Source organism: Onychostoma macrolepis, chromosome 22 (genome assembly GCF_012432095.1).
Source record: "Onychostoma macrolepis isolate SWU-2019 chromosome 22, ASM1243209v1, whole genome shotgun sequence".
Taxonomy (NCBI): domain Eukaryota; kingdom Metazoa; phylum Chordata; class Actinopteri; order Cypriniformes; family Cyprinidae; genus Onychostoma; species Onychostoma macrolepis.
Genome location: NC_081176.1, coordinates 13,493,552 through 13,634,029, shown reverse-complemented (window position 1 = coordinate 13,634,029; position 140,478 = coordinate 13,493,552). Strand labels below are relative to the sequence as shown.

Here is a 140,478-nt window from a genome sequence, read left to right as displayed (position 1 = left end):
ACAAAATCAGGTCAGCACATATTCTTCAATTACATACTTTGCAAACTACTATGTTTTCATGTAACCTCAGAATGAGCATCAGCAGGGACAAACCCACTTAACACTGGATTTGCTCACAAAATGAGAAAATATTTCCAATTTGATTTGACAAGACAGCAGAATTCTAATGTTTATCATGTTTACTATACTTGTCTGATTAGATGAGCTGACGAGTGATCAATCATTTTGTTTGTAGGCTATTTCATTTATGCCTTTGTTATGCCACCCACTGACAACATTAGAAAGCCTCTGGGTGTGTATACAGGCACACTTTATGCAAATATACAGGTGATTACGGTTGGAAAGAGGCACGCTTTCTTTATAAACACCCACAGCAAAGATACGTTGTGAGTTTAATACACATCAATTAATCCAGCTAGTCTTGCAGCGATTGGGTGTGATATTTGCATTAAATTTGTATTTCAAAAATGATGTACACTCTTAGACACTTTCAAAGCTTTCTCTAATTATCAGTCAATCCCATAATCCACCACACGAGCATGAAGCTCGTCTTCCACAGAGTCTGGCAGGAATGGGTCCTTAAACCCAAAAACGAGTTAGCTTTTTTTTTTTTTTTTTTTATAGCTCCATTGCCCTGCAGTCTGTGTTTTTTAAGTGGGTTTTTAAGTGGTATAACTTAATATGCTTTTTGTGTAACAAAAAATATGATTGAGTAAATTAGATTTTTTTTTTCCCCCAGTGTATGACATAACTACCTTAATTTCCCACTTGATTTCTTAAAGCTTTCACTTGTCTTGAGGTGTTGCTAGCAAGCATCTAAATTGGGACTACAGAGAGGTCATCAGGGACATTAAAATTCATTACACCGAACAGGTAAACTCATCTTCTCACTAGTCGCTTTCACATCCTCATTGTGTTTATAATTTCACTTTTGAAAACTGTTCTGACTCAGACTTTCCAAACTGTAGATTTTAAATAATGAACCAGCCTGTAAAAATATTAAAATTCATACAAACATGAAATAACAAGACATGACAAAAAGCCAATCCTTCACAATTCTTCAACCCAATTAAACGGCAAAAGCTTGATAGAATAAATAGGTCTTCAAATCCTTTTTAAAAATGTCCATACTTGACGATGATTTTAAGGGTAACGGTAATACATTCCAGAGGGCAGGAGCCGCCACAGAAAAAACGCGGAACGGTTAGGAGCATATTTTGAGAGGAACGTAGATGACATTGGGACTGGTAAGGGATTAACATGTCCTTTATATATTCGGAGCCTGACTGTGCAATGCTTTATAGACAAACATTAACACTCTGTATTGTATTCTGTATTTTACAGGCAACCAATGAAGGGATATCAATACAGGCGTTATATGATCTCGTTTTTTGGTATTTGTCAAAATTCTTGCAGCAGCATTCTGGACATACTGAAGACGGGCAACCAAGGATTCACTTATGCGCAGATAAAGGGCATTACAATAATCCAAGCGTGTGGAAATAAAAGCATGCAAAACAGTCTCCAAGTCATTAGTGGCCTTCAGGTCATCTGCATTGTTGGGTCTGGTGTCTCTCATCTTCCTCTTGACAATACCCCATAGATGCTCTATGCAGTTCAGGTCAGGCGAGTTTGCTGGCTAATTAAGCGCAGTAACACCATGGTCATTAAACCAGCTTTTGGTACCGTTGGCAGTGTGGGCAGGTGTCCCGCCTGCTGGAAAATGAAATCAGCATCTCCATAAAGCTTGTCAGCAGAAGGAAGCATGAAGTGCTCTAAAATTTCCTGGTAGATGGCTGTGTTGACTGTGGACTTCAGAAAACACAGTGGACCAACACCAGCAGATGACAAGGCAGCCCAAATCATCACTGACTGTGGAAACTTCACACTGGACTTCCAGCAACATGGATTCTGTGCCTCTCCACTCTTCCTCCAGACTCTGGGAAAGAGGATTTTGGACGACTGAGCAACAGTCCAGTTCTTTTTCTCCACAGCCCAGGTAAGACGCTTCTGATGTTGTCTCTGGTCCAGGAGTGGCTTGGTAGCCCTTTTCCTGAAGACATCTGAGCATGGTGACTCTTGATGCACTGACTCCAGCTTCAGTTCACTCCTTGTGAAGCTCTCCCAAGTGTTTGAATCAGCATTGCTTGACTGTATTCTCAAGTGTGCGGTCATCCCTGTTGCTTGTGCACCTTTTCCTACCCAAATTCTTCCTTCCAGTCAACTTTGCATTTAATATGCTTTGATACAGCACTCTGTAAACAGCCACCCCTTTCAGTAATGACCCTCTGTGACTCTGTGATTGTCTTCTGGATCATTGCCAAGTCAGCAGTCTTCTCCATTATTGTGGTTTCAAAGAACAAGAAATACCCGGAATTTATACTGTAGGGATGGTCATTAATTGAAACTCAAATGTAAATATTCTAATATTTTGAGATACTGATTTTTGACTTTCATGAGCTGTAAACTCTAATCCTCAAAATTAAAACAATTTTTTTTTTAAATGTTTTACTTTACATGTACAACTTTTTCACGACATTCTAATGTATTGAGATGCACCTGTGTGTGTGTGTGTGTGTATATATATATATAATTTATTTATTTATTTATTAAATAATAATAAAATAAATAAATAAATAGTAAAAATCTGGAACAAAAAATTTGATTAAAAGTTTGTTTTGCTATATTGAACAGAGTAGCCTATTGACTCAAAATGCTAAAACTAAAACATTCTTGAGCAAACATAGTTCACAAAGTACTTTAGGAAGAAGTATTATTATTTTTCATATTTATATTAACTATATTGTATCAATATTTTATTTTTAAAATAGATATCACTATTCTCCCACCTTGATTCTGAAAATGTAACTTACTAGAGTTTCTAGAAAAAAAATTGCTGCTGTCTATTTATAGAATACAATATTCAACGAATTGATAAAACAACAAGCACATTTGGTATAAAATAACATGATATTTTTTATTATTTTTATTTGTAACTTGACACTATTTAAATTTACCTATAATTTACTTAATACCTCTTTGTGTGTATTTGATTGTAAATGCATGTTCTGTGTATATGTTATTAGCCTGGTAATACCAAACTCTGTTACTTCACTTTGCTTCGTAGACAGAGTCTGTAAGGGCATAATTGACAAGCGTTTTCTTTCTTGTGGGCAGGCGCTTGTCTGAAGTTTAATATCATTGGTGTACCCGTAAGCCAATCACATAACAGTTGTGTAACAAAGTCAAAGTCAATGTTCAGGAAGGAAGAGGACGAGGTCGACTGGGCTGTCACTGGGGTTTATTTAGCTTCTCTTGTCAACAAAAAGTCGCGCTATCAGCGCTCAATATAACACAATGCATACGCAATATAAAGTCCTGCTCTCCTGAGCAATAGTGGGTTCCACACCCGCACAATCCCCAGCCAGCAGCCCGCAGTCAGCAGTAGGTCTCTCTCTCCCTCTCTGACGTTCCCAGGTGCCTTTTATGCGGTCTCCCCACGCCACTTACTGGAACGAGACACAGGTGTTTGTCATTTGCACTTGACCCACTTACTCACCGCTCGTCTCCCAGCTCTCTCTCCCGCTGCAGACCTCACTGAACCACGCCCCCCTCGCCACATACCCCCACCGCCCGACTCAGGCCGGGGAGCCGTCCGTATCCTTCATGCGGTGGAGCCACTGCAGAGGGGCGTGGTCCAAACAGAGAGTGAATTCCCATCCCAGGAGATAATATCGAAGGGTGAGGACGGCCCACCTGATGGCCAAACACTCCTTCTCTATGGTGCTGTACTTAGTCTCTCTCTTCGAGAGCTTGCGACTAATGTACAGCACCGGCCGCTCCTCCCCCTCTATCTCCTGGGACAGGACTGCACCCAGCCCCCTGTCTGACGCGTCAGTCTGCAACAAGAAGGGGAGAGAAAAGTCAGGAGAGTGTAATAGCGGCCCGCCACACAGAGCAGCCTTTACCTGGGTAAAAGCCTGCTGACACAGCTCCGTCCACTGGACCGGATCGGGTGCTTCCTTTTTAGTGAGATCAGTCAGCGGGCTGGTGAGGTCCGAATAATTAGGCACAAACCTTCTATAGTATCCCGCCAGCCCCAGGAACTGTCTCACCTCCTTTTTGGTCTTAGGTCTCGGACAAGTTGCAACGGCTGCAGTCTTATTAATTTGGGGACGCACTTGTCCGTGACCCAAGTGGAAGCCCAGATACCTGACCTCCACACGCCCAACCGCACACTTCCTCGGGTTGGCCGTGAGACCGGCCACCCTCAGCACTCTCAGGACAGCCCTCACATGCTCCATATGCCGCTGCCAGTCATTACTATAGATGATGATATCATCCAGGTAGGCAGCGGCATATGCAGCATGGGGCCGGAGAATACAGTCCATGAGTCGCTGAAAAGTAGCCGGCGCCCCGAACAAGCCGAACGGAAGCGTAACGAATTGGTGTAATCCAAACGGCGTTGTGAAGGCTGTCTTTTCTTTAGATACCGGCGATAAGGGGATCTGCCAATATCCTTTCGTTAAATCCAGTGTCGAATAAAAACGAGCTGTGCCCAGCCGATCAAGCAATTCGTCGACTCGCGGCATTGGATACGCATCGAATTTCGACACATCATTCACTTTGCGGTAATCCACACAGAATCGGACCGAGCCGTCCGTCTTAGGAACTAAGACTATCGGGCTCGCCCAATCACTGTTAGATTCTTCTATTACTCCCATTTCGAGCATTGCCTCTAATTCCATCTGAACCACCTTTTTCTTGTGTTCAGGTAAGCGATACGGCCGACTGCGTACTACTACGCCTGGCTCGGTCTCGATATGATGCTGAATGAGATTTGTTCAACCAGGTAGGGGCGAGAACACATCAGCAAATTCTGCTTGCAACCTGGCCACGTCAGTGAGCTGGGAGGGTGAGAGATGATCTCCTCCCGGGGCCAGAGCGAGAGATTGCGTTTTGATGCTCACTTCTGGCCCGAGATCATCTTCTCCACTCACCACCATCACCAGCATCACTGACTCCGCCTCGCTCCATTTTTTTAGGAGGTTGAGATGATAGATTTGATGTGCCCCACCCCTATCTGTTCATACCACCTCATAATCGAGATCTCCAACTTGCCGTGTGACCTCAAACGGTCCTTGCCACTTCGCAAGTAATTTGGAACTCGAAGTTGGGAGCAATACAAGCACTTTATCTCCCTGTGAAAATTTCCGCAAATTGGTTCCCCTGTTATATAGCTGGCTTTGTCTATCCTGGGCCTGTAACAAATTCTCCCTAGATAGCCACCCCAGAGTGTGGAGTTTTGTTCTCAGGTCCAGTACATACTGAATTTCATTTTTACTTTGAGAAGGTCCGTCCTCCCAAGTTTCTCTCAGGACATCAAGAACCCCTCGGGGCTGACGACCATAAAGAAGCTTGAAGGGGGAAAACCCCGTGGATGCTTGTGGGACCTCCCGCACAGCGAACAAGAGGGGTTCCAACCACTTATCACAATTTTTGGCGTCTTCGTGAACGAACTTACGAATCATGGTTTTTAACGTGCGGTTAAATCGTTCCACCAGTCCGTCCGTTTGTGGGTGATAAACGCTGGTGCGATTCAATTTAATGCCCAATAATTCGTATAGTTCGCGTAACGTACGTGACATAAACGCCGTGCCTTGATCAGTGAGGATCTCTTTCGGGATCCCCACTCGGGAGATTAAGCGAAACAGCGCGTCCGCAACACTCTTGGCAGAAATGCTGCGGAGCGGCACTGCCTCGGGATATCGGCTTGCATAGTCCACCAGGACTAATGCAAAACGATGTCCTCTCGCTGACCGCTCTAATGGCCCGATGAGGTCCATCCCAATTCTTTCGAAGGGGACCTGCATTAACGGTAGAGGGCGCAAAGGCGCTTTTGAGGAGGCCGGTGGGTTTACCAGCTGACATTCGCGACAAGACGTGCACCACCTGCGTACGTTCTCGTGAATGCCCAGCCAAAAAAAACGGGCCATAAGACGATTTAGTGTTGTCGTTTGGCCTAAATGTCCAGCCATGGGATTACAATGAGCCGCCTGGAAAAGCATTTCCCGACGGCTTTTTGGCACTAACAACTGTGTTGTATCTTCCTTTGTCTGAGCGTCTTGGGTCACTCGATACAACCGATCTTTTACAATTGAAAAATAGGGATAGGAGAGCGTCCGAGCAGGCTGGAGAGGTTGACCGTCGATGTAACGGACCTGTTCAAAAGCATGTTTTAATGACTCATCCTGAGTCTGTTCCAGAGGAAAATCATCACGCTCCGAGAGGATCAGCCTCTTGATTCCACTCTGTTCCTCTGGTTCAGGACTCAGTGGTCCCGGTTCAACCTCTCCCACCTGTACAATCGCGCCCCTTCCCTGCTTTCCTTTTCCCCAAGAGACATCCGCACAAAAACTTGGGGGGTTGCCCGTGCAGTTGCCCGTGTGGTTGTTTCTGCCCGAACCTCCCGGTTCATCCAGCTCCAGAACGTCTCGCGGTCCTCCTGCTGTGCCCGGAAAATGGCCTGGAAGCGGTGCTCCTGGTCAGTCCGCATGTCCAGCAGCGCCTGGTGTTGTTTTTGGTGGAGGACCGCAAGAGATGAGATGACGTCCGCAAACGGCGTGCTTGTTGGAGTCTGCATGATGGCAGCGTCCCTCCTGCTTCCTTCCCGGGTTTCGGCACCAGTGTAGCAAAGTCAAAGTCAATGTTCAGGAAGGAAGAGGACGAGGTCGACTGGGCTGTCACTGGGGTTTATTTAGCTTCTCTTGTCAACAAAAAGTTGCGCTATCAGCGCTCAATATAACACAATGCATACGCAATATAAAGTCCTGCTCTCCTGACCAATAGTGGGTTCCACACCCGCACAATCCCCAGCCAGCAGCCCGCAGTCAGCAGTAGGTCTCTCTCTCCCTCTCTGACGTTCCCAGGTGTCTTTTATGCGGTCTCCCCACACCACTTACTGGAACGAGACACAGGTGTTTGTCATTTGCACTTGACCCACTTACTCACCGCTCGTCTCCCAACTCTCTCTCCCGCTGCAGACCTTGCTGAACCACGCCCCCCTCGCCACAGGTTGGTTATGACGTATGTTACGTGCCGCCTCGAACTTCCGCTGTAAACACAGGTATGCGGCAAAAACAAAACCATCGAGCAAAATACCGGAGTGAAGATGGCTGTGAACGACTTTTGCTGATTATGTGAAGTAATAACATCACACACACACACAATCACAATTATTGCCTTGCCGGACTTTGGCCTCCCCAGTTTCTCACTGACGATCGGTCAACATCACCTCTATTCAAAATGTGAACCAAACACTCTTCTTGTTCGGGCTTAAGTTGGCAAATGCCGGGAATATTCTCCACAACAGAGCGAATAGCATCCCGTGTCTCCATGTCCGCTGTTGTGTTAGATTTCCCTAAACTAAACCTAAACTACAATCTTAAATTCAGCACTTAGCGTCTACGTCACGGCTCTCAGCCCGCCCTCTGTTCGTTGATTGGCCCGGCTGCTGCGGAGCCGGAGATAAAGTGAGAGATGGTCTGCTATATCAGACTGAGTACAGAAGCTAAATGAAATTGAGCAGAAGTACGAAGTCTGACAGAAACAAAATGAAATTGAGCGGAAGTACGAAGTCTGACGTAGTCAGGCTAATATGTTATATGGTTTGTGCTCTAATCATGTATTTGTAACTGTTTATAAACTGTATTGTATAAATAATAAAGAAGTTATGACTGAATGTGATGTGTTTAATATATTATTAATAAATTATTACATAATACAGGCTAATTTATTTATGAAGTATGTGAGATTTTTAAAAGAAGCAGAAAAAGTTTATTGTATAACGTCGGTTTACCAACTGAAATCAACATTGTTTCAACGTTAGTGAAGCAAACCAATTAGATTGATTTTATGTTGAATACGTGTTGATTCTATAACGTCGTTTCAACCAACCTAAAATCAACGTCGATTCAACGTTAGGTAAATAAACCAATTGCGTCGATTTTCCGTTAGTTTTGAATGGAGCACCTGACGTTGGATCAACACCCCGATGAGCAAAATGATGCCGGATCGACGTCGGAGATCAACGTCATTTTTCCGCTGATGACGATTGGGTGGACGGCGCAAAGGATGTACGGACCTCATCAAGTGCTTGAGCACCACCAACGGATATGGTCGAGCGCACATGGAAAAACACGATATTCTCCTTTAATTAAAAAAAACAAAAAACAACCAAAAAAAACACAATTGCAGTTTTCAGACACGACTTTCTTCTTATTTTAATAGTAAAATAGGTGGTTTCTATGACGTTATTTTAATGACAAGTGTCCAGAATGCATTACTGTAATGCGAGAGTGCAACAAATGTCTCCGCTCGCAGAATTCTCTTCACTCTCACACAAAACAGATGTTCTCTACGTGTTTACATTAGGCCTACATGTGCGCGCTCAAAACTTATACTCTTTCCTGGATATAATGTTGCCAGAAGCGCAACCTGGAGTGTGGGCATCCACCGGCAGAAACATGAAATGGTGCATAAGACAACAAACGTAATGTAAATCAGTATTTAAATAGCATAAGAGTAGTAAATGTATCTGTCTTTCACGTGTCCCGCATTGTCCTGCAAAAACACATCTACTGTCCCGCAACAGATCTATTGCCAGGTGGTCACCCTAGAATGTACCTGGTCGCAAATATAGTCAAAAACCTTACCAGCCTCAGCAGTTTCGGGTTGGATGTACCGTATGCTCTTATAAGCAACCCTTCTTACAATTTAATCTTTGTTCTTATCTGTAATGAGAAATATATATTAGAAAATAAAGTCATAAGGTTGTCAAGCTTGAACAAATATAGACACCAATCAACTAACACTACCACAGTTTGCTTATCAGCTCAAGACAAAGTAATCGTGTTTTCATAATGGTTTTTCAAAGATCATTAACCTCATTACAATGAAGCCAAATTGTTCAGGAAATCAGAAATAAATATACTTCATGTTGCAAATAAAAGAATGTTAATGTTAACTAATTTTATTTTATTTTATTTTTTTCTGCCAATGCATGAGTCAAAAACATGACTGGCACAGACAAATAACGTTAATTAAATACAAATTTTACCTGAAGTCACAGTGAGGTACCAAAGCCAGACGCCATACAAACTTGCAGAAGCTGGTAAAAATAAAAACATACTGCTATATTTTCTAATTAATTTCATAATTCCCCAAAACAATTTGAATTCTGTCATCACTCACCCTTACGATGCTCCAAACCATCTAAGACTTTCGTTCTTCTTCGAAAGAAAAGCGGAGATATTTTAATGAAATCTGAGAGATTTATGTTCCTCTGAAAGATGTTCACGTTTCAAAAAGTTCATCGCAAAAAAACATCGTCAAAGTAATCCATATGAATTGCGTGGTTTCCTCCAAGCGCCCTAAAGAGACACGATCGCTCTTATATAATACTGTTTAAATTTAGACTTATATTCACATTCAAGGGATATTTGCACGCACATCATATTTGATTTACAAAGCTCTCTGCTGCGAGCTCATTATCATACGAACCAATCAGAGCCGTTCAATGGCTCTGGAACCAATCAGGTTTAGTCTGTGTTGTTTGAATTTATGCTGTATTCACGTGCTATCGGAATTATCGTAAATACGAGTTTCCTAGTCGGAAATTGGACATGAGAGGCCTTATATGGCCAATTTCCGACTAGGAAACTCATATTTACCATAATTCCAATAGCAGGTGAATGCAGCATTAAACACAAATAAATGTGTGTGTTTTTTGTTTTTGTTTTTTTCTCATTTCAGATATGCTGTTGAAATCCTTGCGGGAATTTCAGAAATATATATTAGAAAATAAAGGCGTCAAGCTTGAACAAATTTATAAACACCTAACTTATTACAATTAATGAATCATGTAATGAACAACAGCCTAATTGACCAAAGTAGCATAACCCATATTAAACAACATATTTTAAATATTGCAATGGTTAATAATATTTGTGGGAAGCCCAACCACTTGGAGTGGTAAAGGAAATGACGTCCTGTACAAAATGTTGGTGCAATAATCAAAAATTGGTAGTTTATTGGAAGGTGAAAAAATATTCAAAGTGCATGAGAAAACAAAAATAATTAAAAAAAACTGTACAAAAAGAAACAAAACAGCAACAATGTGCTTACTTTGGCTACACCAAAATGGCCCAAGTATGTAACATTGCTCAGTCCACAATCAGAACCAAAGACAAAATGTAAAACTGACTTCCTTTCAGCTAGCAAGCCTATTTAAAGGCTAATGTATGAAGGTAAAATGACGTCAAAAAGATTTGCATGCGCAGGGTAAGATTTGTGAAAGTGTACATAAGATAGCAAGCGTAAATTAATTTTGCATTTGCAAGAAAAGAGTTGTAAAAGTGCAAATTGCATTTCAAGCGTAAGAAAAAAAGATTTGCAGCCTTTTACTGTTTTTTGTAAGTGTATATCAAGTATTGTGAAACTGAAACTTCATGCTAAGGCAAAATAAATATGATCTGTAATCTTCTGACTTTCATTTTTCTGCGCTTACACTTTTGGCACTGTTGTTTCGCCCAAATAGAGCCAAAAGTATTGCAAGCCTGTGCACAATGTTTTGCAAGTGAAAACAGCCTTATCAAGAACTGCAAAACGGATTGACTGCGTAAAACCAATATGTGTGTGTAGAAAAAAATCGTTGCAACTGTCTAAATGACTTCTTGCATGCATAGAGCAAAATGTTCCCCAAATAACCCGCTATGTACGTCTGCGTCTTTGGCTTGCAGTTTTGGCACGATTCTCTCGGGACCTTCTTCTTTCAGCCAATCAAATGAGGCTCTTGCTGACTCTCGATTTACTCTTATCTGATTGGTTCAATAAACACTCCAGACGTGAGAACACATCTTTATTTTAATTTGACTCAGCGTCATTCTTATTGCGGGGATGGTATTTTTAATGCACACATATATATTAAAAAATAAATAAATACAATAAAATAAAATAATAAAACAAAAAGCATGATCCTTAGAAGCTGTCTACAACTTTGACAAAATATAGTCTTTAATAAAGTCTAAATATAGCATCTAAATGAAAAACCAAATGCAAAATAACTATGTCTGAATCAAATATTCCCAGAAACCATGAAATACACAGTAATGTTGATATTTGTATATGGTTATACATCCATCTAGTGGTTTCACATGGCATTACAGATGGTAAATGCATGATTTAGGGGTAAATATTTAGTACAGTAAAATCTCCTTTAAATACACGTTAAAGGAAAAACAAAAATCTGGCATCAACCCTGATCAGGAGACATGGTGAAATTATGCATAGTAGTGCAGATACTTTCAGTAGCATCAAGATTACAAACTAATATCATATGGTCTGCTGAAGAGGAGGATGATTAGGATAAATAGAGTGAATACACAGAAATGTCATTTCCTAATATTAGCTCGAAATTCAGAATGAACACATACATGGTAGTCAGCCTAATGGTAGCCTACACAGTTTATAAAGGATCATGCTTTTTTGTTTTATTATTTTATTTTATTGTATTATTAATTATTAATTGATTTTTTTTATATGTATCTGTGCATTAAAAATACCATCCCCACAATAAGAATGACGCTGAGTCAAATTAAAAATAAAGATGTGTTCTCAAGTCTGGAGTGTTTATTGAACCAATCAGATAAGAGTAAATCGAGAGTCAGCAAGAGCCTCATTTGATTGGCTGAAAGAAGAAGGTCCCGCCTTCCACTCGCTTGCAAATCTGAAATCAGTGAGAGAATCGTGCCAAAACTGCAAGCGCAAAGACGCAAAAGGAAAATCTCAGACCCGGCCCTGCGGCGGGGGTTGCTACAGCACCCTCAGCACCCCTAGTTCCCGCGGCCATGGAAACAATATAGACGATAAATACAAGATTATGTACTCTATATACTAATGTGCTAGACAGAGCAGCTTCATCTCTGTCGTTTGTGCTGCGAGGTGTCAACATTCAGCTGCTCAGTATTTGTTAGACTTGTGTCCATCAGCGAGTTTTAAGTGTGTTTTATAGCCCCCTCTGGTGGTGTTTGTTTAATATATACTCTAAATATTACACAGTCTACAGACACACAAGATGCCGACTGATAATTTCACAACAACAGAGTTTAAACAAAGTGAAATTTAAGTAATAAATCTCAAGCCACACCAGTGATTACAACATCTTACACTAGGGGAAATACAACCCTTTAAAAACCTTATGAAACTGCTTTTAAATATGTCTTTGACATTCAATTTGTTTTATTAGACATCAAAGCAAAAAAGCATTAGATTCGAGCAATTTTTTTTTTCTTCAGGTAACCGCTAAAAAGAATTTCAATACACAATAATCTACATTTTGTATACAAATTGACAATATTAAATATAACTTTAGATAAAATACAATATGTAAGACCATGTAATTGAATGACTCCTACAGGAGACCCAACTCTGGGTCTAAGTGATATTCTCTTGAGATCTGCCTTTTGAGTTTCACTGTGTGTTGATAGTTCACAGCTGTCTCGGTTCTGCCCGCATCCAGAAATGATTTCTGTTTGAGACACAGAGAAATATTCTTTGCAAATGAATCACTTTTGAATAGGGTGTAACCAATAATAATAATAATAATAATAACAACAACTTTATTTTATATAACTCCTTTAAAAATAACTTTCACAAAGCGCTGTACAGAGAACATCAACAATAATCATGAATAAAAAATTTAAAAAAATTGTTTGTTTGTTTGTTTTTTTCTTGCCCTCAATAAGGTGACTGAGTTCAGAGGATAGAGGATATCATCATGAATGTTAAATTAATAAATGTTATATTTAAAGTAAATAAAATAAAAAAATATTTAAATAAATAAAAACAAATCATCAAAAAATCATGATCCAATGAACTATTTACAGACCTGTGGCAGATCTCCCATCTGAAGGCAGCAGATGATCTATTCTGACATTTGCTGTTCTTTGGTTGTCAGATCTACAAACACATGTGGATTGGTGTAAGGAGAATGTGTGTATTTAACATAAGAATTACACACGTAAATGAAAAAAGATATATTCCTATTCTGAAAAGGTTGTACTGCCATCAAATTAAACGGTAACACTTTAGATTACAGCCCGCAATGTACCGCGTAATTAAACAAAATTTACAGCGTAGGCCTACCTATTTGTAACTATAGAGTACCTCAACAGTACCTACTCATAGGTATAAGGGAACAATATGCAACGTTTGGGGAATAAGGGGGTAATAACCTGCGGAATTATAAAGCATACTATAAGTATTTAATAACTAAAAAAGGGTACCTATTCTGAAATTACATGTATGTAGAGTCCGCGCTTTTCCGCGTCAGTATAACTTAAAGCTGAACGTACATGTAGGTAAATGGAAACAATTGGGCAATAAGGGGGTAATGACTTGGAAAATTAGAAGTATTTATACTGTTAGAATTTCATAAGTAATGTGTAACTTTTCTAAGATTATGTAGTATGCATGACGTACTGTGTTTGGCAACAATATTATGATTTAGAACAAGTTACCTTATTGTAATAACATAAAATATATGATGCAGTATATTTTACACTACATACTGGGTACTTATTGTATTATTACAACATATATCTTACATGACGTTGATACAATTAGTAGGCCTATACTATAATTTAGTAATTACAGCAAAGTTAAAAACCACCATAGTCGAGATTACTAAAGTATGGGAAAATTTTGTAATGAGTTTTTGCTATGATTTGGTTTAATTTACCTGATAAAAGAGCATTGCATATGGTCATCTCAGCAGCGAATCATGTCCGTTGAGGTGCAGTACAGTAGAAAACTAGATTACCTGTTTCCAGCTGCTCCCAGGATATAGCATATAAATATACCATCATAATACACATGTACATTTACCGAAATGATGTTTTTTTTTTTTTGATAGCTGTAGTGCTGTTGGTGCACTTGAGCTTCCATATGTGGTTTGAGGCAAGTAATGTACTACAGCATTTTTCTTAACTACTGTGCAAACAAACACCCTTGTTACGTGTAGTTCATCAGGCTGTAATCTAAAGTGATGCCTTTAGTTACTGGGTAAGTGTAACATCCGTGAGCTGTAATCTAAAGTGAAGCCTTGTTACCCTCTTGTTACGTGTAGTTAATGTGTAAGTGTAACATCCGCGGGCTGTAATCTAAAGTGATGCCTTTTTACGCGTAGTTACTGTGTAAGTGTAACATCCACGGGCTGTAATCTAAAGTGATGCCTTGTTACCCAGTTGTTACATGTAGTTACTGTGTAAGTGTAACATCCGCCGGCTGTAATCTAAAGTGAAGCCTTGTTACCCTCTTGTTACGTGTAGTTACTGTGTAAGTGTAACATCCGTGAGCTGTAATCTAAAGTGAAGCCTTGTTACCCTGTTGTTACGTGTAGTTACTGTGTAATTGTAAAAGTCACAGCAATGTTTCAAGGAAAATCTGTAAGAGTTGCCAACACTGTGATACGGTAAAGCAATAAATAATAAAATAACAAAGGACTACAAAAGTACACTGGTAACTGGAAAATAAAAACAAGAACTTAATAGTATAACAAAATAGAGAATATGCAACAGAATATGCGAACTCACCTTAACCCCTGCTATACCCTGTACCTTACGAAAATGTTTTAATTATGTTTATACCATAGTTAAAAAAAGAAACACTGTTACTATAGTTAAACCATGGGCAGGGCTGGACTGGGACAAAAAATCGGCCCTGGCATTTTTTGGTCCTGGTGGCCCACCACCATACAGTATATATACTGTATATATTATATATATATGATATACACTACCATTCAAAAGTTTTTGAACAGTAAGTTTTTTCTTTTTTTTTTTTGAAAGAAGTCTCTTCTGCTAACCAAGTCTGCATTTATTTGATCCAAAATACAGCAAAAACAGTAATATTGTGAAATATTTTTACTATTTAAAATAACTGTTTTCTATCTGAATATATTTTAAAATGTAATTTATTCCTTTGATCAAAGCTGAATTTTCAGCACTGCTTTATATTGTATTGCAAATCACTTTTTCTGGTATTGAGGTGAGATACGGGTAAGGTTAGGGACAGGTTTGGTGGTGTGGGTAGCCCAGTGGAATTCAGATTAAAAACGATGAATTCATTTCAGTTCAGCTTCAAAGGGCTCTACACGATCCCAGCTGAGGAAGAAGGGTCTTATCTAGCGAAACGATTGTTTATTTTCTAAAAAAGTTACAATATGCTTTTTAATCTCAAACGCTCCTCTTGTCTAGCTCTGAGTTAACTCTGTTTTTTCCCGGTTCATGACAGTTAGGGTATGTCGAAAAACTCGGGGGCACCATAGAAGTCCATTTTATGGAGAGAAATCCTGAAATGTTTTCCTCAAAAAACATAATTTCTTTACAACTGAAGAATGAAAGACATGACTATCTTGGATGACAAGGGGGTGAGTACATTATCTGTACATTTTTGTTCCAGAAGTGAACTACTCCTTTAAGGTGAATTAGAGCCCATCAGAGTGGACTGTCACCTACTGACTGTCACATATTCTCTATTTTGTTATACAATTAAGTTCTTGTTTTTATTTTCCAGTTACCTGTGTACTTTTGTAGTCCTTTGTTAATTTATTATTTATTGCTTTACCGAATCACAGTGTTGGCAACTCTTACAGATTTTCCTTGAAACATTGCTGTGAGTCCTCACAGAAGTCCTTATTTTTGGTTAAATATAAGTTTTTTGCAACACTTCTTTACATTATGCAAACTTGACATGTATTAACAGTTTTGTTTTTTTTTTTTTGCAATGTATTTTTCTCTAATTGTGATCACAGGTGAAAACGGCATCAGAGAGGGAGGACTTTTCTGCTCCCTCATATAGTGCAGGGACAACTTTACAAGCATATGCAAAAGATCTCCAGAAATTTGTTGACTCCTGCCCACAGCTGAAAGGAAAAATTGCCAGTATGCCTATTTAAAATAAATGTAGAACATGATTTTGTGTGTGTGCGTGTGTGTGTGTGTTTTACAGTTCTTTGTATTTTGTATAAGTGGTTGCAAATTAGTTTTTTTCTGCATTCTGTTCTTGGAAAAGATCTGTTAAAATTGTTAAATAATAAAAAATATTTCATTGTTACAGCCCACAGATGTTACACTTACACAGTAACTACACGTAACAAGAGGGTAACAAGGCATCACTTTAGATTACAGCCCACGGATGTTACATTTACACAATAACTACATGTAACAAGGGTGTATGTTTGCACAGTAGTTAAGAAAAAGGTTGTAGTACATTTTATTCTACTTGCCTTAACCCACATACGGAAGCCCAAAGTGCACCAACAGCACTACAGCTATCAAAAAACATCAATTATACGGTAATTATACGTGCTGTGTATTATGCTGTTATTTATCCTGGGAGGAGCTGGAAACAGTTAATCTACTTTTCCACTGTATTGCACCTCGACAGTTCAATGCTGGTGACCTGACTCGCTGCTGAGATGACCAATAGCAATACTCTTTCAGGTAAATTTTCATATGGGAATTTAAAAACCAAATCATATCAGAAGCTCATCACATAATTACCCCATACTTTCAGCTGAGTTCTGTAATCTCCATGACCCCACATAAATAACACTAGTAAATAATATAGCTTATATTCTTTAGTAAACTGGTAAAATTTATAAAGACTGTGGTGCTTTTTAACTTCACTATAATTACTAAATTATACTATAGAATACTACAGTTTACTATTTGTATCCATGTCATGTAAGATATGTATGTTGTAATAATACAATAAGTAGGCTACCGAGTATGTAGTGTAAAAATATGTTGCATCACATATTTTGCGTTATTACAATAAGTCAAATTGTTCTAAATCATAATATTGTTGCATAAGTCTGGTGAAGTGCAACAGTAGTGTAGTGCAAGAGTCTATGTGGTGAGCGAGTGACCTCTGGTGGTGAGTGAATGGAAGTTCATAGACCGGATTCGTGACACCTATGAGTAGGTACTGTGGAGGTACTCTATAGTTACAAATAGGTACGCTGTAAATTCGGTTTAATTACGCGGTACATTGCGGGCTGTAATCTAAAGTGCTACCATAATGTCACATTGTTCATATAAGTCTGAGATGGTGTTTAAAATATAGATATTGTGGCACATCTTCTGAACACTTGACTTCATTCCCTAATGCTCATATTAGTTAATGAAAAATGTAATACTTGCCTTGTGATCTTGGTTGTTTGCATTTCCTGTGCTGTAAGTATATCCCCGCCACAACTGCAGCCAAGACCAGTACTATCACTATACTAACGGATAACGCCACTGACTGTGACTGCTGCAAGAGTTCTGTAATGAACAACAGAAAAACAATAATTATAAATGAGTCCTGAAGTGTCTGATTTCAATCAAGACATTGTTGCCATAGCTCTCAGCTCACTTAACCTTTCTTTGAACGGACAAGGTTCGAAAGCTTGAAGAATATACTTTTTTAAACAAACTCATTAATCACTAATATCACCACTGACGTACCTGGACAGGGATGACAGAGTTGTGCGATGTTGATGTTGTGTTGAGTCTGGTTGTTGATGGGATTGTTGATCACACAGCTGTAGGTGTTTTTCTCCTGATATTCCACCTCCAGAGGAAGAGAGAGACTGATGCTGAGATCAGACACACTGATGCTGGACAATAAACTGTTTCCTTTGAACCAGGAGAGAGTCACATGACTCACATTCAACACTGAACACAGCAGTGAACACAGCAGTGATGATGATGATGATGAACAGTTTGAAGTGTCTCTGGTGATGACAGGAATTGGAAGAGGAGCTGGAAATATTGAGATTAAATGAAAATAGAAATGTTACTTAAAGAAGAAGTGGTATTTTGTGTTTGGACTCTCATTCTGACGGCACCCATTAACTGCAGATAATCCACTTGTAAGCAAACAATGTAATTCTTAATTTCTTAAAATCTCTTCCAATGAAAAACAAATCATCTACATCTTAAACAGCCTGAGAGAGAGAAGATTTCCAGCATTTTTTGTGTGTGTGTGTGTGTGTGTGTGAACTATTCCTTTAATATTTAAAAAAAAAAAAATATATATATATATATATATATATATATATAATTTTTTAAGCAGTAAGGCATTGGTGGCTGTATAATGTGTTTAGCCTTGATAATGTTCTGAATACAGCACAACCTATATCTTAGGCTATTAAATAATGGGTTATTCATCTTAAAGGACAGTTCTGGTAATTTTACATCACTTTTATTTCTTGGTATTATTCAACAAGTAATATTACTCACCATAGACAGCAACAGAAAAACTCTTGTATGTGACCCCAGCTTTGATGATCTGTAGTTTATAAAGTCCAGAGTGTTCAGTTGTGATGTTTCTGATGATCAGAGATCCAGTTTGACTGTCCATCTGCAGTTTGTCTCTGAATCTCACAACACTGTCATCTATATAGATGTTCTGTCTGTGGATTTCAGCGATAAGAGTGTCTGAATTGTTAACGTTAAACATCCACAGTATCAGATCATTTCTCTGCACTTCAGAGACATCAGTGTTTAGAGAGACAGAATCTCCCTCCATCACTGATACTGACTTCACTTCATCTGTATCACCAATCACACCTGAAACACAGAAAAATAAAAATGTATTTGTCCAATTTTAGAAACAAATACATAAAAAAAAAAAAAAAAAAACAAGCCCACTAAAAAAAAAAACAGTTCAGACTTGCTCAGACCAGCTCTCAGAGGGGGTCTCGCCCGGAGAGTAATTCAGTTTTGAACCACCACTGTGTTGAACATATTCCAAATACCGACACAGGCTATATAATGTTATTGTGTGAAAAGATAAAAATGACAACTTTTGGGAATGAAACATTAAAAATGTATCACTTACCATGTGAGAACCAAATCCATAGGCAGAGGAAAAAAGATTCATGAATCATATTCACAGTTTCCTACATATCCGATCAAACTCCTCATAGTAGAGCGAGTTTGCGAGCATTTCGAGGAATACAGTTAATGGTGCTATCAATATTATAACTATTATGTTAGTATCGTTTTCACTTTAAATGTTCAATATGGGATGCAAAAAGAAAAGCCCAGATATATAGTCTTTGTTAAGATTACGATGTGCGTGGGCCTATTACTGTAGGCTACGTCGATTAAAATACATCCTGAAGGTTGTGGTACATCCATCCGTTTTAAAAACGCACGATGTTTTTTCTGTGAAGAAAAAAAAAAAAAAAAAGAAGTAGCCAACAGAATCCAAAACGCTACATTTTGATTTCAGTTTCCATACTTCCATATTTCGTTTAGCCTACTTCCTTTGGATAAAATCGCTCCGCCCCTTTATAGGGGTCTCCTGTTGCTTCAGTGACGAGCAGAGCTGAACAGTAAACTTAGCGTGGATTGTCTTTACAGTAGCTATATGAACATCAGGGCAAATTCAGCTCACTGAAACAAACAGGATGAAGACTTGGGAGCAGGAACTGTGTTGAAGTGCAGATTTTTTTGCACGTTTGTACTTATTTTGTTCAACTTGTGTTTTTTGTTTTGTTTTTTTGTTTGTTTGTTTTCTCCCAGCTTAACTCCTTCCTGTCATTTTCCTCTCAGCAAAATAAATAAATAAATAAAAAATAAAATGTCTTCCTTTACAACATGGCAAACTTCACCTGTTAGGACCAAAGATGTCAGTAAACTAGATACTTTTTGCCGTGGCAAAATTATTATTATTATTTATTTATTTTTTTTATTGGGGCAATTACATTTTTTGTTTTTACAATCTAATACATGAATTTAGAAAATAATTAAAGGTTTTGTATATTGTATCACTGCTTTATCTATGATAGATCAGTAGGGGACAAATTGCAGAAAACACTGAGTATTAATACACTATTACACACCAATTTTCTGATGAGCTCAGAGCTAAAATGTTAAATACATTGGTAAATTTCCAGTATTCCAGTTGTGGTGTAGTGTTATATGCACTTTTGATGTAATTGCATATTGACTCCACTAGAGGGCCACTTGGATTGACTGCAGGTGTTGAAGGCATACCGGTAGTTCAAGGCAGCAGCGGCAGCTCATGTGATTGAGGTGAGGGAGAGTTCCGGTAGGAAAGCATCGGACAGTTAGTTGAGCAAGGTGTTGGGGATCCACGCGGACACACGTACGCGATTTTTGGCTTCGTCTCCCCGGGGAGGTGATGACGAGGAAATCGAAATGGGAATGGAGCAGAGACTCAAAGGAAGGAGGGTACAGGTGAAGAGGATGATGGAATGGAGGTAGGAGGAGATGGAAGGGCAGGAAAGAAGGTGAAGAAAAAGATGAAGAAAATAAACGAGTTGGGGTCGGAAAGCAGTTCGAGATAGTGAGGAAAGGTTGGAATACGAGGGATACGATGGAAATGGTCAAGGAAGAGGTAAGGATAATTCTGAAGTTTAAAGGAGAGAAAGGTATTTTAGGAACTAATCCAATGATGTTGACAGAAGAGATAAGGAAACAGGTAGGAGAGATTGCATTTGCTAAAGTGTTACAGGACGGTGATTTGTTGATTGCATGCAGGAATGAGGAACAAAAAAACAAAGCTGTAAAACTTACAATGGTGGGTAAACAGACGGTGCTGAGGTGCAGGATTCTAGGACAGAACTCATGGGTGTATGGGGTGATAAATGGAGTTTCACTAGGATTAAAAATGGATGAAATAAAAAAGAACTTAGAGGGAGGAAAAGTAATTGATGGTTGCAAATGAACAGAGACGGGAAAAGAGTTGATCGGTACGTTTAAAAATAGAGGGGAAAGAGATACCAGATCGAGTTAAGTTGGGTTTTATCCAATAAGGGTAAAATCTTTGCGTGGCAGGGGCAGCTGCCATTTAACCTGCCACCACTATGTGCGCCTGCCACCGGACCTGCCACCGCTTGCCTCGTGACCCATCACCGCTATAGCAAACAGGTGGCGTCCCAGCTAACAAAAATACGTAACTGTTACGTAACCGCAACGTAATCTGGTGACCAAAGTTACGTCGTGGCGACGTAACTAGTTACGTCGTGGCAACCGGAAAAGTGAAAGGTGCGTATACGTCGCCACAACGGAACTTTGTGACGTCGCCAGTTCGTAACTGCGACGTCGTGGCAACGTTGCGGATCAATAGTTGTGTGCTGGTAATCAGCTGGTAATTTGTTTATAATTATTTATTTTGCAGTAGTTTAACCTAATTTATGTCCTCATATGCCCAAACTAATTTAAAGGCTTTTTCAACTGCTGTGAATGATGAATAGACTCAAAATGAATTCAGTTCATTTATTTTGAAAAACACACAAATACGAACAGTAAAATGCACCCAAATTATTAATAAAAACATAGGATATACAGCGAAATATGAATGAAAGCATTCAGGACGTTCTGTGCTCAGCATCATTATAAACAGATATGCTAGCATAATATTTGCTAGCAGACATTTCAAATAATTAAGGAAAGATACCATAATCACAGAGGTATTGATATTAACAAAAGGGTAACACTTTACAACAAGGTTCATTAGTTAACAACATTAGTAAACATGAACTAAGAATGAACAATACTTCTACAACATTTATTAATCTTAGTTAATGTTAATTTCAGCATTTACTAATGCATTATTAAAATCACAAGTTGTGTTTGTTAACATTACTGCACTGTGAACTAACATGAATAAACAATGAACAACTGTATTTTCATTAACTAACATTAACAAAGATTAATAAATAGTGTAATAAATGCATTGTTCATTGTTTGTTCATGTTAGTTAATACATTAACTAATGTTAACAAATGACACCTTATTGTAAAGTGTTACCAACAAAAGTAGACTGTATAAACATCATTTTTCAAAACAATAAATCTTTAAAATATTGAAAATGTTTATAAAACATAACAATGACCAATTATAGCCACATTAGAACATAATTTACATTTTTGAGTGAAATATGTCATTAATTACTTACCCTCATGTCGCTCCAAACCCATAAGACCCTTTTGTGCAGAACACAAATGAAGATATTTTTAACAGATGCCATGTGTACGCATAAAAACAGCAATAACAAAAATAGTATGTCTTTATTCACAAATCTCCAAAGCATTTTCACAAAAGCACCATGAGATGGCCAGCTCTCATGCCAACCCAACAGTGATGCATCATGGTGCTCTCGTGAACATGTTATTTTGTAAATAAAAATGCAAAGTTGCACACAAAACATTCATATCACTTCATAAATTGAGGTTAAACAACTGGAGTCACATGGGTTTACTTTAATGATGTATTTACTACCTTTCTGAGGCTTGAAAGTGGTAGTTGCATAAACTGTGAAATGGAGGGGCAGAAATTTCTCAGATTTCATTAAAAAGATATACATTTATGTTTCAAAGATGAACAAAAGTCTTACAGGTTCTGAACGGCATGAAGGTGAGTGATGAAATTCTTTGGTTTAACTAAGACATGAGGTAGATCTGTTTCCTCAGGCGCACCGGTAGATCTCTGCCTGATCTCTGATCTTCTGGTTCTTCTGCTCCTTCCACCATCCCAATCCTGGATTACTGAGCCACAGCAGAAGTTTCCACTTTGAATGCTTTAGCCTGGCGGTTTTTTCACCAGCATCTAAAGTGAGAAAGAAAACAATAACCAAAATGTAAATGTAAAAATAATAATAATAAAAAAACAATGGTTGTCAAAAATGTAAAAGTACACAAGAGTTTTCCCTACTGTTTGGGCATTTCCACCTCGGGGCACAAAAGAGTGGAGACTCGCAGGATAAGAACAATTTTCTAGAATTTTTAACACAGTTTTGGTCACTTCCTATACAGGGCTCAGACTGCAACCAAATGGTTGCATTTTGTGACCGCTTTTTTCTGCCGGTGCGACTAAATTTTGTGAGCAATCACACTAGCATGACCACTACGTTGCCCCACCTCATAAGCGCTGCTATTTCTGTTGCATATGAGAAACATCAAGCGGAACAAAAGCTAGTGAAACAGCGCTACTCGTTTGAGCTGTGCAGCACGGACCATTTATCAGCTCGGATCAGCGCAGAGCAAACAAACTTCTCCGAGCTCAGAACAGGTTTACTCAGGAAGCAGTGTTGATTTCGCGACACTGTTACTGCACAGTGCTGCAAGATCCAGTGAGAAGCATTCAAATTCTGCACAGAAATCTGTTATAAACAGGTCAAACAACGCTGACATATAACCAGAAGTAGTAACGCTAACTATAACCGTGGTGTTGTGGCAGAAATAGTTGAATTTCATTACATTATGCATTTTAGGGTTTGTACAACCTTTTGAGAGAGAAATTCAAGCACATTTAAGTATTTCACACAACTATTTACAGCACTTTAAAACTTTAAAAAGCATACAATTAAAATGTTATTTTTAAAGGAATGACCAAAATATACTTTGTGGTAAACAAACACTTGTAAAATAAAAAAAATAAAAAAGGGGCATCAAATTACCACTATAACCAGTAGATGGTGGCAGAGGAACAGGCTTATTAGTTATTCATTTGTACTTTTTACTTTATATTTTGAAATTATAAAATCACTATTATAAAATTTTAAATCATCAAGAAATCAAATTTTGTAAAATATTTGCTCTTTTTTGTGTATGAAGTAAGAAAAGTCACAAAGTACACTGAAAAACAAACTCCTCTGACTGAATCACACAAAGCAAGAGAGCTCCTTTTATAATAACTGAAGTTGTTGGTCAGTTCCATATAATACTACAAACAAATAATGGTGCATTTAATAAGAGTAGAATATGTCATATTTTGCACGTTACTGTTGTTAATAAAAGTAAATTTTGTGCTTCCGAATTCAAGCTCAGTGCATTACTGTCAAATGTGCATTACCAAGAAATAAATGTGTAATATTACTAGTAGGGCTGCAACTAACGATTATTTTAATAATCGATTAATCTGTCGATTATTTTTTTGATTAATCGATGAATCAGATTTAAAAAAAAAAAAAGCATTCATTTCCAACCCTTTATTCAAAAACAGAACTAAAATCTTTAGAAAGTGCACAAACATGTTGCTCCTTGAACATCCCTGAGCTGTTATAATAATAATAAAATAAAATAAAAATGGACTAACACAAAAAACATACACATGTATGCTTTACATCTGCCAAATATATAGACTTTTTTGGGGGGGGGGAAGTGCAAAAAATTAAATAATTTAACAACACTGCGTCGTTAGCGTTGGTATTGTATCAGACACCTGCACTTAACATTATATGAAAATCAAGCTCAAATGGAGTTAATAATGTTTTTGACCAGAGAATGACGGAGATGGAGTGTTTTGTCTGTCGTTAGAACGGCTGTTATGCAGTGCATAAGTGCATTATGCTTTCATCAACTTTTACAGGTTATATAACTTTGATTGTAGCTATATGGGCGCTTAGTTTTTTCTTGTTGTTTAATACACTTGGCCAAAATCTCAAATTAAGCGCTTATGCACATAATGCACAGGATATTTAAAACGTATATAGACCGCAAATAACTAATTCTTCTCCACTCTTCAAACACACAAAAACATTATCCTTTACTGACATAGTGTTTGAGTAAAGAAAACGCTGTACTATTCAAACACCAATTATTTATTCACCCTTGCATTGCGAAAAAGCAGAGATCTCATCTTCTCCAGGCTGTGCGCGACGCGTCAATCTGAACGGAGGCGGGGTGAAGTTACGAGGTCTCGCTGAGAGCTCGATGATCCAATGGCGTTACGAAGTTTTACTGACAAGTTATTTTAATGCTTATAATTGGTTTACTATTTTTAAAACTCTCTGATTTAAAATAATAAAAACAAATTATAAGCGACTCAAGTTTGGATAATTTTTCACAGCACCTGACTGGGCTAGGGTATGGCAACTGCCATACTCTGCCATACGCAAACGCCGCCCCTGCTCCCACACCTTGGATGACTTGGGTCGCACGGATTTCTCTGCCTCCGCCATGTATCTTTCCTCTACCTCCGCTCGTTTTTTTTTTTTTTTACTTTTTGTTTTTATTTATGAGGCGCGAACTCTGCTAGCATCCGTGCGCGAGAGAGACCGAGTGTGTTCACTCCGCTCCGCGCTCAACTAAAGTTTTTTTTAATAATCAAACGTCTCCGCGTCGCGCGACACAACGAATCGATTATGAAATTCGTTGCCAACGCTTTTAGTAATCGATTTTTATCGATTTAATCGATTCGTTGTTGCAGCCCTAATTACTAGTAACTACACTTATTAACGCAAAATTATAATAATTTTATGATTTAATTATCTTTATTTTTAATACCCCACACACCACCCCAGCTTTACCAAATCTGCTTCTGGCGCCACCATCTGTAGAACTCAGTGGCGCTGGTGCCACTGCTCTAAAAGTTAGTCTGGAGCCCTGCTATATACAGGTGCATCTCAATAAATTAGAATGTTGTGGAAAAGTTCATTTATTTCAGTAATTCAACTCAAATTGTGAAACTCGTGTATTAAATAAATTAAATGCACATAGACTGAAGTAGTTTAAGTCTTTGGTTGCAATATGCATTGCAAATGTGGTACAATTAAAATTACTATGCAAGTACTAAACAAAGTCAGCTGCTGAAATGTTAAAAGGATAGTACACAAGAACCGTACCGAAACGGTGACTCTAAAATGGTTATACAAACCAAACCAAATATAAATACTGAAAATGTGTTTGACATTAAAAAAAAAAAAAAAACTTACACAGCAAAAGATGCAGTGACCTATGGCTGAATGGCCTTTGGTTTTATTTAGCTGTGATTGACACACAAACAAAAGGGGAAAAAAGATAATAGCATCATTGAATATGAGTCAAATATTGCATATTTTTTTAGGGAGCAAACTAAATTTTGTGACTGAGACAGCCCTTAACCACTGACTACTGAGCAAGGGACCTGAGTGATTGACACCCAGAGTTTAGGTCCACACCTGATCACACTCACCTGTTTGTGACTTTATAGTTAGTAAAACTGAAAAACTTGATTAGTTTGTTCAGGTGCACTGCACTATGTTGGAGCAAAACTCTGCATGTAAGTGGACCTTGAGAGACAATGTTGAGATCTCCTGCAATCTATTCTGAACATGACAATTCAGAGAGGCAGGATGACTTCTAGATAGATGACTTACAACACTGGTGTCCAGTCCTGGGCATGGAGGACCAGCGTTCTGCAGAGTTTCTGGTGTGATCCTCGATCAGCTGCTCAGGTCTGCTTAATTGGGGTTGGAGCTAAACCAAACTAAAAAAAGAGAAAGAAGACAACCAATTAATATGTTAATTTGATGTTAAAAAGTTAAAGAAAGAAAGTTACAAATTTTGATTCATAAATATGCACAACATCTGAAAATGCACAAAGATGAGAAGAAAGCAATGTGTTTAATGAGAACTTTCAACTTTCACTGAAAAATAAGAAGCAATATTAAGTCACAGATGCATTTTTATTTATTCTTGTTATTCTTATTCTTATTCTTGAAATAAGTTATAATTACCTTTTGGTTTATTGATGATTTTCAGTCTCTGAAATAGAAACGTTCTATCAGTTATGGATGGCATCATACATACATCATATGTAATGATATTTAATAAGATTTCTAACACCGTGTCTACACCGGACGGCGCAACAAAATACAATATAACCTATTATTATATGATGTTGTCTACACTGGATGCAGTGCGGCACGACACAACAAATCCCTGACAGTAATCTGATGCCTCGTTCTATTTATGACGTACTAACAAAAAGTTCAAATGATTTTTAACAGTCACTTTGTCGCATCCATTGTAGACACGGTGTGAGAGCGTGAAGCTTGGAGATAGAGAATGGGAATCTACGGCACTGTGCATTGCATTATGGGTATACAATACAAATCACCAGAGGAAAAATGACTATTTACGTTAATATTTTTAAAAGCTTCTTGCATTTTATTAGAATAAACGAATTAATATTCAAATCACTTGTGTTATTAAAGTTTGTGGTCAGTTTATGTTTTTGAAATAAGTCTCTTATGTTCACCAAGAAAACTGCCTTTATTTGATCATAAATAAAAACAGTAATGTTGTGAAATATTATTATTTAAAATAACTGTTTTCTATATGAATATATTGTAAAAGGTAATTTATTCTTGTTTTCGCAAAGCATGATTTCTGAAGGATCATGTGACACTGAAGACTGTAGATTCAGCTTTGATCACTTTTTAAAACATACTGAGATAGGAAATTGTTATTAAAAAAATGGTAATTTTACAATATTACTGTTTTACTGTATTTTAATCAAATAAATGCAGCAGTGGTGAGCAAAAAATACTAATACATGATAAATCTGACCCTTAAACTTTAGGTAGTGTATATTTGAGGTATTACTTACTAGACAGATGGTTCATAATGTCTAGAGATGTTCTTCGACAGGAGATACGCTCTAACTCTTGTGCACGGCCATCAGCATGGAAGAATCTAGGAACATAAACACAATACCAGGTTTATTTAAAATATAGCAGAGGTGAAATGCAGAAAAGAAAAATAATAATTTACAGAATGTACAATTTAATAACAGAATGTACATTTTTAGGTTTACTTATTTAGTAATGCTCTTACAGTGTTATTTATGTTTGGACATCAAAGCCCTTTTAAAATAACTAACAAGCAAACAAACAAACAAACGCGCGCACACACGCACACACACACACTCACATGTGTATATATATATATATATATATATATATATAATTTTGCAAAAGAAAATTACAGATGCTTGGTTATATAGGCGATATCAGATCACCTGTGATGTGTATTTCTCTGTCAGCAGCTCCCTTCAGAAATGTTAAAATCAGGAACTTCTGTGTAATAGAGGGTTTTTCCTGACGCTTCTGAAATCACAGAACAAGTGGTATCAATATGTGTTTACCATGAAAGATCAAAACCTGTTTTCAGTTTCAGCACATTTTCACGCTCCATGTAAGTGACGTATCCGATTAACTGTACAGTGCATACTTTTAGGTTAAATTAATTAAGGTTAGCTTACTTCATCCGTTGACAAACTGCCAGCAAAAACTTTATAATAATATAATATAATATAATATAATATAATAGCTTTAGAAATGGTAAACGTGGTGTAGAAACAACATTGAAAAAACATTCATTAAAATCTAGGGCATAGGAATTTATTTTTTCGTACACATATTTACACATGTATCGTGAGGAACAATTTTTTAACTTTGTTTTATGTATTTTTAAAATATATTTTCAAAATATATTTCAACATATTTAACAGTGCTGTATGGGTGTAATTGATGTGAATTTATTAATAGGGCTATACAAAGGCATATTAAAAGCAATCGTCCATATTCTGACTTGGTGAAAAGAAACACATTTTATAAGAAGGAACGTTCAATCTTGTGTCTGAAGTTTAATCACACTTTTTAAATAGCATTATGGTAATCAGAGAGCATAAAGAACGTACAAAAATTATGGTAATGAAATTACGTGCATACAACGTTGCAGTTACGTTGCCACTAAGTCATGAATTTACCAATATATTACGATTAGAGTACCTCTCTGGGACGTTCTTGGTTATCCTGTTACGTTAGGAGGACGTACTGCCGACGTTGCCAGTTGGTAATGAGATGGTAATGGCATTACGTGCATACGACGTCGTGGTTACGTTGCCTATTGGTAAATCATGAAATTACCAAAAATTACCAATAGGTTACGTAACAGTTACGTCGTGTGTTAGCTGGGGTGACACTTAGGTGCTGTGCGCTCCATTGTGGTTTTAAAGGGAGGAATAATCTAGCAAATAGGTAAATAAATGTAGCACTGTTTGTATGTTTATAAGCATCAATCAGAGTGACGCTAAACTGTGGCAGGCCTCAGTCTGAATTAAGAAGCTGCGCAAAAATACTTACTGCAGATTTCTGAATGTTTACACTCCGATTGGTGCACATGAGCAAACAGACAGTGAAACCAGAGGCGTCGTGCCCATTCAAGGGCAGGGGGCACGTGCCCCCTCAGATTTTTGAACCAAGTGGATTTTGAATGCAGCTTCCAAAAGAGAAAAAATAGCCGATTAATATTTTCTATATTTAATACAATCACACCAGCGTGATTAAATCGTTCAGCGCATCATATCATTAGCTGCTAAATTCAAATCTGCATTCGCTGGCTGGCGCTGAGCCAGATAAAGACGCGTTTTTACAGCACTGTGCATTATAACCAATCACACGCGATTCTGTTGAGTTTATGAATGCAATGACCAATCAGAGGCGTTCAGATGAGTCATCGCTAAAATGTTGGCGTTTTCTTCACTCGCTCGCTGACTGAATGCCTCTTTCTGACTGAATAGCTGTTTTTTTCTATCTCAGTTTCCAAGATTTTCTCTATGCTAGAATGTATTTCTGACCAAAACAGATTTAAGACTGGACAAGACCAGAAAACATGTTACATAAACTTTCAGTGTTAAATTCACATTAAATATAAAGTCAGTTGTATAAAAAAATGTTATGGCATGACACCCATAAACAGACAGGTTTTTATGCATAGTTAATAGATTACATTATTAGGTTACTTTGATCATAATCTATAAAGGTGAGAATCAAGATATTTCATGATATAGTTAATGCGTTTGGGAATGTTTAGAATATAAAGGAAAAAATGAATGAAACATAAGTGCTGTTGCCTGCTGTGTGTCACATGACATCCAAAAATATGATTGGAAGGTAGGTAAGGAGTTTTAAAATACAGGCTACACACTTGGACTTTGAAGCAAACTCAAAAAGACAGCATATATTAAAAAATACCTTTTTTTTTGTTTATTTTTTACACTTAACCATACAACAAACACGATAACGATAACAGGGAAGGGCACACAGAGAAGAAAGTCAGTAATATGACAGAGGCATACAACAGTGTTGCCATCAAAACTCTGAATCTCAGGATAATCTGTAAAAGAGAAAGATTAGAAGTATGTTTAGGTTTATAAAATACATAGAATGAACATGACTAAAGGGAACATTAAAATCAAGAAAAAAAAGTCACTTTAACACATTTGCTTTAAATGTCGCTTTGTTTGCAAAGCCATTTCTGCCTTGAACCTATGGAAGCCCTCTGTGTTTTTTAGGATTAAGAAGGTTACCTTTGAATGACCAAGAGCAGAAAGAGAAGAGAACTGCATTTAAATTTAAAAATTAAAAATGTACTTGTCCAATTTTAGAAACAAATACATAAAAAACAACAACAAGCCCACTAAAAAAGACCAGCTCAGACTTGAGTCGGTTGTTTAGTTTCTTTAGACAGGATGTTTTCCAGATGTTGGAACCAGAGGCGGTTTTAGGCATGGGCGAACTTTTAAAATACATTTAATTAAATTGTATTATAAGATTTACCAATGCATTAAAACATTTTAAATTAATAATAATTACCTCAGCAGTTAGAACTTCCAGAACGTAGGGTGTACTACTTAATTCTGTCATGTCCATCTGTGTGACTCTTTTAATTCTGTCAATGATCCCCACTGTCTTTTGGCAAAAGGCATTACATTTAGTTTTATTATATTAGTTATATCTGAAGTTAGCTTATTTCCAAATGTTTTTTTCCAATTTATTGTATATTACATACATCCTTGTTAGAGAGAAAGCCACCCTTAAAGCTTAACTGTCTGCTTTACCTCCGTTTCTAGATTTTCAACCAAACAGGAGGCATGGTAAATTCGAAGATGAATCAGCTGGTCAGTGTGAAGCAACTCAGGAGACATTTTGAGACCATCTGCTTCCATCTCTGCCATCTAAGAAAATGTAAAGGGAATTCGAAGAATTTGCTGTAATCTTTTTTTTAAACGGTATTTGTTTACTTTCCCATAGCATGCATTACATAAATAGTAATGTATGTACAAAGTTGCAAACGTAAATTCATAAAAAACTATCCGCTCACTGTGCAAACAAAAACACCACAGTTGTTTCCATCATTTCTTCGCCATTGCTGTGGATTGCACACAGTCCACCCAAATAAGTCCTTATTTGATTTTCCATCTTGTCAAAAACCTGTAGAAGAAATTGAATAAAGAGCCATTAAAGCAGTCACAAATACATTTGTTTGTACTTTTTTGGCTTGTCTATAACATTGTAGACAATTCACATCTATATACTCTATAATCTCATTTTGTTCCTCATGTAAGGAACATTGCTAGAGTTGTACTAACCCAAAGAATGAAGTGGCATCCTGTCTTTGGTGTCTCCTATCCGTGCCAACAATTCTTGGTAGAAGTGTTTTCTGTGTATCATTCTGAAATGAAAGAAATAGGAATCGCATGTCCCTGAGGCATTCGTGACATCCATAGGATGTAAAGACAGGATTGCTTTAATGCATTTTATTTCAGAAATTGAATAGTACCTCAAGAATTTTCAGATGTGAATCAGGAATTTTTCTTGAAGCCAGCCAGTCCCTGTACCACAAAATGAATGTGTCAGTCGTCAAGGCTGCAACCTGAGGATAGAACAAAATTACATGCAAATTGCACTTCTTTCATCTGCTCATAATGCTTGTTTGCATGTTTATGAAAATGATTAAAGCTTGTGAAAAAAGTATAGATTCTGAAGAAGTTACTTACATTCTGATTTTCTGAGGCAATTTGTGCAATCCGACAATTTACGGTCTTTAAAGCAAAATATGAAGATGCATAGTAAGAAAGTGTATTCAAATATATCCAGGGTGTCTACAGATATGAACAAGTTATATTTAAGACTTTTTAAGACCTTTTTAATACCACCATATGTAAAATTTAAGACCAAACCTGTGAAGGAAATACACATTATATTACATGCGTAAATGTAATATTTAATGTGTTTTTAAATTTAAAAAGAAAACAAAATATCATCGCTGTCAAAAATGCTATCTATTATTACGATATACAGAGAACTTTTCATATCTGAAGTCAATATCCTATACAAAAGTTCCACATCAGCAATATTTTTGGTGGTGTAAATGAAGCAATATTTTCATCAGTTTTCTATTCAGCATTTACATATTTAAATCTGCATGTTTTTAATATTTACCCCAGGTTGTTATTTACCTCCATAAAGTCCAATATTTTTTAACCTTATTAAATGTATGCGTCATCTTTCATGTCAAATTCTTACAGCTGATGAAGAAATTGAATATACACAACAGGGCTGTTAGCAATCAAATTAAATAATTTGCACTGCAAATTTACAACCGCAATAATGTTATGAGATTAATGTTTTAAATACATGTTTTTGGAATATACAAATAAGAAATGTTGGTGGAAAAATGTATACTTTTAAACTAACTAAACCACCAGTAGGTGGCGGTAAGTCACTTATTCATTCATTCAACCTATTCATTCAAAACACTGAATCATTCAGGAACAAAAATTCTTCAATTGTAAACAGTCACTGTGTCCGTCAGACTAGTGAAACTTTTGCGGTAATGAGACCGAAGATATTTAAGACCCACCGAATCTGAATTTAAGACTTTTTAAGGCCTTTTTTAAGCAAAACTTTATTTAATACATTTTAAGACTTTTTAAGGACCCTCGGCCACCCTGATATCGTGTATTTCCATATCTACTTGCACATCTTGTATAAGGTGACAGTTATCTGTATGTGATAGTTGAATAATCAAGTCAATTTAATCATAATTAAATATTAAAATCATACCATAATTGGTACTTACATTGCCATATAGCCATGGTATCAGTTGGCTACTGGTGTCTTTCAATGACATTGAAAATATACACTTTTTGATATACCATTGAAATAACAGGTAGCCCATCTGAATTATATAACAATTAGGCTATCCATCTCATAGTAGCCTACCAAAATGTTATTATCAGTAGACATGAAATCGTATTGTAGTCTTCAAATCAGGGTACTGTCTTATGTTTTAAAATCACTTACAGAGGAAGTTTGGTCCCATCAAGCTAACATGACAGTCACGATCATGCTGCTGTAAACTTTTCTTTTTCATTTGTTTTAATTCGCGATCTTTACAACACACATTACATTACATATTTCATGGCACACTCGTTTTATGCGTTTTTGGCGCCACCTATTGTTGTGGGTGTATTATTGACATGTCAAAGTCTAGACCCCGAATATAAGACGACCGCGTTTTTTCAGATGTATTTCCAAGGAAAAAACATCGTCTTATATTCGGGTCAATACGGTAATAGTAAATATTATTACTACTGACATGTGTCAATGGTGCTAACCAGCACACTTGTTACCTTATTTTTATCATTAATTGGAAACATTGCCACTGAAAAACGGTAACCATCCATAGTAGGACTGTCCCCCTTTGCTGGAGCCTGAGGACTTCTGGACTGTTGTTGACTGTTGTCAGTTTTTCTTGTGTGTGTTCCTGTAATTAATTGGGAAACAATAACATAACATTAATAAATAAAGTGGCAAACTTTAATAAATTTAATGTCACAGTGTAATTTTAAATTTTCACTGTTTGGCCACATATCAGTTTGCCATCTAATCCAATGCGTATGGCTTCTGCTATACTGTTTTTCAATTTCCTTCATAAAGGAGCTATTCGAGTCTTTCACTGTGCAGGTGAAAAAACAGACGTAGTAAGAACATGTAGTGGATGTCCTTCATTTGACACAGTTAGTATCGACTTGAGGAAAGCTCTCTGTTTATTTGTTCTGCTGCTGAAGAATTAATCAGACAAGCCAGATCTGGAGTCAGTTTCAGGCTACGCAGTCTCTCTTCAGGACGCTTTTGTTTTTTTTTGGTGAAATCTGTCGTACAGTGAGTACCGGTCTGATGTCCCTGTCTCAGGGTGTGGACATGAGAATTGTTCCATTTCTTTGGGTTCTTCTGCATGTCTTGGTTTCCTCCTAATTTTCTTCAACCACTGAATACTTACTGTTAACTTTCCTGCAGCTGCCAGTGATATGTTTGTGTCCGTTGGTGCACATACCCTTCCGTCATTTGGCTGGAAAAATTTCTGTTGCGTACGATTATTAACATGCCTGGCAACACGTCCAGCGATGTCAGAGATGTACACAGTGGGGGGATATTTAAAACTTAGCAGAGCATCCCCGTGGTCCCGTGCAGATTCCTGCCACCATAATGGTGATGTATAATATACAACACCATGGGTGCAGCCCATATGTAATACTCCACCTGTGTTAAAGTGACAAGAATGACAAATTACATGTTTTCTGCATAGATGATGGTACTTAAACAAAAAAAAGTAACAAAATTATCCTACACAATTAATGACACTGAAAAACAATCTTACCTCCAGCTTTTTTCAGATTTACAAACATTTTGGGGTAAACCTCCTTATAAAGGAGAAGTTCCACCAGCCTGTTTATAAGGTCTGTTTGTGAGCCAGTTGTTGACACTCCAAGACAGTTGCATGCCTTCACCAGGTCTTCTCTTTTGTGCTGTGGAGAAATTACTATCAGTGTTGTTAGTGGAAAAAAAGTTCATAGCGATACATTGAGTGCTTACACGAATACTGTGAGACTTCAAGTATAAATATTTACCGATTTATAGTCCAGTATTTGTAAAATATGGTCTTCACCAATGTCCTGGCTTTCACGGCATACAGAGCTCACCCTTTCACTTTGAGAGAGACCTTTGAAAAACTGTTTTTGGAAGTTTGTCATGTAGTCTTGTGTGTTGTCCAATCCAAGGAGCAAAGGCCGAATATGTCAGTGGACTTGAGAAAGGATTGTTAGATGAGTCTGAGGAACAGAATTTTTTTTTAAGATTAACATCAGTTAATTTTTGGTTCTACTGCTACAAAATCCAAGGCTTTACCCTTAATGTTGAAACGTAATATATTATTAAGACACATTATTAACATTAATGGCAATAGTACTGCTAAACAATTGAAACAGTATTTTCTTTGGTACCGTCATAAAATCCAGTGGCAATGATCTCCTTTTCCAGGTTCTCCCATCTTGCTGCCACATTTAACAAGGGTGTCCTGGAGGCCAATGTTCTGAATGTCTGGGCGTCTCATGAGATTGACAGGAAATTATAGAGTAAAAGGGGTTGTATGTGAATGTATGTTATTTTGAAGGCTTAAATGTTGTGTTAAAGGGATCCCTGGGTATTAAGACTTGTATGGCTTAATATAACGTAAATTATGACTCTTACTGAAATATGTAGTAGAAACCCCATTAAAGATTTGTGTTATTTTAAAAAAATCACATCGTTTTATACATATTTTGAACTATGGGGGGCGCCATTTTTCTGATGACGTAAAATGGTTGCACTCCATGAGCTACTAGCGCTACCTGTTGCTATTTTTACCACAACACAACTCGGAATAGACAACTCGGAAAACAAAATACTGATATGATGACCACAGCTACTGAAAGAGCTTACAGGTGGCGATGGATATAAGTATAGGTTTAAACCAAATGCTGTACCATCGATTTTTTTTAATTTTTTTTAATTTTTAATTTTATTTAATTTTTTCCCCACAAGGAGTCTAAATATGGAAGTTTTTTCCTAACAAAATTAAAATGAAAATTCAAATGCCTGAAAAGATCAAATAATAAATCAAACTCTCAAAACAACTACTCAAATGATAAATCAAATGCTCAAACTATCAAATGATAAATCAAACTATCAAAATGGCTTTTCAAATGAGAAATCAAATGCTCAAATGTATTTGATATTTAATTTTCATGATCAACTCAGTATAAACCTGTCATAATTAAATTATAAATAAAATGCTCAAACTATAAATCAAATGCTCAAACGGACATCGCAAATGATAAATCAAATGCTCAGATTGTTTGCTCAAACGGAAACCGAAAACGGCCATTGATAAATCAAATGCAAATGAGGAGTGCCAATCAACTAGCGTGGGCGGAGCTTTAAGGCGGAACTGGTAACGTACCTCATCCACTGTTGAGTAACTTGTTTGAGTTTTTTCATACAAAATGGACAGGAATTCAATTACAAAACTTTTAAGGGACGCTGCCGAGGCCCTGGAGCATAGTTCAACATTATTAACAACCGGACCTCCCCAACAACCTACGGCTGAATGTGCTCCAGATCGACGGGCATTTGGTGGGGTACAAGGCTCAGTCAGCCATGTTGTTATCGCTTCAGTCCCCTTAATATCTGAGGTAAAATCAATGGTCATGTTTCCGAAATGTGAAGTGAGCTGTTTTAACTTTATATTTAGCAGTAGTGTATCGATTGAGTGTACGAAATAATCGGCGACACATAGAAATCGTGCAGCGATGTTGCGATGCGCCTCCCACAGACGGTTCACTGAGGACTGCGTCCGATAATAGGCCCATCCCCCCTCCCGAAATCGAGTCTCTAACACATTGCATACTGCAAGGAGTTGTATGGTAGTATGCACTGATCTATATATCATTTAATAATATATAATCTCTATTATAGATCATGGGTAGTATGCCATTCCAGACACAATTTATGTGCCATGTTGTCATTATCACGTGACCTGCCAGCACAGGTCGCCTATGTAATATAAGGGGACAAAAGCTAATAATTATTTGTTTATATTTAAGGCATTGACTTTGCATTTTAGAACTGCTTTAAATGTTGACATTTCTAGGTGAAGTGAATCGACTATTTTCGCCATACCCTCGTCAGTCAGTTAATCAACTAAGGAGAATTGGGCATTTCACTCCATCCCAAACTCCTAGAATGAAGAAAAAGTGTGTGTCATACACACACAGATTTTTTTGCCTAGCCAGGCGGAAAGAGTCAGAAATACCAAAGGTGCCTGAAAAATTTCACCTGGAAAGAGAAAAGAAAATAATTTTATCTGGTGAGTATGCACTGTAACAGGTCAGTTACCCATTTGATATATCTTATTTTACAAGGACATTGTGACAGTAGCATAGTGTTTCATATAGGGATGCACCAATAGTTTAAATTTTTTTTTTTTTTTTTAAAGTTTGATGTGTTAGTAAAACCATAGACAAAAGTTCCTTTTGTACGTTCTGTAGACTGCTGATTTTTGTTCATGGTATTTCAGCTGCAACAGAATATTTTGCAAAAAGACAGAAAAATATATTTGATATCTAAATGTTTGAATGTTTTTTCTTTAATGAAATCAAAACTAGGAATCCATAAGAATTGATAAGCAGAATCAGAAAGGCTAAAATTAAGATGATACTCAACCCTAGTCCACATTGTCCTGCTATATTTTGTGTAGATTTAGTTTTGTTTTAGCAAGTATTTTACCGTTTTATCCAGAGAAAAACGGATTATGCCACAAACATTATAAAACTTATGAGCTATCAATTTGCTATATTGCCTTTTTAATGCTATAGCCAATATGTTGATTGTTTTAAATTGATCAAGTTATATCAGAGTCTGATGCATTGATTCATCTCTAGTTCCATATAAACTTTCTGTTTGATTATATTAAGAAATTATATTAACATGATCAGCATGTTAATGTGTATTTTCTTCACATTTTTTTGCTTAACAGACAGATACTGTTCTTCATTAGAATTTAGTCAAGAGCTCATGCGCCAGTTTCCAAAACTGAGTGAGGCTGGTGGTTTTCAGCTTTTGAAGACACAAGGCTGCACCAGGACAAAAATTCTGGAACCCATCCCATGTCCAGATGAAGGCTACACTCCTGAGTATCTGTGCTCTGATGCAGTCAGAATAGGAGCTGCAACAATTTATATAAGACCATTGCAAAAAGATCTGAATACAGAAGTAAGTGTTTATAAAATGAGAATTGAAAAATTTTAGAAATTTGTGATGTTTTGCAGAATACCGAAGTGCTTTTTTTTTTTATACAACTTTGCACAAAGGTTGAGTTTGTGACTGATAATTAGTTTCATGTTGTGACTGATTAACAATAAATGTGGGATGTTATAAATTGTAACAACATAAATTATATCACATGAATATTATTATTTTTTTTATATTGTTTTTAGGGGCGTATAGACGTATTGTATCATTTAAGCCACATACTCACAACTGCAGAATATGGTTGTCAGACCACTATTTTAGTCTGTTCACACACAGTTCAGTTATTTACAGGAGTGACAACCACATTCTATAACCAAACTCACTCACAGTGGTTTTGGAGCTATTTCAGAGCTCAAAATTTCATTTACATTTAAGCAGATAACTTTTGAACTGCAAGGGCTAGAAACTAAATTATAAACTATAGAGAAGAGAAAAAAAAAAAAAATATATATATATATATATATATATATATATACACACACACACACATGCAATCAGATCAGCAATTAATTTTGCACTTGAGTTAGTCAGTATTTTATAGAAGATTTAGGTATCATTAAATCAGCATGCTTTGCTAATGGAGAGCAACATGGCCTGCCTTATTTTCTAGCAGCTTTGGTTACCATTTTCCAATAAAGGATTTACCTAGAACGGTGGTTTTCAAACCTGTCCATGAAGTACCCCCAGCACTGCACATTTTATATGCCTATATCTGACACACCCACTTCAGGTCTTGCAGTCTACTCTACACTAATGAGCTGATGAGTTGAATCAGGTGTGATGGATGAGGGAGACATGCAAAATGTGCAAGGCAGGGGGTACTGCTGGACAGGTTTGAAAACCACTGACCTAGAAATATTTTAAAAGTGCCCACAGACTGCATGAGAGTAAGTAAATTATGAATTTTCATTTTTGGCTCAACAGTTCCTTTAACACTCTCACTGCATTTCTGTAGTATTTAAGCCTTTGTAATTTAAGCATGTTTTTGTCAGGTTGCTGTAAGACAAGCGTCTGGAAATGGGCCACCAGTGGTCTGTTTGTATTGTAGCAAGGCTTTTCCATTACCGGAGATACAAGAGCATGTTGATTGCTGTGAACTGTAAGTATAGGCCGTTCAAGATTGACTGTGTTGATTATATTTTTTAAGTTTCCCATTTACTTCAAAGGCCCTATTTACACACAGAGTAACATAATTTGATCAGTCTTTAAAACTCCAGTTATAAAAAAGATATATCTATTTTTCACAAAAGATCTAACATCAACATTCATATAACAGCACACACTGGTGTCAATCTGGGACGGTTACACTCTGTGTACTGTAGGGGACGGCATTTAACTTCCTTTACATTACAGTTTTTTTTCAATTGCTAACAAGCGTTTACCAATACTTAAAGTACTTTTTCTAAACTCTTAACACATCAACACACCTACATCACACAATTAGCCAAATAGTTAATTTTCTGGCCAAAACCACTGTGATGTGGTTCAGGGGTGAAAGGAAGAAGACAGGGTCGGCATGACTGGGACTCGTAATTTAATTCGGTGCTCTTGCACAAACACAAAAAGGAGAGGCGCTCACTGCGCTTCCAAACGTTCAACAAATAACTCAAAATACAAGGTCAGCATAACGTTTCTTGTTTCGGCATGAGCCTCTCTGTCCACCTCGAGTTCCCAGTCGATCTCTCTCCCAGCCTCCAGTTCTGGTGGCTTTTTATCCGGTCCCTCCATGCCAATTACTGAAATGAGACACAGGTGTTATCATTTGCCCTTGACCGACTTACGCTCGTCTCCTTTCTCTCTCTCCCGCTGCAGACCTCGCTGAACCTCTTGATTTCTTTTTCAAACACAACCATTTAAAATGCTACACTAATTCATCAGTGCTTCACACTAACTCCTCACACACACAAACACTCTTTGCTTTATTTAACACCAACCAATCATGGCTTTAGAATAGGTCAAGTTATACAGTTTTTCTTGCTTCGTCACTTTGATGCATTTCTCAGATCAAAAATGAAATTCTCAAAACTACTTTGTTCAACCTCCACATCATCTAGTCACTTGTTCACATCATAAAAGCAGTTTCTCATTCTTTTGAACAAGTTGTGATTGTTTGGTACGTTCATGCAACTGATTATGTACATTTGTCTGCGGTTTCCTACATTATCAGTTGCTAATGTCATGTTGCTCAAAATGTATTATATAGTTCTCTGTGCAAGTCAGACCACTAATAAAAGTGTAACTGTGAATTCGATCCAGTCTCTTTCAATCAGTATCACACATACAGCAGTGTAAATTTGTACTTTTGAAATAGATATATGGCATACATAAGAAGTGCATTTCAATACAGTAACTCATCCAAACTGTTTCCATAGTTTACATCAGGTAATACTAACAGAGTGCAGTGTTATTTTGACAACATGACTAAGCATTTTGAATATCTTGTTTGTGAACAATGAAACAAGGACTTTTTTGTTCTGGTGGCACTAATATGTTCATTGACATAAATACTTTTGAGAGATGAACTAAAGGTTTTGAGTAAGTTACAGGCTTTTGCAGTTAATCCATTGTGTGTGGTGCTGTTTGCACAAATTGTTTTGAGATATGCACATACTACTTTGTCAGTATTACAGTAAGGATAATTCGAGAAATGCACCAAAGTGACGAAGAAAAACTGTAGGTTTTGAACAATGGATGCAAACAATGTATTTCCTTTCTTTCTTACTGTGAAATTCTGTATTCAGAACCTTACAGTTAAAAAAATAAAAATAAATAAAGTTTATTTTCAATTTTTAATTTCTCTGCCAATTACTTTCAATATTGTACAGACATGTACATAGGAGCTCATGAAAGAAGAGCTTTATGCTTTGGATAACTGTGTGTATATGATATATCCAAAAATATAATATTATGGCGAAAGTGTTTGCAACGTAAGACAAATGTTTGCTTTTGAGATATGTTTGTGATATTTTGAATGCAGTGCTTCATTTTGCAAGAGATGTGAGGCATTTTGCATTATGTGTGTGCAGTTCTTGGATTTGTGTGTAAAGTTTTGTAAAAGAGAGGCAAAGTTTTGAAAATGTGTGTAAGCAGTTGAAAAAAAACTGCAAGATTGGAATCAGCTATTTCTCAATTATTAGTTGTTGTTTTAAGCTGCTTTTCTTGCAGAATTAGAGGCTTTACACTATATTTAAAGTTTGGAACATTAGGTCTTCATTTCTGTCATGCTGTGTTTAAGCATTTGTAAAAAAGACAAGAAAGATCCATTATTTTTGGTATGTGTAAGCTTGTGTGAAAAGAACATTTAAGCATTTTAGAAACGTGTTAATTGACTCAATATTGTGTGAATACAACATGAATTGTGTTAATGGTATGGTCACAAGAGACGGGTGTTGTGTTAATTGTGTTTAGAGTTTTGAAAATGTGACTACAGATTGGAAAAATGGATGTTAACTATTGAAAAACTGTAGTTCAGGACTGTCCAAATCTGTTCCTTGGCGGTCCTGCAGAGTTTAGCAACCCCAATTTGGCACACACCTTGTGCCAAAGTTTAAGTTAAAAGATGAATATTGAAGAGATACTGTAATAATCACCATTATAGGAATCTGGTCATCTGGTTAAGTGCTTTGTAGAAACAGGATGAGGGTGGAGACGTAATGTAAACAGGAACACAGAACAAGGATGAGAGATCCTTTTTTAAACACCAAGGGAAGCACAAGTTCAGGACAAAGGGGGGACAAAGGCTAAAACAAACAAATAGCAACACACTAACAAACAACACAATTACTAAATTACAGAATAAGAACATAAAATAAAATAATAAAATATATTTCAAAATCCACACCAAATCACCAAACATTTTAAAACACACACACACACACACACACACACACACACACACAAATATATATAGAATATATATTTAATATATGACACCCATTCCTAGAGCATTACAAAATATACAAAAACATACAAAATAATACTTTGAAAGGTGGAGTGAAATGAAAAGATACATATTTACAAAAATTACTTCACTAATCAACAGTTTTTAACTTTAGCTGCTCCTAAATGAAATGTAATGAAACACATATAAGGGGAAAACACCGGTGGTGTCAAAGTGACATCAGGTCGGTGAACTGCAAGAACTCATGGCACTGACCTACAGTATAACAATAAAGTCTCCCAAGAGACATCTAGTGGTTAGATTCTGAGAATGTATGGTCACAGGTGTATCTATTTAGCTAATTCTATATTGTCTAACACCTTGACAATGGCCTGTTTGGGCTGATACATGTTGGTGTCTTTTTAATATGTAGCCCTGTCTTAGAATAAAGGCTTTTTACTTTGCTTATACTATGTGAGTGCCTTTTTTTTTTTTTTTGTATTCTGCAACAGGATCCATTTTTCATTTTCTCTGTTGAATGTTAAATTCATATCCTAATACTTGAATACTCTGTGCGATCTGCTGCAAGGATGTCCTGCAAGGAAACAAAATCCCAATCAAAAATAAAATCAATTAGGTTTGAACACACAAGGCGTACTGAAAGCGAAAGAAAGAATAATATAAAACAACAGCTCTATTTTCGACAGTTGAGTAAAATGAGTGAAGAAAGCTGATTGGTGTTATCACACCAGAAAGAAGCACAGCAGCGTGATCACGTAAGCACATGCTCGGACACATACACAATAACTACAGTACTGCAGAAGCTGTGGGTGTTTACACATAGAAATAAAGCACGCTTCACACAGTAATACAATATATCTTACCGTACTCTGAAACCCATGTGCACCGAATGTTGGATCAGCATAATGTATCTCTTGATCATGAGCCTGAACTGTTTTAATAGTAATCAGACATTTAATAAACCTAACTACGCTTGATCAACTTGACTGATTTTTGTTTATTTGCTTTGTTTGTTTAATTTTTGCATGTCAATACTTGCCTTCTTTTTCTGGTTGTTTGCACTTTCTGTGGTAAATCAAACCTACAACTATAGCTATTAACACCAGCAGCGCTAGAATAACAGCTATTGACTTCATGAGACGTGAACGGTTAGGTGCTGTAATTCACAGAGAAACCAGTCATTAGTGTAATCTGAATATAATACAGTTTAAACTTTAAAAGAAAATAATTATTGTGATGGAATAGTCTTCTTCATTGGGTAGACAAACATTTGTATATGATAATATTTGTTAACAGTGAACTGTCAATATGTAAGATAACACTGCAGATGAAAGAACACATACAGTATAACTGACCTTAACGCCTATATAGATAAGGACTACTGTAAAACACAGTTTTGATTCATTTAACATGATTAGAGGAAAAGAGAGAATGTGATACCTGGACATGTCAGACAGAGTTCAGTGATGTTGCTATATTTAGTCCGGTTGGTGAATGAATACGCCACAACACAGCTGTAGGTGTTTTTCTCCTGATATTCCACCTCCAGAGGAAGAGAGACTGATGCTGAGATCAGACACACTGATGCTGGACAATAAACTGTTTCCTTTGTACCAGGAGAGAGTCACATGACCCACATTCAACACTGAACACAGCAGTGAACAATTCTGACCTGATGATATTTCAGATGGAGAACATTGTGAAGAGTCTCTGGTGATGACAGGAACAGGCAGAGCAGCTGAAACATTACAAATAAAAAAGTTGTTCGGCAAGAACAATCAAACATATAAACTTTGTGTTTTTTGTTTGTTTTTACTTTGACTTATGATACTTTAAAAATGTAACAGACATTGGTGATGTCAGTTATATTTACATACTAAATTGACTTTTCATTCTTACACTAATGTATCCATCTAAACTATAATGAGTAAATTCTCTTTCTCTTCCTAAATGTTGTTTACAGCTTTTCTAACTATCATTGTACCTAAAACTTTGACACCATTGTCTTTCTTCCTTTAATTCATAAGTATTTCCATCAGGAAATATAAAACAAAAGTGCATTATAAGAGAACTGTCCTGCAAAACAGGGTGTAGAAAATAAGTTTCGCTCTCACTTTGGTTTGTTATTTAACACTTCTTAATTACAGATGAATCAGGGGAAAATATTTTAATTTTGAGAATCATCACAGTCTGGATCATCATGAGATGGACATCAGTTCTCACCATAGACAGTAACACTGAATCTCGTGTATGAAGTTCCTCTGTTGCTGATGATCTGTAGTTTATAAAGTCCAGTGTGTTCAGTTCTGATGTTTCTGATGATCAGAGATCCAGTTTGACTGTCCATCTGGAGTCTTTTCTCAAATATCGTATTAGTGGCATCTATATAGGTCTTCTGTCTGTGGATTTCAGCTATACGAGTCTCTTTAGGTCCAAACATCCACAGTATGTGATCATCTTTCTGTACTTCAGTAACATCAGTGTTTAGAGTGACAGAATCTCCCTCAGTCACTGACACTGACTTCAATTCATCTGTATCACCAAACACACCTGGAGAAAAACAGTTTATCAAGCAAATAAAAAAATAAAAAAAACTGTTTAGGATCAAACAGAATTTTAATGATCCACTAGGACAAATATTATTGCACTTAAGGAAAGACGGAAACAAGTTTTTTTTCATGCAGTGGTCAATTTCGGACTATTAGAAACAACAAAACAAAAATACACTTTTAAGTGTTTCTTTTATTGCACTTTATCTATTTGTGTCTATAGATTTCAATTATAAGTCGTATGTGACCCTGGACGACAGAACCAGTCATAAGTGTCAATTTTTCGAAACTGAGATTCATACATCATCTGCAAGCTGAATAAATAAGCTTCCCCTTTGGGAACTCGAGCTGCGTCGGAACGCTTTGGGAACGCCCCTGTGTTCCCACGCTCTGAAACATGTGCAATCAGTCCAACGGAATGGCGAAACGTCACGGGCGGGGTGACTTAGAGACCAGAGAGCTTAAAAGCACATCCGGAACAAGCAACACCAGCTTCTGTGTTTTCAGCAAGCGCTCTGTGTGAATATGTCAGTCTTATTTACTGCTGTTTGTCTATCAGTCACAATCACATCTTATGGCGAGCTACAGACAGCACTTTAGACCGTGTGTCCTTCTCTGCCCGTGCTGAACTTTGTGAATGCACGCGGTCGTTGTGTTGTTTGTTTGGGAGCGGAGCACGCACAGTCAGCTCTTGAGGGACAATGCACTTCGAGGAGTGTGTCCGTGTTGCGGTCTTTGCGGTTCCTGTCCCGCTGTTGCTGAGGCTACGCTCTCTTTTCCCATAAAAAAAAAAAAAGTGGCGTTTCTTCTGGAAAAAGGGAAGAAAGTTTTATGCAATGTAGATAGAGTGGCTTGCGCGTTGCCGAGGCAACATGCGCTTTATGGGTTTAGCAGCAATTAAAGCTGCTGGAGGTTCTTTTTCTCTAGAAAAAATAATAAAGCTCTTCCCCCTAACAAGTGCAAATGTATAAATGCGTTTGCAGGCTGTTTTTCGCCATTCTTTATATTGCATCTTATATTATAATCAGATCGTGTTCACTTGTCTGGTTGTTTGGTTGCATTTAATTCTGAGGAATTAAATGATGTATATTCCTCTAGCTTTAAGAAGTGAGATATGCTATGAATATATTTATATATAAATCAGCACAGGGATCGGAGACGGGGCCCCCTTTTCTCCTCCCTCACTCTCTATACAGCGCTCTCTTGGGATCTATAGTCTCGCGTGAGTGCACAGTGTTTACCTCTCTTCCTTCGAGGAGGTTGATATGGTCAGCACGTTATTTCAAGACTTTTGAGAAGAAAGAAAGAAAGAAAGGGAGTTGCTGGAGGTTGTAACTAGAAAAACGAAAAGAAAAAAATAGCATTCTATCACAACCTCCATGTCGGGACCTCTGGTTTTCCCTGTCTCCACACCGAGGTGTTGAGAGCATGGGTTTAACCATTTGTCATTCCAGCTCTTTGCCCTTATTTGTATATTTCAAATTTCAGGGGCTGAATGGCTAGGTTTTAGGGCGATGTCTAAGGTGGGACAGACGCTTGCGGGCTATCTGTTCCATTGCAGCATCACCCCTAAGGCCCCGGCAGTTTCCTATACAGGCCTAGGGGCTACTGGGCGGGAGCAGCCCTAACCGTGTTCCAGCTCCTCTTTCACGGAACCTCACTTCTCGTACTCCCCAGAAGTTTGGAGTCAGAGTGGCGCTCCCGGGCCGAAGGCTTCTAGCAGGAGGCGGATCTGCGGATCGTCTTTTCGCTGGATAATCTTCGGCTAAGAAAAAAACAAAAACATCCTGACGCCTATGGTCCAGGACTTTTGAGGGCCGGCCCCCTCTGGGGAAGAGCGGTGTGCACCTCATTATGCAGTGCCTGTTTTTCCTCAGTGCTCTCAGGAGATCGTTCTGCAAACCCTGCCAGTGTTCCAGGGCGCGGCGGTCTCCAGCGAGCGCTTCTCTCAGTCTCTTCCTCCGTAGCGGAACTGAGAGGCTCGCCACCCCTTCGGGGGTCTCTAGAGCAGCTAGATCGGCCGTCCCCTGCTGGTCCTCCGCTTCAGGGCACCAAGCTAGCAGCTCTAAGTATACTAGAGGCCAGTCTCGAGAGACTGGTTCCCTTAGAAGGTCACCTGGCGGTGTGGGAGCCCCTGCCAAGTCCCGTTAGGTCCTGCTTAGCAGGCTCTGGTTCTACCAGTTAGTCTTCCTGGGAGATGACGCGGGTCTGAGGACCATCTTCTCAATAAAAGACTTCAGGCGGGCAGGCCCCTCTGGGGAAGAGCGGTGTACACCTCATTATACGGTGCCCGTCTCTCCTCAGTGCCCTCAGGAGATCGTTCTGTTACCCCTGCCACCTTCGGTGCTTCAGGGCACAGCGATCTCCAGCGAGTGTTTCTCTCAGCTTCCGCCCGGAAACGTAGCGGTCCTGAGAGGCTCGCTACCTCCAGTGTTTAAAACAGCTAGATCTGCCGTTCCCTGCCGGTCCTCCGCTTCAGGGCACCGAGCTAGCAGTTCAAAACACACCAGAGGCCAGTCTCAAGAGACTGGTTCCCATAGTAGGTCACCTGGTGGTGTGGGAGCCCCTGACAGGTGTGTCTCATGGGTCCTGCCTAGCAGGCTCTAGTTCTACCAGCAGGAGTCCAGACGCTCATGGCTTAGGACTTCGGGGGGGGCACGCCCCTCTGGGGAAGAGCGGTGTACACCTCATTATACGGTGCCCGTTTCTCCTCAGTGCCCTCAGGAGATCGTTCCGTTACCCCTGCCACCTTTGGTGCTTCAGGGCACAGTGATCTCCAGCGAGTGTTTCTCTCAGCTTCTGCCCGGAAACTTAGCGGTCCTGAGAGGCTCGCTACCTCCAAAAAAGTGTTTAGAACGGCTAGATCTGCCGTTCCCTGCCGGTCCTCCACTTCAGGGCACCGAGCTAGCAGTTCAAAACACACCAGAGGCCAGTCTTGAGAGACCGGTTCCCCTTAGTACATTTTCTGGCAGCGTGGAAGCTTCTGCCAAATGTATCTCAATGGGTCCTGCACACTGTAGAGAGAGGGTACAGATTCAGTTCGGGTCACGTCCGCCTCTATTCAACGGGGTGTTTCCCACTCTGATGGGCCCCGAGCAGGCTCTGGTAATGGAACAAGAAGTACTACTCTCTTGAGGAAGGAGGCCATTGAGGTGGTCCCTCCTCTCTACAGAGAGTCCGGGTTCTACAGCCGTACTTCAGCGTTCCCGAGAAGGATGTTCCTGAGGTTTGCTTTGGGGGCAAAGCGTACCAACATCGGGTTCCTCCCTTCGGTCTTGCACTCTAACACCCTGCACTTTCACAAAGTGTGTGGATGCTGCGCTGGCTCCTCTGGGACTCCAGGGCTTCCGCATACTCAACCACATTGACATTGGTTGATATTAGCTCAATCAGAGCGGATGGCGGTTCGGCATCAAGATGTCGTTCTCGCTCGCACGAAAGAGCTAGGGTTAAGACTTAACACCAGAAAAGTGTGCTTTCTCCAGTACAGAGAACCACTTATCTAGGCGTGGTGTGGGTTTCGACCACGATGCAGGCACGAATGTCCCCTGCTCGAATCGATTCGATCCTCACGGCAGTCAAGAGAGTGAGAGAAGGCCAGTCACTCACTGTGAAGCTTTTTCAGAAGTTGTTGGGTCTGATGGCAGCTGCGTCCAATGTGATCACTTTTGGCCTGCTGTACATGAGATCCTTGCAGTAGTGGCTCAGGACCACAGGGTTTTCCCGAGGGGCAACCCATTTCACATGATCAAGGTCACGCGGCGATGTTTACGTGCCTTAGACATGTGGAAAAACCGTGGTAACTGACACAAGGCCCCATGTTGGGGGCTCCATGTCGTCGCGTACGCTAACGACGGACGCCTCCCTCACGGGCTGGGGAGCAGTCATGAGTGGCTGCTCCGCTCAAGGTCTGTGGGAAGGTCCCCATCTCAGTTGGCATCTACTGCCTGGAGATGATGGCAGTTTCAAGCATTGAAACAATTTCTCCCAGACTTGGGAGACCATCATGTGCTGGTTCGCTCAGACAACACATCGGTGGTCTCTTATATAATTAAGAAGCAGACATCCTGTCGAGACGGGGGCTGAGGCCCTGGGGGAATGGAAGCTCCACACCGAGGTGATGGAGCAGATTTGGAAGAAGTTTGGTCAAGCCCAGATGGACTTGTTTGCGTCTCAAGAGACCTCACAATGTCCCCTCGGGTTCTCTCTGTCTCATCCAGCTCCTTTGGGGATGCCATGGTACAGACGTGGCCGAGGCTTCGTCTGTACGCCTTCCCACCCCGATTGCTCTGCTTCCGGGAGTTCTGGAGAGAGTTCGCAGAGAAAGGGTTTGTCTCCTATTATTAGCCCCGTACTGATGGGCCAGGCATGGTTTGCGGACCTGGTAGCCCTACTCTCAGACTCTCCATGGGAGATTCCCATCTAATTGGAGTTGTGGGAGCTGGGGATGTGGCCCCTGAGGGGGCACAACTCATAGCTTCCGGTCTCTCAACTGAGGTTGTTGAGACCGTACTCCTGTCCAGAGCTCCCTCAATGAGGAAACTGTCCTTGAAGTGGATTGTGTTCACTTCATGGTGCGGAAGTCGTCAACTGCTCCCAGTTAACTGCCCGGTTGGTTAATGTTCTGGAGTTCCTGCAGGAACGATTCTCCACAAGTTGGACCCCTTCCACCTTTAGAGTGTTCGTGGTGGTAAAAGCTGCTTACCACGTCCCTTTGGGTGGTCTGCATTAGGGGTTTTACCCATTGGTACAAGTTTCTTTCGTTGTACTTGAGGCCAGGAGAAGTGTGGTACCACTCCAGACTCTCAGGTGCATCCGTCTTAGCTGTGCTTGTCATGATTTCACACTAGACAGGCATTTGTCAGTATGGTGGCGTGGGCATTGTCGTTCCCAAAGCGTTCCGATGCAGCTCGAGTTCCCGAAGGGGAACGTCCCAGGTTACGTATGTAACCATGGTTCCCCGAGGGAACGAGACGCTGCGTCGCATGCCATACTTCCTGCATCCCTGTGAGCGACTTGCTTCAACTTTCTGAAGCTGGTGTTGCTTGTTCCGGATGCGCTTTTAAGCTCTCTGGTCTCTACGTCACCCCGCCCGTGATGTTTCACCATTCCATTGGACTGATTGCACACATGTTTCAGAGCGTAGGAACACAGGGGCGTTCCCAAAGCGTTCCGACGCAGCGTCTCGTTCCCTCGGGGAACCATGGTTACATACGCAACCTGGGACGTTTCCATTGATGTATGGTTTGTTAGGACAATATTTGGCCGAGATACAACTATTTGAAAATCTGAGGGTGCAAAAAAATCTAAATATTGAGAAAATCGCCTTTAAAGTTGTCCAACTGAAGTTCTTAGCAAAGCATATTACTAATCAGAAAATAAGTTTTGATACATTTATGTTAAGAAATTTACAAAATATCTTCGTGGAACATGATCTTTACTTCATATCCTAATGATTTTTGGCATAAAAGAAAAATGGACAATTTTGACCCATACAGTGTATTTTTTGGCTATTGCTATAAATATACCCCAGCGACTTGAGACTGGTTTTGTGGTCCAGGGTCACATATCTTTAAAGGCTGTTTTTTCAAAATGAGTTTTTTCTCCTGCCTGATTTTATACAACATTTCATTCTTAAACAAATGGTGAAAATTCTTCTTCTTTTTTTTTTTTCTGGCAAGAATTCTGAACCTGGCTTTATCCAATGTTCAGATTTTTGTTCTAGACATTTTTGCAAAGTAGTGCATATTTAATTAGATATTACCTAATTTGCATATTTAAACATACCATTACAAAAAACTTGTAGGTAATACAAAAAATGTTTGCAATTCTTAAAACAATGGATGTTATGACGTACCATTCAATAGCAACAAACACAGATGGAAGAAATATCCGCTGTTAATCATTTTTCCGAAATTCTCAATAAACACTCCAAAATCCGACTGCCTATAAAAAACACGTTCAAAGATCATGTCCTCCGTTTACAAAAAATAATTTCCATTGTTAGATGCAGGCTAGTTCACATGTTCCGTCTTCAATGACAAAAAATATCCATATAAAGAATTAATAACGTTTACAAGAGAGGAATAATCCAGTTATATAAAGATATTTCCATTAGGTTTGAATTTTTGAAAGTCGGTTCTGAAAAGAACGTTACGCACGCTAACAGCTCTCTCTCTCTCTCTCTCTCGACTGGTCATAATAATCATCTATGCCCTTCCTACTTGAAAAAACAGCGCTTAGTTCTCTAGAACGGATACACATTTTTTTTTAGTGTTTACTGTGACTCATTCTCCTAAGTCCTAATTATAGATTTCACCAGTTTGCATGCCTTTTCTCATTATCTGTAAAATGAAACAGCATTTGAGTGTACGGTTATGAAGTTCATCTGTAATTCTTTCTTTTGTTTGTATCTGAAACTATCTTATTATTGCTGAGTTGAATCGTTTATAAAGGGCCTATCAGTTTCATTTATTTTATAGTGCTCCCGACTTCACATATTGGTCCAAAGTGAGTGTCCAAGAACCGTGCTTGATAAAGAAGAAACCTTGGGAGAAGTCCAAATTTATCTGGGAAGCTCTCCTCCTGGCACACAAATAAACACAAATATGCTAGGTATGCACATTTTCAGTAATGCTACTTTCTTCTGAAAAAGACAGCTATACAGTATGTGTGATGTGTGTAGTTATTGGTGGGTCGTGTGGCGCGTATCTTTTAAAGGTCTTTAGATGAGTTCATTCCAGCATTGTCTCTTTTGACAATTGTTAACATTTTACTAATTAAGAAATATTTAAGATCATCAAACATGCAGGTCATCTTATCAATAAATTAAGTAAAATCAGGGTAAGATGCCCCTGGGCAAGAAGACCCCTGTTTTATTTTTTGTTTCATCACAGTCTGGATCATCATGAGCTGGACATCAGTTACTCACCATAGACAGTAACACAGAAGCTCTTCAATGAGGTTTTTCCACTAATGACAGCAAGTTTATAAAGTCCAGTGTGTTCAGTTCTGATGTTTCTGATGGTCAGAGATCCAGTTTGACTGTCCATCTGGAGTCTGTCACCAAATGTCACAGTACTGTCAAACATTTTAACAAACTGCTTATAGATTTCACCTATTCGAGTCTCTTGAGGTTCAAACATCCACAGTATCTGATAATTTCCAGATCATTTCCAACCCCAGAATGAGCATCAGCACAGGGACAAAACCAAAAACTTAGCACTGGATATGCTTACAAAACAAGAAAATATTTTCAATTCGATTTGACAAGACAGCAGAATGCTAATGTTTGTCATGTTTACTATACTTGTCTAATTAGATGAGCTGACGAGATTTCAATCATATTGTTTTGTAGGCTATTTCATTTATGCTTTTGTTATGCCACCCACTGACGACATCAGAAAGCCTCTGGGTGTGTATGCAAATATACAAGCGATTACAGTTGGAAAGATGCAAACTTTGTTTATAAATGCCCACAGCAAAAATACATTGTCAGTTTAATGCACATTCATAAATCCAGCTAGTCGATTGCCTGTGATATTTGCATTAAATTTGCATTTCAAAAACATTGCATACTCTTAGCCACTCTCAAAGCTTTCTCCAATTAGCAGTCAATCCCACAATCCACCACACAAGCATGAAGCTTGTCTTCCATAGAGTGCTGCAGGAATGAGTCCTTAAAACCAAAAACAAGTTAGCATTTTTTTTATTATTATTTTTAGCTCCATTGTCCTGCAGTCTGTTTTTTTAAATGGGTTTTTAAGTGATACAAGTGAATAGTCTATATATGCTTTTTGTGTAGATCACAAATAATATGATTGAGTAAATTAGACTGTTTTTTGTTTGTTTGTTTTTTAGTGTATGACATAAATGCCTTAATATCCAAGTTGATTTCTTAAAGCTTTCACTTGTCTTGAGGTGGTTGCTAGCAATCGTCTAAATTGGGACTACAGAGAGGTTATCAGGAACATTACAATTAATTACACTAAACATTTAAAGTCTTCTCACTAGTCACTTTCACAGCCTCAATGTGTTTATAATTTCACTTTTGAAAACTGTTCTAACTCAAACTTTCCAAATGGTAGATTTTAAATAATGAACCAGCCTGAAAAACATTGTCTTCACCATTTATAATACAATTGGTTTTTAGACTGTATTCCAGATTTGAACTATATTCTTGTTTCACAAATTTGGCACTCTGAATCTTTGAACTGCAATCAGTTAATCTTATAATTCAATAGTTTATGAATTTAAGAGTTTAAGAAGTAACCCATTAAATTTATTCCAGAATCATAAGAAAAAATATACATGCTGTCTGTTTTTGTTTATAATTCCTGCAAGGTGGAAATATTTCTCATGCAAAACATTGAAAGCAATAAACGGTGAGAATTTTTGCAAATGGTAAAACAGCTACCTGTATCAAAAAAAATAAAAATAAATAAATAAAATTCTGGCTCAGCCCAAGTTATTTGTATTTTAAAAAAAGTGATTACTGCTGGTGCTGGTATAAAACGTTGAAATGTTGTTGCAGGTTTCCTGATATCTTCATACCCACAGTTCTGAATGTATCCATATTGCTGACTCTAATCCAGTAGCCAGTATTTGATGATGAATGTAGAAATGCATGATGTAATTGCTTCCTTTTTATTTATTTTTTTCAGTTTCATAATTTCCTCTATGGTTATGTCAGCTGACACAGATGTGCTTGTCATAGTATAATAGCGCATTGCGCCCCTCAGTGGCCAGATGTGGTTGCTTTTTTAAACAAGTTACAAATCACAACCATACATTTGCATTTGGGAAATATATTTGTTTCTCTCTCTGTGTCTTTTTTGTTTCCACCTTTTAATGTTGTGCTTATCCACTGTGATGGCTGTTATGTACTTGTGCAGGTTATCTATACTCATGAGAAGAACGTCCTAAAAAGTGTCATATATTTCAGATTCTTATAACTTCCTATTTCCACGGTCATTGGACCACTCTAAAAATGAAATACTGAATATTACATGATATAAAATCCTTAATCCTTTTAAAAATTAATACTTAACATTGTTTGTGAATTTGATATGTTTTTGGTATGTATGTATTTTATTTTTTCAGTGAGAAAGAAGGTGATGGGATTGAGAAATGATTCTTGTGCGTGTTACAAAGCTTGTTTGCTTTTAAATGATGCTTTTACATGACTATAAAGCCAAATATGTTCAGAGGAGTTAGAAACTAAATAAACATAAATCTTGCTTTTATTGTCACTCATTGGACAAAATAGGAAGACCTTTTTTTCAAAGATAAACTTTAGTTTCTCTGTGTTATTAGTCCCTTATGTGGCTCATCACTGATGGTGAGAGTTGGGAAAAAAAAGATGTTGCAGTGGATACTTTTCACAAAAGATCTAACATCAATATTCATATAACAGCACACACAGCTGTCAATCTGGGACAGTTACACTCTGTGTACTGTAGGGGGCTGCATTAGTTCAGGTGTGTCCAAACAAACCTGTTCCCGAAGGGCCACTGTCCAGCTAATAAAGATTTTCAGATTTACTAAAAATTTTCAGGCAACTGTGTTGGAGCTGGTTGGAGCTAAACTTTGCAGGACGGTGGCCCTCCAGGAGCAGCATTGGACACCCCTGAATTAGTTTAAATATCAAATATGTAAAATGAAGTGCTAAACTATGCTGTGTACATGGTGACAAAAATTATCTATTATTATTAAAATATATGAATTAGTACTGAGTCTTATTGTGAATCTCACAAACTGATGGCTCTCACAACAACATCTTCTAGAATTACAAAAACTACCTTCTCATGGCACATTCTTTCATGGCGGTTTTCTGAATGCTACATTGTTATGTGACAACACCCATCAGTTTCCATTACAATCACAAAGAGTTGTTTTGTCTGAATGGCATTTAAGGTCACATTGTTGTCGTTATGTCCTTTCATCATTGTTATAGATCTTCTTGGTGTTATATATAGTTACTGCATTAATCATCTGGGTTTATGCAAATCCCACGGTACTGTCACGGCAGGTTTCAGAAGTCAGCTTGAGCAGAAGTGAAACTGGACAAAAGGGATACAGATAGGGAAGGAATACATTAATAGAAAGTACCTTTCTGCTTAGTGTTTGTGGAAGAGCTGTACTTTCAGCTCTTTCTTAAAAGTTGTGATGGTCTCAGCTGATTGTGGAGGCTGGAAGCTTCTTTCAACGCAGAGGAACAGAGAGGATGAATGTTCTGAAAAGCAATTTTGTACTTCATTTTGATGGAGCCAGTAGGTTCTGCTCATTCACTGATCACAGAGAAAGGGAGGGCACATACAGGTGCTGGTCATATAATTAGAATATCATCAAAAAGTTGATTTATTTCACTAATTCCATTCAAAAAGTGAAACTTGTATATTATATTCATTCATTACACACAGACTGATATATTTCAAATGTTTATTTCTTTTAATTTTGATGATTAGAGCTTACAGCTCATGAAAGTCAAAAATCAGTATCTCAAAATATTAGAATATTTACATTTGAGTTTGAATAAATGACCATCCCTACAGTATAAATTTCGGGTATCTCTTTGAAACCACAATAATGGGGAAGACTGCTGACTTGGCAATGATCCAGAAGATGAACATTGACACCCTCCACAAAGAGGGTAAGTCACAGAAGGTCATTACTGAAAGGTGTGGCTGTTTACAGAGTGCTGTATCAAAGCATATTAAATGCAAAGTTGACTGGAAGGAAGAATTTGGGTAGGAAAAGGTGCACAAGCAACAGGGATGACCGCAAGCTTGAGAATACAGTCAAGCAAAGCCGATTCAAACACTTGGGAGAGCTTCACAAGGAGAGAACTGAAGCTGGAGTCAGTGCATCAAGAGTCACCACGCTCAGACGTCTTCAGGAAAAGGGCTACCAAGCCACTTCTGAACCAGAGACAACGTCGCAAGCGGTGTGAGAGAGGACAGAAGCGCGGTAAGCGCGGAGGTATACGAGCCAGGCTAAGGGCTAACCCCACAAGACCGGCTCTTCCAACACTCATGCTCTCAAACGTTCGCTCTCTGGAAAACAAACTGGACCTAATTCAACTACACAGCGGTCTACACAGCATGAGGCAAGGGATTGTTGTGTGTTTGTTTTCACTGAAACATGGCTAAACGACAACATCCCGGACTCCGCCTTTCAGCTGCACGGACTAACCTGCTACCGAGCGGACAGAGATTCATCACTGTCTGGTAAGACTCGCGGCGGTGGCTTGTGTGTGTATATCAACAAAGAATGGTGTAACAATGCTGTGTTAGTATCAAAACACTGTTCGTCGCTGGTGGAGTTCATGGTTGTGAAGTGTCGACCGTACTATCTGCCGCGGGAGTTCACGGCCACTGTTATTGTCGCGGTTTACATCCCCCCGTGCGCAAACGCTAAGGACGCGCTTTGTGAACTGTACAGCGCCATCAGCGAACAACAAACAAATAACCCCGATGGCTTTTTCATCATAGCCGGTGACTTCAACCACGCTAACTTAAAGACAGTTTTGCCAAAGTTCTACCAACATGTGAACTTTGCAACAAGGGGAAATAACACACTGGACTTTGTTTACACAACAGAAACGAACGCTTACAAAGCCGAGCCCCGCCCCCACCTCGGGTACTCGGACCACATCTCTGTTATGCTAATCCCAGCATACAGACCACTTCTGAAACTCACCAAACCGGTTCAAAAACAGATCATGGTATGGCCAGAAAATGCTACCTCAGCACTGCAGGACTGCTTCCAGGACACAGACTGGAACATGTTTAAAGAGGCGGCCACCTACAACAACCACACAGACCTACAGGAGTACACTGAAACTGTGACTGCTTACATCAAAAAGTGCACTGATGATGTGACAGTCACCAAGACCATCACCACACGCGCCAACCAGAAGCCATGGATGACAGCAGAGGTTCGTGGGCTGCTAAAGACCAGAGATGAAGCATTCAGATCAGGAGATAAAGCAGCCCTCAAAACAGCAAGAGCCAATCTGACCCGCAGCATCAAAAATGGAAAACGGTCATATGCTCAAAAAATCAATAATCACTTCACAGACAGCAGAGACATGGAGTCTGTGGAAAGCCATTCAGACCATCACAGACTACAAGCCCCCGCCACAGGCCTGTGATGATGACACATCCCTCCCAGATACACTCAACCACTTTTATTCACGGTTTGAAATGTAGAATGACACACCTGCACAAAAACTGCCCATACCTCCCAACGACCAGGCGCTCTGTCTGTCTCCAGCCGACGTAAGGAAGACCCTATCTAGGATCAATCCACGCAAGGCTGCGGGTCCCGACAACATACCTGGCCGTGTACTGAAAGACTGTGCTGTACAGCTGACAGATGTCCTAACAGATATCTTCAACACCTCGCTGAGCCAGGCAGTCGTCCCCACATGTCTCAAATCCACAACAATCATACCGGTACCAAAGAAATCACCTGTGTCCTGTCTAAATGACTACCGTCCCATAGCACTGACTCCAATCATAATGAAGTGCTTTGAGAGGTTAGTCATGCACAACATCAAAACCAGCCTCCCCAACACACTCGACCCGCTCCAGTTTGCATACCGTCCAAACCGCTCTACAGACGATGCAATCTCCTCCACCCTCCACCTGGCTCTTACCCACCTAGAAAACAAAGACTCTTATGTTAGAATGCTGTTCATTGACTTCAGCTCAGCATTCAACACAATAATCCCACAACAGCTCATAAATAAACTAAACCTGCTGGGCCTTAACAACTCCCTCTGTAATTGGGTTCTGGACTTCCTAACCGGAAGACCTCAGTCAGTCCGTGTCGGCCACAACACCTCGAGCACTACCACACTGAGCACAGGTGCCCCACAAGGCTGTGTGCTCAGCCCACTGCTCTTCACGCTGCTGACCCACGACTGCACTGCCAAGTCCAGCTCCAACCACATCATCAAGTTTGCTGACGACACAACAGTGGTAGGTCTCATCAGCAACAATGATGAAACGCACTACAGAGAGGAAGTGGCACAGCTGGCGAAATGGTGTGGCACTAACAACCTGTCCCTCAATGTGAGTAAGACAAAGGAGGTTGTGATGGACTTAAGAAGAAACTCCGGTGATCACCCCCCACTGACCATCGACAGCTCGCCTGTGGAGAGAGTCAGCAGCACTAAATTCCTGGGGGTGCACATCACAGAGGATCTCACCTGGACCGCCAACGCCTTGTCACTCTCCAAGAAGGCACAACAGCGCCTACACTTCCTCCGCCGGCTGAAAAGAGCAAGTCTCCCTCCACCCATCCTCACCACTTTCTACAGGGGCACCATTGAGAGTGTGCTGACCAGCTGCATCACTGTCTGGTACGGGAACTGTACCACAGCAGACCGCAAAACTCTCCAGCCGACAGTGAACACAGCTGCAAGGATCATCGGTGCTCCTCTCCCCTCCTTCCTGGACATTTTCCTTACACGATGCTCCAGCAAAGCCAACAGTATCGTGAAGGACTCCTCACACCCCTCCCACAGTCTCTTCCAGCTCCTACCATCAGGAAGACGGTACCGCAGCATCAGAGCCCGCTCTGCCAGACTGCTCAACAGCTTTTTCCCCCAGGCTGTGAGAGCCCTGAACTCAAATCACCCCGCCCCTCTCTGAACCCCCATACAAACCCCCTACCTCCTGAAACATGGCCCATCTGAAACTTATGGAACTTTTTTGTGCAATCGAAGTGTGCTACACACAGGTGAGTGGGCCTGTACAAACCACCTGTAGTAGCACACTCTCCTCCTCTATGCACACTAGTCACTTTTCACACACACTGCTGTGGGTACACAAATCCCACAAAAAGACTCAGCAATATACATATGTTTACATGCTCATGCACTACAAATCATCCTGCACTGTTCCCCAGCCAGCTGCTGACTCACAATGTTCTCTTCGCACATGTACAGTATTTATCTGAAGCACTCGTATAGTTTGTATAGTTTGTATTTTTTAGTTTATGTATAGGTAAAAAATTATTTTATATATAGCATATTTATAGTCAAATCTATCAGTAGGATAGTTGTGTATAGGTTTATACTGTTTTTACTTCATTGCTGTATGCCTGTATTTATGTAGCACCGTGGTCCTGTGAGGCACGACATTTCGTTCCACTGTATGCCCCCGCATGTAGCGGAATGACAATAAAGCTCAACTTGACTTGACTTGACTTGAATGCTGATTTCATTTTCCAGCAGAACTTGGCACCTGCCCACCCTGCCAAAGGTACCAAAAGCTGGTTCAATGACCATAGTGTTACTGTGCTTGATTGGCGAGCAAACTCGCCTGACCTGAACCCCATAGAGAATCTATGGGGTATTGTCAAGAGGAAGATGAGAGACACCAGACCCAACAATGCAGATGAGCTGAAGGCCACTATCAGAGCAACCTGGGCTCTCATAACACCTGAGCAGTGCCACAGACTGATCGACTCCATGCCATGCCGCATTGCTGCAGTAATTCAGGCAAAAGGAGCCCCAACTAAGTATTGAGTGCTGTACATGCTCATACTTTTCATTTTCATACTTTTCAGTTGGCCAAGATTTCTAAAAATCCTTTCTTTGTATTGGTCCTTAAGTAATATTCTAATATTTTGAGATACTGATTTTTGACTTTCATGAGCTGTAAGCTCTAATCATCAAAATTAAAAGAAATAAACATTTGAAATATATCAGTCTGTGTGTAATGAATGAATATAATATACAAGTTTCACTTTTTGAATGGAATTATTGAAATAAATCAACTTTTTGATGATATTCTAATTATATGACCAGCACCTGTACAGTATATACCTGCAAAGGTGCTGGTCCAGAGTGCCAGTCTTGAAGGCCAAAGTTCAAGTTAAAAGGTGGTTGGTGAAGAGATATTTTAATAATCACCAATATAGGTCACTGGTCATTTTTTAAAGTGCTTTTTATAAACAGGATGAGGGTGGAGACACAATGTAAACAGGAACACAGAACAAGGATCTCTCTCATTTTTTTTTTTTTTTTTAAACACCAGTGGAAGCACAGCTTCAGGAGTGAACAAAAGCCAAAAGAAACAAATAGCAACACACCAACAAACAACAAAAAGACCAAATGAAAGAATAATAAAATATATTTGAAAAATGTATATAAAAATAAATCTCTGTAACTTAACACACTAAAACAACTAAAAAATATATGTATATATATGGGCCTTCTTCAGACTGTCAGCAAAAATCTGATTTTTGCATATCCAGATATTATTTAGATCTGAACATCAAAAAAAAAAAAAAAAGTCTGGATGCTCTGGCTGCTCAAATCAGATCTTTTGCATCACTATTAACGTGACCCACAATTATGACGTCAAAACTGCTGATGGAAATTACATGTAGATATATATGACACCCACTCCTAAAGCGTTACAAAATATATAAAAAAAACATACAAAATAATACTGTGAAAGGTGGAGTGAAATGAAAATATACAAAAACTACCTCACTAATAAGTTTTAACTTTAGCTGCTCCTAAATGAAATGTAACGAAACACATATAAGGGGAAAACATCGGTGTTATCAAAGTGCTTCTCATTTATTTGTGCATCCTCGTTTCCTTTCCTCGCTACCTTTCCTCGTGTCTTAGCTTCACCCCCCTTAGGATACGAGGGAAGGATGCAAGGAAAGGAAATGAGGACGGAGGAATCAAATGATGAACATTGGAAGATTCTTGACCACTCAAGCATCACTTCAAAGCGTCATCAGCTGCGATAAAGGGATCTGCCCTTATGTTGTTAAAGTTTGTTATTTAAGGCATTCATAATAAATATTAATAAAGCAAGATGCCCTGTTGAAATATATGACATGTATGGCTTATTTAAACTGCAAAGGTAAATATAAATGTAAATTATTATGACAGATGTGAAGGGGGAGGAGAATATGTCAGTTTTTTCGCCAAAAAACACTTCACACTTCAGTATAGGATAACCTGTGTATAATCGCTCATGATTCCTCAGGAAGCCTCCTCACTCCTTGATCCTCGCCTTCTCGCAGTGAAATTAGAGAATTGAGATGTCCTGCAAGATGACAGAGCTCGATCGGTTTCCGGGTCATAGGATGGAGGAGCGAAACGAGGAGGGATATTGAGAAGCAGCGTAGGTCGTGTGAACTGCAAGAACTCATGGCACTGACCTACAGTGTAACAATAAATAAAAAGTCTGATGGATCCTAGTCTCGAGTAGCCAGACCTTCAGACTGACGATAGAAGGTCTGGGAACCTTGGCCGCTTTAAATGGTGAAGGACTGCCAAGAGGCCATATGACTGACAGGTAAATCAACTAATAATATTCCATTTTGTGCCGCGTCATGTTTAGGGGCATGAAAATGTGTGTAAAAATCTTGGACATATTTTACATTTCTATGGTGTGAACTTTGCATATTTCACATACTTTTGAAAATTCAGTGTTTCGTTGATCCTGATAAACGCTCATTGTCACAGTTGTAAACACGACGGCTTTCTTCTTTCATCCAGGGGTCTTTCATGTCTTAACAGTTGAATATTCTGTTTGATCTGCTGCAACGACATCCTGCAAGGAAACATCACAATCAAAAATAAAATCAAGTAGGATCAAACACTGAATTATAAAAGTGAAGGACAGAATAATTTAAAACAACAGCTCTATTTCCCACAGTTGAGCAGAATGAGTGAAGAAAACCTTTCAGTGTCATCACATCAGAAAGAAACAGCAGTGTGATAGCATACTCTCAGACACATACACGACAGAAGCTGAGGGTGCTTACACATGCACAAAAGACAGAGTTCACACAGAAATACAATATATCTTACCGTACTCTCAACCCGATATGCACAGAATGTTGTATCAGCGTAAAGTATCTCTTCCTCTTGAGCCTCAACTGTTTTGATAATAATCACACATTTAATAATCTAACCACATTTAATAAACTTGTTTTAGTTATATATATATATATATATATATATATATATATATATATATATATATTGAATGTCAATACTTGCCTTCTTTTTCCGATTGTTTACGCTTTCTGTGGCAGTACATCAAACCTGCAACTACAGCTATGAACACCAGCAGCAGTGCTGTAACAGCTATTGAAATGTTGAGACGTGAACGCTCATCCCGTTCTGTAATGCACAGAAAAGAGCCAGTAGTGTAATCTTAATAGTTTAAACTTTAAAAATAAATAATTATGGTGATGTCATCCGTTATTGAACATATTACACTTCACCTAAGCACGTTTTCAAGTAAAGTACTTGCATATTTTGATGTTTAAATTGCTACCTGTTACCGCTCACAACATGTCTGATATTCTGCAGTGTTTACAATCATTAAAAAAATTATTTGATGAACCCTTTCTCAACTTTGTTAACATATTTCCTTTTGAAACAGGATTAGGGTGGGACAAAAGGCATGCCATTTTTTAACCGCCAACTGGCTTTCATTTAAGACAAATGTCACACCTTGATTGGCTAGACAAACATTTGTATATATATCGGATAACAATGAACAGTCAATATGTAAATAACATTGCACACCTCAAAGCACATATAGACTAAATATTTCAATAAACACTTTCATTTTTCCTTTTCATTTTAACACAATTAGAGGAAAAGAGATAATATAATACCTGAGCATGGCTGACAGAGATCAGTGTTGTTGAGATGTGTGGTCTGGTTTCTGATGGGATTGTTGATCACACAGCTGTAGGTGTTGTTATCCTGATATTCCACCTCCAGAGGAAGAGAGAGACTGATGCTGAGATCAGACACACTGATGCTGGACAATAAACTGTTTCTTTTGAACCAGGAGAGAGTCACATAACCCACATTCAACACTGAACACAGCAGTGAACAATTCTGACCTGATGATATTTCAGATGAAGAACATTGTGAAGAGTCTCTGGTGATGACAGGAACAGGCAGAGGAGCTGAAAAACATTAAAAATAAAAAAGTTGTTGAGGAAGAACAATTGAAGATAAACTCTGCCTTTGCTACCCATATTTGTCTTTTTTGTTTGTTTTTACTTTGACTTCTGATGCTTTCATGATGTCAGTTTATATTTGCATATATTTTGCATTTTCGTTCTTACACCAATTTATCCATCTAAACTATAATCATAAAATTATCTTCCTAAATGTGGCTTTACAGCTTTTTCTAACTATAATTGTATGTAAAACTTCAACACTAGTGTCTTTCTTCCTTCTATTCATAAGTACTTCCATCAGGAAATATAAAACAAATGTGCATTATAAGAGAACTGTCTTTAAAACAGGGTGTAGAAAATAAATTTCACTCATATTTGGTTTGTTATTAATCACTTATAAGTCACAGATGAATCAGGGGGAAAATGTTTTAATTTTGAGAATCATCACAGTCTGGATCATCATGAGATGGAAATCAGTTACTCACCATAGACAGTAACATTGAATCTCTTGTATGAAGTTCCTCTGTTGCTGATGATCTGTAGTTTATAAAGTCCAGAGTGTTCAGTTCTGATGTTTCTGATGATCAGAGATCCAGTTTGTCTGTCCATCTGGAGTCTTTTCTCAAATGTTGTATTAGTGGCATCTATATAGATGTTCTGTCTGTGGATCTCAGCTATACGAGTCTCTTGAGGTCCAAACATCCACAGTGTGTGATCATCTTGCTGCATTTTAACATCAGTGTGTAGAGCGACAGAATTTCCCTCCATCACTGACACTATAACATCTGTATCACCAAACACACCTGGAGAAAAACAGTTTATCAAGCAAATGAAAAAACGGTTTAAGTTAAAACTGAATATTAATGAGGAAAATTCACCAGGACAAATGTTCATTCTCTTAAGGCAAGACCCTTCAGGCAAAAAAAAAAAAAAAACCTTACATACACCGGATTTTACAGTTTTATATTCCGAAGGTTTATTATTATTATTATTATTATTATTATTATTTATTCCTTTTTCCCCGCAAGAATTCTGAACCTTGCATTATTCAATGTTCAGATTTGTAGAAATGTATGCAGTTGAATTCATATTTAATTAGATAATGCCTTATTTGCATATAGCCTATAACATTTCATAAATGTTGTAATACAAAAAAAATTCTTAATGATTCTTAATTTGCGATTCTTAAAACAAAGATGACGTACCAGTCGATAGCAAAAGACACAGACAGAAGAAAAATGCGCTGTGAATCATTTTTCTTAATTTCTTCATAAACACCCAACAACAGGCTAAACATGACGCGAGAACTGAGTGCGTGTGAAAAACAAATTCATCGATCAGGTCCTCCGTTTACAAAAAGAATGTCTATTCTCAGATGCGGTTGCCGTGTTCCATCACCTCTTCAGTAACAACGTCCAAGAATAAAAAAAAAAAAAAAAAAAAAACGTTTACAAGCGAGAAATAATGCAATTAGGTTATCTGAAGATTGTTCCATTAGGTTTGAATGTTAGGTTCTGAAAAAGGAAAGTCACGCATTACCTACACTTACGCACACAACCCCTCCCTCTCTCTCTCTCTTTATCCAGCGCTGGTAGCTGGAGATATAAGCATCTTCGTCTCTATTAGAACAAACAGCGCTAAGTTCTCTACTACAAATAAACTTTAAGTTTCCCTGTCTTAATTCCTGTTCTTTAAAAGTAAATCGTTTTTTAAGAATAGTTTTAATATTTATTTGTCATTTTGTAAAATCGTTTTGCCAAATAATAATAATAATTAACCATACTTGCTTCCACATCAATGCTTCAATGCTTCGATTAAGCAGCAGATCAGTGTAGGGTTATATGGAGTTCATCCATAATTCTGATCATCTGATCATCTCTGCTGCTGAATTTATTAAGGGCCCGTCAATTCCTTTTATTTTTATAGCATGCTTGATGTTACGTATTAGCCCAGATCCAAGAAAAGTGCTTAAAACGTTTGTGCCAGTGGAATTTTGAGATGTTTATGCACATGTTGATAAAGAAAAAAACCTTGAGAGGAGCCAAGTTTTATCTGGGAAGCGCTCCTCCTGGTATACACATAAACACATTTATGCAAGGCATGCACATTTTCAGCAATGGACTTTGCTAGTTTCTGATTGGTGGATTGTTTGGCACATACCTTTAAAAGGTCTTTAGACAGGGTGTTCATTTTAGTGTTGGCCTCCCATCGACAGATCCAAATTGTAGTGCATCTAACGCATGTTTGATACAGATGTGTCCTGTTAATGTTCAGAGTTGCTACATACATTATTAGATGCGTATAGTGTACAGGGTTGACCTAACATTTATTTTCTGATTAGTTTGTGATTTGTTTCTTTGTCAGGAAGTTAGGAAAACTACTTTGTATTTTTGTTTCATTTCCTCAAGTTACTTATATGATTGATGACTTCTTTGGTTATTTTTTCCGTTGGTCCCCCAGCTTAAAATAATGATCTTCCTGCAGGAGTTGGACCACATTTAATAGCAAACATCTCATGTTACATTCTTTTTATCTTTTTCTGGGATGGGACATAACAATGCACCTGTGTCTGTGAGAGTCTAGTGAACTAACATTCAATTTGCAATGCAAACCACAGAGTTTACATAACATCAGGAAGCTTTCAGGTAAGCACACAGAAATTCACCCACTGTTCACTGTGTACATACATACTGCATGAACAGAGGAAAATGGTAGTACATTCTTAAAAATAAAGGGGCTTCAAAAGGTTATTCAAGCGATGCCATAGAAGAACCATTTTTGGTTCCACAAAGAACCATTCAGTCAAAGGTTCTTTAAAGAACCATCTCTTTCTTACCTTTTTATAATCTGAAGAACCTTCTTTCACCACAAAGAACCTTTTGTGAAACAGAAAGATTCTTCAGATGTTAAAGGTTCTTCATGGAACCATTTAGACAAAAAGGTTCTTATGGCATCGTGAAGCACCTTTGTTTTTAAGAGTGTGTGCTATTTCACACAGAACTAATGCATGACCCCTAAACCACCGAGAAGCTGTAACAGTCTTGTTTCTCTCAGTTAACCTCTAGAAGGTGTTTTTCTGTTGACACCTTGGTTTCTGGTAGGCCACTATTTCCTTTTCAGCTAAAACTCAACATCCTTGTCAACTTTCTCATCGGATAGTTAAGGTTAAACATATTTGTAATACTTTGAAAATCATAACTGTGGAGAATATGAATCACAATATTTTTTATTAATGTAGCAGCCTTTTTAAGCAGATCCTTTTCAAGACATCAGCTCAGTTTTAACCTAAGCGACATGAAACAACAGGAAACCAAATTTTATTAGACTTACAATGCTTCTTATTACTTTTATTTCAATAATTTACATATGTATTTGTGGAAATGCAATTTGTGGCCATACAATGAAATCTGTTTGTAATCCATCATCCGGGTCTCTGAACTCAAACTAATGCCACCATCAGGTCAAAAGTTTCTTGCTATTTAATTAATTTACTTTTGAAGCATGATGCTTTTCCCCAAGCTCCAAATCTTAATGACAAGTTACATTCAACACAATCAAATTTTAACAGTTTTGATCCTACTGATCAAATAGGTATTATTCAAAACCTAGAATGACGCAGACTGATCTTTTACCTGTGCCTGTATTTAAAGTATGTATTCCAGTTCACTGAAGCGTTCTCACTACATTTGTTTTCAGTGAAGCACAAAGGGTGGTAAGGGAGTTTCACAAGGGCTTGAGAGAAAAGCGCTCGCTGTGGGCTCAAATACACCTTGTACACACTAACACTCAAGTGCACTCTTGCTTGTCCAATAATAGGTACACCAAAACACCTGCTGCTGCATTCAGCAACAACAACAAAAACGCTCAATACCCCACACTGACCTAAATAGATCTGACCACAGGTATCATTTTGAATCTAAAACTGAGCTGCTAGTAAAGGCAAAAAGCATCTCATGTTCATTCCGCATTTCAAAAAGGGCCCTTGTGCACCACTGCTTCAGTGCAAAACATTTTTGTGGCAAACATGTCAATTTTAATGCCATTTGAGATGGCTACAGTTAATACTGTAGTGGGAATGCTGCAGTAACTGCACATGTTTGGCATACAAGACTTTGTGGTTTTAAAGCTGATACTGTTTAAAAGGCACAGAATGTAAAATCATAAAGATACCCTGGCATCTTTCTCTCAAGCAAAAATTATATTGAGTAATTTATACAGAATCAGATTTTGATCTCCAGACAGTCTAGTCTATGCTAAAAAACTGCCCTGGAAAGGCATGGCCTGCGATTGTGGTCAGGTTGTTATGCTGTGTGTCTTTGCATGATGCAAGTCCTGCTTAACCACAATTTCTCAAATAAAATATTTTCAGTGCATCTTGCTTTGGTTGGACACACTGTATGTTAGTTTTGGCCACGTAATTCACATTTAAATAGCATATTTGAAATCAGCCAAAAAAAATTCAAATAAAAAATGTAAGAAAAATTAAGAAAAAAAAAGATCATGCTGAAATAACATTAAAAAAACTTGTTTTTCAGGTTGGTCCAGGCAATGTGCATTTGTCCTTTTCTAAGCACACATCTCAGGGCACTTATTGTTTTTATGCAAACCAGAGCTTCTAAAGTCAGCTGCTGTGACGTGATGGCTTTATCAGCTGACAGTTCAACCCATTCTCACACCCAACTCGTCACATATTGAAGCTTGGTCAGGACCACTTGGCGTCGCTTTTTGACGCTCAAGGTACCCCTTAGCGTCATTTTTCGACTTGCAGGGTCCTCCGTTGCTTTAAATAGGAAACCCTTAGCGTCAATATGCCGACGCCAAAATGGGAATTTTATCGTCATAATTAAATTATATATTGGGTAATAACATTGCCATTATTGCATATATGTTGGGGTGTGATTTTTCAATGTAAACAGCCACAACAGTTTTATTTATATTACAATATTTACACATTTATGAACACATAACCCAACCCCTGCCCCTAAACCTACCATTTGTCAATAAAACACAAGATATAACAGGCAGATACAACTACAGTCATAATTTATTTAAAAAATATGAATATTCCAAGTCTTCCGAGGCAAAACATTTGATTTGTGAGAGGAATAAACGCGATCCCCGTCTCCGTCCGCCGTTAAACTCAGCCTGTGTGCTGCAGTCTGTGAGCGAATTCAAAAAATGCCGCCAGAAGAAGCCTTACGTCAGCCTTGGTTGTGAAATACTATTGGTTCTTGTGTGTCTCGTGACCGATTGCGTCATGCTGTTCTGACAGGCTATTGGCTCTTCTGTGTCTCCTAACCGATTGCGTCATGCTACGGGACTGGAGTATCTTTTGAATGAGATGTGAGCGCGTTAATAGAGCGGGATCATTTTCAGCGATTAAAACCTTGTTTTGCTCTCTTCTTCTCACAAAGACTTCGTATGGCTTCAGAAGACTTGGAATGCAACATGACTTGTTTGTAATGCTTTTATAATGCTTGTTTATGGTCAGTTTTTGCAATAAATACCTGTGACTGCACTTATATTTTCCTGGTACGTGTTTTATATTGTTCAGAAGTGGGTAGGTTTAGGGTCGGGGTGGGTTAGGTGCTCCAATAAAAGTATAAATGTATATAAAATGATTTATAATTTTTTTACAAATGCATGCAAACCATTAAACTAAGACAAACAACTGAAAACAACGGAGGATAACGTGTTGTCATTTTCCATAAGCGTCTTGACCTGACGTATAAAGCAAGTAACTGAAAGCAATGGAGATCCTATTTTGTCATATAATGACGCCTAGGGGCACCTTTGGCGTCTTCATAGTGACGCGAAAGGCGTTTGACCATGCTTCAGTTTTTGACGCCTTGGGAGTGAGAATGGGTTGGACAGTTGGCTTTTATTTGTGGACTTTCTCCTATTCATAGTAATGAAGCTGTGTCCCAATTCAGAGGCTGCATCCTTCAAAGGCTGCAAAGATTGAACCACACACTGTTGAATCCCTTTTCATGATAATTACAATACAAATCAACCAAAAAGAAGCACTCTATGTAGCTGTACACTTAAATCAAATAAATCATTAGCTCTTATTTAAATAGTTGCATATCTGTCCTGCAAACAGTTGTAATTTCCTACATCATCTCCATCGTTTATGATCTACTTCCTCAGTCTTCCCCCACATCCTATAGCCTACATAAACCACCAGAGCTTTAACCACAATCAATATAACAAAGAAACACAGGTCAATCATAACTATTACATAATGGAACTTAATATACTCACACACATAACATCTGCTGATCGGAAAACAGTATTCCAGAATATTTTGTGATGTAAATTTATCTCACCAATCACTGTTGAGGAGAAGCATTTAAATTTAACCTTGCTAGCTAATGCATAATGTTGATATCAATCTCTCATGGCAGCTGAATCAGGGTCCATGATGGTTCACGGTTTGACATTGCAAAAATAGGGAAGCTTTAGTCGGCAAGCTCACCTTAAACCAGCATGTCAATCATCCTGTAGCAGTTAGAGAATGCAGTGCACAGCAGAGTTCTGCGCAAATTGTTGCATTGCTTTGCTACACACTTTTCTTCTTTGTTGTTAGGATGGTAAAAATTTTAGGCTGGTCTGCCTCAGTGGTCTAACAATACTTCATCAATGTCAAAATGACTGAGATGACCTATCAAATCAAAGTAGGTGGGCTTTACTGTTCACAGAAGCAGAGAGTGAATTCAAAGCCACTGGAAGGCAAACCTGCAACCTTTAACCAAAAAAAGTGTAATGGCTAATGCTAACACTGCTGCTTTGGCAGTAGGAAATGTCACGACAGGTAAAACTCATTTACGGAATTACTACCAGCAAATGTGTTGTAAAAATATAATACATGGAACAGTTTTGCTGCGAATTTCAGTTTTGCTGCCAACTGTCAGTTTTAATGTTGAAGGAAAGTGTCGTAAGACAGTTTTTTATTTTACAAATGTTAACTGACAGTAATAAACAGCGATGCAAACTACTTGAACAGAAAATATGGTAGCATTTATGCAGGGGTGGATTTAGTGATTTGGGGGCCCCAGGCAAAATACTGAAATGGGGCCCTATGCATTTTCATGCATTTACCTATAGATCAACTTTAAAGTTTATTTTTCTGTTGTGATGCTTGCTGCTAAATGCTTGTAGTTCTGAACCAAATCCTCCTTAAAAGCACAATGGGTTGTGGCTTTGGGACTTATCCTATTGTCACAAACTATTTAGGAAGAGATGCACATTGCTTAAAGTTTAAAGCTCTGGCTCCCTCTAGTGTCACTGGTATGAATTCACCAGGTTTTACATCTCCAGAGTGGACAAGCACAGAGGTAAGGTTCTTTTATGAATTAGTCAAATGATTACTGTGTAAGTCCACAATGACATCTTTCTTTAGAACATGGCAAACTTTTTTGGACTAAAGACATCAGTAAACAGTGAAAGACTCTTTTTAGATACTTTTTGTCATGGCAAAATTATTTTTATTTGGGCAACACTGATTTAATAACATAAACACATGGTCAGTGCTGTTTTAGAAAGTTTAGTACATGAATGTAGAAACAGATAACAAAGGTTTTGTTTGCATTGCATTACTACTTTACCTGTGAGAGTAGTACAGTATTAGCAGTGTTAGGAAGAATTTTAAAGTAGACATTGGATGCAAAATTCACTTTTACATGGTGTTTGCATATAAATGTATCTTAGCAGTGTGTGGACACAACCACCCTACAATGATAAAAATCCATTCACTTTTTTAATCCTCCAAAATCCTAAACAGTCTCAATTATCAAGCCGTTTTGATTTTCTGAGCAGTATGATGCCATGTTGCTCAGGCCCCGCCCTCAACCACTGAAGTACTGTCTAATATTAGCATATTTTCGCCCTCAGCCAGTTGTACGAAGTCCATAATTTTCTCCATGCTCCAGCAGCTGTAGCGACAATGTCTTGTAAGCAATGCAGTTGTTTTGTAGTTTTTTGACATAGAAGAATGTAAGAATCTTAATTTTCTCCTGACACCAGAGCCACTGAGGACGCTGTGCATTAGTTTTGTTTTTAATGGTAATGTGCCACCGAATACACCTAAATTTGTTTATATCTGCACAAATAATTTTACTCCAGACTGCTTTCTGAACGAGGGACAATTCAAGGCAGGTTTTGTTAAAAAGATAACACTCAAGGATGGCTCAGTACCCATTGTTCGTGATCCAGCTGCACCTCCAGAAGAAGGAAGTCTGACACTTTATATTTTTTATAAAGAACAGCATGTTGGTCAAGGTTAGATTAAACTGGTGTCAAACCCTGAGGTTCCAATGTAACATTAGGTATAATCCATTAAATAATATCTATGAGATTTTAGGGATGAGTGGATAGTTATACGGAGTTACTTAGATGAGTGGAGATTATTCAGAAATATTTGACTGCTGAATCCCAACTGACCAATCAATATCAAATATTCCAGAGAAATTAATAATACATGTTAATCAATCCTGAAATAGTTATCAAATGCTGATGACACTGAACACTAGGTTTCAATCACTTACATTCGTAACTGTGAAGCATTCGTCACTCTCTGAAAATCTGCCCTTAAAGATGCACTTTGAGATCATGGACCCTGAAGTACTTGAAAAATGACTTTTTCATGCCAGCTTTATATTAGTCACCAAAATGCTAATAACCACTGATCCTGTCATTTTGCATTAACACTCGAGTATATGATGTGGTGTTCTTCATCCGGTTTCTGAAAGAAATCAAAACATGAAGATTAGGAATTAAAACTAAAATAACGAAAAAATTGTGTATATGTATATAAGTAGTGTTTGTGTGTATACATCTATACCAACAGTCTGGTAATGTACTTGTAATCCTTCTAGATTATAAAACACTATAAATTGGCTCAAGGACAATGGCTGAATACAAAGACAATTACAAGCACAGGACATGATAGCAAAAGCATGATGTTTTATTCGGTCATTTTAAGAAACTTTCATAAATAATGGGAATTTGTACATGCACAATTTCTACCACAAAGGGGAGACTTTAAACAGAGCTTCACTTTTGGCATTTAAAGGATATTTTGGGCATTTTAAAAGCATTTTCATTTTTGTCTGTTCATTGTTAATCACTGGTAGAGCAGCAAAAAGTCAACAGGCAGTTCTGGCACTGCTTTCCTGTATTTTATTTAGCTGCCATTGAAGTTTTGGGGTTGATAAAAATGCTTTTGTGATTTGACGACTGTGCATCACTGTCTGTGTGTCTGTTACAGATTCCTGTGGCTTTTCAGAGGCATAATCACAACCTGGTCTCATGGCATTTACGTACTTCTGCGCACTTTTTGTGTGACACCGTTTCATGTACCTTGCTGCACGTTTCGCCGCAGTTTCAAATAGAAATGTCCACTGAGTGGCGCTAAAACACAGGTTCAATATGTGAACCCTGGCATGTTTTTATTACGTAGATATTGGTACGTATTGCTGTTTTTTTATTACGTTGCTTCAGATACGTATTGCGGCGGTTCAGAATTCAAATATCCGGGGACTGTCGCTGAAGGTTAATGCTCTATCGTGTTGGAAATATGCCCTACACCAAATCCAGCCCTAAACCTACCCGATAGTGTTAACAAATGCAAAACTGATTTAAAAACATATTAGCTGATGCAACTGTGCCATTTGAACTTCCTTTTACACAGATTTTAACTGCTTTGTCGAACCGTAATTACACAGGATTCGAACCGGTGCTTCTCGTCTCTTAAGTCCGTCTCCGTGCTCCGTGAGCTAACGAACAAACTTGTCATGTATGAAAACCCATAGATATGAAGCTGGATGTGTGCGATGCTAATGTTTAAAAGCATCAGTTTTCAAATCTCCCAACATATTAATATTGTTTTGAAGTCATAGCATGATATTCTTCAAGTAATTGTGTGAAAATTATGCTTTATTAATCGCAACTCTGTAAATCTTTGTGAAAGTGTTCATTTATTTTGGAAACTGCAGTGATATGTTCTTATTGGTACGTATTTCAAGAAAAAGAGCAAGCATAAGCAGACATTAAGTGGTTTATATTGATTTAAAGGCCACATAATGCACAGACAGCAAACACAAGTAAAACACTGACATCAGCACAGGATGGCACATTTTCTGCTTCGTGACGTGTGCAAGCGCATATTTTTCTCTCGGCCTCTGTGGCTTCTGCAGACAGATTCGCTGCACACTGTAAAATACAGTGTCTTACCGTACTGTGAACACTGCGTGCACAAAATGTTGTTTCGGCATAAAGTACCTCTTCCTTGCAAGTCTGGACTGTTTTAATGATAATGTCATATTGTTCAAATTAGTTGGAAATAGTGTTTAAAAAACAGATATTGTGGCACATCGTTTGAACACTTGCTTTTGTCCCATGAATGCTCATATTATTTGATGAAAAAGGTAATACTTGCCTTGTGATCTTGCTTGTTTGCATTTCCTGCGGTTAAAGTATATCGCCCCCACAACTACAGCCAAGACCAGTATTATCATTACAACTGATAATACCACCAACAGTGTCTGCTGCTTGAGTTCTGTAAAGAACAACAAAACAATAATTATAAATGAGTCTCACAGTGTCTGATTTCAATCAATACATTGTTGTCATAGCTCTTAACTGACTTAACATGTCTTTAAACAGACATGGTTGGAAGGCTTGAAGAAAATACTTTTATAAACAATATCTTTAATCACTAATATCTGACTTACCTGGACACGTGTGGCAGAGTTGAGCGATGTTGATGTTGTGTTGAGTCTGGTTGCTGATGGGATTGTTGATCACACAGCTGTAGGTGTTTTTATCCTGATATTCCACCTCCAGAGGAAGAGAGAGACTGATGCTGAGATCAGACACACTGATGCTGGACAATAAACTGTGTCCTTTGTACCAGGAGAGAGTCACATGACCCACATTCACCACTGAACACAGCAGCACACATCTGGACACTGATGATCTTTCAGATGATGATGACGAAGTACAGTTTGAAGTGTCTCCAGTGATGACAGGAATCGGTAGAGGAGCTGGAAATAGCAGAGAATAGCCCCAAAAGGGACATGGTAATAGTAAATAAATGATTTTTCATTTTCTCACAAAAGTTTTGCGTTCCCTCAAGAAGATTTGTGTTTACTCACAAAACTTCTGTTATGGAAATAATATATGGTGGGAGGAAAAACTATACTACAGTAGCGAGTGAATGGAAATTTTCTGTTCCATACCACGGTTCTATTATTATAGAAACATTCTAGCAAAAGCATCTCATTTAATTAATTTGCCTGAAAAAAAATTTGAAAATTTGTCCTTAATATTTGATATATTAACAGCCATTTTGCTGCCAATTAGACTTGACAATATTCACCATACAGCAAAACCTCTCATACCTTATTTAGATACATTTCACCATTTTTAAATATGTTAAGTTACTTTATATATACAGTATATGGATTCTATATAAATTATAAAACAAACATTTATCAGTGACAATACTATTGATATATTTCTGCCATCTTGATTTCTTGATTTCATTAAACATTTAATTTTACTCACCATAGACAGCAACAGAAAAACGCTTGTATGTGACCCCAGCTTTGATGATTGTTAGTTTATAAAGTCCAGAGTGTTCAGTTCTGATGTTTCTGATGGTCAGAGATCCAGTTTGACTGTCCATCTGCAGTCTGTCTCCAAATGTCTCATTACTGTCATACATATCAACGACCTGCTTATGGATTTCAGCTACACGAGTGTCTGAATTATTAATTTGAAACATCCACAGTATGTGATCATTTTTCTGTACTTCAGTGACATCCGTGTTTAAAGTGACAGAATCTCCTTCCATCACTGATAACTTAATTTCATCCGTTTTAACATCAAACACACCTGAAACACAGAGTAACATTTTTGATTAATCATTTATTTACAATTTTAGTGAAAATTGCATGGCAAGCCATCAATTCCAATAAAAAAGAGGCTTGTTCATTAACTTATATAGCCTACATGCCCAATACCGTTATAAAAAAAACGTATTTTGATGTTTGACTATACAATGCAGAAATCACTTTTCCTTAACATAACTGCAGTTGGTTGTTTAGACAGGATGTTTTCCAGATTTTGAGCTGAACATATTCAAACATGTCGACATGAGCATGTTTATTTATTTATTATTCGCTTATTTAATGTCTGGGATCTGCTTTTTGATGGTTAAAGCTCAGAATTTACTACTATTTCGCATTAACCCTTAGTAATATGGAAAATGCCGAAATAAAGCATGTAGGCGATTTAATTTGTGAAAAGATAAAAAATAACAACTTAGTGAAAAACTAGGAGTAAAACACTATTTAGTAAAAAATAAATATCTTACCATGCGAGATCCAAATCCACAGGCAGAGGAAAAAAGATTTATGAATCATATTCACAGTCTCCTACATATCCGATCAATAAACTCCTCATGATTTAGTGCTCATCCGCTTTTTTTTTATTTATTTATTTATTTTTTTCAAAATAATATAAGTCGAGGTAGATAACGTAACACGTTAAAAACAAACGAAGGCCATTTCGAGGAATACAGTCAATGGTATATGGCCTCCTGTTAGAAGCTGTTACTTTAGTAGCCTATTGTTTTCGCTTAAAATTTTCAAAATGGGATACACAAAAGCCCATAGTCGCTTAAGGTTACGATGCGCGTGGGCCTATTACTGTACGTCGAGTAAACCATCCATCCATTTAAAAAACGAACGATACTTTTCCGTGAAGAAGAAAAAAAGCCAACAGAATCAAAAATGCTACTTCTTGATTTCAGTTTCAGACCACCAGATTTCGGTTAGCCTACTTTTTCAGGATAAAATCGCCCCGCCCTTTTAGGGGTCCTCGGCTTCTGTGATGAGCTGCTACACAGCCTAAACATAGTGTGAATCAGTCCTGATGAAATCTTTACAGTAGCTATATGAACATCAGAGAAATTCAGCTCTTTCACTGACACAAACAGGATGAAGACAGTCAACAGGAACTGTGTTGAAGTGCAGATTTCATTTCATGATTGTATTTAGGCTATTTTGTTCAACTAGTGGTTTTGCAGCTCTTCTCTCATCTTAACTCCTTCCTGTCATTTTCCTCTCTGCAAATAAGTACAGCTCTGTAAAGTATTTTTCACAAGTTCCTAAATCTCTAATCTAAATACCATTTTTATTATTTGCATACCAAACAAATTGCAAAGCTGTTTGCTGAGTCTATAAATTCAAAAAATAATAAAAAAATCAGTTGATGGGTATTTAGACTGAAAAGACAAGGAAAGGTAGGTTTACATCAGCTCAAGATTCTTAAGCACAAGAGCCAATTAATCTCATCAGTAAACCTGAAATTTTAGTCCTAAATCATGCACAAAAATTACATAAAGTTACATATTAAATAGATAATGCCATTTCCTTTCTATAGCCACTAGTTCACACTATCTAGAGATGTTCTGACACTTTGGGTTTTGGTTGGCCACTATTTCCTGTACAGAATATTCTTTTGTAGAAAGTGTGTATAATAAATGTACTAGTGAATAATATTCCTGTGTTTAACAAAAAATAATTTAAATGAAACATTAAAATAATCATTTGAAGACCATTCATAATGTTCACAGTTCTATATTATGAATTATAATAAATCTGCACAGATGCCTGGTGTTTTGTGGGAACTGAACAACTGTTTTCTATATTCAGTCACAGTTCACTCATTGTTCTTACTCATGAGAACTCAAGGTCAAGGTCAGACCATCCTCAATGCAGACTTTTATTTCCTCTGAGCAACAAGCTCAAGTAAGCGTTTCTGTCTATATTTTCTTTCTTCTAGCTTTTCCGCTGTCACATGTTTACCTCAATTTTTTGCAACTTCCTCAACATGTGAGTGTGTTTCTGTTCTAGTCGACAGCCAATTGTTTTTACAGAATCTATAGTCAGTTTCTGATAAAAGTTCATCAGAACATCTTAATCTATTTTAATTTAGACATTTCTATGATGAAGTGTTGTTTTAATGTATTGCTATGACATATTTGCTTTTTTTGTCTACAGTACTGTTATATAGGCCTTGAGTTCATCTGCAGCCCTTCGCCCTACAAACAGTGTTTCCACAGCATGTTCTGCACACCTTCTGCATCTCATATCTCCAACAATAGACATCCGTACCACATCTGACCAAAGACCACAGCGCATCTCATTTAGAGCAGAGCAGGTAATGTGTCACAGAGCATGAAACATTTATTTGCAATAAAAAAGCAAAACAAGATGCTTGTGCAGGTCTACCTAGATGCAAAACAGAAATACGAACAGAAGTGGTAACAATCTGATTTTTTTTTTTTTTTTTTTTTTTAATATCTGTACTTTGCATTAACTTTTATGGTTTTATACCATTTTGAAGTGGTCAAATAATGAAAAATCTAATCTAAATTAAATGCGTTGACCTTCATTGCAGAACAGCAGAAACTGACATCTCATGTTTTGTTTTGCCTCTCAGCAACAAGCAGCTGTAAGGTGGGGCAAATGTCACCCTGGATGACATCTGCAGTAAATGATCTGCAAGCAGAAGGTTTGATGGGGGGCTGTTATTCCCCTGCAACTACACACAACATCTGCTCTATATATAAAGTGAAACTGCAGCATAAAAACAATGAAGTATAATCTCTTTGTGAAGGCAGTGAGAGAAACATAACACCCAAGACCATTAGGGGATGTTCATACTGGACTTGTGTCAGTCAGCAGGGTTTTAAATGTTATTATACATATGCAGTAGTTGGATGTTTTTGATAATTGCAGAAATTGGTAACACTTTATTTTGATGGTCCCTTTTGAACATTTTGTTGACACTAAGTAAAGTTGCAACTACATGTCAACAAACTCTCATAAGAGTATTAGTAGACTGTCTGCTTCATATCTACTAACTCCTTATTGTGTTGGTCTCCCAACAGATATTCTACTGACTATAAGTAACTTTGCAAGAACGTGTCAACTTAATCTAACCCTAACCCTACCAGTCAACTAATACACTACTAACACTCTAATGAGAGTCAGTAGAAATGTAGGTGCAACATTACTTACAGTCAATAGAATGTGTTAAAGGGACCATCAAAATAAAGTGAAACCCAGAAATTTATCAGAGGCCCATTATAGAAATAATTGGTATATTATTTATAAGATGCATTAAATTCTGTCTGTAGCCCCCTCTGGTGATGTTCACTGTAAAAAAAATCCGTAGTTTTTACAAAATAAATCTGGCAGCTGTGGTTGCCAGAATAATTTTGTAAAAAATACAGAAAAACTGTAAACACATTTACAGAACAAAACTGTAAAATTTACAGTATAAAACTGTAATTTACAAACAGGGAAATTTGAATGTAAACCACTAAATTAAACAACACACACTGCTATTAAAATCTGTTTTGTACCTTTAACATACTGACAACCACCATAATAATGCAGGTGGTAAAAGAGAAAGCCACATGAAGAATCAAAGCTCATCACAAGTAGCTTCACCACAAGCAGAAGTATATACTGATATATAGAAGGTGCACAGAGTCATTCATGCAAACACAAAACACCATCATGGTAACACACATGATACTTAAATAATGCAATAAACTTTCATTAAACAACAGAAGATGTAACATAAAGCTCAAATGTACATAACTGATAACAAAATCTATTAAAAAACATGATTATTTAAACAAAATACTTTCAAATGTGGAGTGTCACGCAGGGAATTCTGGGAATATCAGTTTACAGTTTTTGACTGTAAATTATACATTGATTTGTTATTTTTACATCTAAAAACTGTACAATTAACAGCATTTTACTGTAAAATTACATGAAATATCTGGTTAGATCTTTTACAGTTTTTCCCTGTAAATAGTACAGGAACTCACTGTTAACATATTAACAGTTTTTTTCAGTAGCGTTTTTACAAAATTTTACAGTTAAAATTACACTTATTTTTTTACAGTGTTTGTATAATATAAATTCTAAATATTACATGGATACACAAGATGAAATTACTTTTATTAGACAGCAAAGTGAAAGTAAGAGATTGTTGCAAATCTTTTTAGGTATACAAGTATTTCAATACAAAATAAACACTGGGTCTAAGTGATATTCTCTTGAGATCTGCCTTTTGAGTTTTATTGTATGTTGATAGTTCACAACTGTCTCGGTTCTGCTCGCATCCAGCAATGATTTCTGTTAGAGACAGAGAGAAACATTCATATTACAAACTAATCAGTAATCTGTCAGCTGTAAAAATAGGGGGTAACACTTTATTTTGATAGTCCACTGTAGACATTCTACTAACAGTAAGTAACTTTGCAACTACATGTCAACTAGCAGTCATTGGAGTATTAGTAGACTGTCTGCTTAATATCTTCTAACACTTTATTTTGATGGGTCCACAACATACAACACACTGACTATGAGAAACTTTGCAAGTATATGTCATCTTATTCTACTAACCCTAAACCTACCCTACTGAGAGTTAGTAGACATGTAGTTGCAAATTAATGAGAATTAGTTGACATGTAGTTACAAAGTTACTTATAGTTAGTAGAATGTCTAAAGTGGACTATCGAAATAAAGTGTAACAAAATAGGGTATATAGGTCTAACCGAGAACCGGGTTCAGAACTGATTCCATTTACCAAAAAACATTCACAGGTGGGTAGTAACGAGTTGTGGGCGACGCTCCTCTCGTTACTTTATCTTAATGCAATACAAGTTAAAAATCCTACAATTTATTCCAAACGCGCCATTTTAATTACCGTATTGTCCCGAATATAAGACGACCCTGATTATAAGACGACCCCCCTTATTCCAGATGTACCTGTTGGAAAAAGGCTTTTTGAAAACCAAATCTTGTTTTTTTTTTTTCTCTCTCTCTCTCTGTAAAACACATTTATTCTTAAATTATTTTCATATTGCATATTTTTACAATTCTAATTTTTGTTTTGAAAGTATGGTAAATACTGGTAAAATGTACCAACAATGACATTGGAAAATTTTGATATACCATTGAAATAACAGGTAGCCCATCTGAATTATATAACAATTAGGCTATATCCAACTCATAGTAGCCTACCAAAATGTTATTATCAGTAGACGTGAAATCTTATTGTAGTCTTCAAATCTGGGTACTGTCTTATGTTTTAAAATCACTTACAGAGGAAGTTTGGTCCCATCAGGCTAACATGACAGTCACGTAAACTTTTCTTTTTCATTTGTTTTCATTCGCGATCTTTACAACACACATTACATTACATATTTCATGGCACACTCGTTTTATGCGTTTTTGGCGCCACCTGTTGTTGTGGGTGTATTACTGACATGTCAAAGTCTAGACCCTGAATATAAGACGAACGCGTTTTTTCAGATGTATTTCCAAGGAAAAAACATCGTCTTATATTCGGGTCAATACGGTAATTTATTTTTTTTAATTAATTTATTATTTTCTGATCAATGACCAATGACCGAGTCAATTTTTTCATAGATGTTTAGAAAATAGGAAGGAGGAAGTCGAGTGATGTCATCAGTGTGATTTTTTAAAATTTTGTATTACAAAATAAAAGACTTTTGTTAAGCGGTAACACCAGTGACACAACTCCAGGGGACCACTATTTTCATTATATATTTTATAAGATTTTTTGGCATTTTGTTTTATTATTCCATTTACAGTATATTATATATTTGATAGTTATGAATAGACTTTTGTATTTTAAACGGTAGAAAATCCTGTTTTTGACCTCAGAATAAAGCACTTTCCTGCTGTACATGGCTGTGGGGACGAGCAGTTTTGTGGTACTTGGAATTCTATATAATTAATAATAAAAAAGAAAATGCCACATTGATGGCTCAGGAAGGTGTAATTGTTCAAATAACATATTGTTTCATTTTAAAATATAAAAAAATTGTAACCCTAATGTGTATTTCAATTGTAATATTTCTTTAAAGTCTAGGGACAGAAAAGTGGACGTTTCTGTAGAATGACCGCGTGTGCTGGCGGTTCCACAGGTATAGATTCGATTACAGTACACGATACCATGACATTACCAGTTTGTTGTACATGTACCTTACACATTAAATACAATGTAATTTATTAATTAAATAAGCAGAGTCACAGAGTATGAAATGAACACCCGCCAAACCCGCGTTAGTTCCAGGAGGAATGCCTTGCCTAGACACTATTAATATTGATATGTTCACAATATTTACGCTTGCAGAAATAAAGGCTGCATTTGTTTACATTTTGCAGAACAGGCGGAAGAAGATCCGTCAATGTGCATTTGTTTCATTATGTTCAGATGTTCTGTAGCGGTCATGTGAGGAGTTTTCACTCTTCTCCGTGTCAGAGGTTATATAGCCTACATTTATAATACATAATTAATATACTTTAAAATATAATTTCATTTAATTCAGTGATGCAAATCAGAATTTTTATCAGCTGTTACTCCAGTTTTCAGAGTCATATGATCCTTCAGAAATCATTCAAATATAATGATTTATTACCAGTGTTGTTGAAAAAAAAAAAAAACAGCTAATGCTGGTTAGGTATGTTTTGAAGCTGGGATGCTGGTTTATGCTGGTCATGTGCTGGTCTTGAGCTGGTCGGACCAGTTTAGGACCAGCACATGACCAGCTTAAACCAGCTAAGGACCAGCTTAAATCAGCTCAAACCAGCATCCCATGCTTCAAAACATACCATACCAGCATATGCTGTTTTTTTTTTTTCAACAGGGAACAGTTTTGGTGCTTAATATTTTTTGGAACCTGTGACAGTTTGTTCAGGATTCTTTTATGAATAGAAAGCTAAAAAAGAACAGCATTGATAATAAATCAGGCTGATAAAAATTCTGATTTGCATCACTGAAATAAATTACATTAAAAAAAACCTAAAAGTATTTTGAACAGCAGTGTGTGTGTGTGTGTGTGTGTGTGTGTGTGTGTGTGTGTGTGTGTGTATATATATATATATAATTTTTTTTTTTTTATCTAAATATCTATATATCTAAATAAAAATAGACTATATTCAGTATATGATCCAAAGTAACTAGTAACTAACTACTTGAGTAGTTTTTTTAGGATCGGACAATATTTGGCTGAGATACAACTATTTACGAATTTGGAATCTGAGGGTGCAAAAAAATCTAAATATTGAGAAAATCGCCTTTAAAGTTGTCCAAATTAAGTTCTTAGCAAAAGTTTTTATACATTTACGGTAAGAAATTTACGAAATATCTTCATGGAACATGATATTTACTTAATATCCTAATTATTTTTGGCATAAAAGAAAAAATCAATAATTTTGACCCATACAATGTATTTTTGGCTATTGCTACAAATATACCCCAGCGACTTAAGACTGGTTTTGTGGTCCAGGGTCACATATAGGTTTTAACGGTGAGTTGTGCTGATTCATTCAAGTGTAGTTTACAACTCCGGAGAATGTGTGTCATGGTGACATGAACGATTTAAAGATAGTAAATACTTTTCACATGTTTGTAGTTGACTTAAACATTTTAAATGAGCTGTGGAACGTTATGGGGTAGATTCCCGTTGAAGTCATAAAATCTCTCTTCAAAGACCAGCATCCAAGCGGTTACATCGCCATGTGGTAACTTTCTACATAGATTTCCAAGTAGATAACTAATAGTATATTGATAGTATATGATATTTATCACGCTGATAAAGGTTGGTTCAGAAAAAAAAAAAAAAAAAGTATGAACATATAAAACTATATAAGTGTAGAACTATAACGCAGGCTCACCCTAGTAATAATCTAAGATATGGACACTATTTATTTTTTTATTAACCATTATTTTTAAGCTGGAATATGTTTTGAAATCAAATAAACTAAGTACAAGTCTCCTTTAAAAGGTTAAACTAAGTTTTGAACATGTACTGTTGAATACAAATCATAATTTAGGTTAAATTTGTGAGTAAAAAAATATAAATTTTGTAGAAATTTTGTCATGTCCCTGACATTGGTGTTTTTCAGAATCTTAAAAGCATATTAATGGCTAAAGTCTGATTATACTGTATTCAGTACAAACTGGGTTACAATAATATGCCAACAGCATGAACGTACATGTTTGTGTTTTTGAGAAAACAGCATTTATGCGTGGTTAGTGAAAAACTAAAACATTGTTTAAAATGTGTGATAAATGGTTTGCTTTGCTGTTTGTTACTATGATGTGTTTTATTAGTTCAATAAACTTAAATATCGAATACTTGTTTAAAATGAATGATGAATGATTTTCTTTAGTAACATGGTAGTAACATGCTGTCATATAATTATATATTTCCATATTCTTTAAAATAGAGACAGAGTGTCAGTAATGTATAATGAGTTTAGTTTAAATAGTATCTGTGCAATCAAATCGACGATAATTGCTATAAATTAAGTGTCCCCAACTGAGCAAGCCAGAGGCGACAGCGGCAAGGAACCAAAACTCCCTCTGTGACAGAACAGTGTGTGTGTGTGTGTGTGTGTGTGTGTGTGTGTGTGTGTGTGTGTGTGTGTGTGAGTATGTGTCAGCTCGCCCAACTCAGACTGACATTTTACTCTTGTGAGTTAGAAGAGCTCAAAGCAGGACTTAATATCCCAACTTAGGTACATTTTGTAAACATTTCATTCGAGGTATGAACATCATTGCCCCCAGAATAATGTAAAGCGTTTTATTTTTATACAGTATGTTATATATAATCATAGTTTTTTACCACCTTCTTTAAAATAAGAGAATTATGTGTTTTATAAGTTCAATAAACTTAAACGTTGAATAAAAAGTATGATAAATGATTTGCTCTGCTTTAGTAACATGTTTGTTACTATGACATATATAATTATATATTGTGTTTATTACCATATTCTTTAAATGAAGTGTTAAATAAATGTTGACTACTTTTTTAAAAATGTATGATCAATGTTTTGCTTTGCTTTAGTAACATGTTTGTTACTATGTGTTTTATAATTATATATTTATTACCATATTATTTAACCCTCTGGGTCTGAGGGGTTTTGGGCCTGAAGAAGTTTTGACAGTTGTGTTTTTTCCATATCTTAAAACATATTACTGGCCAAAGTAAAGTAAACTCAAAGAAAAATTTCTTCTTTCAACTTAAACTAAACACAGTTTTTTTGTATACCTCTCATTCAAAGAATGGTCATCCTCAAGAATGGAAAACTTTCTTTTGCTCTTGGAAAAATGTAAGAGGATTTTATTTCTTTATTTCTTGTTTTATTTCAATTTCATTATTAGGAGTGTTACCTATTTTATTTAAATTCTTTTTATACAACCAACAGAATATATGCATGTCTTAAAACCGACCTGTTAAACTTGTTTATTTATTCTGTTAATGTTTTGCTCACGGATCCCATAGAGAGAGAGAGAGAGAGAGAGAGAGCACGCTTTGGGACGCAACCTGATACGCGCACCGCAGATGGGAGGGCGCACCCCAAAACAAAACGCAAAACGCACCATAAAATCTTCAAATCATTCCTCAGGACTTCATTTATGGACATGTCACTGGTCGGACACGTACAGACAACATATCTCATCCCAGATGACGTCGGAGTTTCACTCTTGACCGCTTTCTGCATTTGGATCTCATTATGAGGTCAAAGGTCACATATGGTTACCATTAATATTATTATGAGGTCACAAAGGTTAAAGCAATTAATCATTTTTGTCACATGCCGGCGGTTATTTACAACTACTGTATATAAGATGCTTTAAAACAGGGGTGCCCAACCCTGTTCCTGGAGATCTACCTTCCTGCAGAGTTCAGCTCCAACCCTGATCAAACACAACTGAACCAGATAATTAGGATCTGAAGGAGCAGTTGATACAGACAGGTGTGTTTGATCAGGGTTCGAGCTGAACTCTGCAGGAACAGGGTTGGACACCCCTGCGTTAAATGCTGTCTATAGCCCCCTCTGGAGGTGTTTGTTTAATATATACTCTAAATATTACACAGTCTACAGACACACAAGATGCCGACTGATAATTTCACAATAACACAGAGTTTAAACAAAGTGAAATTTAAGTAATAAATCTCAAGCCACACCAGTGATTACAACATCTTACACTAGGGGCAATACAACCCTTTAAAAACCCTATGAAACTACTTTTAAATAAATCAATTTGTATTATTAGACATCAAAGTAAAAAAGCATTAGATTGGAGCAATTTTTTTTTTTCAGGTAACCGCTAAAAAGTATTTCAATACACAATAATCTACATTTTGAATACAAATTGACAATATTAAATATAACTTTAGATAAAATACAATATGTAAGACCATGTAATTGAATGACTCCTACAGGAGACCCAACTCTGGGTCTAAGTGATATTCTCTTGAGATCTGCCTTTTGAGTTTCACTGTGTGTTGATAGTTCACAGCTGTCTCGGTTCTGCCCGCATCCAGAAATGATTTCTGTTTGAGACACAGAGAAATATTCTTTGCAAATGAGTCACTTTTGAATAGAGTGTAACCAATAATAATAATAATAATAACTTCACAAAGTGCTGTACAGAGAATATCAACAATAATCATGAATACATTTTTTTTCTTGCCCTCAATAAGGTGACTGAGTTTAGAGGATAGAGGACATCATCATGAATGTTAAATGAATAAATGTTCCTATTCTGAATAGTTGTACTGCCATCAAGTGAAACAGGACGGCATGACAGGTACAACGCTTTAAATAAATTACTTTCATTAACCATCTGTATTCACACAGTTTAAAATAATTTATGTTCTAAATAAATATGAATTTAAAATTTCAATTGTATTTACATTTTACTACTTACTGATGTGTCTAAAGATGGCGTAAACAATCAGGTCTAATAGAATTATCATCATGAGTATAAACACTAACAATAGCACTAAACAATGCAACTAGATCTAAAGCTGTTGATCTCTAAATAAACCTCCATTATGAAGTCACAGACAATGTAAACTAAAGATATCTGATATGATAACAGAAAGAAAAAAACAAAAAACTAATTAGAAAACAAATCCAAATCTATTAATGTCTAAAGTGACAATGAGAGTTAAACTAGCTACTAGAGGTTACATTGTTAAACAAAATCTTCAGTTTAAAGCTCATAAAGACAAACCAGCACAACTGCTATGCTGCAGCATTTACAACCATTAACATCCAACAAAAACTACTGAGCAACTTAGGATATAATCATTAATATCACAGCTGATGTACCTGCACATGGCACATGTGTGACAGAGTTCACAATGACATCTTACAGAACATGACAAACTTGACCTGTTTGGACTGAAGACATCAGTTAAAGACTCTTTATAAATACTTTTTGTCATGGCAAGATTATTTTTATTGGGGCAACACCGATTTAATAAAATAAACACAGGGTCAGAGCTGTTTTAGATAGTTTAATATATGAATGTTGAAAAAGGTGTTGTTCACATAGTATTAAACATACAGAAAACAATATTAGTAAACTTTTTCTTATTGCTGTACACAACATTTTCTGTTGAGCTAAAATGTATTAGTTGCACAAACATGTCCTGTCTGACAATCTGAACAACTAACTGCAGACAAGTAACAGCTGGTTGGTTAGAGTTGGATTAAAATGGGCGCCGAACATTCAGGATCTAATCTGTTTGAAGTCTATATAATAACTGAAGACGGTTAACCGTTCAAATTCAATCACAGTGCTGTAAATGTCATCTGACTAGCCATTCTGGAGTTGCAGGAAATAAAAAAAATCCTTACAATGTTGATTGGCTGATGGCACCACAAACACAGATGGTCCAGAACATATTATCAGAATGTGTAGATAAATTCAAACTGTTCATATGAATCTTACACTGACTTTCATCTCCTTATATAGAAGTGCTGGTACAATAGTACAAAATAGGAATTTTAATACAAAGTATAAATGCATAATACTTTTTAGAAGTGTTAAGAAATTATACAAAAATCAACAATAAAATATACAAAAATAGTTCGAGTTAGCACATTTTAAAAGGGCTGATAGTAGAAAAAATACATAAGGCTTTTGTTTAGACTTGTGTCTACTGTGAATGTTTTAACAGAGTATAAGAGAAAGATTCCAGCTGAGCTTGCATGAACATGTCTTGTCTAACAGATAAACTACCCGCAGAACAAGTAACAGCAAGTTGGAAAGCACACATGGCAAACACTGAAGATCTAATGTAACACTAGGTATAATCCATTAAAACATATCTATTCGACTTCACAGATGGGTTGTCAGTTGTCAGACTTACCCACGTGAGTGGAGATTATATAGAAATATTTGACTGTTGAATACCAACTGACCAATCAAAAACAAGTATTCCAGAGAAATGAATAATACATGTATAGGATGTTAATGTATTCACTGACAGTCTATGACATGGAATGTTAGTGTAAGCCAGAGAAAATACTGATACTGAAATAGTGATCAAATACTGAGGACACTGAAACACTAGGTTTCAGTCCCTTGTGTCCATAACTGTGAACAGTTTGTCACTATCTGAAAATGTATGCTCTGTACTTTGAGATAATTTACCCTGAAGTTAATACTTGAAAATTACTTTTTCATGCCAGTTTCATATTAATCACCCAAAAATGGCAATACCGCTGATCACGTCATTTTGCATTAACACTGGAGTATATGATGTGGTCTTCTTCATTGGGTTTCTAAAAGTAAACGAAACATGAATATCAGGAATTAAAACATGTAAAACAATGTGTGTATTTTTATATGTATATAAATAGTCTTTGTGTGTACACATATATACCAGCAGTCTGGTCATGTTCTTGACTATAAACACTATAAATCGGCTCAAAGACAACAGTTGAATACAAAGACAATTACAAGCACAGGACATGATAGCAAAAGCATGATGTTTGATTTGATCGTTTTAAATAACTTTCTTAAATACTGGCAAGTTGTACACGCACAATTTCTACCACAAAGGGGAGACTTCAAACAGAGCATGGATTTTGGCTTTTGAAGGACATTTTGGGGCTTTTTGGTGATTTTAAAAACACATTTTTGTCTGTTCATTGTTCATTGTTAATCACTGGTAGAGCTGCAAAACATCAACTGGCATTTCCGGCACTGCCTTCCTGCCTTTCATTCAGCTGCCATTGAATCGTCAGGGTTGACAATAAATGCTTTTGTGATTCAATGACTATTCATCACTGTCTGTGTGTCTGCTACAGATGCCTGTGGCTTTTCAGAGGCATAAATCATGGCATTCAGTAAAACTACAACCTCCACTCTTCCTAAACTCTACTAGATCTAAGAAATGATAACAAGAACAAAAGAAGAAACGAGTTTTTCAAGTTATCTGATGTTGCACTGTGCCTTCATGTACAATTGAAGCCTAAACAGAAACAGAGCAAGCATAAGCAGACATTAAGTGGTTTATATTGATTTAAAGGCCAAATAATGCACAGACAAATAAGTACAAACACTGACATCAGCACAGGATGGCACATTTTCTGCTTCGTTACATGTGCAAGCGCATATTTTTCTCTCGGCCTCTGTGGTTTCTGCAGACAGATTCGCTGCACACTGCAATACAGTGTCTTACCGTACTGTGAACACTGCGTGCACAAAATGTTGTTTCGGCATAAAGTACCTCTTCCTCGCAAGTCTGGACTGTTTTAATGATAATGTCACATTGTTCATATAAGTCTGAAATTATGTTTAAAATACAGATATTGTGGCACATCTTCTGAACACTTGACTTTATTCCAGAATGCTCATATTATTTGATAAAAAAGGTAATACTTGCCTTGTGATCTTGGTTGTTTGCATTTCCTGCGGTTAAAGTATATCGCCCCCACAACTGCAGCCAAGACCAGTACTATCACTATACTAACGGATAACGCCACCGACTGTGACTGCTGCACGAGTTCTGTAATAAACAACAGAAAAACAATAATTATACATGAGTCCTGAAGTGTCTGATTTCAATCAAGACATTGTTGCCATAGCTCTCAGCTCACTTAACCTGGCTTTGAATGGACAAAGTTGGAAAGCTTGAAGAATATACTTTTTAAACAAACTCATTAATCACTAATATCATCACTGACGTACCTGGACACAAGTGAAAGAGTTGACTGATGTCCAGATGTGTGGTCTGGTTGTTGATGGTATTGTTGAGCACACAGCTGTAGGTGTTTTTCTCCTGATATTCCACCTCCAGAGGAAGAGAGAGACTGATGCTGAGATCAGACACACTGATGCTGGACAATAAACTGTTTCCTTTGAACCAGGAGAGAGTCACATGACTCACATTCACAGCTGAACACAGCAGTGAACATCTGGACACTAATGAACGTTCAGATGATGATGATGATGATGATGATGAAGAACAGTTTGAAGTGTCTCTGGTGATGACAGGAATCGGCAGAGGAGCTGGAAATATTGAGAATAAATGAAAATAGAAATGTTACTTAATTTAAATGGGGACAAAACTGAAGAAGTGGTATTCTGTGTTTGGACTCTCATTCTGACGGCACCCATTAACTGCAGAGAATCCACTTGTACACTGTAAAATATTTACATTTTGAAGAAATTGTGGAAACTGACAAATAAACATTGACTCAACAAATTGCTTCCCAAAAATGACCCCCAAACAAAAAAAACAACAACTAATTTTAGCCTATTCACCGAACATATTAAATTGTGCTCAGCCAATCTATCAAGCAGAAGTGAAAAATCTGTGTTGGCCCAACAAGCCTTGCAGCTATAGGGAGTCGACTCCAAAAGAGTCGATTCCTCGACTCTGAATAACTCTAGAGTCGGAGTCGAAATCCGAAATCGCAAATGTCTTCACTGATTCTCACATCTTTATATAGTGTCTGGCAATTAGCCTTTTTCACACTTACGCGTTTCTGGCTTCCGGATTGGCACTTGCAGGGTAAAAGTTTTTCCGGTGACAACAGCGGAACAAGAATGAATTCGAGAATCAAAGTCTTTTTTTTCTACAGATTAGATCCTATGAAAATGCTTGAACTGCCGGTACTGTACTCTACAAAGCGCAAACATTTCACAATTAACTGTTTGGTCAGCTCGGGTAATAATCACAAATACAAGTTTGTTTAATTCTAAATGGTGGCAGTTCAGTTAGCTTTGCCATTCTGTCCGTTTGGTGCTGGCTGTGCATTATGACTCGTGATTTTTTTCCCCCACTATTATTATTATTATTAGGTTGGCTTGAGAGAGCCAACCTACTGATCTGCTACTTAAGCTTATTATTAGTGGTGCTTGCCAAAGGCAAGGCATCACTATTATTCTCTTGCATACTTATTAAGTTGGCTTGAGAAAGCCAACTTACTGAAATCCTATTTAAACTTCTTATTAGTGGTGCTTGCCAAAGGCAAGGCATCACTATTGTTCTCTTGCATACTTATTATTATTATTCTGCTTCTTCTTATTCTTCTTCTGGACAAAACTTCGGTTCGCTACTCCTCCTGCACCGTTTGTCACAGACCCATGAAAGAGGCGTCAAATCGACCGGCTCATTGAGGAGATGTGGGCTATATCTTTTCTAAGCGATCGGACCTACGATGTTCACACAGCGGACGAAAAAGTGGGCAAAAAAATCCCATTGACTTACATTGGCGGAATGTTCGTGAATTTGAATCTCAACTGTCACTTTCTCACACACACACACACACGCAGGCCCTTAGAGCCCCTTCTCTCTCTCTCTCTCTGTAACTCACACACACTCATTTGACTCATCTTTTAAGAAACCAATAAGTAATGACCTATGACCTTCATAGCCACACCCTAGCAACCACTTACAGCACCCTAGCAACCACCCCATAGACCTCCATTGAAAACAGATCAAAAGGGATATCTTTGGATAAAAGTGTCATATAAACATGCAGGTTTTGCTCTTTTGACTCGTGATCAAATGCTACACATACTAGCAGTGAATAGCTACATGCTAATAGTGATTAGCTAAGTGTTAAATCAGACTAATAACATATGAATAACTCTATAAATCTACATAGTAATGATGTGTGACAACTACCAACCGCTTAGCAACACGATAGTAACCTCCCAGTTATAGAGGTGTGCTATATCTTTATAAGTAATTGAGTGTATGATGTTCGTCTGGTGGATGAAAAAAATTGGGCGAAAAAGTCCCATAGACTTAACATTGGCAGAAAATTAGTGAGATTATATCTTTGGATCAGGAGGTCACAGAGACTTGGGGGAGGGCTCTTTTGACTCGGCCTATCAAGCAGCCAATAAGTACTGACATGACAACTTCATAGCTATGCCCTAGCAACCACTTACAGCAACCTAGCAACCGTAAAATGACATTAATAAACAATTTTCCAGCACCAAAACATTGTAGAAACATGGGGTTGGGCTCTGTTGATTCAGACTGTCAAATAGTCTTTAAATATCATCCCATAAATTGTATATCCACACCATAGCAACCATTTAGAGTACCTTAGCAACCGAACAAACACATGAATAAGCAATTTTTCAGCACCAGAAAGTGGTATAGATATGGGGGTGGCTTCTTTTGTTTCGGCTGAAAAACCAAACTGTAAGAATTAACCAATAAATAATGACCTATGACCTTCATAGCCACACCCTAGCAACCACTTACAGCACCCTAGCAACCACCCCATAGACCTCCATTGAAAACAGATCAAAAAGGATATCTTTGGATAAAAGTGTCATATAAACATGCAGGTTTTGCTCTTTTGACTCGTGATCGCAAACAGGACTTTCCTCATGCATGCTACACATACTAGCAGTGAATAGCTACATGCTAATAGTGATTAGCTAAGTGTTAAATCAGACTAATAACATATGAATAACTCTATAAATCTACATAGTAATGATGTGTGACAACTACCAACCGCTTAGCAATACGCTTAGTAACCTCCCAGTTATAGAGGTGTGCTATATCTTTTATAAGTAATTGAGTGTACGATGTTCGTCTGATGGATGAAAAAATTTGGGCGAAAAAGTCCCATAGACTTAACATTGGCACAAAATTAGTGAGATTATATCTTTGGATCAGGAGGTCACAGAGACTTGGGGGAGGGCTCTTTTGACTCGGCCTATCAAGCAGCCAATAAGTACTGACATGACAACTTCATACCTATGCCCTAGCAACCACTTACAGCACCCTAGCAACCGTAAAATGACATTAATAAACAATTTTCCAGCACCAAAACATTGTAGAAACATGGCGTTGGGCTTTTTTAACTCAGACTGGCAAATAATCTTTAAATATCATCCCATAAAATGTATAAGCACACCCTAGCAACCATATAGAGTACCCTAACAACCGTACAAACACATGAATAAGCCATATGTCAGCACCAGAAAGTGGTATAGATATGGGGGTGGCCTCTTTTGTTTGGGCTGAAAAACCAGTCTGTAAGTATCACCATGGCGACTGTGCAGCTACACCCTAGCAACCATAGAGAACCCTAGCAACCGTATAGCAACATAAATAAGCCATATTTCAGCTCCACAACATCATACAGACATGGGAGTTGGCTCTCTTCAATCGCGCAGAACACTGTAGTATCTGCCCAGCGCCGAGTTTTGCCACTGCAAGCACCACTCACATTTTCTTCAGGAAATGTACATTCTAGTATTGTTATTACTATTCGCCCAGACAAAACTTCGGCACGCTACTCCTCCTGCACCTTTTGTCGTAGACCCATGAATGAGGTGTCAAATCATGCAACATATTGAGGAGAGGTGTGCTATATCTTTTATAAGTAATTGAGTGTACGATGTTCATCTGGTGGACGAAAATATTTGGGCGAAAAAGTCCCATAGACTTAACATTGGCACAAAATTAGTGAGATTATATCTTTGGATCAGGAGGTCACAGAGACTTGGGGGAGGGCTCTTTTGACTCGGTCTATCAAGCAGCCAATAAGTACTGACATGACAACTTCATAGCTATGCCCTAGCAACCACTTACAGCACCCTAGAAACTGTAAAAGGACATTAACAAACAATTTTCCAGCACCAAAACATTGTAGAAACATGGGGTTGGGCTCTGTTGATTCAGACTGTCAAATAGTCTTTAAATATCATCCCATAAATTGTATATCCACACCATAGCAACCATTTAGAGTACCCTAACAACCATACAAACACATGAATAAGCAATTTCTCAGCACCAGAAAGTGGTATAGATATGGGGTGGCCTCTTTTGATTGGGCTGAAAAACCAGTCTGTAAGTATCACCATGGCGACTGTGCAGCTACACCCTAGCAACCATAGAGAACCCTAGCAACCGAATAGCAACATAAATAAGCCATATCTCAGCTCCACAACATCATACAGACATGAGAGTTGGCTCTCTACTATCGCGCAGAACCAGTCTGTAAGTATCACCATGGCGACTGTGCAGCTACACCCTAGCAACCACATAGAGAACCCTAGCAACCACATAGAGAACCCTAGCAACCGTATAGCAACATAAATAAGCCATATCTCAGCTCCACAACATCATACAGACATGAGAGTTGGCTCTCTACTATCGCGCAGACATGACAACTTCATAGCTATGCCCTAGCAACCACTTACAGCACCCTAGAAACTGTAAAAGGACATTAAAAAACAATTATTCAGGACCAAAACCTTGTAGAAACATGGGGTTGGGCTCTGTTGATTCAGACTGTCAAATAGTCTTTAAATATCATCCCATAAATTGTATATCCACACCATAGCAACCATTTAGAGTACCCTAGCAACCATACAAACACATGAATAAGCAATTTCTCAGCACCAGAACGTCGTATAGGCATAGGGGTGGCCTCTTTTGATTGGGCTGAAAAACCAGTCTGTAAGTATCACCATGGCGACTGTGCAGCTACACCCTAGCAACCACATAGAGAACCCTAGCAACCGTATAGCAACATAAATAAGCCATATCTCAGCTCCAGAACATCATACAGACATGAGAGTTGGCTCTCTACTATCGCGCAGAACACTGTAGTATCTGCCCAGCGCCGAGTTTTGCCACTGCAAGCACCACTCACATTTTCTTCAGGAAATGTACATTCTAGTTAGTGGTGCTTGCCAAAGGCAAGGCATCACTATTGTTCTCTTGCATACTTATTTTTATTATTCTGCTTCTTCTTATTCTTCTTCTGGACAAAACTTCGGTTCGCTACTCCTCCTGCACCGTTTGTCACAGACCCATGAAAGAGGCGTCAAATCGACCGGCTCATTGAGGAGATGTGGGCTATATCTTTTCTAAGCGATCGGACCTACGATGTTCACACAGCGGACGAAAAGCGGGCAAAAATCCCATTGACTTACATTGGCGGAATGTTCGTGAATTTGAATCTCAACTGTCACTTTCTCACACACACACACGCAGGCCCTTAGGAACCCCTTCTCTCTCTCTCTCTCTGTAACTCACACACACTCATTTGACTCATCTTTTAAGAAACCAATAAGTAATGACCTATGACCTTCATAGCCACACCCTAGCAACCACTTACAGCACCCTAGCAACCACCCCATAGACCTCCATTGAAAACAGATCAAAAAGGATATCTTTGGATAAAAGTGTCATATAAACATGCAGGTTTTGCTCTTTTGACTCGTGATTGCAAACAGGACTTTCCTCATGCCTGCTACACATACTAGCAGTGAATAGCTACATGCTAATAGTGATTAGCTAAGTGTTAAATCAGGCTAAGAACATACGAATAACTCTATAGAACTAGATAGTAATGATGTGTGACAACTACCAACCACTTAGCAACACGATAGTAACCGCCCAGTTATAGAGGTGTGCTATATCTTTTATAAGTAATTGAGTGTACGATGTTCATCTGGTGGATGAAAAATTTGGGCGAAAAAGTCCCATTGACTTAACATTGGCACAAAATTAGTGAGATTATGTCTTTGGATCAGGAGGTCACAGAGACTTGGGGAGGGCTCTTTTGACTCGGCCTATCAAGCGCCAATAAGTACTGACATGATAACTTCGTAGCTATGCCCTAGCAACCTCTTAAAGCACCCTAGCAACCGTAAAAGAACATTAACAAACAATTTGTCAGCATCAAAACATCGTAGAAACATTGGGTTGGGCTCTGCTGATACAGACTGTCAAATAGTCTTTAAATATCATCCCGTAAACTATATAGCCACACCATAGCAACCATTTAGAGTACCTTAGTAACTGAACAAACACATGAATATGCAATTTCTCAGCACCAGAAAGTGGTATAGATATGGGGCTGGCCTCTTTTGTTTGGGCTGAAAAACCAGTCTGTAAGTATCACCATGGCGACTGTGCAGCGACACCCTAGCAACCACATACAGAACCCTAGCAACCGTATAGCAACATAAAGAAGCCATATCTCAGCTCCACAATATCATACAGACATGGGAGTTGGCTCTCTAGAATCATACTGAAGGCTATATTGACAGCCTAGTGCCGAGTTTTGCCACTGCAAGCACCACTCACATTTTCTTCAGGAAATGTACATTCTAGTATTGTTATTACTATTCGCCCTGACAAAACTTTGGCACGCTACTCCTCCTACAAAGTTCGTCGTAGACCCATGAATGAGGTGTCTAATCGACCGGCTCATTGAGGAGAGGTGTGCTATATCTTTTCTAAGTGATCGGGCGTACGATGATCGTACAGAATACGAAAGATTTGGGTAAAAAAATTCCATAGGCTTAACATTGGTATCAAATTTGTGAGATCATATCTTTGGATCAGGAAGTCACAGAGGCTTGGGGGTGGGCTCATTTGACTTGGCCTATCAAGCAGCCAATAACTAGTGACATAACAACTTTATAGCCATGCCCTAGCAACTACTTTAAGCACCCTAGCAACTGCATAATAACATTAACAAGCCGCTTCTCAGCACCAAAATATTGTAGAAATGTGGAGTAGGGCTTTTTTGACTCAGACTGGCAAATTATCTTTAAATATCATCCCATAAAATGTATAAGCACACCCTAGCAACCATATAGAGTACCCTAACAACCGTACAAACACATGAATAAGCCATATGTCAGAACCAGAAAGTGGTATAGATATGGGGGTGGCCTCTTTTGTTTTGGCTGAGAAACCAGTCTGTAAGTATCACCATGGTAACTGCGTATCTACACCCTAGCAACCACATAGAGAACCCTAGCAACCATATAGCAACGTAAAGAAGCCATATCTCAGCTCCACAACATTGTACAGACATGGGAGTTGGCTCTCTACAATCGCGCAGAACACTGTAGTATCTGCCCAGCGCCGAGTTTTGCCACTGCAAGCACCACTCACATTTTCTTCAGGAAATGTACATTCTAGTTATTATTATTCTTCTGAGACTAAATTTACAACTCTAACTCCTCCTAGAGCTTTAACTCTACAGACTCCAAACTCAGCCCGGATCTTCAGACTGGTCTGACTCGAGTTGCTATATCTTTTCTAACTGATCAGACTTATGGTTTTCATAAAACTGAAGATTAAAAATCATAAAACTCCCATAGACTTACAGTGACGGAATGTTCAGATGAGCCCTGACCTTGCCAGCTCCAACTGTCAAAATTTAAATCTAAACACACTGAAGCCCATTAGACTCAATCAGACTTCCCTTCTATGTACTATTTCTAACCCATTCAAACTCATCTATCTCTCTATCTCTCTCTCTATCTATCCTAGCGAAATGCTAATCATGCTAATGACAGGCTAGTCACTTGCTAATCATGCTAGCAACATCCTAGTAACATGCTAATCATGCTAGAAACATTTTAGCGACATGCTAGTCACTTGCTAATCATGCTAGTAATATGCTAGTAACATGCTAATCATGCTAGAAACATGCTAGCAACTTGCTAGTCACTTGCTAATCATACTAACAACATGCTAGTAACATGCTAATCATGCTAGAAACATGCTAACGACATGCTAGTCACTTGCAATCATGCTAGCAACATCCTAGTAACATGCTAATCATGCTAGAAACATTTTAGCGACATGCTAGTCACTTTAATCATGCTAGTAATATGCTAGTAACATGCTAATCATCTAGAAACATGCTAGCAACTTGCTAGTCACTTGCTAATCATACTAACAACATGCTAGTAACATGCTAATCATGCTAGAAACATGCTAACGACATGCTAGTCACTTGCTAATCATGCTAGCAACATGCTAATCATGCTAGAAACATGCTAGCGACATGCTAGTCACTTTCTAATCATGCTAGCAACATGCTAGTCACATGCTAACCATGCTAGAAACATGCTAGCGACATGCTAATCATGCTAGAAACATGCTAGTCACTTGCTAATCATGCTAGCAACATGCTAGTAACATGTTAATAATGCTAGAAACATGCTAGCGACATGCTAGTCACTTCCTAATCATCTAGAAACATGCTAGCAACTTGCTAGTCACTTGCTAATCATGCTAGAAACATGCTAGCGACATGCTAGTCACTTCTAATCATGCTAGAAACATCTTGGCGACATGCTAGTCGCATGCTAATCATGCTAGAAACATGCTAGCGACATGCTAATAATGCTAGCAACAATGTTAATCATGCTAGCAACATGTTAGTCACTTGCTAATCATGCTAACAACATTCTAGTAACACCTTAGCAACCACTCCAGGTACCCTAGCAACCGCATAGCAACTCCTTAGCAACCACCCTGGTTACCTTAGCAACCACCTAGCAACACCCTGGCAACCACCCCGAGTACCTTAGCAACCGAGTAGCAACACCCTAGCAACCACCCCGGGTACCCTAGCAACCGCCTAGCAACACCTTAGCAACCACCCCGGGTACCCTAGCAACACCCTAGCAACCACCCCGGGTACCTTAGCAACCGCCTAGCAACCACCCCGGGTACTCTAGCAACACCCTAGCAACCACCCCAAGTACCCTAGCAACCGCATAGCAATACCTTAGCAACTGCCCCAGGAGCCTTAGCAACAGCATAGCAACACCTTAGCAACCACACTTGGTACCTTAGCAACCGCATAGCAACACCTTAGTAACCACCAAAGTTAGCCTAGCAACCATCATAGCAACCACTCTGAGGTCCTTCTATCTATCTATCTATCTATGTATCAAACTTTAAGCTTTTAAAACTACTTTAAACTTCAAACTATTTCAGACTGAAACCCATCAAACTTAAAACTTTTAACATTTTTCAAACTTAAACTTTTTAAACTTCTTAAACTTTTTTTTAACTTTTCAAACTTTCTGGTCCGTCTTTCTCAAGCCAACTTAAAGTTTGTCTCGACGAACTTTTCTATCTAGTTATTATTATTCTTCTGAGACTAAATTTACAACTCTAACTCCTCCTAGAGCTTTAACTCTACAGACTCCAAACTCAGCCCGGATCTTCAGACTGGTCTGACTCGAGTTGCTATATCTTTTCTAACTGATCAGACTTATGGTTTTCATAAAACTGAAGATTAAAAATCATAAAACTCCCATAGACTTACAGTGACGGAATGTTCAGATGAGCCCTGACCTTGCCAGCTCCAACTGTCAAAATTTAAATCTAAACACACTGAAGCCCATTAGACTCAATCAGACTTCCCTTCTATGTACTGTTTCTAACCCATTCAAACTCATCTATCTCTCTATCTCTCTCTCTATCTATCCTAGCGAAATGCTAATCATGCTAATGACTGGCTAGTCACTTGCTAATCATGCTACAAACATGCTAGTAACATGCTAATCATGCTAGAAACATGCGACATGCTAGTCACTTGCTAGTCATGCTAGCAACATGCTAGTGGCATGCTAATCATGCTAGAAACATGCTTGGCGACATGCTACTAACTTGCTAATCATGCTACAAACATGCTAGTAACATGCTAATCATGCTAGAAACATGCTTGGCGACATGCTAATAATGCTAGCAACAATGTTAATCATCTAGAAACATGCTAGCAACTTGTTAATCATGCTAGCAACATGCTAGTCACTTGCTAATCATGCTAACAACATTCTAGTAACACCTTAGCAACCACTCCAGGTACCCTAGGAACCGCATAGCAACTCCTTAGCAACCGCCCCGGTTACCCTAGCAACCGCGTAGCAACACCCTAGCAACCACCCCGGGTACCCTAGCAACCGCCTAGCAACACCTTAGCAACCACCCCGGGTACCCTAGCAACACCCTAGCAACCACCCCGGGTACCTTAGCAACCGCCTAGCAACACCCTAGCAACCACCCGAAGTACCCTAGCAACCGCATAGCAATACCTTAGCAACCGCCCCAGGAGCCTTAGCAACAGCATAGCAACACCTTAGCAACCACACTTGGTACCTTAGCAACCGCATAGCAACACCTTAGTAACCACCAAAGTTAGCCTAGCAACCATCATAGCAACCACTCTGAGGTCCTTCTATCTATCTATGTATCAAACTTTAAGCTTTTAAAACTACTTTAAACTTCAAACTATTTCAGACTGAAACCAATCAAACTTAAAACTTTTAACATTTTTCAAACAAACTTTTTAAACTTCTTAAACTTTTTTTAAACTTTTTTAGAGAGCCATTCATTTTTTCTGGAAGTGGTCAACTGCTCCTCTCACAACTTTTCTGATATATATTTGGTAATTATATATTTAAACATTATAAAATACTCAACTTTTATGATATGTATTTTGTAATTATATATTTAAACATTATAAAATACATTAAAAACAGTATAAGTGCTCGCTTTTGCAATAATGCCACATAAATTTGCAGAAATGCCACACAAGTTGTCACTAAAACTTGATTGCAGGTACTTATTTATTTCAATCCAAAAAGTAAAATAAAATTAATTATTTTTTTTACATAAATGTAAATAAAATCAAAACGGAAAAAAAAAAACTAAACTAAACAACAACTGCAATAAGCAGATATGAATGGCGGGTATGTGTGTAAGAGAGTGTGTGTGTACGTACGTGAGTGAGTATGCTCGTTCCACATTGCATTTGTGCTCTAGTATCAGACTTTAATTTTGTTGTGTGGACATTTTCAGATTTATGCAGAATTTATTGATTTTATTTGCCAATTTTTATAAAAATGCTCTTTGTTGCAGTCACACGTGTGTGCACACGTCTTTTCTACATTGCATTTGTGATCTAGTACCAGGCTTTCATTTCTGTGTGAAAATTTTCAGACCTATGCTGGATTTATTATTATTTTTTGACAAATTAAAAAATATATAGATTTTTCGTATTTCCCATTCATTTTCAAAGACCATATTAGTAAAATGTGAATTATTTTTATGTGAATACAGATAGAAAATGTTGAAAAGTCATAAAATCTTATTCCACTGAGATAAAGGAAACATTTTTAACTAAAGAAAGTTGATTGGGGTCATACTGACCCAATACTATTTCTAATCCATTCAAACTATCTATCTAATGTTTCTTATCTATCTATCTATAATCTGACTTTATCTATCTATCTATCTATCTATCTATCTAAAGTCTATCTGTCTTTCTGTCTATCTATCTATCTATCTATCTATCTATCTATGTCAGACTGTATTGCCTTAAGTTTGTAAAACTACTTTAAACTTCAAACTATTTCATACTGAAAACCATCAAACTTAAAACTTTTTTAAACTTCTTAAACTTTTTCAAACTTTCTGGTCCGGCTTTCTCAAGCCAACTTAAAGTTTGTCTCGACAAACTTTTTTATCTAGTTATTAGGTTGGCTTGAGAGAGCCAACCTACTGATCTGCTACTTAAGCTTATTATTATTATTATTCTTCTTAGACTAAATTTCTGAATGCATCTCCTCCTAGAGCTTTCAAGCTAGAATCACCAAACTCAGCCCAGCTGTTCAGACTGATCTCACTTAGTGTGCTATATCTTTTCTAACTGATTGGACTCATAGTTTTCATAAAACGGAAGATTAAAAATCATAAAATCCCATTGACTTACCATTACGGAATGTTCAAATGAGCCAAGACAATTCAAACTCCAACTGTCAAAATACAACTTTTAACCCTTTAACGCGTACGATCACACCGGTGTGATTAGTCTTGGCTGGTCCCAGGAGCGTACGATCACACCGGTGTGATTAGAACGTTCAGTGAGTCACGTCATCAACTGCTGAATTCAAATCTGCTTTCTGGCGCGGAGCCATATCAGACGCGCGAGCGCTTGTAATATTATCACTTATTCAGTGTTTTCAACCATATAATGCTTATTTTAGATTTCAGACATTTAAATACACATAAGTACTAGCAAAGCCATACATTTATAGTTTGTAAAAGATGCGCTGATGTCTATGGAAGCAGCAATAATGATCCTTACAAATATAATCTGACGACATGTTTTATCATATACAGATTGTGTAGATACTTTAAAGTTTACTCTGCTCTTCTCCCAGTTTACTGGAGACTTACTTTAACGTGTTTCGGGAGGCGAGGATGAATTTATGTGATGTAAATCCCACAGCTCGGATTCAGCGCGAGCAAACATGGCGGCGCCCATCACCCGGTATAGATCAACTAACACGATCATTATAAACGTGTTTAAACAACCAAACACATTTACTTGCATATATTTCAGAATCGGAATATCAGATATTTAATAATATAGCGAGTATGTTTGTGAATATTAATAATAAAAAAAGGAAAAACGAAATAAAAGCAATCCATGTGTCATACAGCGCTATTACGGCTGCGGTGTGTCACATGACAAGCATGACGCGTCGCCAACGGAAACAATAAGGCTATAAGTTCTAAAATAACGGTCGCCTAAAAAAACTCACGCCGGGGGCTCAGATAGAATATTTTAAACTCACGTGTGAAAGGGTTAAACTCCCAGAATCCTTTGAGCCTCAATCAAGCTTCCCTTCTATGTACTATTTCTAATCCATTCAAATTTATCTATCTAATATTTCTAATCTTTCTATCTATCTTAGCAACATACTAACCATGCTAGAAACATGCTAGTCACTTGCTAGTCATGCTAGCAACATGCTAGTAGCATGCTAATCATGTTAGAAACATGCTAGAGACATGCTAGTCACTTGCTAATCATGCTAGCAACATGCTAGTAACATGCTAATCATGTTAGAAACATGCTAGCGACATGCTAGTCACTTGCTAATCATGCTAGCAATATGCTAGCGACATGCTAGTCACTTGCTAGTAACATGCTAATCAAGTTAAAAACATGCTAGCGACATGCTAGTCACTTGCTAGTCATGCTAGCAAGATGCTAGACACTTGCTAGTCATGCTAGCAACATGCTAGTAGCATGCTAATCATGTTAGAAACATGCTAGAGACATGCTAGTCACTTGCTAATCATGCTAGCAACATGCTAGTAACATGCTAATCATGTTAGAAACATGCTAGCGACATGCTAGTCATGCTAGCAATATGCTAGCGACATGCTAGTCACTTGCTAGTAACATGCTAATCAAGTTAAAAACATGCTAGCGACATGCTAGTCACTTGCTAGTCATGCTAGCAAGATGCTAGTCACTTGCTAATCATGCTAGCAACATGCTAGTAACATGCTAATCATGTTAGAAACATGTTAGCGACATGCTAGTCACTTGCTAGTCATGCTAGCAACATGCTAGTAGCATGCTAATCATGTTAGAAACATGCTAGCGACATGCTAGTCACTTGCTAATCATGGTAACAACATGCTAGTAATATGCTAATCATGTTAGAAACATTCTAGCGACATGCTAGCCATGCTAGCAAGATGCTAGTCACTTGTTAATCATGCTAGCAATATGCTAGTAACATGCTAATCATGTTAAAAACATGCTAGCGACATGCTAGTCACTTGCTAATCATGCTAGTAACATGTTAATCATGCTATCAACCTTTTTCTGGTTTTTACCTTTTAAAAACTAGTAAATGAACACTTAACTAGCCTATTTCAAACTGAAAACCTTTAAACTTCAAGCTTTCACAACTGCTTTAAACATTCAGGCTAGGCTTTCTCAAGCCAACCTAAAGTTTGTCTCAACAAACTTTTTAATCTAGTTAGGTTGGCTTGAAAGAGCCAACCTACTCATCTGCTACTTAAGCTTATTATTATTATTCTTCTTAGACTAAATTTCTGAATGCATCTCCTCCTAGAGCTTTCAAGCTAGAATCACCAAACTCAGCCCAGCTGTTCAGACTGATCTCACTTAGTGTGCTATATCTTTTCTAACTGATTGGACTCATAGTTTTCATAAAACGGAAGATTAAAAATCATAAAATCCCATTGATTTACCATTACGGAATGTTCAAATGAGCCAAGACAATTCAAACTCCAACTGTCAAAATACAACTTTTAAACTCCCAGAATCCTTTGAGACTCAATCAAGCTTCCTTCTATGTACTATTTCTAATCCATTCAAACTCATCTATCTAATATTTCTAATCTTTCTATCTATCCTAGCAACATACTAACCATGCTAGAAACATGCTAGCAACATGCTAGTCACTTGCTAGTCATGCTAGCAACATGCTAGTAACATGCTAATCATGTTAGAAACATGCTAGCGACATGCTAGTCACTTGCTTAATCATGCTAGCAACATGCTAGTAACATGCTAATAATGTTAGAAACATGCTAGCAACATGCTAGTCACTTGTTAGTCATGCTAACAAGATGCTAGTCACTTGCAATCATGCTAGCAACATGCTAGTAACATGCTAATCATGTTAGAAACATGCTAGCGACATGCTAGTCACTTGTTAGTCATGCTAGAAGATGCTAGTCACTTGTTAATCATGCTAGCAATATGCTAGTAACATGCTAATCATGTTAAAAACATGCTAGCGACATGCTAGTCACTTGCTAGTCATGCTAGCAACATGTTAGTAACATGCTAATCATGCTATCAACCTTTTTCTGGTTTTACCTTTTAAAAACTAGTAAATGAACACTTAACTAGCCTATTTCAAACTGAAAACCTTTAAACTTCAAGCTTTCACAACTGCTTTAAACATTCAGGCTAGGCTTTCTCAAGCCAACCTAAAGTTTGTCTCAACAAACTTTTTAATCTAGTTAGGTTGGCTTGAAAGAGCCAACCTACTCATCTGCTACTTAAGCTTATTATTATTATTCTTCTTAGACTAAATTTCTGAATGCATCTCCTCCTAGAGCTTTCAAGCTAGAATCACCAAACTCAGCCCAGCTGTTCAGACTGATCTCACTTAGTGTGCTATATCTTTTCTAACTGATTGGACTCATAGTTTTCATAAAACGGAAGATTAAAAATCATAAAATCCCATTGATTTACCATTACGGAATGTTCAAATGAGCCAAGACAATTCAAACTCCAACTGTCAAAATACAACTTTTAAACTCCCAGAATCCTTTGAGACTCAATCAAGCTTCCCTTCTATGTACTATTTCTAATCCATTCAAACTCATCTATCTAATATTTCTAATCTTTCTATCTATCCTAGCAACATACTAACCATGCTAGAAACATGCTAGCAACATGCTAGTCACTTGCTAGTCATGCTAGCAACATGCTAGTAACATGCTAATCATGTTAGAAACATGCTAGCGACATGCTAGTCACTTGCTAATCATGCTAGCAACATGCTAGTAACATGCTAATAATGTTAGAAACATGCTAGCAACATGCTAGTCACTTGTTAGTCATGCTAACAAGATGCTAGTCACTTGCTAATCATGCTAGCAACATGCTAGTAACATGCTAATCATGTTAGAAACATGCTAGCGACATGCTAGTCACTTGTTAGTCATGCTAGCAAGATGCTAGTCACTTGCTAATCATGCTAGCAACATGCTAGTAACATGCTAATCATGTTAGAAACATGCTAATCATGTTAGAAACATGCTGGTGACATGCTAGTCACTTGCTAATCATGCTAGCAACATGCTAATCATGCTATCAACCTTTTTCTGGTTTTTACCTTTTAAAAAACAGTAAATAAATACTTAACTAGCCTATTTCAAACTGAAAACCTTTAAACTTCAAGCTTTCACAACTGCTTTAAACATTCAGGCTAGGCTTTCTCAAGCCAACCTAAAGTTTGTCTCGATGAACTTTTTAATCTAGTTATTATTATTATTCTTAGACTAAATTTCTGAATGCATCTCCTCCTAGAGCTTTCAAGCTAGAATCACCAAACTCAGCCCAGCTGTTCAGACTGATCTCACTTAGTGTGCTATATCTTTTCTAACTGATTGGACTTATAGTTTTCATAAAACTGAAGATTAAAAATCATAAAATCCCATTGATTTACCATTACGGAATGTTCAAATGAGCCAAGACAATTCAAACTCCAACTGTCAAAATACAACTTTTAAACTCCCAGAATCCTTTGAGACTCAATCAAGCTTCCCTTCTATGTACTATTTCTAATCCATTCAAACTCATCTATCTAATATTTCTAATCTTTCTATCTATCCTAACAACATACTAACCATGCTAGAAACATGCTAGCGACATGCTAGTAGCATGCTAATCATATTAGAAACATCCTAGCGACATGCTAGTCACTGGCTAGTCATGCTAGCAACATGCTAGTAGCATGCTAATCATGTTAGAAACATGCTAGCAACATGCTAGTCACTTGCTAGTCATGCTAGCAAGATGCTAGTCACTTGCTAATCATGCTAGCAACATGCTAGTAACATGCTAATCATGTTAGAAACATGCTAGCGACATGCTAGTCACTTGTTAGTCATGCTAACAAGATGCTAGTCACTTGCCAATCATGCTAGCAAACATGCTAGTAACATGCTAATCGTGTTAGAAACATGCTAGCGACATGCTAGTCACTTGCTAGTCATGCTAGCTAGATGCTAGTTACTTGCTAATCATGCTAGCAACATGCTAGTAACATGCTAATCATGCTAGCATCATGCTAGTAACATGCTAATCATGTTAGAAACATCTAGCGACATGCTAGTCACTTGTTAGTCATGCTAACAAGATGCTAGTCACTTGCCAATCATGCTAGCAACATGCTAGTAACATGCTAATCATGTTAGAAACATGCTTGGCGACATGCTAGTCACTTGTTAGTCATGCTAACAAGATGCTAGTCACTTGCCAATCATGCTAGCAACATGCTAGTAACATGCTAATCGTGTTAGAAACATGCTAGCGACATGCTAGTCACTTGTTAGTCATGCTAGCAAGATGCTAGTCACTTGCCAATCATGCTAGCAACATGCTAGTAACATGCTAATCATGCTAGCAACATGCTAGTAACATGCTAATCATGATAGAAACATGCTAGCGACATGCTAGTCACTTGCTAATCATGCTAGCAACATGCTAGTAACATGCTAATCATGCTAGAACATGCTAGTAACATGCTAATCATGTTAGAAACATGCTAGCGACATGCTAGTCACTTGTTAGTCATGCTAACAAGATGCTAGTCACTTGCCAATCATGCTAGCAACATGCTAGTAACATGCTAATCGTGTTAGAAACATGCTTGGCGACATGCTAGTCACTTGTTAGTCATCTTTGGCGACATGCTAGTCACTTGGTAATCATGCTAGCAACATGCTAGTAACATGCTAATCGTGTTAGAAACATGCTAGCGACATGCTAGTCACTTGCTAATCATGCTAGCAACATGCTAGTAACATGCTAATCATGCTAGAACATGCTAGTAACATGCTAATCATGCTAGAACATGCTAGTCACTTGCTAATCATGCTAGCAACATGCTAGTAACATGCTAATCATGTTAGAAACATGCTAGCGACATGCTAGTCACTTGTTAGTCATCTTTGGCGACATGCTAGTCACTTGTTAGTCATCTTTGGCGACATGCTAGTCACTTGCTAATCATGCTAGCATCATGCTAGTAACATGCTAATCATGTTAGAAACATGCTGGCGACATGCTAGTCACTTGCTAATCATGCCAGTAACATGCTAATCATGCTATCAACCTTTTTCTGGTTTTTACCTTTTAAAAACCAGTAAATGAATACTTAACTAGCCTATTTCAAACTGAAAACCTTTAAACTTCAAGCTTTCACAACTGCTTTAAACATTCAGGCTAGGCTTTCTCAAGCCAACCTAAAGTTTGTCTCGACGAACTTTTTAATCTAGTTATTATTAAAGTAATGTTGAATTTTCTACTTGCTCTCCTTTGTACTAATGTGATGGAGTAAATATACGTTGTATAATGTGCCCTGGGAAATAAATATTAATTTGATGATTCATGGCTTTGTTCCTATTTTATCGGGATTACGTTGTTGTGTTGAGTTTAATATGCTTCAACCGGACTTAGAATTGCTTAATGTATTCATGGAAAAATGTGCATCTGGACATAAATGTTGTCATTTTGAAGTAATTTATCACGATGTGGTGATTCGAGGGGAAATGACTGAGTAAATTGAGATCATACGCTCAAATGTACCGGAGATCAAAGACTATTTAAAAAAGGGACTCAGCGGTCTGAGTGGCCTTATAAGTTACAAACAAGTAAAATGATATTTCTTTATAGATTATATAACAACAACTTGGAAACAGACAAAACAGAAAAGGTAAGAAGCATTATTTGAGAAAAGGGCACACTTTTGAAAAAGGCTAATTGAGTGCAGTATATCAGCAAAGAGTGAACACAATTAAGTGAGGATCCGTTTGCATTGCAGTCCATGAGCGGTGCAGAAGCAGCAGCACAGGCTCATTGTGCTTTCACATGAGACGCGTTTGATAAGTTAACGTAACTAACTTACTAAACGAATTAAACCGAGTTTCCGAATGTTTTACTTTAGTACACAATACATTTTATATAAATTGCATTGTATTTTGCATAGGGGTGGGCGATATGGAAAAATGATCATATCACGGTTTTTTTTTTTAGAAATATCACTATTCACGATTTTATCATGATTGTTTGTCATGTTGGTTTTACTATTTTGCAAGTTGTCTGAGCATTACAGCCAAACTAATTTCCCTATAATAAAGACAAAGCCTTTCAAGGTAACAAAAAAAAAAAAAAGGCAGATATTTAGGCCAAAGTGGGCGAAGATAAAAATCTTTGTTCTTATTTTTTAATAACAAAGATAAAATAATGACAAAGATGCACATTACAACTACACATAATATACAAATAAAACAAAGTGTTTTATTTTCAGGTACAATAGGTGTATTTAACAGGAGCATTCAAGAAATTGAACGAACAAATATAAAAATAAAACTCTGTATAGACTGATTCCTAAAGCAACTGTTAAAGTTCTTCAGTCAAGAGCAGTGAGTGATTTTTCTCTTTGTGTTTTGTTGTTTTATTAACCTTAAAGGAATAGTTCACCCAAAAATAAAAATTCTGTCATCTGTCTGTCAATTCTGTCAGAGTGTTTTATTTTTATACCACCATTTACTCACTCAAAAGTTGTTTTAAACCTGAATGAGTTTCTTCCTTCTGCTGAACATAAATGCTATTTTGAAGAACATGGAAAACCAAACAGTTGCTGGTCCACAGTGACTTCCATAGTGGTTTTTTTCTTCCTACTATCAAATTCAATGTGGACCAGCAACTGTTTGGTTACCCACATTCTTCAAAATAATCTTCTTTTGTATTCAGTACAAGAAAAAAATTGGTGCACTGGATGTGCTTGCTTTTTCCTCGTGATGCGTCGGCCGCCGTTTTCAAACTGGCACAGCACTTACTCGTGCATTTAAAAATGAAAAGGACTTGATATAATTATATGACAAACACATGTTTTTGTTGTTAATTCCAGCTTATTTTCGTTTAATTATTTGCTAGATGAATTACTAGTCCAATTACTAATAGGGTTACTGGGAAACAGGTTAGCTAGGGTTGCACTTAGCAGCAGCATGTATTATATAGCATTTAGCAGGTATTAATATGCTGTAACAGAATAGGTGGTACCGGGAAAGACGCGCACATCACCACTTGGCAAGTTTCGGTACTGTGTCAGTAAACACTGATGTGAATGCATGTGGCGTAGTACAGTATATGACGGTGGCGCCAGAGCTGCAGCTGACAGAATGTGCGCTGTAGCACGATACTACGATATTTCTTCAAAAGCAGATCATGAAGACATTTTTATCGTCCACGATCAAAAACTGTCATATCGCACACCCCTAATTTTGCAGAATAACGGAGAATTCACTTACTCATGTCATGTTGGCGTTTTAATAACGCTCCGACTGATCTCTCAGTAGAGGTGTGCGGTATCGTCTGAGATAATATCGTAATTGCTGTTTTAAGGATGTGGGGTCTGTCAAGTGTGCTAAATGTCTCCGTTGTCCTGGAAGAGGAGGTGGTGCTTGACAACTTAGGAGACTTTGTAAATGTATTTATTTTATTTGGATTATTTTATGCACTCAACATGGAGTACAACAAGGATTTACAGTAAAAGGTTAGTTCACCCAAAAATGGAAATTGTCATTAATTACTCACCCTCATGTCGTACCCAATCCTGTATGACTTTCAGTCATCTTCAGAACACATATTAAGATATTTTTGATAAATCCGAGAGCTCTTTGACCCTCCATAGGAAGCTATGCAACTTACACATTCAAGTTCCAGAACAGTAGGAAAGACATCATTAAAGTATTCAGTGTGAGTCTAGTGGTTTAACCTACATTTTATGAAGCAATGCAAGAGTTTTGTTTGCAGAAAAAAAAATAATAATAATTACTTTATTTACAAAATAATATCCAAATTGTGGTGGTGTTTCCCCTATTGGGTTGCAAATCAATGTTTTAGTAAATAAGGTGGTTATTTAATTATTTATTTATTTTTGCGCAAACAAAGCACTCGCGTTGCTTCCTAAAATTGAGGTTTAAACCACTGGAGTCACGTTGATTACTCTAATGATGTCTTTCCTACTGTTCTGGACCTTGAATGTGTAAGCTGCATAGCTTTCTATGGAGGGATGGAAAGCTCTCAGATCTCATCAAAAATATCTTAATGTGTGTTCTGAAGATGAACAAAGGTCTTACAGATGTGGAATGACATGAGGGTAATTAATGACAGAATTTTCATTTTTTAGGTGAACTAACCCTTCAAGTTCAAACTACCTCATTTTGTAAGGTTTACTGTGTAGAAAATTTCAATGTATTTATCATTGTAAGGTATTTTTACAATATTGTTGTAGATTTGATTAAAATATGTATTCAAATGTGTCAGTGTTCAGTGTATCATAATTTAATAATTATTTCTTTCTTTCTTTTTTTTTTTGTCATTTTCTTTTGGGACAACGGGGGAATAAACAATTCAGTAAGGTTGCTTTAGCTATATAAATTTGCCAGTATACATTTTTAGATTAGGTAAAACAAAAAATGTATGCTACTACTATTTAAAATATTTAATTGGGCCAATAACATGCTTTGATAGATTTAATGTTTTTTTTGTTTTTTTTTTAATTGGCTCAACATATTATTTCTCATTGAGAAATTCGATTGGGCCGATGGAAAAATGTAGATGTAATCAGTCACTAGAAAATTTAAAGTTGGGGAAGTCTGAAATCTTTTACAGTGTAACCAAGCAATGTAATTCTTAATTTCTTAAAATCTCTTCCAATGAAAAACAAATCATCTACATCTTAAACAGCCTGAGAGAGAGAGAAGATTTCCAGCAAATTTTTATTTTAGTGTGAACTATTCCTTTAATTTGTATTTATTTTATTATTATTTTTTTATATATATATTAAGCAGTAAGGCTGGTGGCTGTATAATGTGGTTAGCCTTGATAATATTCTGAATGCAGCACAACCTATACCTTAGGCTATTAGATAATGGGTTATTCATCTTAAAGGACAGTTCTGATCATTTTACATCACTTTTATTTCTTGGTATTATTCAACAAGTAATATTACTCACCATAGACAGCAACAGAAAAACTCTTGTATGTGACCCCAGCTTTGATGATCTGTAGTTTATAAAGTCCAGAGTGTTCAGTTCTGATGTTTCTGATGGTCAGAGATCCAGTTTGACTGTCCATCTGCAGTCTGTCTCTGAATCTCACAACACTGTCATCTATATAGATGTTCTGTCTGTGGATTTGAGCGATAAGAGTCTCTGAATTGTTAACGTTAAACATCCACAGTATCAGATCATTTCTCTGCACTTCAGAGACACCAGTGTTTAGAGAGACAGAATCTCCCTCCATCACTGATACTGACTTCACTTCATCTGTATCACCAATCACACCTGAAACACAGAAAAACATTTTTTTTTATTAATGTATTTGTCCAATTTTAGAAACAAATTCATAACACAAAACTACAAGCCCACTAAAAAAGACTTGTTCGCCAGCTCAGACTTGAGTCGGTTGTTTATTCCTTTAGACAGGATGTTTTCCAGATGTTGATCATATTCCAAATACCGACATATATAATGTTATTTTGTGAAAAGATAAAAACGGCAACTTTTGGGAATGAAACATTAAAGATTTATCACTTACCATGTGAGAGCCAAATCCATAGGCAGAGGAAAAAAGATTCATGAATCATATTCAGTTCCCTACATATCCGATCAAACTCCTCATGATTTAGTAGAGCTAGTTTGCTCATCCGCTTTTTTCAAAATGAAAATGAAATGAAAGTCGAAGCAGATATTAAAAGTTGCCTCACAAGTTTAAAACAAAGACAATTTCGAGGAATACAGTTAATGATGCTATTAATATTACAACTGTTATGTTAGTATCGTTAAAGCCCAGATATATAGTCTTTGTTAAGATTACGATGTGCGTGAGCCTATTACTGTACGTCGATTAAAATACATCCTGAAAGGTTGTGGTACATCCATCCATTTAAAAAACGCATGATGTTTTTCTGTGAAGAAAAAAGAAGTAGCCAACAGAATCCAAAACGCTACATTTTGATTTCAGTTTCCATACTTCCATATTTCGTTTAGCCTACTTCCTTTGGATAAAATCGCTCCGCCCCTTTATAGGGATCTCCTGTTGCTTCAATGACGAGCAGAGCTGAACAGTAAACTTAGCGTGGATTGTCTTTACAGTAGCTATATGAACATCAGGGCAAATTCAGCTCACTGAAACAAACAGGATGAAGACTTTGACGATTGTAGCCTACTATTAACTTGTGTGTGTTTTTTTTTTTCTCTCTCTCCCAGCTTAACTCCTTCCTGTCATTTCCCTCTTAGCAAAATTAAAATAATAAAAATAAATAAAATAAAAATCCCTTCTGAGTATAGCTCTGATTAACTAAATGAAATGAAAGCACCTTTTTCTGCTCTAATGAGTTACCGTACTAAATTGCAAAGCCGCTGAGTCTATAAATCAAAGAGTCTGTTATGTTAACGGGTGGTTTAGACTGAAAAGACCAAGAAAATTTTTTTTGTGACAAAAATATATGGTTTACATCAGCTCAGGATTCAGCCTCAAGCACAAGAGCCAATTAACATCAATAAAGATGTCAGTCAGTGCACAAAAAAATTACATAACATTAGATACTGAATATTAATGCCATTTCATTTCTATAGCCACTAGTTCACACTATCAGAGATGTTATGACACTTTGGTTTTGGCAGGCCACTATTTCCTGTACAGAAATCCTCTCATGTTGAATGAAGTATTTATGATAAATGTACATTAGTGTGAATAACATTTGTGCGCTATTCCTGTGTTTAACGAAAATCATTTAAATGACACATTAAAATAATTTTTTGAACACCATCCATAATGTTGAGAGTACTTTACTGCCAAATGATTTGCACAAGGCAATCTGCACACTCGAATGGTGTTTCATAGGAATTGTAGAACTGTTTTCTATGTTCAGTCACAGTCTCATTGTTCTTACTCATAAGAACTCAAGGTCAAGGTCAGACACCATCCTCAATGCAGACTTTTATTTCCTCTGAGCAACAAGTTCAAGTAAGCGTTTCTGTCTATGTTTTCTTTCTTCTAGCTTTTCCGCTGTCACATGTTTGCCTCAATTCTTTGCAACTTCCTCAACATGTGAGTGTGTTTCTGTTCTAGTCGACAGCCAGTTGTTTTTACAGAATCTATAGTCAGTTTCTGATAAAAGTTCATCAGAACATCTTAATCTATTTTAATTTAGACATTTCTATGATGAAGTGTTGTTTTAATGTATTGCTTTGACACATTGGCTTTTTTTGTCTACAGTACTGTTATACAGGCCTTGAGTTCATCTGCAGCCCTTCGCCCTACAAACAGTGTTTCCACAGCATGTTCTGCACACCTTCTGCATCTCATATCTCCAATAATAGACATCCGTACCACATCTGACCAAAGACCACAGTGCATCTCATTTAGAGCAGAGCAGGTAATGTGTCACAGTGCATGAACCATTTGTTCGGTGCAATAAAAAAGCAAAACAAGATGCTTGTGCAGGTCTGCTTGGATGCAAAACAGAAATACGAACAGGAGTGGTAACAATTATTATTATTTTTTTTTAATATCTGTACTTTGCATATACTTTTATGGTTTTATACCATTTTGTTTTCAAATTTTCTGCAACACAAAGTCTGAATTTATAATTGGTGGTCAAATAATGAAAAATCTAATTCCCCTTGATCTTTTAAAAAACAACAAACTATATATCACTCAAAATCTCCTCCTTCCTGTAAACACTCTGAAAATGCATGAGTCCAGTCTTTGTTTGGATTTTCTACAGTACAATAGCAGCTCAGAGCAATGTGTCGACATTCATTGCAGAACAGCAGAAACTGACATCTCATGTTTTGTTTTGCCTCTCAGCAACAAGCAGCTGCAAGGTGGGACAATGGTCACCCTGGATGACATCTCCAGTAAATGATCTGCAAGCAGAAGGTTTGATGGGGGGCTGTTATTCCCCTGCAACTACACACAACATCTGCTCTATATATAAAGTGAAACTGCAGCATAAAAACAATGAAGTATAATCTCTTTGTGAAGGCAGTGGATGAAACATAACACCCAAGACCATTAGGGGATGTTCATACTGGACTTGTGTCAGTCAGCAGGGTTTTAAATATTATAAATATGCAGTAGTTGGATGTGTTTGATAATTGCAGAAAGTTATCAGAGGCCCATTATAGAAATAATTGGTATATTTTATATAAGATGCTTTAAATGCTGTCTGTAGCCCCCCTCTGGTGATGTTTGTTTTATATAAACTCTAAATATTACATGGATACACAAGATGAAATTTGTTTTATTAGACAGCAAAGTGAAAAAGAGACTGTTGCAAATCTTTTTAGGTATACAAGTATTTCAATACACAATAACAGTCTACATTTAATATAATACGTAATATAACATTAAGTAGGCTGTATAATACAAAAGCTAATTTAATTCAATAACTCACACACAAACTCTGGGTCTAAGTGATAATCTCTTGAGATCTGCCTTTTGAGTTTTATTGTGTGTTGATAGTTCACATCTTTCTCGGTTCTGCCCGCATCCAGAAATGATTTCTGTTAGAGACAGAGAGAAACATTCATATTACAAACTGTAATACGAGTATTCATTTAAATATTAGTAATCATTAAAATAGGGTTGTAACATGGCTGACGAGATGTGAGACGTGCGGATCCATGTGCAAGCTTTTATTTAAAGGCATGGTCATAAATACAGGCAGGGTCGAAACAATGGCAAACAGGTATGGCAGGGACAAGACAAAGAGTAATCCTATAGGGCAAGCGAAGGTCGACGATCGGCAACCAGTATCCACAGGGGCTAGGCAGAGAGATAATCCAGGTAAAACGGGCTAGAGTCCAATAGGGGTGCAAACAGTGTCCAAACGGCAAGGCAAGGGTTAATCCAGGGAACACGGGCTAGAAACAAACACGGGAAAAACAGGCAGGGCAAAACTAGGAAAACTAACAGGGGCTCAGTAGAGTAGCTACGGCTATGAGAGCGGTAAACGCATACAATACTCGGCAGTGTGGCAGAGAAAGTCCAGGGTTAAAATAAGGTGTGTGATCAGTGTGTGCGTGGGATCAGGTGTGCGTGTGATTAGTGCCTACAGCTGTGTGCTCAATTAGTGCAATGGATGATGGGAAATTGAGTCCAGTGTGCCGTGAGAGTCCATGTGGTGAGTGGGTGACCTCTAGTGGTGAATGAATGGGAGTGCAGACCAGATTCGTGACGAGGGTATAGGTCTAACCAAGAACCGGGTTCAGAACTGCTTCCATTTTCCAAAAACAATGTTGATGTAGTGTTGAGTCTGGTTTCTGATGGGATTGTTGATCACACAGCTGTAGGTGTTTTTCTCCTGATATTCCACCTCCAGAGGAAGAGAGAGACTGATGCTGAGATCAGACACACTGATGCTGGACAATAAACTGTGTCCTTTGTACCAGGAGAGAGTCACATGACCCACATTCACCACTGAACACAGCAATGAACATCTGGACACTGATGAACATTTAGATGATGAAGAACAGTTTGAAGTGTCTCTGATGACAGGAACGGGAAGAGGAGCTGGAAATATCAGAGAATAAGTGGAAATTAATGTTACTTAATTTAAATAATTTATTTTAAATCCTAAAAGTAATAAGTTAAACAACGGTTCAGGTGGAACATGCATGTTTATTTAACTTCACCAATTACAAAACAAATAGTTATGTATCTTTCCACCAGCTGAATTCCAGACATCATTAAGCATTTAATCGTACTATATTTATCTTACCATAGACAGCAACAGAAAAACTCTTGTATGTGATGCCTCCTTTGATGATCTGTAGTTTATAAAGTCCAGAGTGTTCAGTTCTGATGTTTCTGATGGTCAGAGATCCAGTTTGACTGTCCATCTGCAGTCTGTCTCCAAATGTCTCATTACTGTCATACATATCAACGACCTGCTTATGGATTTCAGCTACACGAGTGTATGAATTATCAATTTGAAGCATCCACAGTATGTCATCAGGAAAAAACTAGTCCATCAGATTTTACAGCTCTACAACTGAACAAATGGATATGTTTATTATATGCACATTATAATATTATATGCATAGATTACATATCAGCGAAAAGCTGTACACACTGAATAGCTCGTGTCATTTCATGTCTATTCCCACTCGTTCACGCTATCTAGAGATTTTCTGACACTTTGGGTTCTGGTTGGCCACTGTTTCCTTTACAACAAAGTGACAGAAATCTATTAATGTTGAACATAACAGTAGCTCTGTTGAGGTTAATGTTCAAAGTCTTCCTGCCAATTAAACCGTGTTTTACAAAACAAAACTGCACACATGCCCAGCACATCATGGGAACGCACGATTTGTTTGTTATCTTGTGTCGCGTCTCAGTTGACATTTTCTTCTTATGGAAGTCAAGGCAAAGTTCCCATGAGTAAGAACTACTTCAGATTACCATCACAGGCTGAGAGTTCAGCTGCAGCTCTTCACCCACATACAGCATTTCCAACCACCACGTGACCAATGACCACAGAGCATCTCCTTTTCACTCATTTTGAACAGAGCAGGTAGTGTTTCACAGTGCATAATGCACCAGTTTAGGCTCCTGACTAATGAAAATAATCTAGACATTTTGTTAGAACACTTTTTAAAAATATATATATTCAAAGTGCTTCCTACAAATGTTATTTTACTGTGCAGTGCTGTGAACATGCAACCATTCAGTCCTCTAGATACTAATAACAATATGTTGCAGTTTTATGCCTTTTAATTTCACATCTGCTTTGTATTTATTTATTTACACATACAGACATGCACTAGGGATTCTTAACTCTGGCCATCGAGGTCCATTTTCCTGTGTTTAGCTCCAACCTTGCTCAAACTCACCTGCCTTCTAGTAATGCTAAAGACCTTGATTCGCTTGTTCTGGTATGTTTGATTAGGGTTGGAGGCTGGAGCTAACTTTGCATGAAAGTGGACCTAGAAGGCCAGAGCTGAGAGCACTTGCACTGATTTTAAATGTGGTCTATATCTCCCTCTGGTGGATAGCAATAACCTCGCAATGGTGCTTGTTTAGCATTTCAAGAACAGCGGCCCGTTATTCGTACGTTGCTAACTCAGTTAGCTGGATTTGATTGTTGAAGATTTCGCCTGATCTGGGATCATTTGGTTCTTCGAAGCTCATCCTAGACTTGCTGTCATAGTAACAGATCCGTAAGCTTAAACCTGCTCGGGAGCAGGTTTATTTCATGTAAACAGGATTAGATTGCATCTTCTTAAGCAGAGTATACCCTTACAGAAAAAAACACATGAATTTCACATGTACAAAAGCACATGTGGTCACATGTGGCCACATATACATGTGATTCTGCACATGTGAAATTTCACTTGTGAAAACATGTGAAAATCACATGTGAAGCATGTGCTTTGCACATGGAAAACATGTGCTTTGTACATGGGAAATGTGTGTTTTTCTGCACATGTGAAATGTCACGTGTGAAAATGTGAAAATCACATGTGAAGTGTGTGCTTTGCACATGGGAAATATGTGTTTTTGGAACACTTTCATGTGAATTTCCATGTGAATCCCATGTGAAACACATGTGTATTCCCATGTGGAACACACGCATATTGCCATGTGAAACCCATGGTACTTTCCTATGTGAAACCCATGAGATCACATGTAAAATACATGTAAATTCCCATGTGAAACCCATGGTATATTCCCATGTGAAACCCATGGTACTTATGTGAAACCCATGGGATCACATGTAATCCCATGTGAAACCCATGAGATCACATGTAAAATACATGTAAATTCCCATGTGAAACATATGTGATCACATGTGAAACATATATTTTCCCATGTGAAACCCATGGTACTTATGTGAAACCCATGGGATCACATGTAATCCCATGTGAAACCCATGAGATCACATGTGAAATACATGTAAATTCCCATGTGAAACTTGTGAATCCCATGTGAAGCGTATATTATAAACCTGCTTGTGTTGCAATGTCATTGTGAAATGACTTCAAAAACTCTAATCAATATTTAACTCATGCACAATATACACTCAAAAAATATTTTATTCTGTTTAAGACCTCAATTGTATAGTAAAATTCCATTACGTTTTATTAAGCAATCCTTATACACTATTCATATTATGAAGAATTTAAAAAGAATAACTACAGTCTAAAGCATTTATATAAATCTTAAAGGGATAGTTTGTCCAAAAATGAAAATTCTGTCATTAATTACTCACCCTCATGTTGTTCCAAATAGATCTTAGTAAGATCTTCGTTCTTCTTCGGAACACAAATTGAGATATTTTTAAACATTTCAGTTGCATTGCTATCTATGCAGGGTCAGAAAGCTCTCGGATTTCATCAAAAATATCTTATTTTGTGTTCCAAAGATGAATGAAGATCTTATGGGTTTTGAACGACATGAGGGTGAGTAATTAATTACAGAATTTTAATTTTGAGTGAACTATCTCTATAATAACTGGGAATGTGCCATTTCAGATTTGTTCATAAATAAATAAATAAAAAGTTACTCAATCACAGTTCCCATGGCATGAAGTTCATAGAACCTGAAAGTACACCGAGAGGCACTATTAAGTACAATTAACACAATATTTATTCATCTCTTTTGTAACTGTGTTGTATTTAGAGCTATAACAACTTGAGTCACATTTCCATAATGACATGAGATTTTCACAGGTTGGTAATGAAATTTGTATCGTCTGTAAAGAGGGCCACAGCAACATCTCCACTCATCAGACTTGTCCTAAATGAATGAATGAAAGAGAGATACAAATCACAAACAAATCCATGGTGTCCAAAAATAGTAGTGTTCAATTTAATTATTTTTTTAACCATAATTTATTTATTTATTTTTTTTTAATTTAAAAAGGTTTTTGACAAATAATCTCACAAAGGCTAATGCCAAGCTAAAGGTCACCCAAAATTGAAAATTCAGTCATTATTTACTCTTATGTCTTATGTCTTATGCCATATGGCCTTTCTTTTTGATACCACAAAAGGGGAAATTAAGAAATGGTGAAAAATCTAACAAATTTTTATTTGAAAAATTCTGTTGGTCTGGTGTGGAGGACTGCGTTTGTGAGAATATATTTGCTCAACATTTCACTTCAGCTCACCAAGGAAAGATGAACATTGTAAAAATTTCAAGGTTTAAAACACTGCAAAACATGACTCTCAGAAAACTCAAAAGTATTACTCATCTATTGTCTTTTATGAGGTGAAGATCTCCAGACCAAAATAATGCAAGAACTTGATTTGTTGTTCTGATGGGCAGAAAACAACAGATATATTCACCTCAGAACATAAAGTATGTGCAAAATCTTCTAGGAGCCATGAGTCGCATGTGACTGAATTTAAGTTTTTGGGTGAGCTGTCCCTTTCAAATAAATGGCAAATTAGTTTGAACAAAACAACACAGATATAGTAACACAGATGTAGAAAAACCAATCAAATGTTGATGAACTGACTAAACAGCAGTATGAGTAAAAACACTTTGGTATTTTGATGAAATACATAGAGTTGTCCTGTCAGTTAATCAAGGAGACTTGAACTGTAGGTTCTGAAAAAGCCAAACACACAGGAAGGACAGTGTGTAATGCCTATAAAACAAAAAAAAAACTGAAGAGTATACTGTTGACAGTGAAGTTACCTCAACAAACATGATTTTAAATATTCCAATCAGAAATATTCCAATCACAAATAACGTGTTCACATCTTTAATGCAACCAGAATAGAAAAATAGCCAAAGACAAAATATCAAATAGCAAAAACAAAAACCAAGTGTACTACTTTCAGTGACAGAATGTGTAATTTTGAAAAAGTCTTTACCATTTGGTGATGTGGCTGTGTTGAAATGCTTATCCCTAAAAGTAAATAGAAAGACATCAAGAACAAAGTACTGACTGTATTTCCACAGTGGGTCATTTCATCTTTTAAACGATCTTGTCAATATTGCTTCAAAACAATTAGTTGCTAATTATTTATGTAGCCATGTCTCTACGACTTGAGCGAGCAAGAGCCTAAAAGAAAAACTGTAAGTTAAATGAATGAATAACCTGGTGAATTAATGTAGCATTATTGCATTGACTAGGCTAGATTTGACAATATGTATATATGTGACATTTAAAGTGTTAAAATAGTTACAGAGGCCTGATGAATTTATGCAGGTGATCTACTTGCTGAGTTTACTCACATAGTTATAATTGCATAATACTTAAACATTGTCTTAAATACAACGTTTTGAAAACAGCTACATCAAATCGTTGAAACAGGAAATTATACATTAAATAGTGTAAAACGGCCAGCATGTGGCGAGCGAGTAATCAAACAGCTGATTCATTCATTCAACGGTAACGGACAGTGGTGGCTGATGGAGTGGCAGCTACCTCTTGCAGTGCAAAGGTTTTACTCTCTGTCCCAAACTGATTTCTCCCACGGTCAAAGTGGGTCAAAGTGGGACATTCGCGTGAAAAGTCGCCGACCAACGGTGACTGACCGCGCTTAACCAGCTTATTTCCAGTCGAAATGACCGCACATACAATTGGCAAACAGGACGCTAAGTTCAAACGTTTGATGCAGAAAACTATGAAATGTTTTAAAATATAACCCATTTCAGCTATAAAAACTGAAATTCAACATTAAATGTGTAAACACTACTAATTAAAGACATTTTTGCTTACCTTTTCCTCAGCATACAGTGGTAGATGACCGTTATAGTTCGAATGATGAGCCCGCGCAGAACTCCCACTTCTTCAGTCAAAATTTCAAAATGGAATAAGCGTTATTAAAGACTATTTGGCATTATGAATATGATGTCGACCAAATATACACCGTCTCGAATGGATGTTTTATTTCCGATCATTTCTTCCCCGGCATCATTGTGGCTGTCAGCAGCAGCCGTTGGATGAGAGGAAATAACGTCATCACCATGCTCGCAAATTCAAAATCCTTTCTGTAATGAGCTTTTTTTTATTTTATTTATTTATTTTTTATTTATTTATATTTATAAATATTTATATATTTTTTAGGGGTTGTGAAAAATGTTAAAGGTACATCTATTGTAAAATATTATGTATCTATGTTTTGCGTCTTGTGATTTATTATTATTATTAATAATATTAAGAAGAAGAAGAAGAAGAATTTATTAATGATATTATTGTAATGTTAATAATATTAATTTTATTAAAATTGTTTTGTAATGTTGTTCCTCAATAAAAAAAAATTAGGTGAAGCATATATAATACATATTATAATATATATAAATATATCGTGTGTGTGTGTGTGTGTGTGTGTGTGTGTGTGTGTGTGTGTGTGTGTGTGTATGTATTAGTTATTATGCTACCTGATGATCAACAATTACAGGTACAAGCTAATAACAAGGTGTATCAAATGAGCACATATTAATCATAAGTGGTATGTAACGTATAATTGATAAATCATATATCAGTAGTATGAACTTTATTTTATTTAACTTTTATTTTACTAACTAGCTTATATAGCCAAAGTAACTTTGCAACTACAGTAGCCTACATTACAACAAATAAAGAAAGCTACAAGGGACTACAATGGGAAGCAGGGAATAGGAACAAATTAAAAGTCAACATACAGTGTGAAGCTGAAAATGCACAGTATTTGTTACACATAGCTAACAAATGATCCACATGTGAAAACCTATTTTCCACATGTGATAACCTATTATAACACAAGGAAACATTTTCCACATGTGATCCACATGTGTCACATGTGCTCTTATGTTGCAACATGTGGTGACATGTTGTCTTCATGTGATCACATGTGAAAAATATATGTACACAAGTGGTCACATGTGGAAAATATATGGACACGTGTGATCACATGTGAAAAAAAAATGTATGGACATGTGATAACATGTGGAAAATATATGGACACATGTGATCACATGTGAAAAAAAATGTATGGACATGTGATAACATGTGGAAAACATGTTAAATTGATGTGTTTTTTCTGTAAGGGTATAGCCTACTTAAAATATGTCCCAGCCACCGCTACTTTACCCTAAGTACCCTACTGGTCCAGGGACAATAATTTAAAATAATAATAATTTAACAATTAATTTGACTTATGATATGACATAGCCTACAAATAATATAACAATGTTGTGTTGTCTATAATTCGACACATCCAGTTTTACTCATTGAAAGATTTATTAGTGATTAAATAATTACTTTATAATTGTACACACATGCTATACAGTTAATCTGAGCAGTGCATTAATTTGAGTGACATATATTATGGGAGTGGTTTGATGAGCGCAGATGCAGATAACTGGATCTCTTAAGAAACTTTAATTAATGCTGTAACGTAACAAATCTGCTTCAAAAGATAAAATTAAATGAATTGCTAATTACAACATTGAAATAAAAATGTAAACCCTGTACAAATACTAGAAATTGTGAATATAAATCATTGGGAATCATGTAAAATATTACAACTAAATTAAAAAAAAGTGCAGAACACGCAGTAAACTAATCCAGAAATTTTAATCTAATACGCAAATTCGTTTGAAGAACCAAATTAGCCAGAGATCAGTTATCAGGATTAGAAGATCTGGAATCTTTCAAATCATCTCAGATGTAATAGCTAAGCGACGTACGAAGAACGGGCCCCAGGCAATCGAAATAAAGTTCAATTTAATTAATTAAAACAATGGTAAAATAATATGATGTAAGAGGTTGTGTTATGCCACAAAAAATAAATGTTAATTAATTAATTAATTTAAAAAAAAAAAAACATTGTGTGAGGGGAGGGTTTTTCCAGTCATTACTCTAAAGAGCAGGGTCCTACAAAGAGCAGCTGTCACATGACTCAGTGGAACATTTTATATGAGGGTTTAATGGTGAGAAGGCATGAAAAAAAAAAAAGATATTTAAAAACTTAATTATATATTAGATAAATCACATATTTAATCTTGAGCTCATTCTGAGCAGGTTTAGTGAAACTGGAAATGGAATTGTAATTATTTTCCAAACAATGTTGTTGTACAGGTCATCTTACACTGATTAATGTTCATCTTGATGTTCTTCTCTCCACTTTAACTGTAAATTCAGATCAAATAATAACTGCAGTAATCTACAGAAGTCCACCATCAAACATCCATGAATCATCTGCACATCTGCTCATCTCATTTGAATCCTTCAGCATCGCAGACAATGAATCATCATGAAGAATCTGCTCAAACATGAGGACTTCTGGTCGACGATCAGAAACACAGGAGGTCTTCTTCAGGACAAACATTTCCCGAGATGTTCAGTTAATCATAAACTGAGCTTCACTGTGCTGTGTGTCGATAGTTCACAGCTGTCTCTGTTCTGTCCACATCCAGCAAGCCTATCTGTACAGAAGAAACATTCAACAGTTGACAGGAAGTAATTTATTCATGAAACTGTAAAGTAAATAAAGTAATATTTAAAGTAAAATCAGTCACGATTGGATAAAATGTTTACTGACCTCTGGCAGATCTTGCTTCTGAAGGCAGTAGATGATCTGTGTGTATTCTGACATTTTTTGCTGTTCTATGTTTGTCAGATCTGCAAACGCAGACAAGTGAGGAAATGTTTTAGTATATTTAATATCAGTATGTTCTATAGTTTTCTGCATCTAGTGGAATATGATGGCATGACAATGGATAATAACTGTGGAGAGACACTGCAAAAAAGATTTTCTTAGAATGTTTGTCTGTTTTTTTTTTTAGTATAAATATCTAAACATTTAATTGAGGTGCATTTACTTGATAAGCAAAATGACTTAAGATATTATGTCTGGTTTTCTGAAAAATGTATCAAAATGTTAGTTTTTGGTTAAAACAAGAAAAAGAAAATCTGCCAATGGAGTAAGAAAAAACAATCTTATGTAATTTTGCTTCTCACGTAAATGTGTCTTTATTCAGAATGTTTGATATTTGTAATGGAAAAGAAGACAAAAATACTAAGTAAGAAATCTTGGTAACACTTCATTTTAAGGTGTCCATAATGCAGAGTAATTGCCTAATTAAGTACTTAGTAGTAGCCGTTGTACTTACATGAAATAAAATGTACTTTCCATGTAACTAAGTTATGGAACAGCCTGTACTTACAGTTTGTAATTATGTAGATGTAATAGGCAGCCACTGTTACACATGTAACAGACCGAGTCTGTTACACAGCTACTTATGTAAGCAAAATATTGTAACATGTGTTGCAGACTTTATACAATGTAATTATAAATGTAAGTACACAGACAAGGTACTTAAAATAGTGTATCAATATTGTACTTAAGTGTACTTAATGTGTATCTATACTATACACCTTATCCAGCTGCACCTTAGTTTGATTTAATCCACCAGTACACCGCTTAAATACATGTAACACCTTTCTAATTACATTACAATTACAGAATATTACGCAGGCATAAGCTACTTAAAATAAAGTGTATCAAGATTATACTTAAGTGTACATGTAGCTGTGTAACAGACTCGGTCTGTTACATGTGTGTAACAGTAGCTACCTATTACATCTACATAATTACAAACTGTAAGTACAGGCTGTTCCATAACTTAGTTGCATTGTAAGTACATTTTATTTAATGTAAGTACAACGGCTACTACTAAGTACTTAATTAGGTAATTACTCTGCATTATGACATCTTAAAATAAAGTGTTACCGAAATCTTTAATAATATAGTAAACTTTGTCAGCTACTTGCCCTTTTGTTGTGCTCGACACAGTTTCCTGCAGCAGCAGTACATCAGCATAACAGCAGACATGAACACCAACAGCCACACACTGACTATTATCATTAGATTCAAATATGAATGTCGGGTCTGTGCTGTAATGAACATGGAGAGAAAAAAATTCTGTTCTGAATTTAGCCAAAATAATATTAAATATCAGTCTACACATAGGAAATGTCAGTCTTACAAAGAGCAACAGATCAGTAATATCACTGACCTGCACACGTGTGACAGAGCTGACTGATGTCCAGATGTTGAGTCTGGTTGCTGATGGGATTGTTGATCACACAGCTGTAGGTGTTTTTCTCCTGATATTCCACCTCCAGAGGAAGAGAGAGACTGATGCTGAGATCAGACACACTGATGCTGGACAATAAACTGTTTCCTTTGTACCAGGAGAGAGTCACATGACCCACATTCACCACTGAACACAGCAGCACACATCTGGACACTGATGAACCTGATGATGATGATGAACAGTTTGAAGTGTCTCTGGTGATGACAGGAACGGGAAGAGGAGCTGGAAATAGAAATGTTACTTAATTTAAATGGGGACAAAACTGAAGAAGTGGTATTTTGTGTTTGGACTCTCATTCTGACGGCACCCATTAACTGCAGAGAATCCACTTGTAAGCAAACAATGTAATTCTTAATTTTTTTAAATCTCTTCCAATGAAAAACAAATCATCTACATCTTAAACAGCCTGAGAGAGAGAAGACTTCCAGCAAATTTTTATTGTGTGAACTATTCCTTTAATATTAAAATAATAATAATAATAATAATTATATATATATATATTAAGCCGTAAGGCACTGGTGGCTGTATAATGTGGTTAGCCTTGATAATATTCTGAATACAGCACAACCAATACTTTAGGTTATTAGATAGATTCATCTTAAAGGACAGTTCTTCTGGTAATTTTACATCACTTTTATTTCTTGGTATTATTCAACAAGTAATATTACTCTCCATAGACAGCAACAGAAAAACTCTTGTATGTGACCCCAGCTTTGATGATCTGTAGTTTATAAAGTCCAGTGTGTTCAGTTCTGATGTTTCTGATGGTCAGAGATCCAGTTTGACTGTCCATCTGCAGTTTGTCTCTGAATCTCACAACACTGTCATCTATATAGATGTTCTGTCTGTGGATTTCAGCGATAAGAGTGTCTGAATTGTTAACGTTAAACATCCACAGTATCAGATCATTTCTCTGCACTTCAGAGACACCAGTGTTTAGAGAGACAGAATCTCCCTCCATCACTGATACTGACTTCACTTCATCTGTATCACCAATCACACCTGAAACACAGAAAAACATTTTTTTTTTAATTTATTTTTTTATTAATGTATTTGTCCAATTTTAGAAACATAACAAAAAACAAAAAGCCCACTAAAAAAGACTTGTTCACCAGCTCAGACTTGAGTCGGTTGTTTATTCCAGACAGGATGTTTTCCAGATGTTGATCATATTCCAAATATAATGTTATTGTGTGAAAAGATAAAAACGGCAACTTTTGGGAATGAAACATCAAAGATTTATCACTTACCATGTGAGAGCCAAATCCATAGGCAGAGGAAAAAAGATTCATGAATCATATTCACAGTTCCCTATCCGATCAAACTCCTCATGATTTAGTAGAGCTAGTTTGTTCATCCACTTTTTTCAAAATGGAAATGAAATGAAAGTTGAAGCAGATATTAAAAGTTGCCTAATAAGTTTAAAACAATGTGGAGTGGGCGTGATTTCAGCGCCGACAGCGGACACGCCCCCAGCGTTTGAGAGTAGAGATTCCTGCTTATTTTTCAAATATTTTGATAACTTATTTTAGTTACTTGGCGGTTTTGTTTATCATTCAAATTTGGCTGGGTGGTTGATAACACATTTTTCTGCTGTGTGACAAACTCAGAACACATGTTTTAATATCACTTTACACGGACTTTAAAGATTTATCACTTACCATGTGAGAGCCAAATCCCATAGGCAGAGGAAAAGAGATTCATGAATCATATTCACAGTTCCCTACATATCCGATCAAACTTCTCATGATTTAGTAAAGCGAGTTTGCTCATCTGCTTTTTTTCAAAATGAAAATGAAATGAAAGTCGAAGCAGATATTAAAAGTTGCTTAATACGTTTAAAACAAACAAAGACCATTTCGAGGAATACAGTTAATGGTGCTATCAATATTATAACTGTTATGTTAGCATCGTTTTCGCTTTACATTTTCAAGATGGGATACAAAAAGAAAAGTCCAGATATATAGTCTTTGTTAAGATTACGATGTGCGTGAGCCTATTACTGAACGTCGATTAAAATACATCATGAAAGGTTGTGGTACATCCATCCATTTTAAAAACGCATGATGTTTTTCTGTGAAGAAAAAAGAAGTAGCCAACAGAATCCAAAACGCTACATTTTGATTTCAGTTTCCATACTTCCATATTTCGTTTAGCCTACTTCCTTTGGATAAAATCGCTCCGCCCCTTTATAGGGGTCTCCTGTTGCTTCAGTGACGAGCACAGCTGAACAGTAAACTTAGCGTGGATTGTCTTTACGGTAGCTATATGAACATCAGGGCAAATTCAGCTCACTGAAACAAACAGGATGAAGACTTTGAGCAGCAACTGTGTTGAAGTGCAGATTTTTTGCACGATTGTACTTATTTTGGTCAACTTGTGTTTTTTTTTCTCTCCCAGCTTAACTCCTTCCTGTCATTTTCCTCCCAGCAAATTAAATAAAAAAAATCCCTTCTGAGTATAGCTCTGATTAACTAAATGAAATGAAATCACCTTTTTTCTGTTCTCATGAGCTACCATACTAAACTGCAAAGCTGCTGAGTCTATAAATCAAAGAGTCTGTTATGTTAACGGGTGGTTTAGACTGAAAAGACCAAGATACGTTTTTGTGACAAAAATATATGATTTACATCAGCTCAGGATTCAGCCTCAAGCACAACAGCCAATTAACATCAATAAAGATGTCAGTCAGTGCACAAAAATTAACATTAGATACGGAATATTAATGCCATTTCATTTCTATAGCCACTAGTTCACACTATCTAGAGATGTTGTGACACTTTGGTTTTGGCAGGCCACTATTTCCTGTACAGAAATCCTCTCATGTTGAATGAAGTATTTATGATAAATGTATATTAGTGTGAATAACATTCGTGCGCTATTCCAACCCATTCTCACACCCAACTCATCACATATTGAAGCTTGGTCAGGACCACTTGGCGTCGCTTTTTGACGCTCAAGGTACCCTTTAGCGTCATTTTTCGACTTGCAGGGTCCTCCGTTGCTTTAAATAGGAAACCCTTGGCGTCAATATGCCGACGCCATACTGGGAATTTTATCGTCGTAATTAAATTATAGGCCTATTGGGTAATAACATTGCCATTATTGCATATATGTTAGGGTGTGATTTTTCAGTGTAAACAGCCACAACAGTTTTATTTATATTACATTATTTACACATTTATGAACACATAACCCAACCCCTGCCCCTAAACCTACCATTCGTCAATAAAACACAAGATATAACAGGCAGATACAACTACCGTCATAATTTATTCAAAAAATATTAATATTCCAAGTCTTCCGAGGCAAAACATTTGATTTGTGAGAGGAATAGACGCGATCGCCGTCTCTGTCCGCCGTTAATCCTGTATGCTGCAGTCTGTGCGCGTCGCGAATTCAAAAAATGCCGCCAGAAGAAGCCTTACGTCAGCCTTGGTTGTGAAATGCTATTGGCTCTTATGTTACCGATTGCGTTATGCTGTTCTGACAGGCTATTGGCTCTTGTGTGTCTCCTGACCGATTGCGTCATGCTACGGGACTGGAGTATCTTTTGAATGAGATGTGAGCGCGTTAATAGAGCGGGATCATTTTCAGCGATTAAAAGCTTATGTTTTGCTCTCTTCTTCTCATAAAGACTTCGTATGGCTTCAGAAGACTTGGAATGCAACACGATTTGTTTGTAATGCTTTTATACTGCTTGTTTATGGTCAGTTTTTGCAATAAATACCTGTGACTGCACTTATATTTGCCTGTTACGTGTTTTATATTGTTCAGAAGTGGGTAGGTTTAGAGTAGGGTCTGGGTTAGGTGCTCCAATGAAAGTATAAATGTATATAAAATGATTTCTGTTTTTTACAAATGCATGCAAACCACAAACAACGGAGGAGAACGTGTTGTCATTTTCCATAAGCGTCTTGACCTGACGCATAAAGCAAGCAATTGAAATCAATGGAATTCCTATTTTGTCATATACTGACGTCTAGGGGCACTTTTGGCGTCTTCATAGTGACGCGAAAGGCGTTTGACCATGCTTCAGTTTTTGACGCCTTGGGAGTGAGAATGGGTTGGCTATTCCTGTGTTTAACAAAAATCATTTAAATGACACATTAAAATAATTTTTTGAACACCATCCATAATGTTGAGAGTACTTTACTGCCAAATGATTTGCACAACGCAATCTGCACACTCGAATTGTAGAACTGTTTTCTTCAATCAGTTGTCTAATTGTTCTTACTCATGAGAACTCAAGGTCAAGGTCAGACCATCCTCAATGCAGACTTTTATTTCTTCTGAGCAACAAGTTCAAGTAAGCGTTTCTGTCTATGTTTTCTTTCTTCTAGCTTTTCCGCTGTCACATGTTTGCCTCAATTCTTTGCAACTTCCTCAACATGTGAGTGTGTTTCTGTTCTAGTCGACAGCCAGTTGTTTTTACAGAATCTATAGTCAGTTTCTGGTAAAAGTTCATCAGAACATCTTAATCTATTTTAATTTAGACATTTCTATGATGAAGTGTTGTTTTAATGTATTGCTATGACATATTTGCTTTTTTTGTCTACAGTACTGTTATACAGGCCTTGAGTTCATCTGCAGCCCTTCGCCCTACAAACAGTGTTTCCACAGCATTTTCTGCACACCTTCTGCATCTCATATCTCCAACAATAGACATCCGTACCACATCTGACCAAAGAACACAGCGCATCTCATTTAGAGCAGAGCAGGTAATGTGTCACAGTGCATGAAGCATTTATTTGGTGCAATAAAAAAGCAAAACAAGATGCTTGTGCAGGTCTGCTTGGTTGCAAAACAGAAATACGAACAGAAGTGGTAACAAACAGATTTTTTTTTTTTTTAAATATCTGTACTTTGCATTTACTTTTATGGTTTTATACCATTTTGTTTTCTCATTTTCTGCAACACAATAAAGCCTGAATTTATAATTGGTGTGAAGTGGTCAAATAATGAAAAATCTAATTTCCCCTTGATCTTTGTTGAAAAACAACAAACTATATATCACTCAAAACCTCCTCTTTCCTGTAAACACTCTGAAAATGCATGAGTCCAGTCGTTGTTTGGATCAGTACAAATGGCATCTCAGAGCAATGCGTTGACCTTCATTGCAGAACAGCAGAAATTGACATCTCATGTTTTGTTTTGCCTCTCAGCAACAAGCAGCTGTAAGGTGGGGCAAAGGTCACCCTGGATGACATCTGCAGTAAATGATCTGCAAGCAGAAGGTTTGATGGGGGGCTGTTATTCCCCTGCAACTACACACAACATCTGCTCTATATATAAAGTGAAACTGCAGCATAAAAACAATGAAGCATAATAGTCTTTTTGTGAAGGCAGTGGATGAAACATAACACCCAAGACCATTAGGGGATGTTCATACTGGACTTGTGTCAGTCAGCAGGGTTTTAAATGTTATTATACATATGCAGTAGTTGGATGTGTTTGATAATTTCAGAAATTTATCAGAGACCCATTATAGAAATAATTGGTATATTATTTATAAGATGCTTTAAATGCTGTCTGTAGCCCCCCTCTGGTGATGCTTGTTTCATATAAACTCTAAACATTACATGGATACACAAGATGAAATTACTTTTATTAGACAGCAAAGTGAAAAAGTAAGAGACTGTTGCAAATCTTTTTCGGTATACAAGTATTTCAATACACAATAACAGTCTACATTTAATATAATATATAGTATAACAGTATCATACAAAAGCTAATTTAATTCAATAACTCATACACAAACACTGGGTCTAAGTGATATTCTCTTGAGATCTGCCTTTTGAGTTTTATTGTGTGTTGATAGTTCACAGCTGTCTCGGTTCTGCTCGCATCCAGCGATGATTTCTGTTAGAGACAGACAGAAACATTCATATTACAAACTAATCAGTAATCTGTCAGCTGTAAAAATAGGGGGTAACACTTTATTTCGATAGTCCACTGTAGACATTCTACTAACAGTAAGTAACTTTGCAACTACATGTCAACTAGCAGTCATTGGAGTATTAGTAGACTGTCTGCTTAATATCTTCTAACACTTTATTTTGATGGGTCCACAACATACAACACACTGACTATGAGAAACTTTGCAAGTATGTCAACTTATTATACTAACAATAAACCTACCCTACTGAGAGTTAGTAGACATGTAGTTGCAAATTAATGAGAATTAGTTGACATGTAGTTACAAAGTTACTTATAGTTAGTAGAATGTCTAAAGTGGACTGTCGAAATAAAGTGTAACCAAATAGGGTATATAGGTCTAACCGAGAACCGGGTTCAGAACTGATTCCATTTACCAAATAAATTATCTGAGCCAAATGACGATCGGTTTGTAACAATCTCCTGAGTCTCAGACAATGTCTTGTTAAACGGCGTCGCAGCACCACTACAACAACATTCCACAGCGGGACCAGTGGAGTTTGACTCTGCAAGTGAATCATTCTTACGAGTCAGTTCCTTTCAGTGAATCAAAATCGGTTCTTTTTACAGCGGGCCAGTGTTGATTGACTTGTTTCTTTGACCCCTTCTTTTCAGTGAATGAAAAACAAAATCATTCAGCGCAACCAATGTGATCTGTTTCCCGAATTAATGACTCTTATTACCCGGTTCTTTTCAGTGAATCAAAATAATTCAACAGATCCAGTGTAATTCTGAATGAATAACTGTTATATTAAAAGAAAGAAAGAAAGTCGAAATCAGATGAACTGCTTACAGACCTGTGGCAGGTCTTCCTTCTGAAGGCAGTAGATGATTTGTGTGTATTCTGACATGCTTTGCTTTTGTATGATTCTCAGATCTACAAACACAGGTCAATGTGAGAAGATTCTGAGTGTATTTAACATCAGCATTACACATACCTCAAACTGTATAATCATCCTTTATTATATAAAGCAATACGCGTTCCTATGCTGTTTTCTTTTACAACAAAACAGGATGTACTGCCTCATGATGGCTCAACAAAATAGACTACAATATTTGCAGTTTGCAGTGACATCTATTAATAGCACCTGATTTTGTCCCAGAAAATCTTATATTGTTTAATGCGTATGGTAATACTTGCCTTCTGATCTTACTTGTTTGCATTTCCTGTGCTGTAAGTATATCATCCCCACAACTACAGCCAAGACCAGTATCACTATAACCGATAATCCCACTGAATGTGACTGTTGCATGAGTTCTGTAATGAACAACAGAACAATAATGATTATCAGTCAAGACATTGTTGCCATAGCTCTCAACTCATTAGCATGTCTTGGAAAGCTTCTCAGACATGGTTAGAAAGCTTGACGAATATATTTAATCACTAATTATAATCACTAATATCACCACTGACGTACCTGGACACGTGTGACAGAGTTGAGTGATGTTGATGTTGTGTTGAGTCTGGTTGCTGATGGGATTGTTGATCAGATGCTGCACACTGGTGGTGGCTGAGGAGAGACTCCCCACATGATTGTAAAGCGCTTTGGGTGTATAGCAATACACAATAAAAGCGCTATATAAATGCTTCATTCATTCATTTATTCATTCATCACACAGCTGTAGGTGTTTTTCTCCTGATATTCCACCTCCAGAGGAAGAGAGAGACTGATGCTGAGATCAGACACACTGATGCTGGACAATAAACTGTTTCCTTTGAACCAGGAGAGAGTCACATGACTCACATTCACCACTGAACACAGCAGTGAACATCTGGACACGGATGAACGTTTAGATGATGAAGAACAGTTTGAAGTGTCTCTGGTGATGACAGGAATGGGAAGAGGAGCTGGAAATATTGAGAATAAATGGAAATAGAAATGTTACTTAATTTAAATGGGGACAAAATTGAAGAAGTGGTATTTTGTGTTTAGACTCTCATTCTGACGGCACCCATTAACTGCAGAGAATCCACTTGTAAGCAAACAATGTAATTCTTAATTTCTTAAAATCTCTTCCAATGAAAAACAAATCATCTACATCTTAAACAGCCTGAGAGAGAGAAGAATTTCAGCAAATTTTTATTTTTGTGTGAACTATTCCTTTAATATTAAATATATATATATATATATTTTTTTTTTTTGTTTGTTTTTTGTTTTTTTTAAGCAGTAAGGCACTGTGGCTGTATAATGTGTTTAGCCTTGATAATATTCTGAATACAGCACAACCAATACCTTAGGCTATTGAATAATGGGTTATTCATCTTAGAGGAAAGTTCTTCTGTTAATTTTACATCACTTTTATTTCTTGGTATTATTCAACAAGTAATATTACTCTCCATAGACAGCAACAGAAAAACTCTTGTATGTGACCCCAGCTTTGATGATGGTTAGTTTATAAAGTCTAGAGTGTTCAGTTCTGATGTTTCTGATGATCAGAGATCCAGTTTGTCTGTCCATCTGGAGTATTTTCTCAAATGTTGTATTAGTGGCATCTATATAGATGTTCTGTCTGTGGATTTCTGCTATACGAGTGTCTTGAGGTCCAAACATCCACAGTGTGTGATCAAATCGCTGCATTTTAACATCAGTGTTTAGAGTGACAGAATCTCCCTCCATCACTGATACTGACTTTATAACATCTGTATCACCAAACACACCTGGAGAAAAACAGTTTATCAGGCAAATGAAAAACCTGTGTAAGTTCAAACAGAATATTAACGAGGAAGGACAAATGTTAATGCTCTTAAGACAAGACACTTCAGGCAAAAAAAAAAAAAAAAAATCTTACATGCACCAGATTTTACAGTTCTATATTCCGAAGGTTTTTTTTATTATTATAATTATTTATTCCTTTTTTCCCTGCAAGAATTCTGAACCTTGCATTATTCAATGTTCAGATTTGTAGACATTTATGCAGTTGAGTTCATATTTAATTAGATAATGCCTTATTTGCATATATAACATTTCAGAAAAGTTGTAGCCTAATACAAAAATATTCTTAATGATTCTTCATTTTTGATTCTTAAAACAAAGGATGTTATGACGTACCCAACCCGGTCTCATCAATCTTTGTATAAATAACACGAGTTTACACTTTCAAATTGCGTGTAATGCACAAAAAGTCCACTTTTGCGTGCATATGACACGCCAATCTTTCCCATTAACTTCAGTGGAGAGCAGATGCGTCCGAATACCACGCAGCATCTTCAGCAGCAGGGACTTCACCAGCGAGGCTCGGTCACGGCTCGGTTCGCCCGGTTCACCTGATGCGCGCACACCTTCAAACAGGTAAGTAAAGGCAACGCTCTTTTTATGTAACGAGATCACGTGTTTAACGGTATTATTTTAATAATTTCAGTGTTTCTGCATCACATTAGATGAGGTAATGTGTTCAAATGAGTTGTTAGTGGAGCTATACAGCTGGTAGCCTGCCATTGACATTAGCCTAAGCTAACTTCTACTGTATATTATAGACCTGTTGCAGTTTTAAATAAATCAATAAATAAAACCGTTTAATCATGTTGTGACATGGGTCTTCAGCTTTTAGACATGGCTGATGACAGCACAACAAATTGTGATCATGTAAAAAGTTCATACATTTACCATATTTTTACCATAGTAACTGTTACTCGGCCATGTCATGTGTAGTCAATACACAGTAACTACAACATATACCATGCCTCTCACCACTGTAACTGTAGTTTTACTGTGGTATTTGTAGTTAAAGCACAATAACCACAACACGTACTATGAGTTTACCACAGTAACTAGTTTTACTGTGGTATTTAAAGCTCAATAACCACAGCACGTCCTATGAGTTTACCACAGTAACTGTAGTTTTACTGTGGTATTTAAAGCACAATAACCACAGCACGTCCTATGAGTTTACCACAGTAACTGTAGTTTTACTGTGGTATTTAAAGCACAATAACCACAGCACGTCCTATGAGTTTACCACAGTAACTGTAGTTTTACTGTGGTATTTAAAGCACAATAACCACAGCACGTCCTATGAGTTTACCACAGTAACTGTAGTTTTACTGTGGTATTTAAAGCACAATAACCACAGCACGTACTATGAGTTTACCACAGTAACTGTAGTTTTACTGTGGTATTTAAAACACAATAACCACAGCACGTGCTATGAGTTTACCACAGTAACTGTAGTTTTACTGTGGTATTTAAAGCACAATAACCACAGCACGTACTATGAGTTTACCACAGTAACTGTAGTTTTACTGTGGTATTTAAAGCACAATAACCACAGCACGTACTATGAGTTTACCACAGTAACTGTAATTTTACTGTGGTATTTAAAGCACAATAACCACAGCACGTACTATGAGTTTACCACAGTAACTGTAGTTTTACTGTGGTATTTAAAGCACAATAACCACAGCACGTACTATGAGTTTACCACAGTAACTGTAATTTTACTGTGGTATTTAAAGCACAATAACCACAGCACGTACTATGAGTTTACCACAGTAACTGTAGTTTTACTGTGGTATTTAAAGCACAATAACCACAGCACGTACTATGAGTTTACCACAGTAACTGTAGTTTTACTGTGGTATTTGTAGATAAAGCATAGTTTTACTGTGGTATTTGTAGTTAAAGCACAATAACCACAACACCATGCTTTTACCACAGTAACTGTACTGTATACTATTTGTAAAGCAGTGCTTGCCACACCTTTAATATGTTTTTGTGAAGTAATTCAATATTTTTTTTCTGTCTTGCAGTTAACACCAGATCACATACTCCAGCAGCTCTTTTAAGAAGCCATCTCTCTCTCTCTCTCTCTCTGTCTCTGTGTGTCTGCGCATGCGTGAGCGTTGTGAGTGTGGCGAGGAGTGAGTGAGTGTGGTGCAGCGTGTGAGTTTTCAATATTTTTTGTCTTATCTTTCTCTTTTTTTCTTTCTCTCTTGCTGTCAGTGGTTGTTAGTTTTCTTTTGTGGAGACGGCGGCTGCCGGCGTAGCTGGTCAGCATGGCTGCGGGAGAGCATTTTAGTTTTCAGAAGCTAACGCGCCGGCATGCTATAAAATTGTCTCCTCCTGAAGGTGTTTCTGTAGAGGATTGTAGTTTAGCAGTAGGTGAGTTTGTTGGCTATGAAAGCATTAAATCAGCGTCCAGGATGAATGGTGCAGTTGTCATTTTTTTTTGGATGAGATGGATAAAGTAAACCGTTTGCTTGAGAGCGGGATTACCATTAATGACACACACACACCGGTTCTGTCTTTGACAGGTCCTGCAAAAAAGGTCATTATTTCAAATGCACCCCCTTTTTTGAAAAATGAGCTTTTGGAAAAGGAGCTAGGGAGATACGGAAAAATAGTGTCACCTATAAAAATGATTCCTTTCAGTTGCAAGTCTCCCCAGTTTAAACATGTGGTGTCTTTTAGGAGACAAGTTCATATGATTCTTAAGAAAAACGATGAAGAGTTGAACTTGGTCTTTAAGTTCAAGGTTGAAGACTTTGATTATACTGTATATGTAACTTCAGAACTGATGAAGTGCTTTGGGTGCGGAGCGGTGGGGCACGCGATTCGCTCGTGTCCGAATGAAGGACGCGCGGGCCGGTCAGCTGCCGATGCGGCGGATACGCCACCCGCTGGGGCTGATAGCGGAGCCGCTGCACCGGTTGAGCCGCGAGAGATTATGCAGGTCTCACAGGCAGATGATCAAGGTGATAGTGGTCCAGGAGATGGGGTGGTGGAGGATTCAAATAATAAACAGAATGATCAAAAAGTGCAAGATATCTCAGTGCTATTCAATGAGGAAGATGTTTCGATGGATGATGATTTCTCCAAAATGTCAAACAAAAGGAAGAGCCCAGAAAACAAAACAAATATTAATCAAGTCACAAAAGTGTCAAAGATGCACCCAATGGTTTGTTCAGTCCAGTCTCAAGAAAATTGGTCAGGTACACAGGAGGGTGGAAGCGAATGTGGGAACACACAAGTGGATGCAGAAAGTGGTTATTGTTTTGCCAAAATTCTGACCTTTTTGCAAAAAAACAAAAGGAATGAGATCTGTCAAAGTTGATGAATTCTTTCCAGACTTGAGTTTGTTTCTTAGCTCAGTTAAAAATACAGAACCCACTACCCAATCAACCTTTACTGATCAGGAAATATTTCGTCTTAAGAAGTTGATGGTGAAAGTTAAAACACAAATAGCAAAAGATGATTAAGTGCTTTTTGTTTTGTTTTTTCTTTTTTTGTGTTTATTTCATTGTTTGGTGTAATTGTAGTCCTATTTTTGCTATGTGTGATATAAAGCTGGGGTCCTTAAACATTAATGGGGCCAGAGAGGATGTGAAAAGAATTTCTCTTTTCAATTTGTTTAAAATTAAGAAATTAAATGTTATTTTCTTACAAGAAACACATAGTACAACTGAAAATGAAACTGACTGGAAGAAGGAGTGGGATGGGGAGGTGTTTCTTAGCCATAAGAGTAGTAATAGTGGAGGTGTTGGTATCCTTTTTTCTAAGGATTTTTTACCTATTTCATGTGTTATTGAAGAAATAGTTGAGGGTCGACTTTTAAAAATACAAGCTACTTTTGAAAATGTGAAAATGTCCTTTATCAATGTATATGCTCCGAATTTAGGCACTGAAAGAGTGATATTTTTAAGTATCCTAAACACTGTACTTAACAAATGTAATATGGATGAGTATATGTTCTTGGGCGGTGATTTTAATTGCACTGCAAATGCATCTCTAGACAGAAACCATCCTGAACCGCACAGAGTTAGTATGAAAAGTCTTATTAATTTAATTGAAACAAATGATTTATGTGACGTTTGGAGATCTTTTCACATTAGTCAACGCCAGTATACTTGGACTCATGCAAAAGATAATGTTTTATCTTTGGCAAGGCTTGACAGATTTTATTGTTTTAAACATCAAATTAATGTTCTTAGAGGCTGTTCAATACATCCAGTTGGTTTTTCAGATCATTCCCTTGTTCAAGTTTCCATTTTTGTTAAGGATGTGAAATGTAATAGTGCTTATTGGCACTTTAATGTGACTTTGCTTTCAGATAATGTCTTTATTGACGCTTTTAAGTATTTTTGGAGTGGTTATACAAAAACAAAAGCTGAATACACTTCTTTACAACAGTGGTGGGACATAGGGAAAGGAAAAATAAAGCAACTATGTTTACAATATACTCTCAATGTCACAAGGGACATGACTGAATCTATGAAAGTTTTGGAGAATGAGATGGAGGATTTGCAAGGATTGGCAAACTCCACAAATGATGAAGAACATTTTAAAGGTCTTAAAAGAAAGAAGTCAGCTCTATCTAGCCTTTTGGGTTTTTCTACTCAAGGTGCTTTAGTTCGGTCACGGTATCAAAATATTGTAATGATGGATGCTCCCTCTCATTTTTTCTTTGGCCTTGAAAGAAAGAATGGACAAAAAAGACTCATGCATTCTTTGCGGTCCAGTACTGGGCAATTGCTGAAAGAGCCTGTAGAAATTCGAAAATGTGCAGTTGCTTTTTATGAGAAGCTTTTCAAAAAGGAATTCCAGGAGAATCCTGAGGTGGCTGAGTCTTTTTATAGAGACTTACCTAAGGCCTCTGAGGAAGCTATGGCAGAATCGAGTACAAAGATCTCTGCTGAAGAGCTGTGTTCTGCATTACAGAGCCTAGAAATAGGCAAGGCTCCGGGTGTTAATGGACTTCCTGTTGACTTTTACAAAGCTTTCTGGCCTGTTCTGGGAGAAGATCTACTGCTTGTTCTCAGGGACAGTCTAAGTAGAGGGCTGTTACCTTTGAGCTGCAGGAGAGCAATTCTCACTCTTCTCCCCAAGAAGGGGGACTTGCAAGAGATTAAGAACTGGCGGCCAGTTGCGTTACTCTGCACAGATTATAAAATTTTGTCCAAGGTCTTGGCTTTGAGGCTGAGAAAAGTGATGGAGAATATCATTAATGTTGATCAGACATATTGTATTCCAAATAGGTTAATATCTGATAACCTCTTTCTAGTTCGTGATTTCTTAGATCTTTCCAAGTCAGTTGGCTGTGAAAACATTTTAATTTCACTTGATCAAGAAAAGGCTTTCGATAGAGTTGAGCATCAATATTTGTGGCAAACATTAAATGCTTTTGGTTTTAGCTCGAGTTTTATAAATATGATTCGAGTCTTGTACAGTAATATTGAGAGTATATTGAAGGTCGACGGTGGTTTAAGTGCTCCTTTTAAGGTTCAGAGGGGAATAAGACAAGGTTGTTCACTATCTGGTATGTTGTATTCTTTGGCATTTCTTTGGCCTTTTTTACATAATTTAAGGCGATCTCTTTCTGGTGTGTCTCTTCCTGGTTGTGAAACAGTTTTTAAGTTATCTGCTTATGCTGATGACGTTGTTGTATTTGCTAGTCAACAAAAAGATATTGACACTGTTGTTAAAAATATTAATGTTTTTAGTGTTTTATCTTCTGCTAAAGTTAACTGGGAGAAAAGTAAAGCTATAACATTCAGTGGAAAATTAAGACAGAACCTTGTTTTACCTGGTGGATTAACCTGGAGTAAGGGGGGTTTTAAGTATATTGGGGTTTATCTTGGCGATGATATTTTAATGTGTAAGAACTGGGAAAATGTCCTAGAGAAAGTTGAGGGACGTTTAAAAAAGTGGAAATGGATTCTTCCACATATGTCTTTTAGAGGTCGAATACTAGTAATTAATAATTTGGTTTCTTCTATGTTATGGCACCAATTATTGTGTATGGATCCTCCAACACAATTATTAGCTAAGGTACAAGCAATTTTAGTGGACTTCTTCTGGGACCGAATGCATTGGGTCCCACAGAGCGTGTTGTTCTTGCCGAAAGAAGAAGGAGGCCAAGGACTCATTCATCTTGCCAGTAGAGGTGCTGCTTTTCGGCTCCAGTTTATTCAGAGGTTCTTGGTTGGACCCAAAGACCTTGTCTGGAGGCCTTTAGCCAGAACTTTGTTGTCCAGAGGCGGATTTTCGGGTCTTGCCGAGTCTTTGTTTTTAATGGATCTAAGCACCTATAAGCTGCAAAATCTCCCAAAGTTTTATCAAGGACTGTTTACTGTTTGGGGGATGTTTCATAAGCGGAGATCAACGGACAGGGAATCTCTTTTCTGGCTGTTGAAAGAGCCTGTAGTGTATGGGACACGTTTTAATGTAGAGGATACAATGGGACTTTTCATGATGCGTTTGTTCGTTTCAACTGGGACTGTCACACTGGGACATGTGGTGAATTTATGTGGACCCAACTTTATCAATGTTGCAAGTTTAGCCTCTCATGTGGGAGTTAGATCCATTAGGGTCCTAGATCAATTGCTCAGTACTTGGAAATGTAAACTCACAAAGACTGAACTCTCTTCATTAACTGACTACTGTAATGGTATTTGTCAGCCAAATGTTAATGCTTCCTTTCCTGCTATGACCCTTTTTCCCAATTTTAACGAATGTATTGGTCAACTCTTAGAGTCTGAAAGTTTTTTTTACTAACAATTTGAAGGATATGGGAGGAAAAGCTATGTATAAGCTGTTTGTTAAAGTGTTAAACAAGAGTAAATTAAATGGTAGAGTTGACACTCCTTGGAGAGCTCATTTAGGGGTTGGTAATGAGATCAAACCTGTGTGGAGAGCGTTGTACAAACCACCGTTGACAAAGAGAGTAGGGGATTTGCAATGGAGAGTACTGCATGGTATCGTGGCAGTCAATGCTTTTATTTCAATTATCAATCCCAATGTAAATGCTGAGTGTCCTTTTTGTTTACAGAGGGAAACTATTTTTCACTGTTTTTCAGATTGTGGCAGATTGAGTGCTCTTTTTTTTATTTGTTACAAAGAATGTTCATAATGTTTGGAGAGAGTTTTTCTAAACAAATGTTTATTTTTGGTTTTAAATATTGTCAAAAGTGGAGAGTGAAATGCCAATTGTTTAATTTTGTATTGGGACAGGCAAAAATGGCTATATACATGAGTAGAAGAAATAAGGTGGAAGAGTCTTCAGATTGTGATGTAAATACAGTTTTTGTCAGATTGTTGAAAGCTAGACTAAAAATTGATTTTGACTTTTATAAGTCTATAAATAATATAGAAGAATTTAAAAACTTATGGTGTTTTAAAAATGTGTTATGTTTTGTTGAAGAGAACATGTTGTTTTTTGGGTTGATGTTAATTTTTTTTTTTTTTTTTTGGAATTGTCTGAATTGGTTGTTTTGTTTTTTGTCTGATTGTATTTTTTTTTTTTTTTTTAAGTAATAAAGAGGTTTTTGTACCCTCTCTCTCTCTCTCAATTCAATTTAATTCAATATGTGCTTTATTTGCATGACAATTGTTACAATGTATTGCCAAAGCGTAGTGTTTACATTGAATCTAGAACAGATATA

General features: G+C 37.3%; 7 protein-coding genes, 2 long non-coding RNA genes and 1 pseudogene across 19 annotated transcripts; all 10 read right to left on the bottom strand.

Annotated features, from left to right (window-relative positions):
- Nucleotides 1-10,913: 10,913 nt before the first annotated feature.
- Nucleotides 10,914-19,363, bottom strand: LOC131529928 (SLAM family member 9-like). Of its 2 annotated transcripts, XM_058759935.1 has the most exons (7): nucleotides 18,949-19,363; nucleotides 18,348-18,677; nucleotides 17,773-17,867; nucleotides 17,571-17,676; nucleotides 17,265-17,387; nucleotides 12,947-13,017; nucleotides 10,914-12,586 (listed from the first exon to the last, which is right to left on the bottom strand). In XM_058759935.1, exons 1-6 carry the CDS (start codon nucleotides 18,995-18,997, stop codon nucleotides 12,983-12,985), a joined length of 738 nt encoding a protein of 245 aa, XP_058615918.1. In that variant the 5' UTR covers nucleotides 18,998-19,363; the 3' UTR covers nucleotides 10,914-12,586; nucleotides 12,947-12,982. The 2 variants fall into 2 exon arrangements, with proteins under 2 accessions (XP_058615918.1, XP_058615917.1); XM_058759934.1 differs by having other exon boundaries at nucleotides 10,916-12,586; nucleotides 17,571-17,867; nucleotides 18,949-19,358.
- Nucleotides 19,364-26,335: 6,972 nt separating this feature from the next.
- LOC131529932 (uncharacterized) lies at nucleotides 26,336-29,786 on the bottom strand. The gene is made up of 3 exons (XR_009268256.1): nucleotides 27,864-29,786; nucleotides 27,453-27,538; nucleotides 26,336-26,605 (listed from the first exon to the last, which is right to left on the bottom strand). It is a non-coding gene; the product is annotated as an uncharacterized LOC131529932 (long non-coding RNA).
- Nucleotides 29,787-41,724: 11,938 nt separating this feature from the next.
- LOC131529925 (natural killer cell receptor 2B4-like) lies at nucleotides 41,725-50,587 on the bottom strand (annotated as a pseudogene).
- A 1,534-nt stretch (nucleotides 50,588-52,121) lies between these two features.
- On the bottom strand, nucleotides 52,122-63,891 carry LOC131529926 (CD276 antigen-like). Of its 4 annotated transcripts, none has more exons than XR_009268254.1 (7): nucleotides 63,444-63,891; nucleotides 62,724-63,041; nucleotides 61,942-62,241; nucleotides 61,316-61,438; nucleotides 61,124-61,191; nucleotides 60,726-60,863; nucleotides 52,122-54,332 (listed from the first exon to the last, which is right to left on the bottom strand). XR_009268254.1 is itself a non-coding variant. In XM_058759933.1 (6 exons), exons 1-6 carry the CDS (start codon nucleotides 63,508-63,510, stop codon nucleotides 60,816-60,818), a joined length of 924 nt encoding a protein of 307 aa, XP_058615916.1. In that variant the 5' UTR covers nucleotides 63,511-63,891; the 3' UTR covers nucleotides 59,400-60,815. The 4 variants fall into 4 exon arrangements, 1 of the variants encoding a protein (XP_058615916.1); XR_009268255.1 differs by lacking the exon at nucleotides 52,122-54,332 and adding an exon at nucleotides 54,364-54,505; XR_009268253.1 differs by lacking the exon at nucleotides 52,122-54,332 and adding an exon at nucleotides 59,400-60,468.
- A 5,638-nt stretch (nucleotides 63,892-69,529) lies between these two features.
- Nucleotides 69,530-75,215, bottom strand: LOC131530844 (SLAM family member 9-like). Of its 4 annotated transcripts, none has more exons than XM_058761320.1 (6): nucleotides 74,618-75,215; nucleotides 73,807-74,136; nucleotides 73,174-73,283; nucleotides 72,972-73,077; nucleotides 72,677-72,796; nucleotides 69,530-72,539 (listed from the first exon to the last, which is right to left on the bottom strand). In XM_058761320.1, exons 1-6 carry the CDS (start codon nucleotides 74,664-74,666, stop codon nucleotides 72,307-72,309), a joined length of 948 nt encoding a protein of 315 aa, XP_058617303.1. In that variant the 5' UTR covers nucleotides 74,667-75,215; the 3' UTR covers nucleotides 69,530-72,306. The 4 variants fall into 4 exon arrangements, with proteins under 4 accessions (XP_058617303.1, XP_058617301.1, XP_058617304.1 ...); XM_058761321.1 differs by having other exon boundaries at nucleotides 69,557-70,981; nucleotides 72,472-72,539; nucleotides 72,972-73,283; XM_058761318.1 differs by having other exon boundaries at nucleotides 69,532-72,539; nucleotides 72,972-73,283.
- A 10,448-nt stretch (nucleotides 75,216-85,663) lies between these two features.
- LOC131530845 (uncharacterized) lies at nucleotides 85,664-111,229 on the bottom strand. Of its 3 annotated transcripts, XM_058761324.1 has the most exons (6): nucleotides 110,652-111,229; nucleotides 110,069-110,398; nucleotides 88,363-88,683; nucleotides 88,058-88,180; nucleotides 87,854-87,921; nucleotides 85,664-86,951 (listed from the first exon to the last, which is right to left on the bottom strand). In XM_058761324.1, exons 1-6 carry the CDS (start codon nucleotides 110,758-110,760, stop codon nucleotides 86,901-86,903), a joined length of 1,002 nt encoding a protein of 333 aa, XP_058617307.1. In that variant the 5' UTR covers nucleotides 110,761-111,229; the 3' UTR covers nucleotides 85,664-86,900. The 3 variants fall into 3 exon arrangements, with proteins under 3 accessions (XP_058617307.1, XP_058617306.1, XP_058617308.1); XM_058761323.1 differs by having other exon boundaries at nucleotides 85,664-87,921; XM_058761325.1 differs by lacking the exon at nucleotides 87,854-87,921.
- A 2,668-nt stretch (nucleotides 111,230-113,897) lies between these two features.
- LOC131531001 (SLAM family member 9-like) lies at nucleotides 113,898-115,063 on the bottom strand. Its single transcript, XM_058761549.1, has 2 exons — nucleotides 114,844-115,063; nucleotides 113,898-114,635 (listed from the first exon to the last, which is right to left on the bottom strand). The coding sequence occupies exons 1-2, from the start codon at nucleotides 115,061-115,063 to the stop codon at nucleotides 114,331-114,333; spliced, it is 525 nt and encodes a 174-aa protein (XP_058617532.1). The 3' UTR covers nucleotides 113,898-114,330.
- Nucleotides 115,064-117,172: 2,109 nt separating this feature from the next.
- On the bottom strand, nucleotides 117,173-120,012 carry LOC131531116 (uncharacterized). Its single transcript, XR_009268568.1, has 3 exons — nucleotides 119,800-120,012; nucleotides 118,949-118,983; nucleotides 117,173-118,719 (listed from the first exon to the last, which is right to left on the bottom strand). It is a non-coding gene; the product is annotated as an uncharacterized LOC131531116 (long non-coding RNA).
- Nucleotides 120,013-121,970: 1,958 nt separating this feature from the next.
- Nucleotides 121,971-126,364, bottom strand: LOC131531113 (natural killer cell receptor 2B4-like). 2 transcript variants are annotated; one of them, XM_058761668.1, is made up of 6 exons: nucleotides 125,825-126,364; nucleotides 124,832-125,165; nucleotides 124,083-124,385; nucleotides 123,838-123,960; nucleotides 122,606-122,685; nucleotides 121,971-122,489 (listed from the first exon to the last, which is right to left on the bottom strand). In XM_058761668.1, exons 2-6 carry the CDS (start codon nucleotides 124,836-124,838, stop codon nucleotides 122,427-122,429), a joined length of 576 nt encoding a protein of 191 aa, XP_058617651.1. In that variant the 5' UTR covers nucleotides 124,839-125,165; nucleotides 125,825-126,364; the 3' UTR covers nucleotides 121,971-122,426. The 2 variants fall into 2 exon arrangements, with proteins under 2 accessions (XP_058617651.1, XP_058617652.1); XM_058761669.1 differs by lacking the exon at nucleotides 125,825-126,364 and adding an exon at nucleotides 125,414-125,738.
- Nucleotides 126,365-130,876: 4,512 nt separating this feature from the next.
- LOC131531000 (uncharacterized) lies at nucleotides 130,877-132,754 on the bottom strand. The gene is made up of 5 exons (XM_058761548.1): nucleotides 132,440-132,754; nucleotides 131,717-131,950; nucleotides 131,519-131,594; nucleotides 131,242-131,358; nucleotides 130,877-130,977 (listed from the first exon to the last, which is right to left on the bottom strand). The coding sequence occupies exons 1-5, from the start codon at nucleotides 132,716-132,718 to the stop codon at nucleotides 130,877-130,879; spliced, it is 807 nt and encodes a 268-aa protein (XP_058617531.1). The 5' UTR covers nucleotides 132,719-132,754.
- Nucleotides 132,755-140,478: the final 7,724 nt, after the last annotated feature.

Bases quoted from the DNA above. Each gene is read 5' to 3' on its own strand.
- LOC131531001 (XM_058761549.1), bottom strand. From the start codon at position 115,063: ATGCTTCAAATTGATAATTCATACACTCGTGTAGCTGAAATCCATAAG. The intron at 114,636-114,843 runs GTAAGATAAATA...TGATATTTCCAG, and splicing joins TTTTTCTGTTGCTGTCTATG to CTCCTCTTCCCGTTCCTGTC.
- LOC131531000 (XM_058761548.1), bottom strand. From the start codon at position 132,718: ATGGAGGGAGATTCTGTCACTCTAAACACTGATGTTAAAATGCAGCGA. The intron at 131,951-132,439 runs GGAGAGTAATAT...TCAATATTTCCA, and splicing joins GTTTTTCTGTTGCTGTCTAT to GCTCCTCTTCCCATTCCTGT. The intron at 131,359-131,518 runs GTACGTCAGTGG...TGTTCATTACAG, and splicing joins ACTCTGTCACACGTGTCCAG to AACTCATGCAACAGTCACAT.
- LOC131530845 (XM_058761323.1), bottom strand. From the start codon at position 110,760: ATGAGCAAACTAGCTCTACTAAATCATGAGGAGTTTGATCGGATATGT. The intron at 110,399-110,651 runs GTAAGTGATAAA...TCTGTGTTTCAG, and splicing joins ATGGATTTGGCTCTCACATG to GTGTGATTGGTGATACAGAT. The intron at 88,181-88,362 runs GTACGTCAGTGA...TGTTTATTACAG, and splicing joins ACTCTTTCACTTGTGTCCAG to AACTCGTGCAGCAGTCACAG.
- LOC131530844 (XM_058761318.1), bottom strand. From the start codon at position 74,666: ATGATTCATAAATCTTTTTTCCTCTGCCTGTGGATTTGGATCTCGCAT. The intron at 73,284-73,806 runs GTGAGTAAAATT...TGCTATTTCCAG, and splicing joins TTTTTCTGTTGCTGTCTATG to CTCCTCTACCGATTCCTGTC. The intron at 72,540-72,676 runs GCAAGTATTACC...TCATTAAAACAG, and splicing joins CAAACAAGCAAGATCACAAG to TCCAGACTTGCAAGGAAGAG.
- LOC131529928 (XM_058759934.1), bottom strand. From the start codon at position 18,997: ATGATTCATGAATCTTTTTTCCTCTGCCTATGGATTTGGTTCTCACAT. The intron at 18,678-18,948 runs GTAAGTGATACA...TCTGTGTTTCAG, and splicing joins ATGGATTTGGTTCTCACATG to GTGTGATTGGTGATACAGAT. The intron at 17,868-18,347 runs GTGAGTAATATT...CAATATTTCCAG, and splicing joins TTTTTCTGTTGCTGTCTATG to CTCCTCTTCCAATTCCTGTC.
- LOC131531113 (XM_058761668.1), bottom strand. The intron at 123,961-124,082 runs GTCAGTGATATT...TGTTCATTACAG, and splicing joins GCTCTGTCACACGTGTGCAG to CACAGACCCGACATTCATAT. The intron at 122,490-122,605 runs GTCAGTAAACAT...TCTTCTGTACAG, and splicing joins AGAAGCAAGATCTGCCAGAG to ATAGGCTTGCTGGATGTGGA.
- LOC131529926 (XM_058759933.1), bottom strand. From the start codon at position 63,510: ATGAAGAAATTAAGAAAAATGATTCACAGCGCATTTTTCTTCTGTCTG. The intron at 62,242-62,723 runs GTGAGTAACTGA...AATGTTTTTCAG, and splicing joins ATTCAATGTTACTGTCTATG to CTCCTCTGCCTGTTCCTGTC. The intron at 60,864-61,123 runs GTAAGATATATT...GTTTCCTTGCAG, and splicing joins CATATCGGGTTGAGAGTACG to GATGTCGTTGCAGCAGATCA.